At 37.2% G+C, this 118,506-nt stretch overlaps 1 protein-coding gene across 1 annotated transcript; it reads right to left on the bottom strand.

The window, feature by feature from the left end:
- Nucleotides 1-1,112: 1,112 nt before the first annotated feature.
- Nucleotides 1,113-116,411, bottom strand: LOC137286377 (spondin-1-like). The gene is made up of 14 exons (XM_067818193.1): nt 116,015-116,411; nt 46,430-46,530; nt 38,859-39,007; nt 31,100-31,173; nt 22,336-22,494; nt 21,454-21,605; nt 14,491-14,641; nt 13,513-13,619; nt 10,700-10,943; nt 9,390-9,821; nt 6,945-7,115; nt 5,507-6,025; nt 4,791-4,969; nt 1,113-4,009 (listed from the first exon to the last, which is right to left on the bottom strand). The coding sequence occupies exons 1-14, from the start codon at nt 116,253-116,255 to the stop codon at nt 3,962-3,964; spliced, it is 2,727 nt and encodes a 908-aa protein (XP_067674294.1). The 5' UTR covers nt 116,256-116,411; the 3' UTR covers nt 1,113-3,961.
- Between the last annotated feature and the right edge of the window lie 2,095 nt (nt 116,412-118,506).

Raw genomic sequence — 118,506 nt, 5'->3', positions numbered from 1 at the left:
AATGAGGAAAGTTTTGGAACATGGTTCTGACTCACTAACTGTTCTTTATGCATGTCATTGTACCAAAACCTAGTTCTGAGCCCAGGTGAGGGAAAATATGTTTGCTTTTTGCTGATTTGTTTCAAATTTTAACAAATTTGTGTTGAAATTGCTGAAAATGAAGGCAAGAAAAAATAAAATGTCAACAAATTTGGTAGTATTTTGTTTATTATTTTATTGTAAGTGGTACAGTTCAATATCACATTTACATAACAAAATATTAACCACATAATGTACAGAGGGCATCACCCTATCAAACTGGCATATACATTTATTGCTCGTTCATATTTCAATTTAGACAGAATTTTTGTACACTTTACCTTATAGAAAGGTAAGAGTTGTCATTTTCCTCTCCAAAAAAAGATATTTCAAATTCAAATTCGAGATCCATTAATCTTTGGCCTTTTTAAATCATAAACACACATTCAAAGAGAGTAGCTACCACATTTATTAAATACTATAAAAAAAAAAATAAATAATTGTTTATGCAATCTATATTTCAATACAATGGGTACAACAATTTAGGCCTTAGGTATTTTAAAAGCCTTAAATTATAAGCAATCATAATTTTTTTTTTGAATTTTAAGAGCAATTTTATTTTTCAAAATTAAAACAAATTACAGGATATTTTAATGGTGGAACAATATCATTTAGTTATATTATTTTACAACTTTTGTATAAAATGTCTATAAGAATAAATGAGTGGTAGCCAAATAGTATGTGGCTATCAGAGCGACAGTGACATTAAATGCACCAGTGGTAATACAAATATACCATAAACATCAATAAATATCTAGTAGTGAGGTATCTCTTACACAGCTTGGGCAGAAGCACAACACATATATACAATCTTGTAGCCAGCGACTGCAATATAAAGCAAAGCTTTTGTAATTCTAGTGTTTGTGCAGAATAATTCTACATTTATTCTAGATGGACATGTTTTGTAAATATTAAATGGACATTTACATGTAAATAATTCTTGATATCCAAGGATTTGTAAATAAATTGATTTTTTAAGTACTGCACCAGTAATTAATATCAGAATTTCTTGCAGTTTTAATATTTATATATTGTTTTATTTATGACGAAATTTTAAATTGCTGAAACCATTCCATTAATTTCTGAATATGCTTGAAATGCATCATGAGTTGTCTTGTTGCTTGCTCAGGTTTCAGTCAAGATATCAGTTTGTGCAATATCTGTTCTCTACAATCCAGAGCCAGTTGTCATTGTGTGTGGTCACAATGGCTGCATGTGATGGATTGTGCATGCCTGGATCAATAACACTTCTCCATGACCTGACACATTCAGTGTCATATATGAACAAATACTCATACTATCAATCACTTGTTTCATCACACTGTGTCTTCTTCATCTTGATGATGATTAATGATGAACATTTCCAGGAGATAATATCCTTTCATCAACTTACGATCCATATCACTCAAATGTAAAAAGAATGATTTCAGCAATCAAACTCAAGTACCATATTCAATCTATTAAGCCCCACACCTTAAGTGTTGCAAGATTTTTAATCTATTTCTTTTCAATCATCCTGTAAGTTAAAGAGGTTTTCACTGTGCAGTGACAATTTTCATATTTGTATATATATATTTTTTTCAGTATATAAAGTTCTATCTCATTTTAATTCAAATGAAATGGAATTGGTAACCGAACTTGAGACTTTCTGGTAGGGATGCTTAATATGTTGAATACAGTAACAAACAACTTAATTGGAATGATGCAGGCAGCTGGCTTAATATCTACCCTCTCTAAAACAATGTACATCAACGTTCAATAACAACTTTTCTATCTACAATATACAATGAAAGCACTTTACAACTTGACGAGGACCACCAGCCTCAAAGCACACCTTACCATCTGAGAAATAATGAAACAATCTTTTCTCTGAAGGAAAATACTCATAGGTGAAAATACCATAAACAAAAATCAGTATACTTCACATCAAAGTAAAGGAACATCTCATTATTTGAACCAGGGGTGTCAGGTGAGTCGATTCTCATCCCTAAGAGACTGCATAAACACAGAGTGGGTCTTCCCTAGTTACAGGTGCTGTTGTCCTGAAAACTAATCACTTTGCAAATACTAAATCTGAAATAAGAAGAACCTGAAATATGTTGTAACAGTATGTCTGACCTGATTTGATTGCATGACATTATTTTTAAAATGCATTTACAATTTCCACATCAATCACTGTGGCAGTATACAATATGTGTCATACACCGAGATAACATGAATTTATTGATAATTGTTTTAGAAATTACTCAATGAGACATAATGAAACAACTCTGAGTGCAACATTTTCAAATAAAAGGAGTAATCATTAAAAAAATGAACCTATTAAAATTACAAATATCAAAGTAGTGGGTTGAGATAATATGACTGTAACCCACTGCTCAACATTTGCTCCAGAGTAGTCATTATCCATGTATCGTTTTTGGTACATATTAAGTAAGTGTGTAAATTATTAGGATAACTACGGTATGAACAGCATGAACTGTGAATTTAACACTGCAGAGTATTTCCAGTTAACAGTTATTTTGTGAGCTTGCTGGATTAGAAATGAAGCATTGCTATAATGAGATCAGAAAAATATTTATTATTCAGTTTTACTTTGAAATTCAACTGACATTTCATGTTAAAACTCTGCAACATAAAGATTTAATCTTCAAGCAGGTGTACTTCAGAGAAATGGCTGATGTAAAATATGGTACAACATCTTTTAAAATAAATCATAATTTTTCAGGAAATATTTCTTATTCATATGAAAATTTTACAATTTAAAGTGTATCATGGATTTAGCAGAGCTTGCTGTCAGTATATCTGTTAGAATCTTAGGATAAGGATAGTGAACAAAATCAGAGTTAAAAATTCTGATCAAATTTGCATTATACAGACAGTAAAATCCCTGAAACAGAACTTGTGATTCAAAGTGACGAAAATCTTGTGACCCATAAAAACATCATATTATGGTATTTAAAAACATGGATAACAAGTTACCCTTGTAATAAGTATCAGCATTATAAATATGCTTATGAAGTTCGTGAACGTGCACAGAAGGAACCCAGCTATAGCTTCAGACATTATTGCTGGGATTCTGCATATTTGGAGTTACCTCCCTTAGACCAGCTAAGCAACAAATGGTGAAGTGCTGTGACAGGATACGTTGGCGGTGCATGGTGCACATGGAGTGATTGCTGTTACTGTCGTAGCTGAGAGTATTAACTCAGTCTTACAAATATCACTTACTCTTAAAGAAACTGCAGTGCAGATAGATCAGTGAATGAAAGAAATCAATTCATCCTTGAACTTGAAAAGTACACAATGCTAATTCATTGCTTTTTACTTGTATAATGTTTAGTCATCCAGTACTGATGTAATGTACTTAAGGCACATAACCTATTAAATTGAAACACAAGGTAGTGGACAAGCTGGTTGCTGATACAGGTGGCATTAAATACATGCAGAGCGCAGGGTTAGTGTCGCACACCTGCTCGATGCTAGGTGGAGGGTAGCATATACAGGCAGGGCTGGCGTCGGGATACAGAACTACATGCATGCATGAACACATTGTCACAGTTCTAACAAGGCACAAACAGACACAAGGTACATCTATGTACAGAAGGCAGGTCAGCCAACAGTCTTCCAACAGTGGACCATTTACTGAACTAACTGAAGTCTTGTTGAGTTTCGGCAACAGACGCTCTGAAATTCATCAGTTGCACACACCGAAGCACCGGTCCTCTATGTCACAAGACTGAGTTTCTGATATGATAGCTTGCTCTTGCTTGGCAAGATAGTGGCCTCTTCCCTATGAGAGGTCAAGGCACGATGTATTGAAGTCTTGCTGCCGATTGGTTACTAGAGGTCACATGGTTGCAGGAGCGCAAACATTGATTGGTTAGTAGCGCCGATGGAAGAGCATAAACCTACGCATATCCTTCTCCAACTGAAAAAGTACATAAATTAACCCATATTATTCCCATCCTGGACATTGCGTCAATGATATTACCCATGGTGCCATGTCTTTGGTTGCAACGCGAGACACTGTGCCACAGACAGTTTAACCCTTCCAAATGTGACTGTCTACAAACTACACAAAATTGTGCTGTTAGAGTAGAAACTGCCTTTGAAAGGGTTAAAACTACAGTATTTGGACAATGAACAGAAAAGCGACCAAAACACAGAAGCTATCTAAAAGCAAGAATTTCAACATCCAAGAAAACACAGAAAACACTAAAAAATGTAATAATGAGATCATATTATATATTTGTGTTATTATTATTTCCATCAAGATATCCGCCATTACTAGTTTCACCATAGATATAGCACCATGTAATATTAGTCACACAACTAATTTTGATAATATTCATGCAAGAGACAATGATCTAAGCAAACAGAATTAGCATTGCTGACCAGCATGTCATAGGAACATCTGAAATGAGGATAGCAACAGAAATAGGGCTAAATGTTTGGATTTAGAGAGATTCTTAGAAAAAGTAAAACTTAAGTTACATGCTCCTGCAATGTATTTAATTCATGCCATGCAGAAAAATAGAAACAGACTTGGATGGATGCAAACTTTTGGGGAGAGATTGAATTGCTTTCATCTGTCACTGCCTTGATGACCATTATTATGGAGTGGAATCGTCACCCTACCTACAGTGTTGTGTCATAAAGCAGGTTTATATTCTCCTAGACTCATCTATAATATACTGTTAGACTCATACATCTTCATTGGGGCACATCGGCAAACTGCAGAACCTCTTCTCCCTCCGAGCTGCACAGGGAATACCGCCATGTTTGGCCTTCTGCAGGACTTTTCGGCGCCGAACCTGGACAGATTTCTTGCCGCATGTGGCAGAACACTCCTGCCAATCTGCCCACTGACTCAGCTCACAGTCAATAGCTGAAGAATAGATGATTCAATAATCTTTAATTATCCAGAGTATCATGTATCATTTCTGTTTGATAAAATATCCAGAAACCTCTACCCAAAATAGTTTTCACGTTTGTTCCAGCTTGGTGGTTGGCTACAAATAGAAGCCAATTAAATTGCAGTGTTTCTTGACTGAAACAAGCAACATTATCACCAGTTCCAGTGTATCATATCAAATTTCTGCTATATAAAATACCCTAGAACTTAATGCAAAACAAATCAAATTGCAGTGATCGAAACAAGTGACAACATCACTGAATTTGATATAAATTTGCCTCCTCAGATACAGGAAAGTATACTTTCACTGACATCAACTTTCTGATTTTTATTAAATATAACAAGAGTTCAATACAGATGAGAATTTGAATACAGATCTATACCAAACTTGCACCCAATATCCGAAGTGCCATCTTGATGTTTGCTGCTTAAGTTTGTGAAAAACAAATGAAGATGATCTTTACTTCTGCACCCCTACTTCCTTTCCAAGTATGCCTCAGGACTACTTACGGCATCTGTCCACTTTACACTTCTTCTTCTTTACGAGTTTCCGTGGGCACTTCCGGCCACCATTCTGAGGCTGCACCTTGATCATCCTCGATTTGGTCATCATGCCCTTCCCACACGTGACTGAACATTCTGACCAATCAGACCACGGGGTGACCATGCAGTTAACCCCTGACCTCGAATGCTCCTTCCTGTGTCGCCTCTTCCTCCTCTCCATCTTCTTCTTCTGCTTCATCATTCGCCTCTCCTTCCTCCTGCGTTTGATCTCGTCTGAAAGCGCCCTCTCCATCTTCAAGTTGGCCGACTGCTGCATCATCTTCTTCTTCATCATCAATGTCTTCAGGTCCATGTGCGAGAATATCAGTGACTGTCCTTCTTCATCTTCTTCAGCTTCCATTTGCTGTTTCTTCATCATGGCCTGTTTCTTCATCATCTCCTGCTTCTGCATCATCTGTTTCTGCATCATCTGCTTCTTCATCATCATCTGTTTCTCGATCATCATCCTCTTGCGGTTTACCTCCACTGCAGTTCACAAAAACATGCGCTGATAATAAAGGTATCAATATTGTATCTATCTAGAGGTTCACCTCCTCTGCAGTTCACTAAAACATGCATTACCATTGATGATATCTCTTTTGTTATAATTTTCAAAGATTGGGGAAAATGGCCACCACTCGAGCAAGTTGGTCCATACGCCATCAATGAAGGTTGCTCAAGAACATTTTTATGTCAACCTCCCAACCTATTCATACCAAATTTCATCTGACAACAGTAAACATCACCCTGAACAAGATACTGTGTTCAGTGTATGCCCTTGATTATGAATTTGACCTTCAGGGTCAGCTGCAAGCATTTAAAGAATATTTACCCAAACAGAAAAACTACAGCATAAGCTTCTCACCGGAAGATGGTCATAGTGAACTGCTTTTGTTTTCTTGAGCTAATGATAAGTTGTCAAATATTATATATTTATAAATATTATCCATGTGTTGAAAAAATTATAACAACACAAAGTCAGTCACCTAACCCCCTCAGCCACGACTTCCACTGGGGATTAGATGCCTGATTCTGAGGGTGTGTGTTTGAATCCCGGACAGGACTCAACCCATCAAAAGTACAAGAATCTGTACTTTACGAAGAAAGTGTAATCCCAAGCATAACATGTGTTACACTAATGGAAATGAATGATGGAGTAACGATGCAGTTATTAAGAGCAGTACTTCAATCATGGCACTGTCATTACCATTAACCTCAACTTGACCTGTGAACATTTGAATGACAAAACTTCCCTCTATCCTAAATCATTAGCAATTTTCATGACATAAAACTATTACATATAGATCATTAACAAGGAGGCCTGAAACTGACAGAATCCAGTTACTGAACTGAAATTTATCATCACTATTCCAAAGTTGACATTTTGTTGATGAACAGAACTTACTCATATGTTCAGCACACAGCTCCACACACTCCTCCTGTGTGTCAAACTTATTCTCATTTCCACGGCAACCTCCATAGGTAAATGCTTGACATTTCTGCATTGAAGCGTTGTAGAACCACCTGATGAACATACCCCGACATGGACCTGTGTCGGCATCCTCGTTGCAGATGGCTGGAAGAAGGGCAGAAGTCAGTGGGATTATTGTAGCATTTTTGTCACAATCTGGCAACCTGTCACAGATGCAGGGTCTGTGTTAAAGCCACGGGTTCATTTCCTTCTCACATTGATGACATTAAGTACTGGACCAGGGCTAGTGAAAGGTTCCTTGTTAAATAGATGACACTAAATATTAGTCAGGGGTACCTTGTTATACAGATAACATTAAATATTAGACCAGGACTAGTCAGGGGTACCTTGTTATACAGATAACATTAAGTATTGAACCAGGGCTAGCCAAGGATTCCTTGTTATACAAATGACATCACATATTGGACCAGGACTACTCATGGGTTCCGTGTTATATAGATGACATTAGGTATAATGGACCAGGGGTAGTCAAGGATTCCTTGTGTTACAGATGACATAAGTATTGGACCAGGGGTAGTCAAGGATTCCTTGTGTTACAGATGACTTAAAGGTCACATGCAACCAAAAAATCAAACATAATTAAAACACATATATCACTTATTCATGACATATAATATACACTGCTCCTTTTAAAAACACAGATAAACACAATTACAAGCGTACAATCGCGATTCAAAAGTGCAATATTTTGTACTTGGGCTTACTTCCCCCGAAACGAAGCCCTCGGGAGACCGAACCCAGCCATAGCGGGTGGATATGCACTCAAGTGAAACGACGGCTTCCGATTGGCTGTTTCATTTGCTGATATGCTAGGTTTCATTGTGTGTACAGAAAGATGATCTGTTTGATGGGCATTTTAGAAGTATAGCCAGTCACCAGAAAGTAAAATTCTTTATGGATAACAACTTCTTTTAGTGTATTTGATCCGTCGTTTCAGTATGGATTCATATACAATTGTCAAACAAAATCATATACACTAAAAGAAGTTGTTATCCATGAAGAATGTATATAGAGATGTTGGGTTTGGAAAATACATATTCTCTGAATTTGCGCTCCATCCAATAAAAAAATCATGTCAGTAGAGATAGTAAACTACTGCGCGGCTGGAATCTGTCATTCGTCCAAGTACAAGGCAGGACTTGAAACTGACAAGAGTTTGCACCAGTTTCCGTCAGATCCAGTCATCCGAAAAAAATGGATGTAGTTTGTTTGCAACCCACAGACATAAAAACATGTCATGTGTATCATACGTGCCTAATTACATAATGTGGCAGACACGGGACTCGGGTGCTCGAGTCATAAATCAGCTTATTTTCTTTATGTCGTATAGTCTGATAGGTGTTAAGTTCAAATCGCACGTGGTCAATGACTGAAACTGTGTATTGCATGTTGTCTTTAGCAGACAGGCAGGCAGACATATAGGTGTGAATAAACCAGACACTGAGCTTTCTCTGTGACAGAGACTGCTCACCACAATCAACATGTTTTTTTTTACGTAACGAGCAGATTATTTACTTGTTTGTGTACACAACCAAGATTAGACTACTGCTCACGACCTCAGTATGCATACTGTTTCAAGCTCCACGAATCTATTCACTGCGCATGCGTTATGGACGCAGCGCAGCACAGCTGTTGAAACCAGTTTTCCCCCCAGCGCTGGGGGGAATTTAGTGAAACGTTTGAACTCCGATTTCGCGGGCTTTTTTTTCATCGCGTTTTTTTCAACTTTATAGATTGAATTGGCATTTTTTATTATTCGTTTCGGTAATTGCATACCAAAAGGTACCAGAATCTGCAAAGTTGTGTTTTACGTTGCATGTGACCTTTAAGTATTGGACCAGGGCTAGTCAAGGATTCCTTGTGTTACAGATGACTTAAGTATTGGACCAGGGCTAGTCAAGGATTCCTTGTGATACAGATGATATAAGTATTGGACCACCGTTCATGTCAGTTTGCAGTCACAGTAACAGACTAATGCTTAGTCTCTGCATATAAGTTTTGATAGAAACAATTAATGCTATTTTAGTTGCAAAAGGAGTCCCACTGAGATGGAAGCTTCACCTGAGCCTGAGGAAATCTAGACTTGCTTCAGTGACGGTTTCAGCACTGCTGGATGGGCAGGAGGGAAAATAATGCAGTTCAGGGACTGTGGGACAGACTAACCCTGCAATAGTTTGTCTCACAGACCCTGAAACATTCTATTTTCATTTTCTTTCTGCCACTTCTGTCATTTAACCAACACTTAGTCCATCTGCTAGTTATGAAAAATCCTGACTGAACTATGGATGTATTGTATTCCTAGACTAGCATTTCAAACACAGCAATCCTACTATGACCCTTCAAGAGTCCCCTACTCACCAGTGTAGTTCTTCATCTTGGCTGCCATGTCACAGTCTGGGATGGTGCCTCTACAGAGATCCTTCTCCTGGAGATGTACGCCACAGTCGTCTGTCCTGTGGGATTTCCTTAAGAACATCCTCCACCTCTCCTTCATCCCAAGGCCACAAGTGCGGCTGCAGGGCGACCAATCAGACCATGGTGTCACAGCACACATGTTGTTGAGATCAACCCCCTTCGAATGCCGGAACTTGAAGTTGTGCAACTTGCGACGTTTGGCATTGCAGCCCGTGTTTCCAACACACGTCTCCTTCTCCATCATCTCCACATTGCACATGGACTGAGTGATGCCAGGGTTCTTGAACATCCGCCGGCGTTGTCGCATGCCGTTTCCACATGGGTTGGAGCAGTCTCCCCATTCATTCCACTGACTAGTGGCACATTTCTCCATTTCTGAAAAACATATTTTAGAATGGAAACATTTGAAAAGCCAAATAATCCTGTCAACCCTCCTGAATAATTGCGTTTCAAGCTGAAAGTCTTAACACACATTGTTTCAATGGTACATTTTTAACCCTTTCGAACTTACTCTCATCCACTTTTCTCAACTGTAGGCCTCAGTGCCTGACTCTACCTCTCTATGCCAAACTCTCATCCTCTATATAACCAACTCGGACTATGACACTATACCTATCCTTGACCCTCTGTTCCCAACTGTCACACTCTTTGCAAAACTGTGATGCTGTACCTATCTGTGACCCTCTGTTCCCAACTGTCACATTCTGTTCTACATTTTGTATCTATACATAACTGTTATGCTCTGTTCTACACTGACTATACATAACTGTTACACTCTGTTCTCAATAGTGACTCTATACACAACTGTTACACTCTGCTCTACACTTTGTCTCTATACACAACTGTTACACTCTGTTCTATGCTTTGTCTCTATACATAACTGTTATGCTCTGTTCTACACTGACTATACATAACTGTTACACTCTGTTCTCAATAGTGACTCTATACACAACTGTTACACTCTGCTCTACGCTTTGTCTCTATACACAACCGTTACACTCTGTTCTATGCTTTGTCTCTATACATAACTGTTATGCTCTGTTCAACACAGTGACTCTACACACAACTGTTACACTCTGTTCTCAATAGTGACTCTATACACAACTGTTACACTCTGCTCTACACTTTGTCTCTATACACAACTGTTACACTCTGCTCTACACTTTTGTCTCTATACATAACTGTTACACCCTGTTCTACACAGTGACTCTACACACAACTGTTACACTCTGTTCTACACAGTGACAACTTACGCTGCTTCTTCTGCATCATCATCTTCTTCTTCATCTCGCTGACCAGTTCATCCGTGCTGGGGGACTCCTCTGCAGAGTTGGTCTCACCATGATCACTGGTGCATGCCTCATAGGTTTTCTTCAGAATCAGCCTTCCCATCGGTTTGATTGGGTTTGGCCCAAAGAATGGTGAAGCACGATTCCTAATGATGGAGTTGGTGATTGAATGGATTTGCTCCTTTGGTTCAGTTTCTTGATTGGGAGACTGAAATGGTCAAGTTTAACTTTGTTTAAAAAATGTCCACATGCTGAAAACAGGGTTCCCCTATGACACATGGAAGAATTAGGTCTCCAGTATGCCACTGCATGATGTAGGTGGCAACAAAATGTGGACTGTGGGGGTTTGGATCAGTATGCCCACTAACTGATTGCTCCACCCAATTATTTACAGGCCATGATAATACAGTTGTAAACTGACTAAAACTGGGTAAAATCATAAAGATTTGTTAAAACTATTTCCAAATCATGAAATACCACAACCATCTGATATCTGTCTTAACTATACAAAACATTCTAAAGCATATGATTGTCTACAGAGACTCTATAATGTCGAAACATTCAAGTGGACCTGAGCAGAGGACACAAGACTTAAAGGGACTCTCTGTTAAAAGGTCAATACACCTTGTTCATGCAATCAACAAGATCTATGACTGAGTCTGTTCTAAATATGTCCTACTAGTCTTCATTTACACTTGCTAAATTAAAACTGCTCAAATTTGTCACAGTTTCAATAAAAATACAGCTGTTTTTTCTAAAAAACTAAACCTTACTTTTTCACTTGTTTAAAAAATGAATGCTATACCAAACAGCAATAATTAATTTTAGAAACTATATATCATATCCCAACGTCATTATGCTGACTTCAAGACTAATTTGTTTCTAAAAATATAACAATTTATAATGGAACTTTCAAACACATTTCACGTCTCAAATAAATTCTATTTGACTTACTGACAAAAAGTTAATTTCTCCGGAAATGGGTGGTTATGTGGGTGGTTGCAATCAATTAACCATTATGTCACTCTGCACATATTTGTAGTATGTTTTGTCTAATTCCGTGTGAGTCTGACTCCAGATCGACCCCCCTGCATCATAAAGCTGTTTTTGGCTCCACTCTCATCAGATCGTACACAGATAACAGAACAGGAGCTTGTCAGGCACCATTCACAAGTCACAGGTAGAATTGGCAGTCTAGACATCCAAGCAATATATTTCTTTACTTAAAACAAGGAGAACAGCTGAATTGCTTCAGGAGTCATTAAAGAACAGGCGTTCTAAAACATATGTGTGTGTGATGCCGATTTTGAACAATGAGGTCAGGGACACTCAAGGAATCAAGGTGTTTGAAAATTCAATTTGAAATTTGAAATTTGAAATTTGCAAAATGATTCTCTGATAATATTCTGAATACGTCGATGATACAAAGTAGATACTTGTCATGGTAGACATTTGCTTTAACTGGGAACATTTGACATTTTTTATGTCAAGTATTTTATTCTGTCCTCCTTGTTCATAATTCACTGCATGAAGACACTTCACATATTTCTATAATAGACTACATAAGGATTTATATTATTGCCATGTACACCATACTGATCAAGTCAGCCCAAATCTCGGCCTTGCTATGCTAAGCCCATGGATGTATGGTAATTCTATTCTTTGAAGAGTCAAGTGTAGATATGCAACGGTATGCCAGTCTGTTATTTCTATATTTTACAAATAGTCATTTAAACTATTAATTATTATCTTAGTCACTTGTGCAAGTCTATTCAAAGTCTATTGACTCAAGATCTGTGCTCAAGCTCCCACTAACCAAAGATTAGTCTGTTTCAGTCCTTAAACTGGATTTTTTCACTAAAGAACAAAATGAAGCAAGCCTAGATTTCCTCAGGTGGCTGAATCTCCCACTGGAGCTCCTTTTCAGTTTAAAAGGAATTGTTTGTTTCTATCAAAATTATATCTATTCAGAGACTAAGCATTGTCTAACAAAAATCTGTGGTCAATGTGTTAGGGATCATGAGTGAAAGACTGACTGATCAATAAAATAAAGCTAACATCAGCCAACTGAGGGCATATTGTTACATGAGGTATGAAACAGATCTTCCATTTCAAATATACATCCAGCTGAAATGAGAAACTGACGTTTTTTACAGAATTGGTCTTACAAACCATAACTGTTCTTCTGCATAATCCTTGTTGACCTCTTCAAGGTTGTATGATTAAAAATACAATCTGACTTCAGATGAAAGGTTATTCTGACCTGGTAAGCGATGCTGTGATCGGTCATATGAAAGGTTATTCTGTTGCTATTCAGAATTCTGTTGCTATTCTGTTATTCTGACATTTAGAGATCTTTAAATGAGACCTAAACTGGTCTCATAGTTGAACAAAATCTATGCAATGAGGAATCAATACAAATGTTGAGTCATAATGAAAACTCATGTGTTTTTATCCCACCTTTTATGATATCAGTATATTGGTACACTAGTTAACAACAGATTTTAATGTGCTGACCAAAATTTTGACAAAGATTTTTGAGTTAGAATTGGTCAGTAACCCATGCTTATCGTAAGAGGTAACTAACAAGATAGATGGTCAGACATGCTGACTTGGTTGACATGTCATCATATCCCGGTTGCTTAGATCAAGCTTATGATGTTGATCACTGGATTGTCTGATCCAGACTCAATTATTTACAGACAGCTGCATAAAGCTGGAATATTGCTGAGTGCAACATGTAACAACAACCAACCAAATCACTCAAATTCCCATACCTCGTATGATACTCCACTATCAGTTCCAGCATCCCAAGGGTACAAGTCAATCTCCTGGCTGTCGGCCCAAGTACAGTTCTTCTGGCACATGTCAAAGGCACTAATTCCTGTAAAATAAGAACAGTATAACAAACTGGCAACCACACTATGGAACTGGGCAGTGTTTATGGAATGGTAAGACCTCACTGGAGTTAAAGATGGAACATATTTGATTAAACGATTACCTCACCATGCCTTTGATATGATTTGCCACTCCGTCTAAACACAAGTCTAGCCTGGTCCCAGTCGTGGTAAGGGGTGAGGGTGTGATTATGATATCAGTCTCTTACAAGAGTATTATGATATAAATCTCTCTACTCCTATCCAGTACACACAGCAAGATAGCATGTAGTGTTAACATTGTCTGCCTCTCCTCTGATGACTGGGTCCTTCCATCATTATTTGTTCTACCTTAACAATTCTGTATAGCCACCAGGAAAGTAGTGTTCTGACTTCTACAGCTGCTTGAGATCATTACTGCTGAATAATTTTCAATAGCAAACTTTCTCACTCTATCACTGGTTAATGAAAAATATTATAGCATGTATAACATGTTGGACAGGAAAAGCTTCAGATGTATGACATGTTGGAAGGAAATATTTCAAATGAATGACATGTTGGAAGGAAATATTTCAAATGTATGACATGTTGGATGGAAAAGCTTCAGATGTATGACATGTTGGATGGAAATATTTCAAATGTATGACATGTTGGAAGGAAATATTTCAAATGTATGACATGTTGGATGGAAAGACTCCATATGTATGACATGTTGGAAGGAAATACTTCAGATGTATGACATGTTGGAAGGAAATACTTCAGATGTATGACATGTTGGAAGGAAATACTTCAGATGTATGCCATACATGAAAAGGAAACATGAACATTGGAAATCTTTCTCCATAGGAATGGAAAAAGATGGACTCATATAGGTCTTACCTAAGCACCAATCCGGGCTGGGCCCAATCATGGTGAGAAGAGAAAGAAGATGCTTCTTAGTGTTGACTGTGAAGACTGCATCCACGGAATCAAGGATCCGGTCTGGACCCCACAGGGAATCCGTCTTCACCACAGTGCGGATCTTCTTGCTCTGTTGGACAAGATTCACCATTGTCAAAACTACATACAATACTCCCACACTTGGGTCTGGTACAGACGAAATATCACAAGATCTTGAACTATCATGCATTCACCTTCATTACAACCACAGACATTTCTCCAACATCTAGAGATTGGTGTCTTTATGAAATACTATCTTGAACAATCATTCACCAACATCACAATCACATACAGTACTCCAACATCTGGAACTGGTGTCTCAGACTGCAGTGTACACAGGTGAACAATTGGTAATTTATTGATAAGTCTGATGTAACCCTCATACTAAAACAGCCCAGGATGTATTACACACCATTAGCAGCTGGAGAGTCTAAATGTTGAAATATACCACACAGGTATTCATACAATTCAAATAATCTTAAAATCCTTGTCATTTATAATCAGTATTTTAAAATCTTACATATTTCATCAAAAGTCCAACATTACTTGTGATATATTCCTCAAAAAAGTCAGACATTCATGTACTTATCTGTATTTAGAAACAAGTGACAGAAATATTGCATTTAGAGTTAATTTGGTATCTGTGATGATAACATGTACTTGATGCCTTATCTCCTTTAACAGATAAATCATATGACAACCACATATCTTGAAACAAAATCTTCAACCTAAAACAGAAATATTGCGCTTACGAAACATCTAATCCAAACAAATAAACTACAACTGCCTAAAACAGGAATGTTGCACTCATGAAAAATCTAATCAAACAAATAAACTACTACTGCATAAAACAGGAACATTACACTTACGAAAAATGTAATCCAAGCAAATATACTACGACTGCACAAGCAGTGTTATACAAAAATCTTACATTACAACACACACAGAGGGCAGAAAACAGAATTGTATACAATATACAGAAAACATTCTCCTTAAAATTAGGCTTCCTGGGAGGTGACATTTGGGTCAAAAGGTTGCTGAATATAAAATAAACTTTGGCCAAAGTGCTGTTGGTAGACAAGGTACAGAATCCAATTTCACTGCCATCCTCTTTATCGTGAAATATATGTCTCATTCATGGTGTAAATATGTAATATTAGTGGTTAACATGACGGTTTGGGACTGGTGTTAGAGATAGCTATCTCTTTCGAGATTATGACACTGAGTCAGAGATAAGCTGTCTAGTGTTACAGGTTTGAAAGCTTCATTCAACCAGCTATGCTTTCTTAAGATTGTCTCTGTTTTCCAAGTTTCACATTTCTTTTTAAAGGTATTTTGACAAAAGTAATTATTTATTTATAATTACACCTAATTAAGCTGAAGCCTATCAATCTACTATCAATTATCTTGATTTAAAGAGTAAAGTTTCAAGTTCAGCTGTTCAGATAATGACTGACACAGGTCAAAAGGTGATGTCTACATCTAAATTGGAAGTGCTCTACCATCAAAGATGAATTTACGAGTAGTTTTGATGTTAATCAACAGCCTACATTTTTTTATGCATAGCAAATTTGAAAGGTGACAGTCATTCAAGGAAATCACCACAGCTGCCTCCTCTAAAATTTCTGGGGTTCAAAATCTCTTTTCAAAGCCACTTGACACAGGGCAAGCGACTTGAAGAAAGTAACTGGTCCTGACTGATTCTACACTTGCCCTGATATTTATGACATAATCATGATGTTGTAATTATGAAAGAATAAGTCAACAAGGTATTTGAAGTTATTGTTCACCGGACTATTTATTGTGAAGTGATAAATAGCAAAGAAAGATAACTCTACTTTAGGGGCATTCTTAAATTTAATAGCAACATTTTGAGCAGATATGAAATGAAATTCAAGTTTATTTGCTGTTTGAAACTGCAAGCAGGAATAATCTAGTAGCCGAAGGACAAGTAAGATACCATTATTTGATTGCTGAAATGAAAACTGACTCAGGGTCAGGCATCAGGCGATGGGATATTTGAACCCCTGAATTTGCAAAATTGTTATGAGTGAGTGAGCTGGGTGTAGCATGAAAAAGCGTTAAAACCTATATCACAGTGTGTTATTTTCATGTGGGAGGGGGCAGTGGGGTAACTTAACAGTTAAAGCATTCGCTCATCATGCTGAGACCCAGGTTTGATTCTCCACATGGGTACAATGTGTGAAGCCCATTTTGGGTACCCCCTGCTGTGATATTGCTAGAACATTGCTAAAAGTGGCATAAAACCATACTCACTCACTGATGTGGGACATGAGGGCAAATTGTTGCAGATCTTAGATGCTTACCACTTGGCACTAATATAGTGCTAAAACTCCTAGAAACAGTATCAGGACAAATTTGGATTTGAGCCAATGATCATCAGTTTCTGACATGTCCAAAGGATGTAACTGATTACAGTAAATTGCAAAGTCTAAGGCTGCATAGCTAACCATTCCCCTGGAATAATTGACTGCATAGTATACATCTGGCCAACTGTAGATAATAATTTCAATGGCCAACAGGGTATTCAAAGGCTTCAATTTCATTCAGAACTGACAGCATTGGATGGATGTTTCAACTGATAAGAGTGTCTAAGTGCCAAATCCTCTGTAACACCCAAAAGTAGCAACGCAATATCATTTATTTTCTCTGTCTGAATAGTCACACTTGAGAGATGCATATGACATCAGTCAAGATACAATGAATGAGATCACATTCATCTATTGTACAAAATAGCCACTGGCCCAGTAGCTCATGGCTAGTAAAAATCCAGTTGGGTCATTAAATTTCAACAGTCACTGTCTTGACTAGCTAGTGAATTTACATGGGGTCATTTTCTAAACATATCGCTCTCTCACACTTCAGAAGTTACTAGACACTTGTAAATTATGCAAGGTTATGTCCTGGTTAAAATGTTCATCATGTTAGTAGCTTAATGATGAAACCTTTGGCTTCATTCAAGTTTTGGGCTAGTTAATTATTTTGTGGGCTAGTGACTGTATAACAAAACTTTGAAACTATTTAACACACTGCATACATCCATGAATTTATATGGTATGCAGAATTTTTTGCAAAAAAGACAACTTGATGAATATTCATCATATTTATGATTTACTTACTTCAGTATCCTTTTGTGAAAAGAAAAGGCAGGTTTATCATATCCAGAATTTTATGGGAAAAAATAAATACGTCTCAAGAAAGTTATTCATAGACAATATCAAATAAAAAGATTCCTTAGCTTTGTATCCCATTTTTCAACCAGCAAGCCTACGTCACCTACTATTGTTATTCATTTTTCACGCTAAATGTTTATTTTCAAAGTTTTCCATTAGAAAAGAAGACCATGTTGTGGTATCTCTGATGAAAATACAAGCGTCAACAATAAGAAAATACACTAGATAGATGTTGTTAAACATTCCAAATATCAAAGAAAGGCATAGCTGAACTGGATATATGTTGAAAACAGTTTCTCTATGGGTCAAGACGTCAACAGCGGTCAATATTTGGACAGAACAAAAATATAAATTCATATTTCTTCAAAGTAAACAGCACCATTGTATATCTTTACATATCTAAATATCATTATATGCACATGTTTGAATAAGAAAAAGATGAAAGTCTTTTTTTCCCTTGAATGTTTCTTGTGAATGATCCAAATGTTTTAAGATCAAAATAGGGACACTGAACCATGCACAGAAAATATTTGCGCAAGGATTCCATGTTCTTTGCAACATAAATACTGCAACACTGAACAGTCAGAAACCTAAACTGTACAGTATATACTTGCTGTCTATCATCACAACATGGGAGTAGCCACTATTGTTGATCATTCCATACCTTTAAGTACCTGTCTCAATGCCCTGACCCTAATTACTACCCACAGCACCTAGTGACATTTCCCTTGAGAATGCCAGGGCCCAAATATAACATTTAGAGTTATCTCCCCTTACTCCCATGACCTTTGTGACCCTTCCACACCCTCATTTGACAAATCTCACCTCATACACAGTCCTTGTCCATATTAATCAAACAGTGTGCATACTTGTAAGATTTGGGCAAAAAGTCACAACTGACATTCACGGAGCATGCCGCCATCACTGACAATCAGTCGACTTGAGAGGGATGCATATTTGTAATTCTGTTCAACACTGGCATGGGAATACTTGTAATTGCAAGAGGGCACCTCTAGTGTTGCTTTGTAGTCAATATTGACACAATGTAGCCACTCGTCCCTCCTTGCTAATTACCTCGGGAACCCCCTGCCACGTGTAAACATCATACTGCTTTCTTCTTAGCTAAATATCAAAACTATTCGCCTATCAACACGTTCACAACTGTTTTACCTTTGCAACAGTTATCATTACTTTACTGAGGCTGACCTGATACTGACTTGACCTGCAACATGTTTTACTTATGAAAAGTTGCCAGGTATTACAAAATACTGTCGTGATAACCGGGCTAGCGTATCACATAATAGAATTTATATAATTTAATCTATGTACCTCAGCAGCTTAAAAATAAATTTAAAGTTCTTCCATTAATTTTTCATAACCCTGCTGTCATATCTCGTAACCACTGAAGATTCTGTGTAATTTAATCTCTGCACTTCAGAAGCTTAAACTTGGATCATACAGCTCTTCCATTAATTTATCATAACCTTGATGTCATATCTTGTAACCGTTGTGGACTCTGTGTGATTTAATCTCTGTAAATGAGCAGCTTAAAAAATGAATTAAAAAGTTCCTCTATAAATTTTCCAGACTTCAGATACTGTTTCCATTTAAGAGCCAATGTTACTGTTTTTATGATTGATAACTCACTGCAAGATTTATAAGGATTTGCTAGAATAAGAATAATAAAATTATATCACAATTTCTAATCTTATATAATTATTTATATCTTTTCTATGGCTAACTGTCTCATATTATATAAATATTTGTATCTGTTCTATGACTAATTTTCTCATAATATGAGTACTTGCTATCTCTGTTTCAGAATATATTTGACATCAGATCATTTAATCTTCATCTCAATAGTGAGTGAGTTTAGTTCTACACCGCAATATTCCATCTATATGGCGGCACATGTAAATAACCAAGTCTGGACCAGACAATCCAGTGCTCAACAGCATGAACATCAATCTGCGCAACTGGGAACTGATGACATATGTCAACCAAGTCAGCAAGTCTGACCATCCAATCCCATCAGTCACATCTTATGACAAGCATGAATCACTGAAGGACAATTTTAACCCGCACTGTCACAGGACCTTTACCTCCATAGATTAATTTCCTTCCATGCTTGATTAATTTCAACCATTTCTTTGAAATATCACAATTTAAACTGCTATCTTTTTGTCTAAGCTATTACTATTCATGATGAAACAAATATTCTCCATTAACATTTTCCTAATGTCTGAATCCTAATACATTGCTTTTAGTGCTAACAGTTCATACTGAATTATTATTTCCTGATACAAGAAACCCGGAAAAGAGTATAGGAATACTTTTGTGCATTGCTTTGTTCATTTCTGTGAGTATATATACATATACTATTCAAAATAACTAAACAAGTAAAGTTAATATGCCTTCAGATTTTTTAATTAACTTTTGTTAATCTGTCATAAGATTAATTATAATATGAAATCGGATGTCCTTTACGTCTTCATGTAGTATTTTCAACCCAGTTTATTTTCAGCATAAATACTTGATCCTTAAAATAAAATGTGGCTTATGTAAATGATGTTTGTTTGTCGTTTAACGCCACACATGGCAAAACTCCATCAATACAACATCAGTCTCTAATACTGTACATTGTATTGTTGTAAAACACACAGCCTATAGTAAGACCCCATCACCTGCAGGGCTGTTGTTCAGTCTGTGTAAACCTGACATTAACTTTCTCCTAGTCATGTCAGTATACTAGCGATGCATGAGGACATAGATGCACGAGTTACTCCACACAATCAAGTCCTCAGTTGCCAGACTTGGCCATTCTTGTAGCTAACTACCCATGAAATCACTAGATATAGACAAGAGCATTATAACATGGCTGGTTAGATTGAACCCAGTTGAAATAACATTTGATATATTCTCTAGGAACACAATGTGCTCCATTTTGTTCCATTTTAGGTATGTATGACTCTGTGACAGTAGATTTCTCTTTTTGTTTTCAGAGATTATGACCTTAAAGACAAACTATCTATCATTTTTTCACCATTTTATGTTGCATTGTTGTCAGAACTTAAATGATTATCTTGTCTTGAGATATGATCTTCTAAACATACACAATATGTATCATTTTCATTCAACTTTACATTTTCATGTTGCAAACAGAACTTTATCTTAATGTCTAGATTATACTCTGAAGGAAAACTATGTATCATTCTTGTACAATGTTTAATTTACATAACTGAAAGCACTTCCATTTCTCTTGGGAAATTATGCTCTAAATCGATACACCATGCATCATTTTTGTACAATCTGAAGTATAGCGATGCAAACAACAATTACAATTCTATACTTGTCTTGGAGAAATATACCCTTGGAAGACAGAATATGTGTCATTTTCGTACTGTTATAAGTTTGCACTGTGGACAGCACTTCTATTTTTCTTAATTTTTTTAGCATTGTACTTTAAATGTGCATATGTTCTGTACCATTTCAAGTATGTGGATGCAAGCAGCACATGAATTTCTCTTCATGTCTTAAGGGATGATGCTTTGGAGGGACCCAGTAACATTACTTGTATAAAGCTTTAAGTATGTGTCGCGGAAAATACTTACATTTCTCTCCTCCCCTGTGTCAGGAGATATACTATAACAGGAAATTATACACATCATTACTGAACATTTCAATGTTTGGTGATGAAAACGAAACCTACATTTCTCTTCATGTCTTCTGTGAGGGAGCGGGACGAGCCATATTCGCAGACTTCTCGCACAGCTTCGGAGGCATAACTGCCGTAGTCCCAGATCCGATAGTCATTACTGTGAGAGGCGCCCACGATGTTGGACCAATGCAGAAGAAATGCACCTAGAAAAGTTATCGTCCATTAGAAAAATAAACCTGACAAACTCCTTCCTGCACAACACAAATGAATTTAAAGAAAAGGTGTTCACTAAGTGAAAGCTATATTCAAAGTTATCTTATTCTGTTAAAAAATACAGTCTAACCATCTCGGTTTATGAAGTGGTTATCTCTAAGATTGTGGATCAGTTTTAAGTGGAAGAAAAACAATCTATGATGAACACTGATAACATTCAAAGGGTCTTAATATCAGATTTAATGACCAGCAGAGCCTGACACATACAAAGAGATTCAACTCTGAAGCACTTCCCTTGACAACTGTCACAATACAGTGGATGGGAAAACAGTTTTAATGACAACTATGTGAAAACAGGCCCATGGTATTTCCACATCACTTTAATCAAAGAATTATGAAAAAAATCACATAACAAACACACAAGTAAATATTCTTTCCTTCCACTTTTCTAATGTCATAAAATGTTATAATTTCAAATATAACAGGTGAGGAAAACATTTTGACTTCAAAAGAAATGTTATTTGAATACTACTAATTATCCATGTTGTGTATATTTACACAAGGATTCCTAGACGCCATTCCCACAAACCACCTTTTCAGTGCTATTTTCCATCTACACATTTAAAGGGCTTAAAACAATTCAATTTTTTTTTAAAAGCCTTTGAATGTCATTGTCTAAATATTTGCTGACTTTTAATGATTGACTCAAACAAAACTTACTGTCTCCAGTGGGGAAGTTTTTGGGATGGGTATGACGTGACCACAGCCCCTTGAATGTGACGACATACTTGGCGTGACCGCAGGCACAGCATTCCTGCTTCTGCTGCAGGTGAGACGGAGCATTCTCCGGAACATTGACCCCAGAATCCTGCTGGGTCACTGAAAATATATCGAGTATTCTCACTGAATAGGTTGCAATTTTAAAGATGAAAGCAGTTTTTTGAAAGTAGTTCTAAGTCAGAGAACACATATATACATTTACACATTCTAGGCTCTGCTCCAGATAGCAAACTCAGCAATAAAATGATCATAAGTCATTGTTACAGAATAGTAGTTAAGATCACAATAGCACTAAGTTTGCTTTGAAAGCAGTTTTTGGAAAGTAGTTTTAAGTCAATGGCCACATATATATATACATTCATGTAGATACTATAGCCATCTTAGCAATACAATGATCACAAGTCAGTGTTACAGTATGGTTGTTTCAATCACCTTAGCACTAAGTTTGCTTTGAAAGCAGTTTTTGAAAGTAGTTCCAACTCAGAAAACACTTATATACATTCATAGAGACATTCAGACTGAGCCCCATTCAACAAATCGATCTTAGCATTGCAAAGATCACAAGTTAAGCATTACAATATGGGAGTTAAGATCACCTTACCATTAAGTGTGCTTTGTACAATGGGCCCTGAATGTATAAAAACATACCAGTAAACAGTGAATGTATGATTTCCAGTGTTTGGTCACATTTTGTTTGACACAATCAGTAATACTGAAGCTAACATAACTATGACAAACACAAACCAGTGGTAGAGAGCAGGACAACCACATCATTGGGTCATACTGACACTCATTCAGTCACATGTCATTGCATTCAAGATCAATGCTCATGATATTCACCATTGGATTGTCTGACATGATTATTTTCAGACTGCCACCATATAGCTGCACTACTGAGGTATAAAACTAAACTCCCTCACTCACTCACTCACTTACTCACTCACTCAGACATTGCGTTCACCTAATACTCAATGGTTCGTTCTTCCATTAGGTATGAGGTCTTATTCTGTTCATTAACATGCAATAGAGTCATTAACAGTAGTTCATGTTTAATAACCAAATCTTAGGGTGGGACTGAAAGTATTTTGAAAATATATTTTCCTTCTGAAAAAGTGCTTAAGCTTGATGGAGGTTTAAATCTAATTTTGAAAATTGGATTTATTTAATGGATATGCGGGCTGTGCATGGATGTGCTGAAAACATAACAGTTCATCTTCACCTTTCAAAGAATATAAATGAATGTCTTCGAATGAAAAAGTGTTTTTCCAAAATGGCTTCCAGCACTTACAACCTCATTATGTTGTATATGCTATCAAGACAGCAGTAAGTTTGTGACTGACAGGAATTAATGATGCAAAACTTATCCCCAAATCTTCAGTTTCACTGTTTTTAAACAACTGCCACCAACCAAACTCAGGCCACACACCGTTAAAGAAAAACACACCTTAACTGACTGAAACACATCACTGCCAGCTTGTTAAAGTCGAACAAACAAATAATGATTTGTCCAAGGCTGATTTAATTGACAAGTGTACACGTCACAAAAGGCATAAAACTTGCTCCCAGTTCGCTCACAGACTGGTTTTGGCTCAGAGACATATTTCTTATATCAACATTGTCGCCAGATAGAAACAACATGTCATCATATATCTGCATGCTATCTTACTAGTTTCCCTGGCTGCCTCTGTAACACAGTGCAAATGCCAAGATAATCACTCAACTCAACAATCATCCAATCAGTAATTGCTAATACCCTTTTCCTACATCTGTTTCCATTGCTTTATGCGAATGCACCGAAATATATGAATGCAGACTGTATCAGATATCCTGTACAGAACATGATAGTTTCCTTCCAACACATTCAGATAATCAGAGTGGATGATACTTTCCTAAATGCTATCTCTAGCATCTGTAGTCACTAAACCTGAAAAGGAGCAGGGTTATTTAGATGGCTGATTCTAATCCCCTCATTGTTAAGTTCAAGATAGACTTTCACTGAGGCCCTGTTTAGGAGGTCAAAGGTAACTATGAAGAACTTCTTTGATGTAGTGTATACACTCCGCCTTATCAGACCCTCATCCTGTGGAAAGCATATTAAGTGCACTACACAACAAGTGCATCTGGGTAATCAAAATATTACCTCCTCACAAAAACCTTTATTTTCAAACAAGTCTTAGATTTTAATGTCTGATAAGGTATCTAGTGGTTCATTTCAGGTAGGACAATATACAGCTTTAAAGATAATCCTGGGATACTTAGCAAAAAGTGTTGTCATGAAAGAGGTTTTACTGAAACCAACCTTTATCGAGCAATCATTCCTTAGAAGTTTGATTTATCATATGTTAATATCTTGAGGTCCAGCCCATACCGGGGGCCATGCGGTAGCCTAGTGGTTAAAGTATGTATTCACTTGTCATGCCATTTGAATGCCAGCATGGCACATTGTGGAACCTATTTCTGGTGTCCAATGCCATGATATTGATGGAATATTGCTGAACGCAGCGTAAAACCCAACTCACTCACTCACTCTTTCCCTCTCACCGCCAACCCCCTGTAAACTCCCCAACCTGTACAAATATCTTTCTGGGTAACGTAGTACCTGGGTGTATAAGCCCAAGACCTGGGTTCAATTCCCCACATGGATACATTATGTGAAGCCCATTTCTGGTGATCCCAGATAGCGGTACAATATTGCAAAAATCAGTTTGATTGGCCCAGAAAGTTAGAACACATCATTTCTCGTAATCTCTGACCCTGATTAATATTTCATTGCATTTGTCCAGTAGGCCATCATATTTGCCTGTGTTGTCCAGACAGTAAACGTTTGCATTGGACCCCAATGATATGTGGCAAAATGGCTCAGATACCAATATTTTCACATTTCGTTGAAAAAGGTAAAAGACTTATCTAACATGCTTTGTACCACAGGATCTGATAGAAGAGTTCCAAGGGTTGTTGTTTTCAAAGAGAACTCTGAAAAATGACTTTGGGAACCAACATGGGTGGTATGTGTGCTTCAATACAATGTTCTGCTGGTCTACACCAGCAAACAGCTCATTAAAAGCCTATCGTTTACCAGTTCCTGAGACATTCACTGGATAACCTTTAAAGCATTAATCCACCATTCAGGGGTGAAACATGGAGGTTCTAGTTTCCTTTCATTGACTCCACAAGATGCTGTTTCCAACCTGAGACAACACGCAGCAGTCAGCACTGATATGGGCAGATAATGTTGGTGCAGGTTTTGTTGCTTTCACTCAGATATGATAGATCTCTCTTTTTTTCATGGCAGAATACCTTTCCTTCCTCAGTAATAATTCTGTTAATCAACACCCAATATATACCCCAAATCTCTTCTAATTTAATCAAATCTCTCTCTTTCTCTCTTTCTCTCTCTCTCTCTCTCTCTCTCTCTCTCTCAGATTGGGACTACTACAGGCCTACACACACATGTAGGTAACTCTCTACACATACAACTTGTCAGGTCATACACTACATTTCAACAGCAAAGCAAGCAAAACACAATTGTCTGAGATTTGTGCAGAGAAAGCATATTCTCAATGGTGTCAAAGTCATATCTTGGCTAAGGAAGGGCGTTAAAAACCTGGCTGCAATGAGGAAATTCACAACCTAAATTCCTTCTGCCAACCTGTAGATCATTTCAACTACAGCTGTTTAAATTGTTTGTGGGCAGCATCTACTCCAACAGAACTTATTTATTTATGCTGCTATATTGATTTCAGGAAATTACACAGATATGTCTCTCTCTGCCAGATAGTTTAAACAACATACCAAAACAGTAAGGAGCAACTTTCACCAGCTTAAATGTTTACGCAATTTCCGAGACAGTGAAAACCATTCAGACTGAAGCCTACACCTACATGCATATCCAATGACTCATGCAAAGAATCCCCCAAAATAGTCCATCTTAAGAAAGCAATTCTTAACTTATGTCATGAAATTTTTACCAGAATGATTTTAAACTTTAGGGATGACGAAGAGATCAGTAGGTGGATATTTTCCCACAGTATGCAGTTATGCATGAAGCTACCATTACGTGCAAACCTGCAGAGAACAAGACCTGTAGGTTGTGACTGTACCCATTACAGTTAATTTGACAAATATTTGAATAAATTTTTCAGACCCCACGTAACTCAGCTTCTACTTTAAATTTCCCTATCATACTGATATTCTCAGGATCTATCTATTTATATCAGCTCCTCAGGTAAGAGGTATTCATCTGCCCTCACATTTTTCAAAATCCTGATCCTCTAAGGGAGACAATCATTTTTTTGTTTTATCGTAAACATCATCACGAGATTTTCTGAAAAGGATCTGGGGTTTATCACATGAGAACTGAAATCATCGAACAGCATGGTTTAGCATAGCAATAGACTTCATCGTCTTGCATCTCTCGAGGAACAGCAGTCTGCATTATCAACTCAGCAGGATGAATCCTCCCTATGAAACCATCGGGTGATATAAGTATTTATCGCATACCCGTGTGGTTCAACTATATACCGCCCTACGATCTGTCACAGATAAAGCACACTTACCTGCTCAGCAAGATATGAATAAGCAGATTTTTCTGTGGCAATTATACAGTTTTCAGTTTCCATACCCCACAAAGCAAAGATGACATGTTTATTTCAAGAGCATAGGAAGATGGCATCTGGACACACCAGGCTTTGACAAGAGGAAACAAATTATACGCTTACGTCTTTACACAGCTTGGGGCTGATTGAAACACATCGGCCAAAAAAAAATATGTTTGGAGAGTATTACAGAGATCCATTCCCACAACTTACTAATATGACATGATGTTGGTTTGCCTGAGTCTCAGTGAGATATTATACAGAGATTGGCTTGTCAGATCATATTTATTATGAATCTATTGACAGTGGAAGAGATGGGCAAACTTCCACTGAAAATTGCAAGGTGGGAACATGCTTTACTAAAATAATTAGAATGTGATATCATCTTATAAATGTCTACAGTTTCAATGCAAATACGATTACCCTATGGGTAGTATTGACTATCTCATTAAACAGATATGCTCAAAGAGACACATTTTTTACATACAACAGAAATGTACAGATCTCAGATTGACGGGAAAATAGAAAGCCAATTATTTCTTTGCACACTGAATCCAGCTTCTGATGTTTGGAGTTTTCTTCTGATTCTGTCTAAGAATGTTTAATTCAACATTTCTGGCATTTCCTTTTGGTGGGTCTGTTGGAGGGCCAGCGGACAGGTGACAGAGTGAGTGAGTGAGTGAGTGAGTGAGCGAGTGAGCATATAAATCACTTCCATCATTAAAATATGCTATACCCATAACTTAAAAATTATTCCATTTTCAAATCATCATCAAATCATTGTACATAGTGTCGAGAAGTACTCACTGAATACTAGTATATTAACAAGATAATGTTTTTATTCTAGTTCTCTAAAACATTATTTGATGGTGTACTCACCACCCCTGTAAAATCCTATATCACACTAACAACTATTTTTATATTCATTCAAGCCTATTGCTTGAAGGGGCCAAAATTGTATTCAGGATTCATTTTCTGAGTTTAATTCACCAGAACAGGTCATAGATTTGTTACATCTCAAGATATGTCCTTTATGATAAACTTTATGATATGACGTCAAAGCTTGGCAGTGCCACATCAAAGCTAAGAGTACCCTTTCTACAAGAATGTGATACACACAAAGAGACGATCATCTTCACAACAACCATTACATCACAGACGAGATTAATTTTTTCTGCATTCTTGTGTTGGCAAGTTTTAACTGACTACAAGTCATTTTTACATGCTCCATAAATTACCTGGGTTTCTTAAGACGAGGCAAGAAATTAGCCCATAATTTTATAGTATCAGCTTGATCTAACTCACATGTCAAGTTCGTGTCACTGAAGGACCAAGGTATATATATGATCGAAAGAGGTGCCATGAACATACATGATGAGTACAAAAACATATATCACACCAAACCAGTATCACATCACTGCATGCATTTGCAGTTTAACAAGATGAAGGGATATGGTAATTTGGGTTTTTTTGGTCACAATGCTTATCATTGAATCAGGGATTATGGTGGCCTAGTGATACTGGAAGGCTATTTGGTAATAAGTGTTATTTTGTCCCTGGACAGACCAGTTCTATTTCTTGTTTCATGGATTTTTGTCCTCAAAAAAAAAAACCCAACAAAACCTAAAGACAGGAGGGAAAAAAAATATAACATCACCAGTCAATCAAAGTAATACTCTTTCAAATGCTAAAAGTATTCTACTTTCGGCAATTCATGAAGTGTATAAGGGACAAAAAACAATCTAAAAAATTATTTCTTATAAGTTTACATTTTAGGCCAATAAAAACATAATGATTTTATTTTTTGAGAGTTTTCAATTTTTCTCTTGCTCTTGAAAAAATATGACTGGTGAATCTGCAAAACAAGAAACAAGATTGAAAAAAAGCAACATATGAGGCCTCACAGGACCTGATCTTGGTTACCTATTTCATTCAGTGTGTACTCATCAGACTGAGATACTGAGGGCGTGGGTGCCTTTTCATAGAAACAATCTCAGTGTCAGTGTTATTTGTGATGTCACAGGGATGTTCTCACGCTGTGACGTCATGACGGCACAGCTGTCAGTGGTGGATTCCCCGTGGGAGTATGACAGTGCAGATTCGCTGTGTATTCAGACTGATTGATTAAATCTAATTAATCTTCCTTGGGTTTGAGGGTGTAATTCCATTTTGGAGTTGTGAGAACAAAGTAGTTTTGCTACTGAGTTGTTAGAAGAGATTATCTAATACAGGGTGAGACAAGATTGGTCTGGCCGAAATTTGAATATGTAATGTATCCCAAACTTTAAAGTCTTTTGACATTGTATTTTGACATTTTATTTTGACATTGTATTTTGACATTGTATTTTGACATTGTATTTTGACATTGTATTTTGACACTGTATTTTGACATTGTATTTTGACACTGTAAACAATCCATTAGCATATAATTAAGCATTAACTCCTGATCTTCTTCTTTGGTGGTCTTTTGATAAAAGAAATGGTAACAACTGCAAAACCAAAACATTAGTCATTAGTTATTTCAGGTATATAAATTTGGAAATTTATCACTCCAGTTTAGGAGTAGAGGCATCGCTCAGTGGTTAAAGCAACCACTTATCACCTTAAAGACCCAGGTTCAAATCCCTACATGGGTACAATGTGTGAATCCCATATCTGGAGTCTACTGCTGTGATATTGCTGAAATATTGCAAAAAGAAACATGAAAACAAAATCACTCACTTATTTTGTAATTATAAATCCAAAGTGGACTTGGCGCTGATTTTTGTCCTCTAAGCAAGCCTAAGAACCTTCTTGTTAAGTGATCATCAAATTGCAAAGACAGATTTGTTTTGCATAAGTTTATGAAACAATACCATCATGTACTATCTTGGAGATTCTACAACAAATGTAAACACATGTCCACTGTTTGATAGTTCACTAACAGCTGTCACATACAAAATTGAGATAATTTACATGATTCTTACATAGATTAGATATTTGTTACATTTCCCTCTCCATCTGTGTCTTCAAGAGGTTTCAAACCTGCCATTTGTTAGCATCCTCTGATCACTATAGTAATAAATACAGGTCTGAACTGTATCAGCTGTATCTATTAATCATTGACAACACTGTGACACATTTCCGGACCCAGTTTTACTTAGATGACTCTTTATAAACAAACAAGGATATCCTCTCCGGATAAAAAGCTCTCTACCTTTTTCAAAATATGTATTGTGCTATCACCTGTCTGATATTATCTGACTTCTCTATCATCTTTTTCAGCATTCCATTTGCATGCTGTAATTTATCACCATCAACATCATCATCAACATCGTCATCTACTTCATCTTGATTCAGCAATGCTGTCACCTCGTCACTGATGTTTCAGAAAAAATGAATCAATGGTTTATGTTTCAACTGTTCCAGAAACTGTGCATGAGTGCTTTATTTCAAATACTGCATCAATGCATTCATCTGCTCCAGTGCCTCGACATCTAAGGGTACACTGATTATCTGCTATTATGTACGTCTGTGTAAATACTAAATGCTTGCTAGTTTACATACATGAGTATCATGAACTTAACACCATTGTTCATTGATGTCAATATTTCAATTGTCATGTTTGCAATAAGGTTCAACATTGAAACTTAACTCAATCTTGACAACAGAATGGTGGTGACATTACTATTACTTTGAATCAGAAGCCTCTATGAAAATGAATAGATCAACTGAAGAGAGCACCCTACTGGTTCTAGATCTACTGAAGAGAACATCTTATTGTTTCTAAATCAACTGAAGAGAACATCTTATTGATTCTTTATCATAACTGTACTTGCCTACAAGAACACTAAATGAGACTATATACTCACTTTCCTCACAGTCCTACATCAACACTACAACACTGCAAGAACACTAAATGAGACCATACACACTTTCCCCCACAGTCCTACATCAACACTACAACACTACAAGAACATTTATTGAGACTTTATATTCACTTTCATCACAGTCCTACATCAACACTACAACACTACAAGAACACTAAACAAGACTATGTACTCACTTTCCTCTCAGTCCTACCTTAACATCACACACTACAAGAACACTAAACAAGACTATGTACTCACTTTCCTCACAGATAACCTTGACAAGAGGGCCACTATCCTTGTACCAGATCCGAGATGACTCGATGACTGTAGTCCTGTAAACAAACAACACAATGGTTATCTGTGGCATCCATACAGAAAGTCATTCCACATAGCTGGCACAAATATTTTTGATTTGATTCTTCCGTGTTTTGCTCTGTCATATAGACACTTCAGCCCCCTATGCATGTATATGTGGATTAACTTATTTCATAGACATTTCAGTAATGTATAACGTGATTATTAAAACACTACCAGCTTCATATGGTTTTATGTTCTCTTTTTCCTAAACTAGTGAGTAAATGTGGTTTTACGACACTTTTAGCAACATTCCAGCAATATCATCGAGGGGTACACCAGACATATGCTTCAGACATTGTACAAATGTGGGGAATAGAAGCTAGGTCTTCAGCTTTAACGACCAGGCAACCTTTACTGTTCATACCTAACCAAAAAATCATATGAATTACATCATATGCACAACAACCTTGAACGTCAAAGTAAAGTAAAGTAAAGTAAAGTAAAGTAAAGTAAAGTAAAGTAAAGTAAAGTAAAGTAAAGTAAAGTAAAGTAAAGTAAAGTAAAGTAAATCTCACTTCCTCTTTTTGAAAAAATTGGATGATAACCAATTTTGCTATCATGGCCGAATAGTTCTTCAGTTGGTAAAGTGTAAATCAGGAAAGATTAAATTGTCAACAGTGATGTGAGAGACATGTCTGAACACAAAACAACAACACAATAAACACAACTGAGGCGCACTTGGTGACAGCTGGGGCCTAAATCTCCCAATCTTTGCATTCAATGGTCTCAAGTGCAACAATCACACCATGATGGCACTTCATGTAAAGCCCCTCATGTCAGTCTCAATTTTAAATATTTCATCATTATTTTGAAAAAATGTTCAACGACAGGTCAGCTTGGGCACATATTTACAGGCAATGGCAGTCTTTACCTCATGGTCATGTTTGTTTGTTTGTTATTAAAAAAATATGTCTCAAACAAACAACAATTCAAAAGCAATCATCTGACGTGCATTCTACACATTTTTCAAAACATTCCACAACTAGGACAAGTTTAAAATGCCATAGCATCAATTATTTTTAAAATTTAAAATATGTGTAATCATGTTGACTTCAAAACAAAAGTTCACCAAAGAGAGACACGATATGAACATTTTCAGTGAATTTTCAACAAAAATAGCTTGTTCTGACTAAAGAATTTCCACGTCTTGTCATGAATAATATGACTGCAATTTTATCACAAGTGACAAGCATAACAACAGATTGAAATTCACTTCTTTAACCATGGAAAACAAGCTCAAGAATGTCCTCTACCCTTGTTTGTTAATGTTCGTCACAAGGGTGGTCCATCAGACTAGCATCCCAGCAAGCAGCAATATTGCTTTTTGTTATCACAATGTATCACTGTTAGGTCAGGGATGACTGAATCAATGTGACACCATTTTTGTTGTTAATCTTCCAGGAAATCACCACTAAGAATCTCTTCACTACTTCAAGTAATATCAACTGACAGATTCTTAAAAAGGAGAAATTAAACACGCTGACATAATACAAAGACCGAGGATGCGAGTATCACACATATGTGAGAAAAGCTTAAATAGTGTGTACATTACAATATGATAAGCCAGTGGAACGGTACATAATACCTGTGTAATGTTTATCTTTGTTCAGTCAACACATCCAACAAACCATATCTACCACGATTAGCCAGATACGCTCTCAACAACCACGATGCTCAAGTGTCTGAAATAACACCATTTTGTTCCTTCAGTACGTCCATCTTGTTTAAAGAGGGCTATAATTTGTGAAGTTACTCCACACACATGAAGAAATAAATAAACAGTAGAACAAAGTCTATATAATCAGGAAAAATGGCATCCAATTTATTGAGGTTTTTTTGTCTAACAGTTAACTAAATGTTATAATTTGAGGTAAAACTTTTGGCAACAAAGATCATGTTTCTTGGATTTTTGTTATCTTCTACACTTAAAAGACATTACATTGATTGGCATCAAAAGAAAAATGATGATGAAAATTTTGCAACCTCGGCAGTCTGAACATGCACATTGTACTTGTTTTTTGTCTAACTTGAGCTCATCATGACTGTGTTGCCTGAAAAACACACTACAGTATCATAACATACGTATCCAATCATAACAAACTTTTCAGCAAGAACTTTTTGTTCCTAAATAAGAGTGAGAGTAAAAACTGCATGTTTCTGTCCTTTAGGAAATGTTTTAGATAAACTTCAACAGTTTTAACTTTTTATCAAAGAGTTAAATGAAGTTATTTTTAAAGAGAAAACCTTTAAAAACATTCACAAATTATATCAATTCTTCCCAATAACGTCAGTGATAGGTAGATTCTCATCAGTAAGTACTTGCTTCATGGGGGAAGCACGAGCCTACATTAGTATGTGATAACAGTATGTGATAACACAATGAGATAATAAGAAACCAGGATTAAATATGGAGGGATGCCAGGAGTTATAAGGAAGTCTGCAAGTAATATCATTCTACATCATCATACCTCAGCAGGCTCTGGGATAAATATGTCCAATTCTTTGTGCCAAACACACCCATCTGGTTCTTTTCAGAATGTGGAAGAGGTACTTAAGTTCTGTGGAACCACTGAAGACAGGATTAATGAACGGATTTCAAATTCTATATTCTTTAGACTGGATTGGATGGTTAGGCTAGCTGACTTGGTGGCACATGTTTTTGTTTCTCAAAGCGTAGATTGATGCTCATGATGCTAACTGGATTGTCTGGTTCAGACTTGCTAATTTACAGACCACTGACATACAGCTGGAATACTGTTGAGTGTGGCATTAAACAACAAACAAACTTTCAACAAAGAAGATGTTATTCATAAGATTTGCCTTATAACACAAACTTCAAAATTAAGAATTGTTTGATAAATGTACATTAGTGCTCTACATCGTATTGAAAGAATAAAGAATTGAAGTCGATTTTGTCCAAATTGTTCTTTTAGTCACAAAATACACAAACACAATGCTCACTGTCCTGAGAAAATCAGCTTCTAAAATTCTGTATTTAGATTCCATATAAACAGTACCAGTGCTTGTCATCACCATATATGACTGGGTGATTACAATGTGTCACCAGGTCTCCAAGGTCTCGCTATGAGACTCAGAATGGTGCTCATGTTATCAACCACTGGTTTGCCAGTTCAGATTTGATTAATTAGAAGTCAGTATATGACAACTGGAATATTCCTGACACAATATTGACACTATGAATCACTAATCCTTGTTTCTCGTACTACTGTTCCCTTAATGGCTATCAATAAATGGATCCTTGTTCAACTTGATGAACATTAGACCAACAGCAACACACATCATAGCTTTAAGACTAGACTTGCACAAGTCTCTAAGGTAAAAATTAATAGCTTAAATAACATATTCTAAACAATAATAAATAACAGACTTGGGTCCTATTGTCCACTATTCTAGACTTGCCTCTTTGAAGGATAGACTTACTATACATCCAAGGGCTGAGAATTCAGTACAGCCTCAGAGCGAGACTACCTTCAGAGTTGAGTTGACAATTCCCCATGTTTTAGGAAACTACACTCAGCATCCCTTGCAACCAAACTCAACACTCCAACTCCCCCATTTGAACTGCCTGTTGAATACCTAATACTAGAAAAGAAAGTAGACATTCTGGTGTGATATTTTATGAGTTGACTTGTCGTCCAAGAAATAGAAAAGCTGTATAATCCTCACAGCTATAGGAATTAGGCATCACAACCTAAACATCCAAACCTCAGGGTTTAGGAAACAATTAGAGTGACACCTAGTTTCTGAAATCAACATGTTTTACAGAAAAAAATGGTTCCTAAATTATAATAATAAAACATAATGAAAAGGGGCACAGAGACATTTTCATTTCCTGAAACTGTGGTAATCTAGACTTGCCAGACATACATGACTTTCTTGTATATACTGTAAACAGCCAAATTTTCGTGACACTTTAATTTTTGCGAAATTCGAGTCAGACTTCATGACATCAGAATAAAAACACACGATAATATAGATTTATCATGTACTCTATTCAGGTAAGTCAACAACACAAAAACAATACCGGTATCATTGCTCAATCACGTGTCAGTGCCGGGCTAATCTGGATTAACATGACTCAATCACAATCTATTTTCATTGCTCTAACACCAAATTAAAAAGGATTAATTCTGAAATCAATTACGCTTGTTTTTAGATCACTTCGCAAATATGTAACAAGATCATAAGGAGGCGTGAAAAATTTAAAGGCGTGGAAATAAGATAGTCTTCAGTGATCATTTTCAGACTGATGCACACCTTTGTTGGAATATGACAGAGATATCTGAGACATTTATTAACTGATGACAATATGTGTGTCATTAACTCCCTTAACTGTTGACTGAGAAAATGTTCTTTGAGGGAACACATCAACAATTGTGAATAGTTTTCATATTGGTGGTTCCTGTGCAAACCATTAGATTATCAACACATTCGAATCCTGAACAAAAGTTGCACTTAAATTGACCTGTTGACAAAGAAAAATTTGTGGACACAAAATGGATGCATTCTGCAGCTCAGGAATTTGTTTCTGTTTTGAATACACTGTATCAAACAGCTGTTGTGACATATAACATGACTACAACATCGCTGCAACATCACTGCAAGAATGCTGCTCTGTGTGAAGGTGGTGACAGAGTAAGGGATAATCTGTATGCAACATAGTGCTGTGTCTTGAAGATTGGCATAAAAAATACAAAAATAATTAATCCCAGGAAATAGCTTTTGTCACTTTTCTTTAACTGACTGGTGCAGTGGTGATGTTGTAAAGTTCCATTACAAGAAACATGTGACAATATTATTCATGTCAGGACACAGTGTAATAGCTGTATAAAGTTTAAATGTTCCCAAAGTCTGTTAATTCCTCAGTGTTAATAATACATATTATGTATGCATTGTCGGTAATTTTGTTAGATCTATTTGCTGGGATGGTTAATATACAATCTGCATGTTCAACATTCACTGCATGATAGTTGTTCTCTTTCACAAAGATCAGAACATTTCTTTAATAAAACACTGCATCCCCCATCCCCCTTTCCACCATCCAAATTGCATTTATCGAATTGAAGTTCATCCTGAGTGTGGCATTAAACAACTAACAAACAACCTCACTGTAAGTTCTTGTAGCAAACACGTCCAAGGCAGATACAACATCACTTATAGATTTAATCAAGATAATTGAAATAAAAAGCAAAAAACAAAACTAATTTTGTAGAACTATATGACCACTCCCTTCAATACTTATGGCTCTAGCTATTAGTCAGAACATATTAATATCATCTCTCATATTTAGAGTCAGAATTGAGATGAGGACACTGAGAGGGAGAAAGTGCAACAACATATGCTGGTTACATCATAAATGTCAGTGCTATTAGTATTTAAAATTGTATTACTGTACATGGCGAAGAATGAACCCCAAATTCAGAAATAAATTTTAAATCATTATAAATGACACAGCGACACTGACATCACCAGGTGTTCATGAGTTCAGTTAAAATGTCCACCCTCTTATCAATAACATCCTGAACTTATACCAGATTCTAAATTGTTTCCTTTTCTAAAGTTCTCCACCCAGCTCACTCCCATTTAAATTCTCCTCACAAACAGCTACCACAAAATGAAGCATATATATTCAAAAATAACCCTTTTATCACTTTATCAGATTAATAATGACTTAAAACTAAACCTAGCAATAAACCAAATGTCACTTTTAGAAAATTGTAGTATTTTTAAATCACATTATCTTATTATAAGACTTCACACCTAACATAGCAATAAACAGAAGCGTTACTTTTCGGTCAGCGACTTGACTGAAAAAGCAATTTGGTTGAAATGTTAATATGCAGTGATTATCTTATATGATGATGAGTTTGCAGCATGTGCGATGTGATGGCTTCATGTGATGAAGCAGACACGTGGTTGGCCATCCCCCTGCAGGAATCTAATAATGGTTCCAGGCAGCAGTTGGTTCCTTCACCAATCAACTTCTTTCCCAGAAGACACTGTCAGACATCTCAGATGTGCCATCTCATTAGCTATTTTTATACTTTGCTGAATGGCATAAAATAGAAAGGGAAGTGTTCTGGTACCTGTGAAATGCTTCACAGTTGAAATATCTGGTGGATAATGGCTTGAGTCTATTGGAGTACAGAGTACAGAAAGATTAAACTGGATTATAAACTTCTTCCTGATTTTTGTGAGATTTTAATAATGATCGTTTTGTTAATCTGTACTTGTTCATGGTTGAGAGGGCATTGCGTGAGGGACATTATAAATAATTTCCTCATGTTAAAGCATTATGGCTATATAATGTGATTATTCCAAAGGGTTACAGGACAGTGCAAAGCAATTTAAACTGTCAAAGGCAGAAGATGACATCTGTAATATTATTACTTAAATTTTCTGATAGACATTTATCAAATACTGACGGCAGTCAGGGTTAGGTAAGGGGGCATGGTGGGCGAGCTGGCTATGGCACCAGGCTAGTGATCCAGTGAGGCTGAGGTGTCGAGATCGAGCCCATCTGTGACCGGGTGTCAAAACCTTTGAGTCAACTTTGTGTGCAGACTCTTTCAGTGTTGTCACAACCCCTAGTGTACAGTACACAACCCTGTGCACTTAAAAGAACCCACGAATCCGTTGGTATATGACCAGATGGTGGCCACATGAACACGTGCATACACCTAGTTGCGGGTACAGCAACGTGCAGTAAACTTGGACAAAAGCTGAGACTATGTGTCCTAGTCCACCCAGCTGTCAATTGTGTACCTCGTTAGGATGAGAGAGCCACAATAAGCTCTGTGCGCCTTGTGGCAGCAAGAGTTGTATACTCCCCAGGGAGTTGAGATTGAAATATGATGTGCTATTGAGATTGACATCCAGTGATCAAGGGAAATATACCTGCGCCATGAGCATGCACTAGGATATGTGCGCTATATAAATATCCTATCTAAATAAGATGTTAGATTCCAAGTGGAACATATGAATTAAAGACATATGGGAAGATAACTGAGGAGAGGGATGGAGATGAAGGATTGAAAATGAGGGATATGATGGCTTCAGTCAGTAATTTATAGGTAGAGGTAGAGAGTGTGAGTGTGTGTGAGTGAGTTTAGTTTTACGCCCCCTCAGGAATATTCCTGCTATGGTACTTTTCTGTAAATAATCAAGTCAGCACAGACCTGACAATACAGTGATCAACAGCATGAGCATGATTTGTGCAACTGGGAACCGATGACATGCGTCAACAAAGTCAGAGAGCCTGACCACCAGATCCAGTTAGTTGTCTCTTACAGTTACTGAAGATCAGTTCTTCACAGGTATAGAGGGAGAAAAGGGGACAAGAAAAGAGGGAGGTTTGAAAGGATAGTTAAGAAGGGAAGCAGATTCTTCTTCTCCTTCAAACTTTTAAGAAAATATCAGCTGACAGAAAATTGCTGTGAGTGAGAAGTGGAAAGCTGGCAACATAAAAAGTGAGTGCACGAAATTAACAATAGAGGAATCATATCTGTTGAAAACATCAAATTTAAGGATCACGGCGAATCAGAGATTTGAACCCTCAGTTATGGGTTTAGTCGTGGGACCAAGCAGTAAGTGCTAAATCCATAAAGATCAGGGTTAATCAAGACCCGACTGCCTTTACCTGAACTCAACACATCCAGCACTCTTGGTAGGCGCCTTCCACTGCATTCTGATACTGCTCTTTTCTGCCAGGAAGTAATGAGACATGACATGGTGGTCACAGATGTCCTCTTTCATCAAATCCCTCACGTACCCTAGGTAAGATGTCACCTGAAATTGGGAAAAATAATTTCATTTCAATTTTCATCACATTAAATTTGCCAGTTTCACAACGGTTAATTACTTTGCCTGAAAGGTATTGTTGGTTAAAATGTCTAGACTTCAGGCAACAGCATAAATATTAATAAAGATGAAAAGAAGAATATTTTCAATCAAACTAAACACTTTCAGTTTATTTAGTAGTTTATACACATCAGACAAACAAGCACTTCAATGGACAATGCCTTATTGTTATCAAATTGTCAAGCAGCATTTAGAAACCTGAAATAAATCCACAACCCACAGTGTTTAGAAACACACAGTGCCATAAATGCCATGTTACCAGGGTTCGTGACGAAGTTTTTATGTACTTGTCCCTTCCCTCACGTTTCTTGTGTGACTAAGACACAGGTGATGATATCCCTTAGGGGTGCTTGTAACCATATTTGTTACACACTGCTACCATTTGTCACCATCTCTGTCTCAGTTTGTGAAACAGGTACGTCTGTAAATGTATCATTTACACAAGGGATAAGTGGATCATTTTGATTACTGACAGAAAATACTGAAACAATTGAGATTACTGAAACAAGATCTACTGGAACATGGATATGTTGCAAGAAGTATCTAAAGAAATAAGAAACAATTACATTGTAAATAATTTCTTTACAATTATCACAAACAGTGAGGACCAAATAATGCTTGGTAGTATTAGAGATATATAGACACACAAATTTTCTAATTGTCATTTTTCATCCTGCTTAAAACATAAAATTTCCTTCTTTAATGCAGGGGTGGACATATTATATTTTCTTTATTATTGTTAAACCTTTCTTATTTTTCAAAGGCACCTAGCATCTCTGGTCAAAACCTTTCTGCAGGTGTTAAACCTGAGGCAAATATATTTATTTCATAAATTATATTATCACATAATTCCTGACCCCATCCCCAGATTTCGCATGGTCCCTTGCCTTAGACCATATGACTGTGAAAACAAGAGACACATAGTTGTGCTGTGTCTGGAATGTACTGATACCTATTGTAAATCATATCCCCAACACTGCAGAAATATGACATGCAGGTGTTGTGGCCTGGCACATGACAGCCTGATAATTCACAATAAACTATGGTGTAATCACTATTCCTCGTCCATGAAGTTGTTGAGTTTTCTCCCAAGAGGAAAACTGACATTCATCTCCCTCTTGTATGTTAAACTCAGACAGACAAATATAATCCCCTTTGCTTGCTTTGCCCCTCCTTGAAATGTCTGCACTGCTCTTTCACCTTCTCTCTGTACTGTGTGAGACTCTTACACAGTGTGTATGAAAACCTACAGGCTAAGTTGACAGCCTTGTCACAGACCTATATTTCATTTCACTCAACTTGCTGTGTAGAATCCCTCATATCATCCTACTTGCTCAGCTATGTAACTCATATCACATCATGTAATGGAGATCTATGAATATTTGAAAAACATTTTGGTGTTCTAATATCTTAATGTTATCATCTATTATTAGCAGTATCCTGAAAACATTACAGCTAAATCAAGATATATCCTGCAGTGTTTGTGTTGCAGAACATGATCACTTCCATTCCCTCAGGCAATCTAGGCTGCTGCAGTTTCCCCTCAGAAAACCAGTTGAAGTTTTATTTAGATAAGAAATCTTAACACACGTAGACATGGTTACTTATTTAAATAAAAAAGGTTTTGATATTGGCCAAATGCATTTCAGTTGATAAGCATAGATATTACATACAGAAACTTCACATTAACTGCCAATTAAAGCAGATATAGGCTATGAGATTTCACTCTCATCCAAATACATCACAATTAATAGAATTTATTGTAACTGATAAAGAACAGTTGTAGAACCATGTCTACATTCTTCATCAAAAACAAGCTCCAACAGTGCTATTTCTATTTCGATGGGTGGCAAGTATCTGTATATCAAATAAATATGTTTCTCCTATGTTATGAGATACAGAACCATATAAATTATGCTTTTTGCATGTAAAAATGAAAGTAAATGTGCATTTGTCATTCCTATCACCTTTCAAATGAACTGATAGGAAAAGGGAACTGCTCTGTATAGTATAGCATTTCCTGAAGAAAGACCTGGCTTGCCAGTGCTTTAGGTTAAGGAGAAATGCAAACAAACATTAATCATTGTGTCAGGATTTCATGGTGACCAACTGAACAAAATAGAATAATCCTAAACAGTCTGTATTAAAAAAAACCAGGATATTATGTTTAATATTACAACAGAAACAGTCTGCATGACCATCCAGAATGGGATATTGTCAACATGGACTGCCAGATTTTCAAATTCACCTGCCTGACAGTTGGGTTGAAATTTAGACATGTATAAGCAGATATTGGTCATGTTTCAGGACAATGATTCATTGATTATTGTAAACCAAAAGTTACTGTGTTCTGTAATCTGATTGGTTGAAAAACATGATTAAATGGTATTAGATTCCCGGAAACTGAAAGACTATTCACCGCGTATTGACACGTAAACAATTGTTTTGTTGTGTCATCAACAGTGGTGACGTCATTCAAATCATATTGTGACGTAAAGTTAGAATGACGTCACAAATGAGCAACTCCAGATGCTACCATGAGAACCAGCTGAAACGGCCAGCTGATGACACTTCACTGCTGTGTCCGTATTCGATGTAAACGAGTGCAGACACTAAAACCCCTTTGGTTTACTTTTGTGTTTACAATGTCGATAAACATCACGTGTTGGCCAATTTCCAGGCGTTCTTGAGTATTTGAAGCACGGGAATATTTCATTTGAAACCTCCGGCTGACGCCGTCGGTTCCAAATGCATTCCCATGCTTCAAATACTCAAGAACACCCGGAAATTGGCCAACACATAATGTTTATCTCCTAATTCATTCATAAAAATAAATGATGAATTCCAAATGGATGATAAACTAAATATCTTGTCAAACCTAAATTATTTGCCGTCAGGTAAGTTTTGATCAGTGTTGGCAAGTTTGACATATAACCAACCCTGTGGGCATTTTCATACTTTATGTATTATTTTCATCAAAGCATTATTTAAAAAAACAGATTTAGATTGAAAAAGAATGATTAGCAAAACAAATTACTTATAAACATTTTCAACATTTACACAACTTGCATCTAAAACCAAGAAAAGATTTGCTTTCTGAAATATCCTTAATACATGCCCTTGTATTTCACATAATCTACTGCCATGTTGAGAACAATATTAATGTCCAATAAATCATACTTTTTCCTCAACAACAAAAACTTATAACTGATGTATCCATGTGCTACAAACATAGTTCAACAACATAATCACATTTAAGAAGAAAAAATGTCCGCACACCACATTTTTTCAGCAATCATTTAGAAACCTTTTCAACAAAATGTAGAAAACAAACAGTAAATGATAAGAGTTTGAGCAAACAGGGTACTAAATGGAATGCAAGTAATGTTTGAACTAGAGTTCCAATGGATTTTTTAGAAGTATTTGTCGATCATTGCTGACACGACCATAGTCTCATACATCAACACGCCTGTACGCCCAGCCCCGACACAAGCCATGTAAACCTTTCATGTGATCACATTCAAATTATTGTCAAATGTAAAAGTCTGAAAGAGAGAGGCATTTGAACTTGGGTAGATTTAACAAGACTGACTTTCATAAAACATGCCTCGGAGCAAGTAGTCTGCTTGATAGTCGTTGTTTTATTCTCCATGTTTGATCCAGCTCTTATCAAGATGAAAACGAAGTTTGAAGATTTGAATTTCAAAATCCAGATTATGGCGAGAAGTGTTAGAGGTTTTGTATTCATCATGTTATATGCCTCTTACAGAAGAATGAGTTAGACGACATGGGAAACAAGGTAGTCGTATATGGGGTTGTCAGATTCTATTAATGATCATCCCATTGAGTTAGTGTGTGAGTGAGTGAGTTTAGTTTTATGCCACATTCAGCAATATTCCAGCTACATGGCAGCAGTCCATAAATAATCGTGTCTGGATCAGATGATCCAGTAATCAACAGCATATGCACTGATCTGCACAGTTGTCACAATATGGTGGAAATATTGAAGATGTGACTACAAATCTTAACTCACTCATTCACCCAGTTATAGAAATCACATGTATTACATCTCCCTCTGTATTTTTTTTATCAGTATTTTTCACTGGAGTAGTGCTACATGATATCAACAACAGCAGCAGCAGCAGCAACAGCAGCAGCAACAGCAACAACAACAGACACATGTGCTAAACATTATTCCCACAGAATTTCCCTCTGTGTCATGTTTGATAACTTGTTACAGGATTTGGTGTCAGTAATTTTTCCAGGAGGTAGCAACCCCAGATGACAACAACAGCCATCATCTTAATCATGGTCCACTATTTCATAGATCACATTGTTATTCAATAGATCATGGATCACTATTCCATACACACTGGATCACTATTTCATATATCATGGTCCACTAGTTCATAAATCACATTGTTTTTCCATAGATTCATAATCATTATTCTTTAATATCACTCATGAACACAGATTACCGTTAACATTCCAAAGGCTTGTTATTCATTCCAGTAATCTTGGGACGTGCTGAAAATCATGGTTTTCTCACAAATCTAAAAGAATGGTATCTTCTCTGCATCATACTTTTTTGTAACTATAGACATTCCATTACATTCCTGTATATAAGAAGTTTCTTCTCACCCATTTATCACAAAAAAGGTCAATTTACTTTTTCATTTTTAGGTAGGTGGAACATGCTCCAATCTTATCATTATGTCCTTATTAAATGTCTATTGATATTTTAATGAGGTCTTCATGAAATGGCTCATTTCCTCCTTCCTCACCTGTCAACACCTTAACGGATGCTGAGTCCAACACCCATCTTTTCATAAACAATTCTCTTTGAAGATAATACCCATCATCTCAACCACATTTCATAAATTCACTTTCTTGATAATGTATTCATTTATTTATAACAGCTCAAGCAAGTTCTATCTTCCGTTTAATAGACATGGTGCTGTCGATCATTCAAGATTAAGACATCACACTTCCACATTTAGACTTCAAAGTCAAAAGGGAAAATAATTTGAACTGTGAATGGTGGAAAAAACACTTTGGGGTGCCAATTGCCAGTCTATCTTAATTATAATCTTCATGCATTTTGCATAACTTTTTATGGGGAGGAAGTAGAGAAATGTTTCGTAGCTCCGTGTACTATAGGTGAGTTGAGCCAGTGAAGTTTATTCAATCTGGACACCTTCCAATCTTGAAGTGAGTACATGTTGTTTCATAAGCACTCTATGTATATGATCCAGTGATAAAGTTTTCAACTACCTGACAGATGCCACATATTTCATCAACTAGCATTGGCTGTAAGACTGCATGGGTTCATTTGTTTCAGGGTCTGTAGCCAATGGCTCTGGGTGCTTGCAAAATTCATTCACAGAGCCATCAAACCAACCAGAGAATCAATCATGATGGCATGTATATATGTATATCTTAGTCAGACAGAAACAAGGTTCATTATGATGAGGATGACGGATTGAAACCAGATGCAACATATCATATCATTCACTCCAACAGATTACAAGCAGCATATATTGATATGTGGTGGTGAAATGATTGACCGCAAATGTTAATAGGATTTTGTTGTCCAATAAATGACAAAACTGTTGCAGAAATTTTTGACTAAATCATACAAAGATCAATAAGAAAAACGCACAATTTCATCATTCTTCAGAATTCTTGAAATTCTCCCACATCAAAAACAAAATACCATCATAAACACAACCAGTGTCGACCTGTGAAGGTCCCGGGGTAGAACAGACCTTCAGCAACACATGCTGGCCATAAAAGGCCACTATGCTTGTCGTAAGAGGCGACTAACAGGATTGGATGGTCAGTCTCGCTGACTTGGTTGACACATGTCATCAGTTCTGAATTGCGCAGACCGATGCTCATGTTGTTGATCACTGAATTGTCTGGTCCAGACTCGATCATTTACAGACCACCACCATATAGCTGGAATATTGCTGAGTGCGGTGTAAAACTAAACTTATTCACTCACAACCAGTTTCATCTCTGTATGTGGCTGTCCAAAAAGACTTGCCAGAAACTGTAGACTAATGTTTAGTTTCTGAATATATATAATTTTGTTCATAACAAATAAATCATTTAAACTGAAAAGGAGTCCTGAATCTAGACTTGATCATTTAGGGTTTTAGCAATGCAGGGAGGGCTCGGCTGTTGAGAAAAAAACATGGTTCAGGATCTGAGAGACAGACCTGGGAATCTGTGACATGTTTCCACTGACTACGAAGAGGATAATAACAATTTACATCCCACTAGGGAGAAGCATTCACCTGGATGTTTACAAAGAGATACAGTACCGACCACAAGTGGTCAAGAATGAATCTGTCTCCAAAGCCAGTGCTTCTTATAACAGATTTTTCAATTCAGTTCCTTTAAAGTATAGCTGAAAAGGTCACCCTCGGTTGTGAAAACATTGAGAGAGAAAATATTCTGAGTTACATTCTGAGCAAATACTCCCAGGTTAAAGTGCCAGGCTGCCCACATTACAATACTGTCACCCTCGTATGTGTGAATTGTGTGTCTTCTCTGTCCTGAAAGCCATGAGAAGCATCTACATCTTCATCCTGACGCACTCAAGAGGCCACTGAATACACAAGGAGCACAAGAGCTTGACCCAATATTAAGGCTAAACATATGACATATGTTGAATGATACTGACACAGATGTAGGGATTAGCGTGGCTTCCTTGATCCTGGTGGCTGGTGAGGTATTAATAGTACTTGTTCATCAAGCCTAACCCCTGAGTTTGATTCCCAGCATGGTTATATACACGTGAAGCTCATTTCTTGCATCCACTTTCATGAGTGAGTGAGTGAGTGAGTGAGTGAGTGAGTGAGTGAGTGAGTGAGTGAGTGAGTGAGTGAGTGAGTGAGTGAGTGAGTGAGTGAGTGAGTTTAGGTTTATGTCACCTTTAGCAATATACAGCAATATCACACCTGGGAACACCAGAAATGGGCTTCACACATTATACCCAGGTTTGGAATTAAACTCTGGTTTTCACCATGATGAGCAAATGCTTCTACCACTGTTCAACTGGGGCGGTGACACTTTTGATACAAAACAGGAAGTATGAAATTTGGCATGCTATAGAAACACATAAACCTAAATATATCAGTTAGCTGGGTATGGTCCTAACAAACCAAACCTCTATACTGAATACACTTAAGAATTAGAATGTAATCAGCTGATCCTGGCATCTAAGGGGCATAACTCTACACATCATGGGTTACCATGATGGAGAAGTGGCACTCAAGATGTTTAAGTGAATACATATATGCTACAATACTAAAATAACACTTGTAAATGGCATTTACTCACATCAAAGTGACCAACTGTCACATTCTCCTCTTTGGCTCCCTGTGGCACTGCTACCAACATGTAACCTAGCAACGTCTGGTTCGCCCTGCCTTCCAGAATTACTGCAAATAAAAACATTGGTTAAGGTTTTAGGGTATGATTGAAAAATTTTAAAATGGACATCTGTTCAAGATGCATACAAACATATAAAAGTAATCTGACACATTTTGACATCTGTCAAAGATTGTTTGCATTAATCTGGACAAGTGTCCCACTTTAGAAATATGTCCAGAGCTTATGATCTTGTAATTGATGCGAACTACTTTGGTTGAAACAGTCAGGGGCATTAAGGTATCAAAGTAATAACCAAGCCACGTCTAGGAACCTGGATTAGCAAAGGGAGAATACTCTCCAATGTGATAAGCTGCACCTAACAAAACAAGTTTACATTGCCTTCTTAGCTATATTAAGTGGGTAAATAAGTGAATTAGTTTAATTCTACGCCGCACTGAGTAATATTCCAGCTATTTGGGGGCAGTGTGTACATAATCAAGTCTGGACCAGACAATCCAGTGATCAACAGCATTGATCTACCCAAATGAGACAATGTCATGCATGTCAACCAAGTCAGCAAGCCTGAACACTCAATTAGTTGCCTCTTCTGACAAGCATGGATTACTGCTGATCAATTCTAACCAGGATCTTCACAGGTTTCCAAGCAGTAACCCTGGCACTTATTATTTCTAGACATAACACATGCATAAACAAATCGCTCCATTCTAAAAATTCGTCACAATTAAAAAATCTGGATCTAACCTACCATGCAAAGAAAGTCAGCGCTAACTACAGGCCTGACAATAAGTTGCTTTAAATTCTGGTTCCTGATAAAGTCAAACGACTCTAAAAAAAAACTTTGCATTTTTGGGAGGAAATATGGTACATTTACTGTTAATTGTCTACTTCTCCAGCAGTATCACTAAATCAGTTAACTGTTTCTCATCTAGATCACCCTACAGATTACATCTTTTCTAGAAGATTAAAGCTATTTAGCAACAACAACAAGGGCAATTTTCAACATTACTCCCAGCCAAGACCAAATTATGCTTTAGGGAACAGCAGTATAAATACCGTACAACTATTATATGAGATGTTCCTCTGAGATTCACTCTGCCTCATGGGCAGTTACTTTCTTTCTCAAGATCCAACATCCTAGCATAAAATGTGATATCACATACATATAATCTAAAAACAACAAAGTTATTTTGATGGTATATTTAAAATTCCTACTTCAAAGCACATAACTAAATTCCCCAAACCAATAAAACTTTACGTGTAACCTTGCAATGATAATATTCATGATACTTAATTATGTTTACCTCCAAAACTGTGCATATTTTCATCATTTCTACATGATGCTTTAAAATTAAAAACCACAACCATACCTCCTGGTGAGTCTGACAAAATTCCAGTTATAACTGATCACAGAGAACCTAAATACCTATGTAAACAGTGTGGACATTTGTTAATAGCAACTATGTAGATAAAGTTACATGCCGATATTTATACCCTAACATCAGTACAAGATCTGACCAATATATTTAATTTTTAGCAAAAATTAATCTGAACTCTATACAAATCAGAAAATTGTAACTTATTAATCAAAGGAATGAAAAGTTGTAAACAATTATCTTCCCTGATTTTGAATTTGTTCAAACATTTATTTGAAGTCTTTTCCCTTCAATCAAATATGAAAGAAAGGTAAAATTTGTAATTTGTTTGATATTTTTTGTTCGCTCTAGTTGAAATAATATGTGGGCCTAGAAAGAAAAGCACTAAAAGTGCTGATAGCTACATCACACATCTGCAGCCATCAAACAAACATTAAATATTCCAGACATATTTATTTTATATTAACAAATTCAAAGACATAAACTTGATGACATGTCTACTGACGAGACAAAAGGAAATCATGGCATATGTATTATTTTCTCAATGACAGCGATTTCTACTCTCACCAAACCTTAATGACCATTAAAAGTCTATTCAGGACTAACTTTGCATTCTTTGGAGATTACAAGAGACGAGTGGATTACAGTTTATAGCCCATTTGAAAAGTGTCTAGATAATGATACACAGAGCACTGAATAACCACCACTTGATACTTCATGACAGTTGAGCTGCAGCTCTGATTTGACAAAATATTCAGTCAGCCATTGACTTGCTTCCCGTTAAATAACAAAAGAAAGACAGATGTGATTCTCATGGGAAGAGCCATGAAGAACAATGTTCCAAATGTGCGTCTGTTAAACACATTTGCTATCATTAGTAGAATAAATACTATTGCCTCCATTTTAACCCTTCTTTCTCACAAGGGTGGAAGGTTTGAATTAAATTTAAAACTTCAAACACATCCTAAACAATGACCCCTTATTCAAACCAGCTGGAGTGCTGATTAAAATGAATGGTCAGTTGTTAGGGTTTGGTTGGAAAATATTATTATTTAGGATCAGAGGAAGATTAAACATCTCAACTGCAAAACATGGGTTAATGAAGAAGGCCCAAGTAAGTGCATTCCCAGACTCAATGCAGTTCGTGCATGATGGTTACATGACAATGTTGTACTTAAACTGTACAAGAAATTGAAGAAATACATCACTTTAGGCACCGTTCATTTAATTTTCCTACTACATGCATTTCCAAAAAATCTAATTACTTTTCAATGCACAGTTTGAACATGATGGCTGAGTATGATAGTAGGTTTACAGGAATAGTCAGATGCTGAATTGTCTTGTTTACATCATACTACTGGTAAAAACATTCCTTCAAACTTAATGCACTGTAACATATCACTTTCACTAAACAGAATTACGTTGAAAACCTATGTTGTTCCAGAAAACACCCTCTTCATTCTCATTAGAGCATTTGTCAGAGTTTCTCTTCAAGGATTAACATACATACTTTAGCTCAGGAACCTGCCATTTTGTCTTCTTATCGGGGACTACATACTTAATCGAAAATGGTCTAGTGAAAAAGAGACCCGTGAAGGTCCCGGGGTAGAATAGGCCTTCAGCAACACATGCTGGCCATAAAAGGCGACTATGCTTGTCGTAAGAGGCGACTAACGGGATCGGGTGGTCAGGCTCGCTGACTTGGTTGACGCATGTCATCGGTTCCCAACTGCGCAGATCGATGCTCATGTTGTTGATCACTGGATTGTCTGGTCCAGACTCGATTATTTACAGACCGCCGTCATATAGCTGTAATATTGCTGAGTGCGGCGTAAAACTAAACTCACTCACTCACTCACTCACTCACTCAGTGAAAAAGATATGTGTTTTTATTAAGTCATGGTATTTAAAGTAATTTAGCAGGGTTCTAAGGCTAATCATGACCCACAAATTTGGTTCCCATGTACATCTGCCAGCATCAAACTTCCACCATAGTATGTCTTTGGCCATCACCTTTCAAAATCATGACAACAATATCTGTTCATTTTCAGTGACCTGTGCAGGTTAGCCATCCCACAAAAGACATAGGATGTGTGGGTTCTTTTAACAGTTGGACTATAGGCCGAGATTTACCCTCTCTCATCATGTTGCAAAAAGAGAAAACAACGAAAAGAAACTTATCTATGGCTTTGCAACAAGAGTATGTTGGACTGGGAACTGTTTAGTTGATTGGTGAACATCTTGTCCAAGGTATTGTTTGGTTGATAAGTGAACATCTTGCACTTGGTATTGTTTAGTTGATCGGTGAACATCTTGTCCAAGGTATTGTTTAGTTGATTGGTAAACGTCTTGAATTGGATATTGTTTTGTTGATTGGTGAACATCTTGTACAAGGTATTGTTTAGTTGCTTGGTGAAAATCTGGTACTAAGTATTATTTAGTTATCTGGTACTCGGTATTGTTTAGTTGATTGGTGAACATCTTGTCCAAGGTATTGTTTAGTTGATTGGGGAACATCTTGCATTAGATATTGTTTAGTTGATTGGGGAACACCTTGCATTAGATATTGTTTAGTTGATTGGTGAACATCTTGTACAAGGTATTGTTTAGGTGATTACTGAACACACATAGATTCACAAAGCCGTAGGATAATTCCCCACATAGATACACTGTAAACCAATTCAAGCTGTTGAAAGCCATGTAATACCATACTCACTCACTTGACATTTGAACCATGAGTTGTGGTTTACTTCTTATACAGTTTATCAATTACAACATTGCATGTCAGCTTAACATGTGGGGAGAATCTCAAAGTGACGCAGGTCACCACCTCTTTGCTAGAAAGAACAATCATTGGCTTCCTATCTGAATCTTCCATTGTGTCATCTAGAGGGCTATATTTGTATCTTGACTGATTGATGAAGCTAATGGTCACGTAATAAACTTTATCTCTGCAGTGTAGAGTGCAGCAAGCTCTCAGTAGCAGTGTCTGCACCTAATTTCATCCTTTAGTATCTGATACAGATACGTGGTTTGAGATGCACGTACACATGAACCAGCCCCCACAATGATACTGCTTTCACTGGGTGTATCAACGGACCTCAATTATTTATCAGTTATCATCGAGGTCAACCATCGTTCTTACCTCTAGCTTGTGACATCATTAACACAAGCCATAATACTCGAGATAACAACCCTTTGATCATCGCGAGTGTCATCATGTCTGTCTGTCTGTTCATCTCTCACCTGGCACTACCTGAGCTTATTGGCTGCTTGTCATATCTCAGTGATGGCCTATGATCGTCAGTGTGACATGTGATGTTACGGTTACATTTGACACAATGTACTGTCTGTACAGAATGACATGTGAGTGTAAGGAGAGACTTATGCCCCATAAATCCTAAACGACAGTAGTTAGCTGAGATTTAGGGGTGAGGGAAACGAATTAGTTTGACATGATGGAAATGAAAAATACCACTGGAAGAGGAAACTGGTTTTTCCCAAAGGGTAAATCATCATGCACAATGCTCCTGGGTATTTTTTCCCATTCCAATAATTTCTTTTGCTGACAAGGTGAAACAGTTAAGCTAACTTATTGAGTAAGGCGACGATTAGAAACCAAACCTGATACCTCAGGTCAGTTACTAGGTTCTTCTGAAACAAACAAGCCCAAACAAAAAAAGGTAGCAGTTAAAGGATGTAAACTTGATGTATTATCTGCAAAAATATATTCTGGTTCCAGTGAAGATTCTAGAATAGCTCAAAATACCAATTACAATAAGGCTTTCAATTATTAAAAACATAAACCAATAACATGGTTTCATGCAGAAACCACAGCATAAAGGAAAATTGTGTGCACAAAAGAATTTCATTCTCTGTTCTTTCAGTCAGAAATTTCTGTACAGGTGTTATCGCTTACATGAAGTAACTGCAACCTGTCAGCCATGATAACACCATTCATTTCTTGTAAGTTTGAAATTTTTAGTCAAAGGAAATTTCTTAATCAAACAGTGTTGTTAAATCAACTTTATACTTTCATAGCCAATTTTAAACTTTCAAATCTAACTCCACCCAAACATCTCAAAATTTCAAATTCCATTCTTTCTTCCCCCCAAATAATTCTGTAATCAAAATGTATTTCACACAGTAGAGGGTGTGTAATTTTATTTTTCACATAACAGGGAATGAACTGCTTACTATTCATGGCAGCTGTGACTTGTAGCTTTCAAGTATTCAGGGTATGTCTGGAACCTACCCTGCGTTCAGTCTTTCTAGGCAGTTGAAGCAGGTTTGTTCACTTTTGAAAGGTTTCTAACATCAACTTCTCCTAAAGCAAGTCAAGCAAATGACAAGCATATAAAACCCTACCTGACATACATCAATCATTGTAAGTGGCTTGCATGAAGTATGCATTGATTGCGTTGTCAATACAATATATGCATGCTTACTGCAGTGTGAAGTGTTCTCCTAAACATTTGGAACGCTCGTGGAACGTTTCATCCCAGCTAATCCATGGCTTTGCTTCAGTATTAATCATGTAATCACCCTTGATAGGTATATTATAATTCAATTTGGTCTCGTGATTATATACTGTACTATACCATTAAAAAGGTAGGAAATATTAGATTGTTGCGAACATACCATTAGTCAGTGCATATGAAGAAAAGTAATATATATCCATACAGATGAAACACTTCCAAAGGAATGGAATAAATTGTCATATTTTCACTTAATTTCTCTTCATCATCGCTTCCTCCTTGGCTTCATCATTTGAATTTTATCAGTCTTGTAAATCTAATATCCCCTACTTTTTCAAGGGTATATTTTCAAAAAAACATTCTGACAACTTCTGTTTTATTCTGTTTTATTTCTGAATATAAGTTTATGGTAAAGTAAGAAATATATTCAGGGCTGTACTTAACTTTTCTTAATAAGGGGGGTACTATCAACATTAATATAATCAAATGTTACATAAGTTGATGCATAGAAAGTAACCTGTACAAAATTCAAGGGGGTGCAATCCTCCTGCCCCCCTACTCCTTGTGGGTAAGCATCTTTTGGTTTAACTATCCATGGCTATGGTAGAGTGTAATATTTCATTCATGGTTAAAGTATAACTTCAATACTATTCTGGTTCAGGTAAAACCAAACAACTTCCAATGGTTAAGGCAAAATGAAACATTTCCTTCAAGCATTATACATATCAAAAACAGGAGTAAACAACGCTTTTCATGATTAATAGAAAAAAAGTATTTTTTTTCTAAATTTACCATAGGTTTGATGACAAACATTTGTTTGTGGCAACATTAATTACTACAGTCAGTCATTATGTAAAAGGGGCTTCGGGGTAGCCTGGTGGTGGAAGTGTTCCTTCATCATGCTGAAGACCCAGGTTTGATCATCCATACAATGTGTGAAGAACGTTTCTATTGTCCCCTTGCCATGATATTGCTGGAATATTGCTTAAAAATAAACCCACTTTTACATAAAGGATTATTAACCTTTTTTAATTGATCAACATGTGAACTAATAAATGATGCGTTTAATTTTTAACATTATTCTCTAAAATTGTGTGTATCAAACAACAAGTTTCCAAATAAAGAGAGAATGATCTAAATTTGTCATAAGTGTTGTAATATATCACTGCATAGTGTCATTATTCTTCATGAATCACTAAAATATCTCACTCTGATTATATGGACATTAAGTGCTTCACTTGATACAGTTAAGAGCTAAATTGTGATTTTAATCAGTATAGTATAGAAACCTGAAACATGCACTGTGACAGAAAAAGTATGATATCTGTATTCATACACCAGCTTTTCCCCTGAAATATGCCGACATGTAAACAGACATATATCCATAAGCAAGATAAGCACTCTCCTTCCATGTTAAATAAATGTTTATCTTGTGAAAGAAAGTCTGTATCAACATCCCATGCATGGACAGCAGATCAAATGCACACCTGCATCCCCAGCACAGCAATGTGCACTCATTAGTGGCACACGGCACAACACCCGCCTAACATCTGCACAAACCTACAAAAACACCTTTGCTACTTCAACAGGTCTGTTAGCACTCACAGTTTTAATTCCATTGACCGTTTTACCATTTCTTATTTATCAGGCTAATAAGTGACACAGGTCTTCTTGATAACACCCTGAGAATCATGTTCTGCAAATCCGTGATGAAATTCCCAAGATGTTCGATTCAACATGCACGTAAGAATATAGCATTGTAAGGAGGGTATTGCATTTCAATGAATTGTTTACCTTTAAAAAGGTGCTGATATGTTTCATGATTGGATTTGGATCAAACATTTACAGGTATGGGGATTGAGAATATATCTGTTGCATCATATTTGTCAGGCCAGGAAAAGACATAATTGTTCAAAACAAAGACCACCTTATTAACCACTTGGCACGTCTGCACTGGTTTGTAAAAATCATATTAAAACATCTCAGGTGAAGTTCAGCGACACTTCATATTTTTCCCTAAATATATTTCAGTGACAGCAACATTTATAAAGAACAGCGATCTCTCTTTAATCAAGACAGACACATGCTGGCTCAGACAGGACGACTAATACAGACAACATAATATGGAAATCCTGCATACTTTTATATTCATTAGTTTCTTCACAATAAAAAGACACAGTATGACATACCTATGAATAAATATTTTAGGTTACTTTATTTCATCCTCTTCTCTGATCTTTGACTAGCAAGTGCCCCATACAAGCCTCAAGGATAGTCTTGCAGTTTTATATCCTTATTTACCCATAATTCCACTTGCCCCTAGTGGGTTTGCAAAACATAATGCTCCCAAATATACCCAGCCTCTTGTATGTCAAACGTAAGTCAAACCAGGTGTATTCTTCCACTGGTATGTAGGTATTGTCGTTATGCAAGACATTTAAGCTAGACAGTTTTCTTACTCATAAATTTAAGGATAGGTGGAGTAAAACATTCTTGAGTTAACTGATTTCATTTAATCCTTATTTTCTAAACATTGCCAAGGGCGGTATGAATATATAAATAACAGATGATAATACGATAATGAATGGTTTGAGATACAGATGTCATAGTGGGACTACGATGAAAAGAATTTGAAAATATTTTGTTGTAAGGACGTGACAGCGATTAATAGAACAGCTGATGAAAAACTCCACAGGAGGTGTCTGTTGAAATCAAGACACATTTTCAAACTTGTCTAAAACTGTCTGTAACTTTAGCTGCCAAATTTCTAAAGTTCCTGTTTAACAAAATTGTCCAGTCCGCTCAGCTTATAAATGTTCATAAATCTATCAAGATTTAGCACAGTCGATGCCAAGAGCCTAGTTCTCTCTTGTACACTCAAAGGTTGGAAAAACTATTTTACGATTGATGATGGTGTAATGCAGGAAATCTTCATGATATGGTGTATGCTTTTCAACATGTTTTCAGAATGAAAAACATACTGCCAACACTCAACATGCAATCAGATGTATTTTATGAAATCTCAGGAAGACATTGTATTAGGACATCATGTTTGGGCATCTCATCAAAAGGAATACATTGTTTGAGGACATCATGTTTGTGACTCAGGAAGAGCATAGACATTGTGTTTGGACATCATGTTTGTGAATCTCAGGAAAAAGAAGACATTGTGTTAGGACATCATGTTTGGGAATCTCAGGTAAAGGAAGACAATGTTTTTGGACATCATGTTAGTGAATCTCATGGAAGGGCAAATATTATGTGAGGACATCATGTTTGGGAATCTCACGAAAAGAAAGAGGACGATGAATGAGTCTCCACAAAAACTCTGAACTTCATCTTGAAATGTAACAAAACTCAATCCTAAACATTCTCTATTTTGGAAGCTGCGAGTCCTTCAGGTGTTTAGCAATAAACTCGCTCATTAAATCACACTGATTACCTTAAGTAGTTAAACGTTGAGAGATTGAGCAATAAATCCCACTTGGAGCATACACAGATACAATTCCTGCCAAGTCAGCAAATTTAATCTGCCATTTCCCCACTGATAAGGATCAGTGTGCTTCTGTGTGTGTACTATCTCTGCCCTTAAAGTGGTAACTGTATTTCATATTAAAGAAACGGTTCATGTATCACCTTCTTTGAACCTAGGGAACATATCAAAGATAATAAAACCTTCCAATGAACATATAGCCATTTTAATGAGTTTGTTTATTACCCCAATTATGTGTTTACAATATGATGAGATTTCTCTTCAGTAAACCAGATATAAGTCAAGGATGCCATTGAGCTGTGGTATGAAATGCCAGGGAGTTGACTGCTTACAAGAGAATATGGTTGAATTTGCCATGCTTTACTTTGCATGTGAAGCTCTTGTTCTACAGAATATTTCAGTCAGTATGACAATCAGTCACAAGAATCACCAAACAAGTCTACAATATGACTACAATACTAGGATTCAACAACCTTAATAAATACAAAAATATCACAACATACAAACAAAGATGTTTCTCATAAAGATCAGTCCATCATTTTTTTTTACAGTGTTTCTTTTAAATTTTGGGGTTTTTTTTATATTTTTTCATTTATTTAAATATTTTGGCAGGCTCATAAAAATTAAATACCAATGGTAAAACCTTGTACTTTAGCCATTTAAGACACTCCTTGACATATTTGGACAAGATATGACTCCGGGTCATTCTGTTATATTTATTACTATCTCCATTGTTGACAGTTCTAGCTATTTTTGTCTTATCTACCTCAGTCTTGTACTTTTCTCTTACTTGTGATCTCTTTTTTTATGGTAAAATCAGCCTAGAGAAACAATCTTATGATTTATAAAAAATTGTGATTATATCAGCACTGAATGTTATGAAAAGATGAAAAATTTATGAAATGGTGAAAAAGATGACTAATTATCCTGAAGTATTGCATATAAACAGGTTTGTCCCAAAACATGAGTAATCAGGAATTATTGGTAATCCTTTTGATCACAAGGCGAAAAATTTAAATAATCTTTTTTTTTCTAAAATATATTACATAAAGATTTTACATGAAAAACATAATTATATAGACTGTAAAAGCAGTTGGTCAGTTATTTCAATAGTGTTTATGTGTCATTGATAATTCTAATCCAGATGCTGTTTTCCTTAACACACAATACATGATGTTGCAGATGCTGTTTTCCTTAACACACAATACATGATGTTGTTAGGGAACACTAATATTGTCTCTACAACCTTGCACTCTTCCCAGAGGTGACAACAGGTCTCACAATGTTGTCAATCATTTGCGACGGAATCGTGGCTAGTTTCCCCTTTGCACCTTTCACCATTCCTTTCTTTTGACACTGCTTGTCTTAAAACTACTATTAACGTCATACCCATAAGCAAACATCTCAAGGTTCACTAGAGGATGGCATACGTACAGTGGGCAGGAAAATAATATGTCACATCATGCAAATGACCTTCATTAGCATTCAAACCTTGTACACAGAGGGGTAAACACTTAAGCACACATTTAATGTTTTAACAAATGTTGTACAAGTACATACTGTCCAACAATGGCTTAAAGGCAGACTGAATATTAATACATCCATTATGTGGAGATTATTCTCGGAGCAAAAACAATGTACTGCTGCATCTTCATGTTATGCGTTATAATAATGTGATAAGTGTACGATAATGGTAAGTGACTGGATTGTATTATTTATTATAAATAGCTCCATTGGAGATTCCCTCAGATATATTATGGGTGGAATTGATGTGCCATCATTTTGACGGATAAAACTTCTTTGAGTTGAGTTTATTAAATGACAGAACACTATTATCATAAATTCACAGAATTGGATGGCATTTGTAGCATGCTGTAAAATTTGTAAGTACCTGACGACAGGTTACAATATCCCAAAAATATTAATATATCTTAATCTGTACATTTTCTATAAGAAAATGTTCAAACTAAGATTTTGGTGTATAGTTTGGAGAATATTTCAATCAATGATTGCAGAAAGTGCATCTGCAGGAGTGATAGAATTTCTCAAGACCAAGTGTGATTTATATACAATTTCATTATACAATGCTGTCAGCTGTCATCTAAATCATTCAACATAAAATAGGTCCAAAAAATAATTGTGGAAACATTACATTGGTGTCTGGATAAAATGTTAAAAATTGCAATGGGGACATATGAAGGTCATTGTCTTGTCCAGATGCCAAATTTTCAAATGACTAATGGAAGTAAATTTCCATGAAGAATTGAATAAATATGCAAATTAGAGGCAGTGATAGTTCAGCAGTATAGTTCAAGCCCTTGTCTCCCACCTAGAAGCCCATAACTGTCAACAGAATCTCAAAAACTGGATCATTAAACACCTGATAAAATATACACCAACCACAACCAGAATCAAATGAATTAAATAGGTTTCCAGATTGCCATCTCTCTTTCCATAGCATGGAAAATGTCATGTCTGTTTCATATAAAGTTGAAAAGTTCATCCACTTCTTGCATTTTTGAAGCTCCACGTTTCATTAGGATTTAGATCAGTAAAACCTTAATGTCCATTTTCTTGCCATTTTGCATCCATTTCCCAGATACCCTGATGCAGTAACTGATTCTACAGATGACCTTGAGATAAAAGGTCAACCTGGAACTAACTAATTTACAGGTATATACAGCAGGTTTTGTGAAGCATGTGACATATGCTGGTGAATCTCCATATCAAGAATTTTTCTCCTGAAAAATACAAGTATGTCAATGCCACAAATGCTATTATCCTACCATACATATAATATGAACTTGTGTCCTTTGTCATCAACAGTTGTATGACTCTGTAAAACATATAAATACAGAAAATATTGTACCAAGGCCAGATTTATTCTCAAATCTGGGTCGGCGAGTCAATGGACTGAATGAAAATTAATAATCATATTAAATATAATCAACTTTCTTAAATTCATGAAAAAAAGTCTAAATGACGAAAAAGCCAAAATATTTGTTGCAAAAAAAACATAATTCAAACCAAAAACAGTATTATGAAACATCATTTTTGTCCTTTAAAAATAATGGTAGTCAAATCCGTAAGCAATTTTGAGGAAAATTCAGTTTTGCACTGTTAAACAAATTTACTTGGTTTAATACCTGCTTCACATCTAATAAGTTTCATACCTCCTACAAATGTAATTAGTTTAATATCCATCTAATTTACTTAATACCTGCTACAAATCTAATTAGTTAAAATCTGCACCTGAACTGGATATCTGAGAAAACACAACACAATCTCTGGCAAATACTTTAGCCCTTTTATCCCCTGCCAGTGAACTTTTTCAGTTTAAAATTCCTTTTTTATTTATTTTAAGAAATGTTCTAATCAGAAACAGCACAGTTCAACTTCCTCTGCCACACCCTGAGTTTTAAGTACATTACAACAATATGATTTAACACAGGACATGGTTGGTCAGAATCAGATGCCATGTGATGACATAGGATATTTTCATCCCAGATACCATCACATGGTGGAGTCAGCTGGTGCAGACATTTACAGTTTCAGCATCTCCGTCCTCCTCATCAGATGCAGTCTTGCCATCGTTGATGTGCCAATCTGCACTTTCCTATGATACACATTGTGCATCCATCAAGTCGGTCGCCTTCCTCATCACATGGCGACTGATTAGCCACAGACGTTATCATACAATCGTCTGACATTACTTTGGAAGGTCTTGGTGCCAACGAAATAAATTCAATTTACGTTTGTAATTTCTTTGTCACACTATGAAGAAAATGGATGTTTTATCCAGCTAATATTTCATGCCATTCCACCATCTTCATCAAGGTTGAGGATCAGCAGACATACATGAAGTTGTGACAAAGAATTTTGTGTATGGTGCAGTAATAATTCATAAAGGATTCGTTTGTTTGTTATTTTACACCACATGTAGGCGGTCTGAAAGTAGTCAAGTATAACAAGACAATCAAGTGATCAACAGCATGAGCTTCAATCTACGCCACTAGGATACAATAACGGTAGTCAAACAAGTCAGCCCTGAGAATTGAGAAAACCCCAATGTTACTTGATTTCAGCTGAAATACTAGCCCCTCTTGATTGAGAAGGGTCTAGTACAGGTTGTTACAGCTGCAAATTCTTAATTTCTCACTCTATCTCTCTCCGTCATAGACACATTCATTCACTGTTTCTTTAACTTCTTGCAAGTGTATAAATACAAGTATAAAAAAATGAAATCTCATGAAAGTGTGTATACAAGTTTATGTTTTCTATTTAATACATGACAAAAAGTCAGAGTTGCATTTCTTTTGCTGTTCAGTATATTTCTTAAACTGTATATTTACTGTTAGCAAACCCTCTCCACCCTCATCCAAAAAGCTAGACATTCCAGAAAGTGTCCAAATGACAAAAAAATTTCAAGTGATGATGAATTATATTAAATAGACTGAACAGGAGACTTTTAGTGAACACTCAAAAATACTAATAGCTATAGCTTATGGCTACAGTTAGTGATGCACACATGTTGTCTTATATTTCAGCATCCTGAAAACATAAACTGCAATGTTAATCAATTTCTATACCTTTTAAACTGCATTAATGTTTCATATTATTACTACTGTTTCAAATAACAAGAAACAATACAGTCTGTACTGACAAGCATGATATTTCAAATAACATTTAAATTCACCGCCCTGTCCCCACTTATACACATTGTATATAGATAACGTGTTATTAATTGCAACTACACGTACATGTGAAGGTGATACAAGCAAACACAACCACCCACACACAAATCACCTGTACCCACTTCCCAGATAACTAAACATTCACTTTTCAGATAAATCAACCCTACATTTCTCATATACCATCCAGCCACTACAGTGACTATGTAACTTGGCGAAAACCTAATCGGGCTTTAAGGATGTCATTTGTCAATTCAAAGGAACAGCATGACTGTGTTTGAAGACAGATTTGTTCTCAAAACAGATTCCTTAAAACTTGGATGTGGCATATGTGCTAAGGTCAATTAGCCAAAGACTTGTTGTGAGGACCTCCTGTCCAGCCATCGCAGAGGCTCTTACATCATGTTGATAAAGACATTTGTAATTCTGGGTTAGTTTTTGATCCAGTTATAGTGTTTGTATACAGTGACTTACATTTGACAAAGCTTAGTACGGTTTGTCGTGCTGCATTGATTATCAGTCTGATATAAAAACCCTATCATTCACTTCTTCCTTCCCCAATCTCTCTCTCTCCACAAATAGCTGCAACATTGCTGAAGCAGCATTAAGCAATATTCACTCCCTCTCTCCCTCTCTCTCTTTCTCTCTCCCTCATGTCCCTCTGTCTCTCATGCGCTCTCTCTCTCTAACCCCACATTCAAAGCACTCTTGCACTTTCCTTTTCCTATTTTCTTGAACTTCACATGAATGAGAAAAAAAACATTAATTTAAAAAATGTCACAATGCTGTAGGGCCAAATCCTAATAAGATTACGTTGATGTCAATAATTTGATTAGATATAAAACTGAAGACACCATAAACCGTTTCCATATTACTTTTTCATCCAAACTTATCTATCACAATCCTTCAAAATATGACACTGCTAAAACAGGTATTTTCTTCTTTAAAGTCTTTTTTCTTCTTCTGGTATCACCCAACATTCCAATGTAGGGCAAATTGAAAATTTTGCCAAAACTTGATTTGATTTTCAGTAACATATATGTGCCATTTTTTAACAGCATCACCAAACAAGGTGCTACAAAATGATGATTTGATACAACATTTATAATCTTTGTGCTTTTTCATAAAAATTTGGAAGAAAAAGCATGTAAAACAAAAACTGAAAAAAGTCCAACCCGATGAAAAATTGTCTATCCATAATACATTCAAGCAGTACTAACAATGATGTGGAGATTTTACTGATACTCAGGTGATGCTGAAACTTGAGTATTTGGCACATGCTCCCATTAACGTCAATTAAATTCCGATATATAGAGCAACTGTTTAAACACAGTAATACCATAATCCCCAAATACCACCCTGTCTTGCATTTAGGAAAATCTCCTGTCATTCAAGTCAGGCTTACCAAGGCCATGACAATTTGTTTCCCATTTAAGGGTAATAAATTATACTTGAATTAACCTACATCCCATTTACAATTCACAGGTTTGCATCGTGTTTGAACCTCGTCTGAACGTCACAGTGGCAGACTGACTTCCATCACATCATTGACATTGTGTGTGATGTAAAAAAAACCTGAAAATGTCTACTCCAGTTGAGAAAATAAATTTGATCTGAATTTTCACGACAAAAGAGAAGGTAATGTGGTTTTAATCTATTCCTTCTTTCAAGAAGCCAACCAGTTTCACTTGAGAAAGATTGAATCATTAAAATTATAATCTCACCCTTTTGATCATGAAATGTCATACTGAATTTTATGTCTTCTTGCTTTGAGATGAATTCAATTACATTTCCTGATGGATTCGAGGAAAGAAATCCTGAAAAATACATATGAATCCCCTTGTTTGAAAATATTTGAAATATTTTATTTCAGGTTTCAAGGGGCATCATTTTAAATCTCATCACACAGGCAGGTCAAAGTGTATGATAAGCTCCACCCGACATCGCAGCATATTAAACTTGGAACATAAAGCAGGTGTTTAAAGCAATACACAAAACTTTTTATTCCCAAATCCACATTTTCCTTGAAAGGAATCAAGCGTAAACATAACTAACAATCAGGTTTTGCTTGATCATCATAATCGACACATACCTTCTGAGAACAGATTACACGTACATGTTAAAAAAGTATAAAAAAATACTGTTAGAAAAAACCCCACAAAATTTGAAGTATTTTCATAGTGATGAAATTCTTCAAGTAAACATTCCTAACTGAAAGGGTAGCACAATTACCTGCACAGCTCTCAGGTAAAAAAAAGTGTTATTTTGTCATTAAAAAATTAGAAATGTAAACTCTGATACGTGGCTGGGACTACAATATTATCCTATGCAAATATGATCATTTGGTCCTTATCTCAAGCTCGGAAGAGATGAATGTGCACATCCTATTGAAACCAGCACTGCTGCAACACGCTTCAACACATATATTTGTAGCCCTTGGGGCAAATCTTGCACGTGGCAAAAACCCAAGTGACATATCGTGGCCTGTGATAGTGATGGGTAGATATTTCATCAAAGCTTTGTTCTTGTGAGTTAGACAAGGATCATCAATTGTCCGCAAGGGTTATAGGTGGTAGTTTTGTAACATCATTGACAAGTTTGACATATTTGTCGTGCGTTACATACCACAACTTGTCTAACTTCAGATGTATCAACCAGGTTAAAAAGGATTTTGCATTAAAGAGATTTACCTTGTTAAAACATGATAAATTAGTACAAGTTGTCCAAAAAACTGAGATTTGTTAGATGTGGTTTCAAAGTGACGCCATGCAGGCTGTTTTGTGGTTGTTGATACAGTACATTACATCATACTCCGTAGGCTAGACAAACATTTAGACTCTCAGAAATGAAAATGACTTCAGATTTGAATGTTTAACCTCTATTACTGGAATACAAGAGAAGGACTCCAGAGAATCCTTGCTCTTTAAGAAACTCAAGAAATCAAGAACCACCAAAGCATTGTAGACTTTTTGGGAGTTTCAGAAACTCTATGAGAGACTATGCACATGTTTCCAGATGAGAATAGTTCCCGGGCAACTTATGTTAAAAATTAAAGGCCACTAAAGTGATCAGATTTGGTAAAATTTGGTGACTGTTGAGTGTTTGTCTTCTCTCGCTTGCAGCAGGCACACAAACAACTTGATACCTGGGAATGGTTCCAGTAAAGGGTCATCATGCTAAGGCTACCTCCTTTACTCAAAATACTGCTTAGTCTCTGAATCTATATATAGTTTTGAGGGAAACTTGCTTCATTTAGGGCTTTAATACTGCAGGGGGCTAGGTAGTAGGGAAAATAATGTGGTTCAGAGACTGATACGGGCCTCCAGAAAAGTCTGTCTCTTCGTCCCTGACTCAGATTGTTTTCCTACTGTCAGTCCCTACTCCACTGGAAACATCCTACATGAAGCAAGTGAGTGACACTGGTTTTGAGTGAATGAGTTTAGTTTTATGCCGCACTCAGCACTATTCCAGCTATATGGTGGCGGTCTGTAAATAGTTGAGTCTGGACTAGAAAATTCAGTGATCAACAACATGAGCATCGATCTGCGCAATTGGGAACTGATGACGTGTCAACCAAGTCAGCGAGCCTGACCACCCGATCCTGTTAGTCGCCTCTTACGACAAGACTAGTCACCTTTTATGGCAAGCATGGGTTGCTGAAGCAAGTAAGAGAATATGGTTTTATGCCACTTGAATATATCCAGCGATATCACATGGGGGGACACCAGAAATGGGCTTCACACATTGTACCCATGAGCAAACATTATAACGACCCAGATAAAGCAAGTCTAGAATGTATTTATGTTAAAATTCTGAATCTTCAAGTTGACTGGGGTTAATTCTCAATATAAATGTTAGTTGGTTCTATCAAAATTAGTTTTTTTCAGAAGCTAAATGTTAGATTACTAGAAGCCAGCCATCTGTTGACATAATCCAAGATTCAAAATTCAAGATGTGTCCTGAATGCACCTCATCTCCATGTTGCAATTCTCTCCCGTTACTCAAGCTGACATATCACGACTGGCAGTAAAGACGAACTGACAGGTATGTCAGAATCTTCACCTCAAAGCCTCAAGTCTCATTCACAGAATATCTAGAAGATAAGCCGGTGCTGTAAGAATACAAGCGTACATCTCCATCACCAGAGCTGGAGGGATCGTCTCAAAGCTTCTTCCTGCCCTAGTACAGGTGATGAGATGGACCAAGCTTAGTGATGGGACACTGAACAATCACAGCATGATCAGATTATACAGTGTAACTTGAGAACAATGCCGTATCCACTCAAACAGACAGGTACACCTGGATAGAAATAATACTTTATTGTGTGTCCTTACAGTGATTGAGAAGGACATAAGCACTTTGGTGTTCAGCAAAGTAATTTTTCTAATTTTTTTTTCAATCTCCATTGAAGTGACATATCAGCATTATACTGGCCTCTGAATAAGATGTTAAGGATAACATTTGGACTTTAGGTTTATGACTTATTTTTTTTTATTTAAAATGTAAGCCAGTGAGTTCAGATTTTTGTCACATCAGCATATTTCAGTCATATAGCAATGGATAGATATATATATATATAGTTATATTTGACCACTTTCTAAGAGGCATGTGTATTCACATTATCACAAAGACGTAACATCAGGAATTAAGAAATATATCCACAGATATAATGACCACATGTACAAAAACACCTGTTATCATCCATCCTTTGGACAGCATATTTTGTCATTGACTCCAGGAGGTCATCTACAAAACCTTGTGAATCACTTGAAAGCACCAGGTGTTGTTTTTGGAATTCAATAAATCTATTATGAACATTGACAAGGAGAGAATGACACCTGGTGTTTTATGAAACTAAAATCAGAATAAAATTTGCAGCATGTAACAGTGGGCAATATACTTTCTAAATGGCATTGTCTATGCTTAGGACCACAGTGACGTAATATCAAGAATTAAGTATCATCTCAACAGAAATATTTAATCATGCTGTTCCTTCCCTTCAAAACACCTGTTCTTGTTTTCTTCTGCAGTTCTTCAGTAACACTTCACCCAGATCTCAAGGAAAGGTACACAAGGTGTTTTGATCAGACAAATACTGTGTTCATTGTTGGTTGCGAGACAATGACCCAAGTGAGGGAGCAACAGGTGGGTGTGCCTGGTCGACATCACAGCCATGCAGTGTTGACTTAAAACACCAGAGTATGCCTTTGAGACGTTTACCGCCGCATTGTCAGTGAACTACGACAGTGATGTCACTAGCTGCAGCCACGTTGTCAGGACAAGGATGCTCCTGACAAGGCACCCTCAACTATATCATGAAACGTGACCCTCACAGGCAGGCAGACAATGGTGAACAAGTGGGAAATATACAGGTTATCACATGGGGGCTAGGGAACTACAGGGTTATCACATTAAAGCCAGGTATTGAAGTTGTCATGACCTTGTTGTCGGGTAGTGTTCACAAGGTTGGTGTGATGTCATTGGGTGCTTTCATGCTTTTCATCAGTGGTTTCCACTGGGTTGCATCTCTGCCAATGCTACAGCAAAACAACTTTCCAAGTTTCAAATATTTTTAATCTTAATGTTAATGCTGAACACTTTAATTTTATAACTGAATTAAAAAGATGCTGACACTAAATTTTCACTGAGATGCATCCATGTCCTGTGTGTTTCAACTGGGTTGTAACACAAAACTTACTATGGTTTTGTTTGGATGCATTTGTGCCTTAATTATGTTTTCAATTTAACAACTTTTCATGTAGAAATCAGATCTGGTCACACATTCATTTATACAGGCATGTTTTCCTGTAGTAACAGCTGAAAATGTTCCACAGTTTAGTACTGACTTAGGGCTTCTTGGAAGACTACAGAGATGGTTGAACAAAATCAACATCAGTCTGCATTTGCACATTGGTTCACATGAAACTGACATAGTATGACACTAAGCTGTACACCAACATTCACAGTCCTATTGTGCAACTATCACCATGTGCAACATTGTAACTGACTGTAACACTACAAGCCAGTCTGGCATGTCTTAGGTGTCATGTGTCCAGCAGCCTCTGAGACCTTGAGGACATCATCCTCACTGTCAGCTGACATTGCCCACTAGCTTGTGCTTCAGATACACAGTTAACTCCTGGAGTTAACAGTCTTCACAAGGATGACATAAATCTTTACCTAACCCATTCTGACATCTTTACACTTAAAACAGATAACATAGTGATGCACACAGTCACTGTGGGTTCCTTCCATTTCCATGGTGATGTACTGTAAGCAATCAGGACACAGTCATTAAACAGATTCCTTACACTTCTGACAAGATTCTTGCATAAGGATGTAAATACATGTAAATGTGGTTGTGAAGGCCAGTGTTATTGCTTCTGATATGCTTTAGTTAAAGAGGGCAAAGAACAGCAAAATACTTGTTATTCTATGAAGAGTTATGTCCCTTGGTTGTAACAGGATCTGCCAATGATAAATTTCAACCCTAAATATACTATGATGATGATCTTGGGAAGAAAGATAGGATCAGATTAGAAGGTAAACTAAAATAATCAGATTACAAATATGCATGTTATGACACAGTTTTAATGACAATTACTGATTTGAACATATTCTAGCATACACCTTTCCTCACAACACATTAACTTCAATCATCACTGAGTACACAAATTGTCTCTAAAATGTCTTCTTTTTGAGACCATAAAGTGCATATACAAATCAATAAATACAATTATCAAACTACTTGAACTTACATAAGACTCTTGAACTGTTTTATTAGATCTTTGATATACAATTAGTGGTCTTGGTTTCTGCACTGAGTGGTGAATAGGTTAGCACTGATCTCTGTTGATACTGTGACTTGAGGAGTCTGATAACAATCAGTACGAGACCCTATACCCTTGATGTAGGGTCTGTGTCACTACTTCCTACATATGGTCCTCTCGTGGTACTATTTCCCAACACACTGCTGATGTAGGCTGCTAACTGCTGAGGCAGAGTTTGGGCAGTGATGGATCTCTCGGTGTGTCAATATCAACATGCATGATTACCATTGCTGTCTAAACATGATGCAGAAGTAGTACCGCCATCTGAAACAAGGGGATACTGTTTTCCTGACAGTACATCTTCAGTGTGATCCAGCTTGTAAGAGGACATGATGAAATGTGTATAGTTGTTGAAGCCCTGTATTTATATGCATGAGGACAGGTAAAAGGTGACGGTGATGCAAGTTGGCTGGTTGGTAAATGCCACACACTGTATGGCGGTAGTCTTAGAGTCTGAACCAGACAATCCAGTGTTCAGCATCATGAGAATCAAATTTGGATGACATGTGTCAACCAAGTCAGTGAGTCTAACTACCAGATCCTTTAAGTGGAACTGTCCGTAGTCTTTAGACTCCAGTATAAATGTGTCAGACAGTGAAAAACTCCAGCAAAGATGAATATGACGGTGGAAGATTGCAATACAGATTGGTGAAAAAGACCTCAGTATAGCTATGGCAGACAGTGGAAGATTCCAGCATTGATGGGTGAAAAACTCTAGAATAGATAGGACAGAGGGACAAAGGACAGAGAACAGAGAGTAATGTCATCCACCATAGATGGAGCAGACAGTGGAGGATTCCAGCAAAGATGAGTGAAATTGCTCCTGCATAGAGTGGTGACAAGGGTCCAGTTTGAAGGGTGGCAAGGTTCCAGTACAGAAGGTGAAAAGAGTCCAGTATAGAAAGCTAAAAGAGTCCAGTATAGTGGGGTGAAATGAGTCCAGTACAGAGAAGGTAAAAGAGTCCAGTACAGCAAGTGAAAAGAGTCCAGTATAGAGGGATGAAAAGAGTCCAGAATAGATGGGTACAAGAGTCCTGGGCCCCGTTTCACAAAGCTCTCGTAAGCCTAAGATCTCGTAACTTTTCTCGTAGCATCCGCAGCTCCTATGTTACAGTATAGGAGGTACAATGGCTACGAGAAAACTTACGAGATCTTAGGCTACGAGAGTTTTGTGAAACGGGGCCCAGTATTATAGAGGGCTGAAAGAGTCAAGTATAAAGGGGGGGAAAACTCCAGTATAAGGGGTTAAACAACTCAAATAAAGAGGGGAAAAGACTCCTGTATAAGGGGTTGAACAACTCCAGTATAAAGGGGGAAAAGACTCCTGTATAAGGGGTTGAACAACTCCAGTATAAAGGGGGAAAAGACTCCTGTATAAGGGGTTGAACAACTCCAGTATAAAGGGGGAAAAGACTCCTGTACAAGGGGTTGAACAACTCCAGTATAAAGGGGGAAAAGACTCCTGTATAAGGGTTGAACAACTCCAATATAGGGAGGTGAAATACTCCAGTATAAGGGTTGAACAACTCCAATATAGGGAGGTGAAATACTCCAGTATAAGGGTTGAACAACTCCAGTATAAGGGGTTGAACAACTCCAGTATAAGGGGTTGAACAACACCAGTATAGGGAGGTGAAAGACTCCAGTATAAGGGGTTGAACAACTCCAGTATAGGGAGCTGAAAGGACCCCAGCATAGATCCACAGACAGTGAGCTAAATGTCACAACCCAGGTATAGGAATATTTATCAGAGCCGCTAGCCAACTGTTTACCTTGAGTGGCAGTTCTCCCTACACAAACTATGTCAGCTTCATGTAACAACCAGCTCAGCCTGTTAAAGGGGCTGAGCGGGTAAGGCAGACACTCTCCAGCCTAATTACAACCGGTGGAGCAGCAAGTTATGCAATGTAACAAGACCATCAACCAGTTTAATTGGGAGACGATATGTAAACACAATTAGCTTTCATTCCCACTTCCTCCAGTATTTGTGCAATAAAATAAAGACTGTAATTGTCTACTTATCACAGCTATGTTAAACCTTGTTCGTTTGAGAGTCTTGAAGATAGGTTTCTGCCCACGTAGTCTAACTGTTTGATTTGTGGGCTATTAAAACGTTGACACACTAAGGAGGTGATTTATTTTCCTCCATACAGAATAATAATAATTCAACAAACAAAAAACAAAACCAACACTATTTAAGTATAACTTAAGGAGATGTGACAAATGGAATATTATTTCTCTGGGATTATCTTTAAATGTCACGAAAAACATGAAATTTAATTTGCAAAACCTTTGAAGAATAATCTTGCATTTTGGGCAATAAAACTATTTTGAGCAGCTTTGAACTAATTGTGCAATAAAAATGAAAGCTTTACAGGCAATGGTTTTGTCATTGCTAATTCTGTTTGTAAGCTGAAACATTATTTCATCATTTTAATACCAGTACAGGTTACGGCTTTGGCTATTACGATAATACTTCAAGGATGCTATTAACTCCATATCTCCCTGTATGTTTTGTGGATAGCATGTTCATAGGAAATGTCAAACATTTGCCATCAATTACCATCCGTAACTGTGTATTTCATGTAGCATAAACGTCACAGGGCAACTGTGTTGTACCTGATTTTATTATCGGATAAAGAAACATAAACTTTTATTTCTTCCCAACAGTCTTACAATTATTGATAATGCAAAGGTTAGCGTGGACTTGGTTCAATCGTAGAGTGATGGAATGTCTGTGTAATGGTAAAGTGTCATGGTGGAGGTTAGAATTGCCTTTGCATTGGCAAGGTAGGCTGGACCGGGTGAATGTCATAGCTGGTCAAGCCTCACACAGTATGGGACCCCTGAAGGTCCGAGAGTAGAATAGGCCTTCAGCAACCCATGCTTGCCATAAAAAGGCAACTGTGCTTGTTGTAAGAGGCGACTAACAGGATCGGTTGGTCAGACTCGCTGACTTGGTTGACACATGTCATCGGTTCCAAATTGCGCAGATCGATGCTCATGTTGTTGATCACTGGATTGTCTGGTCCAGACTCAATTATCTATAGACTGTCGCCATATAGCTGGAATATTGCTGAGTGCGGCGTAAAACTAAACTAAACTCACTCACTCACTCACGCAATCACACAGTACGGCTGCTTGGAACTGCATGTCTTGTTTTTAGCACCTTCTCCTTTCTGTCTCACCCTCCCAGCCCCTTCCCCCAGCAACAATTAAAACACCTCCTCACCTCATCTTGCCAACCTTTTCCTCATCCCATAAATTTTCACCTTCCAAAGCAAACCTCTGCTGTCCAATAAAACACATCCTCTTCTCCCTGCCTTGCCCCTCTATCACACATTTCTCTCAGAGGCTCTAGGTTTTCTATTTCCTACATTACATAAATAAGAAGTATATCCAAACGAAGTATCCACCAACATAGAACTAAACTCACTCATGAAATGTCTCATAGTGAGATGAATTTATGCAACTTGCAGAACTTCATCACCAAAGATCACACAAAAAATGGGCATCACACAAGTTGGGACTCAAACTCAGGGGCTAGGCTTGATGAACAAGCAATTATATTCCAACACTACATCACCACTCACCAGGATCAAGGAAGACATGTTAACCCCTAGATTAAGTAATTTTAAAATTCAGAATTTGTCACTTGTTAAGCCTTAATATAAAACTCTCCAGGGACTGCAGGAGCGACTTCCCCTCCCAGGGCAAATGAACCTTCTCACCATGCTTCCCCTATCCTGCAGGGTCTCCTCATCCAAACGCCCTCATTCAGTCCCCAAGATATCAGGTTCACATGCATACAGCCCAGCATAGAACTACTGGATTAACAAGCTCTATACTTTGCTAACAGACAGATTCCATCTGTTCCCCCTAAAACAAGCCGCTAATACTGTTTAAACAGTACAGGTGATCATGTCGTTACATAAAGCCCTCTACAATCCATACCTTGATGCTGGAACAACACCCAGATTGCTGTCATGTTTGTCTTCGTCCAACCCTGGAACTCTTAGCATTGCATCATGAAGAGAGTTTCATCTTAACTCGTAAACAGTCTCCTTTTTGTGGCCATAAACCTGCGTTTCATTACAAAATTACCTAAGTGATTGTCTAGCTCAAAATACATCTCCACACAGTAAACAAGGCAACAAGAAGGTGTGGTTATCTGACAAACCTGATTGCATCAGTAACACCCCTGTGATACACACTTGTATGGATAAATGAAATAATGGTATCCAATGAAATTAAGCCATACTGACAAAGCATGACATTATCCATACATTCAAGGGAAACTTTCAAGAAACGTATCCACACAAAAAAGCTAAACTGATGGTATGATGATACTGTATCTACAGTTAACCAAGAGCATACCTTAAGGAAGTCCTTCTCCCCATTAATAAGCTGGGAATGTCAGATAGATTCAGTCATGTGGAAAAGCAGGCTGAGTTCTTAACAGTTTTTTTTTAGGACAATGTCAATATTACTATGTTAAAAGTGTATTTGATGGTGAGTGAGTATTGTTTTATGCCTCTTTCGGAAATATTAGGGCCAGAAGAAAACAACAATCAGCTCAGTAAATTGGAGTTATGTATTGACAATGAAGTCTTTCACTTGAGATAATAAATATAAAGTGTGTGTGTCTGTGTGTCTGTCTGTGTGTGTGTGTCTGTTTGTATGTTTCTGTGTGTATGTCTGTCTCTCTCAGTGTGTCTCTGTGTGTCTGTGTCTCTGTCCCTTTTTGCGTTAGTCATAACAATAATATATACACACTGTCCTGTCCACTGTATATGGGTTTCCTGCAAATCTCAGCCCATCCTTGATATTCAAGGGTAATATATCTCCATGCTGGTATATCCAGCATCTCTCAGCCTCAGCTTAAGTCTTATTTGAATATACAATATAACCATCTATTCAATGGATGAGAAGTGAAACGTACAATTTTCAGATACAGTAGCTCAATCTGAGGTGAATGCTTACCCTTTGAAACAGAGACATTGTCTAAATTTCACACTCAGTTGACTAATTAAACAGTCTAGACCCAGACACATAATTCACATTCGTAAATAGGACCTCACCTTTGTGTAGTGAACTGACAAAATGAGTGAGTGAGGTTGAATGTTTTTACCAGTATTACAAAAGAAAAATGAAACACCAAGAGCAGCCATTATGACATTTTAAGGTAAAGCTTCAAACAAGACACCTAACAAGAAGCCTGATGTCACAAGAACATGAGTGAGTGAGTTAATATTGAAAGTCACATTGGCAATATTTCAGCCATATCGTGACTACAAGAGCATGACCTGGTTTTGACTGAATATAAGAAACTGTGAAGAGAGGTGAAATAGGGGTAATGTCATACTTGAGAATATTGCACTCATATGACAACGTGCATGTGTGTGTATTAGTGGCTGCTTGTACTAGCCGAGACTTCAGCTGGTTTTACAGTTCGGGCCCAGTACTATGCCACAATTACGCATGAATACTCAATTCAGACATATTATATTGACTCCAAGCTGGCCAGTCCTTGTTGCACCCATTTATGCTAAGCACCTGACAAGGACCAACAGTCACCATATTTTCATGTCTGTTGGTTTGACATGACCGGGGATCGAACCTGCAACCTTCCGCTCTGTGGGTGCACCATGTGACCACTCCTCTGAAACAATATTTCTCACGAAGATGTCTCTAGTATCATGTATCTACACAGTACACATGAATCTACGTAGGCCAACAGATAAGCTGGTCAGTGATATCAAGGGGACACAGGTATGTCCAATAATCAACCTCTTATGTATGCATTAGTCTCATCAGACTATAGCCCAAGGATTAAGACACTGAGACAGTGTTGAGCAAACACAACAGTGTCACTACCCCATATCATTACCATCATAAACACTGTCCAGTGACACTGCTTACAGATCTATACAAATTGAGTTGAGTAGTCAGCAAAATGTTTAGCTAATGTGGAGTCATGAAGCAGCATTTGGAGGCTTTCATTAAACACTGCAGCTTCAAATGACCAAAGATGGGATTCACAGCCTCGCTCAAAGTCTGCACTGAATGATAAGTGGACGTAAACTTACTCAATCCTCATGGGATAACTTGTTCCCACTATAAATAAAATCCAGAAATTATTTTTAAAACTAATAATTTAGTGAGTGAGTGAGTTTAATATAGTTGAGTACAAATAATAATAATAAGTGATCTTTTATAGCGCACAGTCTCCAAGTGTTTGCTCGTGGACGTTATTTTTACTCCACTTTTAGCAGTATTCTGGCAAAATCATGATGGTTGACACCAGAAATGTGCTTACTTTGTACCCATGTGGGGAATCAAACCTTAGTTTCTGGAGCAGCATGCACTGCTTACACCACTAGGCTAAATCCTACAAGACATGTTAGTGCCAGAGGGATGGAGCCATTCATTAAAACTGACCTAAGATCACTGTTGCACTAAGATCACAATCTGGAACTGGTTCCTGGTCTTGTTACAAGATCTGGAACTTCATGACATTTATTAAGCAAGTAATCTGAATCTGATGAACATAATGGCTGTCAGCCCTGATCCCGCTACTGTTCCACCATGGGAACAAAACCACCACGGCATTCACAAGTACACAGCCTGAACCTTAAACTTCTTCCAACAGAACTTGTTAGGACAAAGTGGAGGGACACATCCAAGCTGTAGGCTAACATGGAATCAGACGTGAGATAAAACTGCAATAATCTCCACCATGCAAGCCATGTGCGGTCTCTCCTTGGTTGCAGTCCACCATTAAAAGTGATTGGAATGAGAACAAATCTTTTCAACTTGTTACTCCAACATGCTGACTTTGCTGGATTCACGGAGGTGATTAAAGTGAAGAGGTGTTGACTTGATTCACCACATCCTGATAATCTTAGCCCATGTTGCAATTATACAAAATGGCAAAGTGACTTTACATCTGCTGGCTCAGCATTTTATCCCCGTGATTGTCTTACTCAGCAAACATTCAAGCAAGAGTGGTCTGTATTTAAATCCTCTGTATAATCAAATTAGGGTTTCACAAGTATTTCGAATGTTTTTGACTTACTGTACATGGATCCAGTATCCTGTCTTGTATTGACTTAAGTGTGTGTTGATGTCGTGGTCTTCACTTCCGAACTGAAGTAAACACACTTACGCTTAAGACATAAAAACAACTACCTCACAGGTGACGACTTGAGAATTCTATCAGGCCAGAACTATACATTTTCATGTTTTATGGACATGCCTTCAGCTATCAAAAATAAATTGTTATGTTTGACTGAAATATCGTTTGTTGAATTTTATGGGTTTCATATTGCTCCATGTATTGATTCCATGTATGTTCCATCAAAGTCCCATCTGGTTCCAACTGGTTCAAGCAGGCTTTCACTCGGATCCTTTTGGTTTTGATATGGTTCCATTTATCAGTCCATTTGATGGCATCAGTGTTTTGTCAATATGATCAAGGCTTTCACAATGACCAAAATTTCCAGAATTTCCCCCAAAGAAACAACAAAATAGAAAAAAAGAAATTTTTCCTCTTTGAAGGTAAATGCAGAACAGCATAATTTCAAAAACCTAAAATTAATGTTCCTACTCAAAGTCAAAGATAAGCTGCCTCAGCAATGACTTTCCTCTCACATTTCCTTTTACTTCAAACAAAGTAGATGGTGATTATCTTCTCATTTCACTGCCTGTAAACTTAGTTCCAATCACCAACAACCAAGCAGTGCTGTTGCTGGGTTGTAACACTCTCACACCATAACGACATAACACTTCAGACAATTCACACAAATATGTTCAGCACAGAGGGAGTCACTGGCAGCAGGAATGAAGTTTCCACAAAGGGAGGCAGGAATGAAGCAATTACCGCCATTTTATCACTTCAAAGGATGCCTATAGTACCAAACATCACCTTGTAGAACACTAATATAGTTGGTCACATCATCACTTATTGACACTTATAGCAGAATATGACATCACCTTCTAGAAAACTAATAGTATTCATCACACCATCACTTCATTGAACACTTACAGTATTGTTCATCATTACATAGAACACTAATGGTCTTCAACATCACCTTGTAGAACATATCATCATATCATATCATCATCACATAGAAGACTATTAGGATTCAATATCACCTTGTGGAACATTTCTAGCACTGGTCAGATCGTCACTACATAGAACAGTAATGGTATTGAACATCACCTTGTAGAAAGTTTCGTGCATTGGCCTGATCATCACTTCATAGAACACTAATGGCATTGAACATCACCTAATAGTGTTCATCATACCATAACTTCATAGAACACTTATAGTATCAATCACCACTGTATGGAACAATAATAGTGTTGGCATATCATCACCTAATAGAACTCAGTACCATTGATCATCACATTATAGAACACTCTAAATGGTCATAACAATACCTTAATAACATTTATAGTTTGGGTGACAAAAGACTTACAATCTCTATTTTTTTTATGTTGCGTATTGATCAGACATATTCCTTGAAATATTTTATTACATAACTACAATAAAGGAATACTTCTGTCATACTAATCATAATATTTTTTATGAACTATAATTTTCTTTCAATTTCCAAAGTAAACATGCACCACTTATAAGTCTGTGAAATGTAACTCTGTATAATATGTGGCCTACATGCTTGTTTACTTTTCCACAACACATTAGACATTCACAAAGTCCGTCTCTTGTCAGGTTCATGATCTAACAAAAGATTTTTAAAAAAAATTTGACATGTTTTTCCCTCACTTGATAAGAATTCAGTGAAGATTTTAAAAACAAACTCTTGAGACTGTTATGACCAAACCATGTTATCTGTCTTGCATACTTATAGACAAGCCCTTACCATGCATACAACAGGTCATTACACAGTAGGGGTGGATGGGTAGGTATCCTAGTGGTTAAAGTGTTTGCTCGTCATGCCAAAGATCTGGGTTCCATTCCCAACATAGACTCAAGTATGGGTTGCTGAAGACATGGATCTTCAACAGTATAATTTCCAGTAACCATACATTCATGCAAAACTATGGGATCTTAAATGATTTATGTTCATGCTGCAAGCTGCAAAAAAGGATTGGCACTTTTCAGGACATAACATGATAAATTCACCCCTACAAAAACAGCATTTACACCTAACACCATAAACCTTGGTGATGCTACTTTCATCTGTCCATCTGTCTATCTACAATGTGGTGCCGTCTGTTCAACGATTTAAACTTTAATACATTTTCTCACACACTCATGTGATATTAAATCAATTACATGTCAACCATATCATGTTGACGGCTTTGATGTGAAGTTGTATGCTTGAAATTTTTACAGCTGATGTAAATTGACGTGTCACTTCTTTGACATTTACAAAAATCAATGACAACATCCCATCATGCAGTTTTCTTGCATTGGTTTCCTATCGGAGCTAGTTCTTTATTTTCTTCAACTGAAAATAGAAGACAACACACTGTTTACTGTAATGATCAGCATAAAGAACAGCCAAGTCTTTATTTCAAAGTAAGCTGGTAGTTGGCAACAGCTTTTATGCCAACTTAACCATCCCTCACCACAGTACTTGTCTTTAGGTCCTGTCAACATGGATGAACCCCTGTTATATGAAATGCTGTGTGTTGTGTATGTACAACTTTTTGTTGTATATGTGTAATGGTTTGTTGTATATGCACAACTGTATATTGTATATGCACAACTATTTGTTGCATATGTATGATTGTTTATTGCATTTGTATAACTGTTTATTGCATATGTACAACTGTTTGTTGCATATGTATAACTGTTTATTGCATATGTATAACTGTTTATTGCACATGTATAACTGTTTATTGCACATGTATAACTGTTTGTTGCATATGTATAACTGTTTATTGCATAAGTATAACTGTTTGTTGCACATGTATAACTGTTTATTGCATATGTATAACTGTTTGTTGCATATGTATAACTGTTGCATAAGTACAACTGTTTGTTGCATATGTATAACATTTGTTGTATATGCACAACCACTTGTTGTATATGTGCAACTGTCTGTTTTTTCTGTACAACTGTTAGGGCTGCTACAACAAAGTGTATAATTGGAAAACATACCCACAATGCTGTTTGTTAACCATTTATATGACAATATCAGACAGAACATGTATCATTATCTGATATGATCTTAACTTTGGGGATTTTGTACCCACATAAATCTGAAGTCACAAACACAAAACATCTCCAATCTATCATGCTGTTATCTTGTTTTCAGACAGATTTCAACTACCTAACATTTGATTTGTTGACTGATTTTTATCTCTTTACTGAACACACTAAACAATCGTATTCCTTCATTTTGGAGGAAGTCCACATTGTCTGCTGGTCTGGTTTATACAGTTAAACCAAAATGGAATACCTCAGGTATTAATGCAAGAAAACTAGAATACAATATTTAAATGAACTTTTAGTCTTTAAAATAAATATTCGCATATAATAAAAAAAATTAGCCAAATTACAAAAGACATAAAGCCTCAGTTTAACATGTCACAATTTTTCAAATTTTGTCAAATTCTCCTTGCTGCAATTTTCTTGCAGCTTTGGACTCTTCTCATTATTCTAAATTATAACATATTTCTAAATATGTGTACCAACAAATAGTTATATGACTGTAAAAATATCATGTACTCCAATATTTCATAATTAATTTTTTTATATAAGAATCCATTAGTTCAAGAGTTACCATTTCAAGACAATTGTTCCATATATTAGCAAATAATTATATTTTATTTGACATGTATTTCAACATAGTTCAAACAGTTGATGATTAAAGACTTTTTGGAATATAATTCCATTGTTCAAGACTGACTGTTTCAATTTCAATTGTTCACTATGAAGGATTTTTTTTAAATTGGAAAATAATTAGCATTTCTAGAAAGTAAAAAATAACAGACTTAAATGTATACATTAGTCTTATTTTCCACACATGACTTCAAATGGGACACACATGTATGTTAAACATTACCATCCTAGTAAACATGTGTCAAACAAGCCATGTTGTACCTCTAGGTTAATTTCCTTAAGTGAAAACAAATTTAGATCATAATGACTAAATATTGTTTTGATGTACCCAGGCGCTGTACAAACAAGTTAATGATATGCACGTTGTTGTGTTGGTGTACAGAGACTTAGCGCCATGTTCCAGGTGTACTGTATTCAGAGGCCTAATTCTAGAAATAACACTGTAGTTACATTTGCGTTGCAGAGCCCATGTGTGTACATGCCGCTCATATGGAACTAAGTGCCTCCTTCGTTGAAAAAAACAAATGTAAAAATACAATTGTAAATTACATGCATCTGTGAAATGGCAAAAATAACTTTTGATCAAATTTTATTCTTCTGTTTGTTTCCTGTTGAATAAACACTTGAAACGAATTGTAATGTTTGCTAATTAGGAAATGAACATGGGTGTTGAGTTTATTTTGGAAATATTTGTTAAAAGCAGTTATTGAGTCCTGCCAAACATAACATGACATGATGGTATTTACCATAAACATCTGCGTGTACGCTGCAGAAAAAAATGAATGCCTTATGTACTGAATATTTGCCATTTCATTTTCTATGAAGCAGATGTCAAGTTAACATCTGAATTAAAGCAGCTCTTCAAATTAATGAGGATATGTTTTGTGTCAAATATTACAATCACTCTTCATCAAAATACAAAAAAATATATTTTTGTTCATGATTTATTCAAATTCATGTGTTGTGAGGGGATGAAGATTTATTTTCTGTCAGTTTTAGCAATTTTCAAGAAATATGGTGGAGGACACCAAAAATAGGTCTCACACATTGTACCCATGTGGGGAATCAAACCTAGGTTTTTGGTGTGACAAGTGAACACTTTAACCAATGGATGTACCCAACTGCTACTGTTGTCTTGTAGTTGGGTATGAAGAATGAATCTATATATGTCATGAGAAAACACTTTTAAACACTTGTATGGTGATTTATTGCCACAGACTAAAAAGTTACAGTTAGTGCCTCAATGTTGTTGGCATCAAAATCACAAAAATATTTGGCCCGAGTTTTGGCACTTTTTTTTGCCAATCAGCAACACCCATGTTGGTCACACACAGCACAAAATGTTTCAGTGACATTAGCCATTATGCTCAAGGTACTGTAATACCATCCAATTTTGCTTCAGGATGAGATTCAAACCACATACTTCTGACCCCCGAACGGATTCACTGTCCACATGACCCACCCGAAAACTGACAAAGTAAAAATGTCATCTGGGGAATGAATCCGTGCCCTGCTGCATGATCTACCACTTGTTGGCCCATGCAGAAAAATATCTGTACACACATTTGACAGAAGCTAGAAATGAAACAAGAAGAAATGATCGTGATGTTTTGATATGGATATCATAGTTGTGTTTTGGAACAGACATTTGCAGTTTTGACTGGACTGATTTAGCCCAGTGATGTTTTCATAAGTTTGTAATTTTTGGTTGAAATCCAATTTTCAAGAGTATACTTTCCCTTGCCCACAGTATATCGGGATATGTTAACCACCTGTGGTAACACTCACTTTAGAAAGTACGATATGAGACCATGTCTATCCTGTAGAAACAATCACATCTTCATCAACCAGATGTTCCACTGTATGAAAGAAGCACGTACTACTGGCATCAGCATGTACCTGGAGTCAGCTCTCGTGACATCCTGGATACAGACATGCTGAGGTCTTATTGACACAAGTCTGCCAGCAATGTCATTGTTTGGCACATTCTCACCCTTCTAAATATGATTTTATGGCATTACCAGCCATCATGGCCTGTGATGAGATAAACATCCAAGATAACACATGCATCTGGCAGTGGCGTCAGCAACATGCATCCGCCACTGTCTATATGTATATGCTTGTGACATGGCAACATGCACACGCCAGCGTCTACACATACATGTCCGTAGTGATTTGGTAAAGGGGAACACTATATATAACTCTGATCTCTGGACTGGAGAGGTTAACATACACATTGCTGTGATACATACAAACAATTTCTACCTGGCAATCGATACCAAGATGAACATTGATAGTAAGGCCTAACATTTTAGGTTTATTACCCTCTGTGTACATTACGCTGGTGTTGGTCAGAAAAAATTCCATCAGCAAGACTGTTTCTAGATTTTAGCAGAATGAAAAGGTCACAAATGTTTTGTTGTTGTTGATGATGATGATGATGATGATGATGATGACGATTTTTTTCTTCTCCTTTTCTTCTTCTAATATGGCGTTTACAAATGTGTTCAGTTTGCATTTTGAGGTGACTTGATCAAAACAGAAAGATCATTATGTTTCAAGATGTTTGGGTCACAGGAAGGATATCTCCAAATTAAATAATACCGGTAATGCAGGTGGAAAGCTCACAGTGATCCAGGTTTCCAACCAAACACTTTTCTGTAACCCCCACCAGCCTAGTAACGCAGTGACATGGCTTCCACCAGGAAACACTGGGTAACTTTCTCAACCTTAAACATGGAGAAGGGATAGCCTGCAATAATACCTGTCTGTAAACACACTGGCAAACACTAACGGTTTACAGTGACGTTATAAAAATTCACATTGGGCCTGGAAGGTATAGATATTCCATATATTTACATAATTTGTGGAATTACACCCTGAGGGCATTCTTAGTTTACAGACAGCGAGTGTGTTAAAACACAGTTTAGAACATGGAAACACACACGACAAAGGCCAGGATTACGAAACCCTTGTAGTCAGAACCCTGTCAGTCTGGAAACCCTTAGAAAACAACATTTGGAACCTAAAGGAAATAACACCTATAGTAAAGTTTATCAGGAAAAGTTTCTGGGGGTTGTGTTTTTATCATGATGAGTTCAATGACAAAAGGAATCTGGGTCAACAGGTACTTCATGTGTTTGTTCTAAAGAAATTAGTCTTGAAAACTTAAACCTTCCAATTTACAATTTTTGATTATTAATGCCTCCAAGAACCAGGTAACTATGGTGACATTTTCTGATACATTACTTTCAACTAAGAGTGAGTGAGTGAGTGAGTCAGTCAGTTGGTAATTATTTGCATACCATGATTCATTGTAATTAGTTTCACAGTGCTGAATACATGATCAGTTGCGATGAGTCAATACGCTCTAAGAATAAGTCTTATCTCATCAGTTTTCTATTCATGAGGAATGTCAAAGACTGTACACTTTTCAGATTGGAAAAGGGGGCAGTGGGCTAGCCTTGTGGTTAAAGCGTTCACTCGTCACGCTGAAGACCCAGGTTCGATTCCCCACATGGGTACAATGTGTGAAGCCCATTTTCTGGTGTCTCCTCTGTGATGTTGCTGGAATATTGCTAAAAGTGGCATAAAACTAAAACTCACTCAGATTAGAAAAACTCTTCATACTTAACTGTCACTGATAATGATTCTGTCAATCATGTGAAGCAACAAAAAGATAAAACACTGTCAGCTAGTCATGAAATCCAATTTTCATTGCAGCATATTCCTAATATTAATCTAAGTGCACTTGTAAATAGTATAGATCAACTTGACAGATTCAATTTAGTTTCAGAAATCTAACCAATGGAGCACTATATCCAAATTGGTCAAATCATCTAGAATAAATATTTTCTGTTAAGTCTGTTTAAAATCATACTTATACAAATGTCTTTCAGCGTAACAAATTACAAGAAAATCAACAGATTGCACCAATAATTTACCATTTACATTTCTGCATGCCAACATGAATCAAACCACCCAATTTATGCAAACTATGCTAAAATTAAATCCTGTTAGTTTCTGAAACATTAGTTAATAAACCTTCTTTAAATCATTTTTTATTCAAAATGCACTTAAACCACTTAGCCAAATAAGGATAGTATTTTTTAAAAAAATACAAACTGTATTTTATCCATGAAGAATCAGGCTCAAGAAAAATGTCGAAATGCAATTACTAAAATATTTCACAAAATTGGAAAATGCTCCCATGTATGTTTTACAACCCAGATATTGATTTATCAAACCATCTGATACAGATGTTTCAATCTAGAATTGGATGTTTTGCAGTACAATCTGATATGAAAAATGGAAACAAACAGTGTACGTAAATAATTTCCTAGCTGGTCGTTTCATGTACAAATGCCTTGGTGGAATAAAGGCAGATACTCCCTACTAGATAGAGCAGATAATAGATAGGGACCAGTGGGGACTGCATGACAGGGGTCACTCAGCCATGAAGCATCAATCAGTTTTCTGGTAGGCAGGACATCCAGTCAGGCGTGAGCAGGTGGCAGTCTGAAGGTCAGACTTGTAACCATCTTATTTCATGTAGATAAATTTGGTTCAACAGTTTTGAAAATGCAAAACTGTTTTTTGATGATTAAAGTGACATTCACTAAATAAAATAATGCACATTTGAGTCTAAATGTCTTTAAAAGGTTTGATTAAATAAAATTAATTTTCAGATGACAGTAATAACAATTAAGAGAGAGACATACTGTGTTGGGAAATTAGATGAATGTCAGACAAAATTGATGGTCTCTAAATTTCATATGGAACCGAACACATAGCTTGAATATTTGACACAAAATCATTTATATACAATGCATAAGAAGACTAGTTGTAACATTCTGTCTTCTAGCCTATACATGAACATTTTCACAAAAGACTTTACAAGTGTACCAATGACTTAAAATTCATGATTTATTATTTTCCATACAAGATTTGAAAAACAGAAAACATGCAAAAACAATCTACTGGCACATGCTCAATATGGATGCATCCTCGCTAAACCGCACATTCATGCAGAAAGCATACACCAATGATATAGAGTCCATAATGTGGTCCATGGGCAGCAATATACTGACAGACACAGCTTGTTTCATAGTAAACTATGTTGAATTCTCATTATACTGGCCTATATATTTTGTGTCCTCCACAACACAAAGCCGAGTCTAAAGCAACATCACATATGCTTCAAGCTTGAAAGACTTCTGTGAATCACCTGGACGATATACTGTCCGAACCAATAAAAATACATATTGTCATCACCTGATGGTCAGAATGTATATGTCCAAGTAAATAATAAAAACCTGACCCTTTTCCACCTCCCAATAAGTGAGACAAAATGTAAGATTATTCATGACAAATGTATCCCCGCAGGGAGATCCCATAGGAAGTTGTGGTATTTCTGTCTTCTCCTCTATTAACCTGTTTACTGACTACAACCGACCACCATGAATCTATGATATTACAGTCTTTTCCTGTAACAGTACAGTGAAAGTTATACCGAACTATTGTCCTTAGCACATACAATACATCAGAAAACCATTAACATGAAATATGGATTAGCAGATTTGGACTACTGTTTCATTTAGGATTGTAACACTTAACAAATGACTTCCATGCTAAAGCAAATTCCACAGCCATTCCATAATGTACTGCCAATGACAGGATAGTCAGATGTCAAGAATATGGGACATAGTTGTGTGGACAGTATCATATCCAGGATGCATTCTGTTAGAACAAAGAGAATGCCTAACCATGAATAGGGTAATGTGATTTTGACAAGGTAGGAGGAATGTAGCGACATAAAAGATATGTCTAGTGATAATACCCATGGGGATTTTGTCACCAGGGTGCTGTTGTACAAAGTGATCTTAGGCTAAAGTGGCCATAACTCCTATACCTTAATATAGACTTAAGGTAGTCTTAGCGCTAAGGCAGGGTATAACAGCACCCTGGTCGTTACCATGGTGGGTGAAAGATAGGGTGGGGAGGATGGGGTCGTCAAGTGGTTTAAGCAGTCGATGTAATGCCAATGGTCAGGGTTCGACTCCCTACATGGGTGCAATGTGTTATGCCCTTTTCTGGTTTCATCATCATCATCATCATCATCATCATCATCATCATCATCATCATCATCATTTCATTCTCAATTGCTAGAATTTCTCTCACATATATATTACTTACTATGATAAACTGATAGCCCTTTCAATCATATTATATCAATATCCAAATATCATACAAGTTAATGCACTGCTCATAACCCTCAGTCATGCCATTACAGAAGCTATCAACCGTCCTCTTACTTCAGTTGAAAATGTCAATGACGCTCAAGCAGACGGATGACCAACCTTGGACCCTCTTCAGCTTCAGTAATGGTCCAGGCGCCTCCATATCGTTCCGAACCCCTACGAAGCATGGCCACTCAATACATCACAACCACAAACCTGACTTCTCCCTCCCAACCTCTCCCTGCCTGACACGCCCATTCTTCTCCACCCCATACAAACTGATTGATGGGGATGGGTCCATACATAGTTGGCAGTCATCGATCTGACTAAGTCCTAAACTCATTCCTCTGGAAGTAACTAATTACGTTTACCCTTATATCCACAAACAGCAGGTTTCAGCACTCAGTCACACCATCATCAAATTCCAGTGCTTAAAATACTTACATAAAATTATCATGAATCATTGCAGAAGCTAACCTGCTATTTGATCATTTAAGAATATATCCCTTCAAATCCAATAAAAATGTGCCAAGACTAAAAATACACACAAAATCTTCTTACAGATCTTTCAATGCAGGAATCCTGTTAATGTCACTGAAATTGTAATAGCGATTTTTCAAAATACAGAATGGCATGTAACTCATGATATGCACAGACATTTCGGCTGTTGCGTGAAAAAAAAACTGAGCAAGATAAAAAGTGTTTGACAATAACAGACTGTGTAAGTTAAGTCAGTTGGTAAATACATGATGACAAGGTGACAGCGATACCTGCAACTGTAGCATCACTTCTCTAATGCTGGTGTGATTAACGATCTCATTGTAAAAAATACTGTCTTATTTATTAGGCCATACCATGCTGCACATTATCACCAGGTAAATTATGAGACTTGCAGCAACAATGGTGAGCTTATTTTACTGTCTGCAGCTAATTGTCTAGCTCAATGTTGCAGTGAGCACTGCTTGTTTCACATGCTTTTTAACACTTGTGCATATAACACTATTCTTTAGAGTAAATAACTTGGACTTTGAAAAGGATCAAAACTGTAAACATCATTTGTGTTTAACTGTTAAATTTCTTAGTGCTTATCATGGCATAGATAACAGTTTACTTCATTAATAAAAATGTTTTTGTCATTTGTTATCAGTGAATTTCAAACCTATTGGATTGACTACTTCTTTGTTGCAATGGATGTGAAGTTTCAGTGTAGATGTCAACACCATACAAAGCAAGTCAGTTCTAAATGCCACTGAAACAAGAATTTCAAAACCTTTTAGGCCAGACATGTCAATTTTGTTTTTGTTTTACAGATGAGCAAACCATGCCTAATCTAAAATGATTATTCTGTCATCAGTCATATTCTGTCTTTTCTATCCAGCCATTTCTACAATGACGTAGCCTCAAAGGAATCAAGTCTAGATATTCCTCAGGGTTGGAATCACCAAGTTACTAAAGTGCCTTTACTGTTATTTTTTTAATTTCTATCAAAATCATATGTTTTCAGAGACAAGGCATTAGTTTATGGAAATATTTACACCTTTATTTAAGACATATATCAATACGTATATTTTAGGAAAATAGTACCAAAACAACTGTGATAACTTTTTGCACTTTTTCTAACTTACCTCCTGTATTGTGGAAAACTGACCTAGATATAAATATTAAATAAGAAACTTCCTGCATTGACCTCAACATTTTGGTGATGGTGAAACATGAGAAAAGATAACCTCTATTTACTGTGTTCTCCATTAAAGTTTGCAATCACATTTATGCCACAAACTTTATTACAAAAAGGAAACAAATTTTCAAAACTTTTTTTTTCATATTGCAAAATATTTTTTCATCTCTTCATCTGTTTCAAAATAAAAATAAAAATATGTTCATTAAACACACTTCAAAGAGACTGCTGCAATATGCAAACCTTACATTTCTTTAAATACACTAGTCATATTTAGTCTTCCTTTGCCCACACAAACCAACATGTCTGCCGCCGGAACGGCAGTCAATGACTGTGGTGACAAAATTCTTAGATATATGACCACTGCAGGAAGTTGTATTTTTTTCTGAGTCTCAATCTCCTTTGCAAGAATGTTTAAACAATCTAATTATTTAAACACATGGGCGTGTGGCAATATTCAAAACCTTTTTGGGCATAACGCCCAAAGACATTTGAGATTGTCAATGTTAGTTTGATATTTGTTAAGTTTAATGCTTATCTTAAGAGCAATTCAGATTGTAATCAATCTAATAACCTACGAATATGTAAGTGCATTGAAACAGGTTAAATATATTCATCTTTAACTCCTTAAACTATATTGTTTATGTAATGATCATGTTGAGAATTAAGCTGACATCTGTCACTCCTAATGGTAAGAGGTTACTTAATGGATGAGAGTGAGTGAGGTGAGATGAGTGAATGAGTGAGTGAGTGAGTGAAAGAGCACTTTTCCAGCATCCATGTGGGGAAACAAAACCAGGTCTCCATTGTCATGAACGAACACCTTATCCACTTGGCTACCTCCTATCACCTGTTATCAGATTCTGAGAATTGGTCAATGGTCTGTCATTGTATCCTGATGGTGTGGGCCATTAATCATAATATCAAAACTGTATTTATCTGTTCATGACTTGATTACTTACATTTACATACACTATCACATTGCTGGACTGTTGTTGCAAAAAACACAAATCAAAGAATTCATATATCATCTTTTTTCAATTCTAAGAGGTATAAGAAAAGTCTACTTTGTGCGAGTTTCACCCAGTCGGCCATATATATGTAACAGTGGTCGCTAGCATGAGCAGCAGTGAATGTAACCAGTGTTCATGCTACCTAACTCCAAAACAACCCTGGAACCACTTCAGCCAGTTGGTGTGACAAGGATGGTAACCTCATTGCCTGTTGAAAGTATTCTAGCCACATAGTCCTTGGTAAAGATTGCCAGACGGTCGTGTGCTGCATCTGGCTATACCAGGATAAGTCATGCCAGGATAAGCTGAATGTTAATCTTAGCCTTTCACCATCATTCTCGGTGTTCATCATCATCATCATCATCATCATCATCATCATCATCATCATCCGTATCATCTCCCATGTGCCACTCAAAAGTGCTGGAGATGGGCAAGTAAAGACATTGTTCAAGTTCAATAATCATCACTAAACAAATGCATTTTCAGCTGTGACCTGAAAGTTGTAGATTCTCTTACAATCTGAGATGCATGGGTAGGCTGTTCATCATTACTGGACAAGCTTTTGTGAAAGAATTTCTTTGTTCCTGGGAACCAGACTGTTGGGATTTGGGAGGATGATAATTTTGAAGAAGATTTGAGAGGTAGCTGGGGGCAAGTACATTGATACACTCGAACACAAACAGCAGATTTTTGTGAATGCACAAAACATGAGATGTCGTCATGTCTAGATTATCAAATCAATCAATTAGGAAATGTTTTGAAAATGATAAATTCACAAAGTAATCTCAGAAAACTGACCAGATACAGGAATATTATACAGGAGGTATCACATTCAACAAAAAAATGCCAAAGAGCATGAGGAACATTGTATGTAACATGTTAGCGCAACACCTGTCAATTTGTGTGCTTGGGTCAAATGTCAAGCTCATTTTCTGTAAATTACTTGTCATGAAATGAAGTGTGAGGCCACAATGTCGCTGTGAACAGTGAACATGAGCGATTAAAAGCGTTTGATGTTTCCATCAGATAATGTCAACTTAAGCCAACGTGGGCATATGTGTCAGGACATCAAGGTTGATGCGACTGCAGACGTTTCACTGACACAGTTGCAGAGGAACCTGCCACTATTATTTTGAGATGCGTATCGCTGGCTTTTATCTCCGACATTAAAAAGGATAGACCAAGAAGAATATGAAATCCTTGTTCCTGTGATGTGTCGACACATTTGCTTAGACGGTATGACACTAGGTGTCACATTTTCAAGAAGATCAAACAATTCTGTAAAATATTCTGGAAACAGTGTGAGTCATAAAGCCGAGCAGCTTTGAATTATTCCAGTTTCTTATTAGATAGTCATACATTACTGGGGTGAGAAATTTTTAAAATACTTTTAAGTATGTTACAAAATGAATATTATAAGACATGCATGCCATTTTGCATTACTTTTTGATAATATGAATGAGGGTACAAGTGATGATTTTACACCTTGACAATTTTTGGGTCAAGCAAGTGTTCTAATGTAAGAACATCCATCTCTGCTATCTCATTTATCTTTCATTCTTTGGTGAGGGAACAATTAAAATACACTGGTTGCCTTAGGGCAAAGTCAAATGGCCTAATTTAACCAGTTCCCTTTGAAATTTTAAAGAAAGCAAACTATATTCTTTGATCTGTTGCTCAACACAAAGAGATAAAATTTGCATATAAAATGCACAATTTGCCCAGTGAGGTGGATATAAATCGTATGTATTTATATATCTGCTTTGACAAATTGACAAACTTCTTGTGTAAGTACCACCCATGTATTTGCAGACGTCAGCTACAATGACGTGCAGGTTTGTGTTGTATTGTCAAACAGGGATGACGCACAGATCCGCTGTGTAACAACACAACTGTTTGATTGTTTACTTATGTAGCAATCACAAAAAAGAGTCTTTGAGAGAGACAGACAGACAGACAGACAGACAGGCAGGGGGGATGGAGAGAGTAAGAGACGGGGGCTGATGATTGGCTGAGGTAATTCAGAGAAGATCAGCACATGCATCATTACCATTATATACCAGGGTTAAATCAGGGATAGGGGCTAACATCTAGTTTCTGAAATCAACATGTTTTACAGAAAAAGACAATTTCTATATAAAAAAACAGAATGAAAAAGCATCCAGTGACGTTCTTCATTTCAAAAACTGGTAGTTTTTACTTCCCTTACATTCAAGAGTTGCATGGGCTCATTGGATACAGAGTGACAGTGGGTTCTATACAGCTTGGACATTCTTACATCAGCACCACAAGAACTGACCACTTACAGCTATTCTTAGTGGCCAAGGTTAATCAGTACCAGCAGGATTAATGAAGTTGCTTTGAGATTATTGACTCACCATGTGTGACTTGGGATGCAATTTGAAGGTGAAAAACATGAAACCATACATTCACAATGGAACCAAAGGAATAGAAGCAACGTCCATTGTCATCCCAATCTCATAGACATGTTATAGCGCTGTTATTAATGGGTGTGACATCTGCCCTCTTTGTTGCTGGCTGTGTCAATAACACATGCATAAAAGATGACGTTTTTTGAGATGCATCTGCACTTCCTCTTCAAGGTCAGCAGTGATCAATGCACTCTTCATTCTGTTCTTTTTATTGCTGTGGGGTTTATTGTTAATCATAGGATCCCCAGTACCTCACAATTTCCACTTTTGGAGATTTTTGGATAGAACAGGTTCCACATATACTGAATGTCTAGATGGATATTTAAGCATGGCTCTACTATGGCACTTGGAAAGTGGTAAAATGTAATTCATGCTATATTTTGGATTACACTTTAGATTACACTTTCTCAGTAAAGTCCAGATTCTTTAATTGGGTTGAGTCCCATCAGTGATATTTTAGGGTAAAATAACAGACCCAGCAAGTCATGCCTGTTGTAACAGCTGATCATGATGAGAACTGGGGTGTCACAATTTATATGAGTGCCATCATTTCCTTGGATCCTGGGTTTAGCTGAAGCAACCAACAGATTTCTTTGTCAGCTTGTTTACATACCGTATACATGGTTGTTGTTGCCACATTCAGCAATATTATAACTATATGGCGGAAGTTTGTATTTGTCACAGAAGTCAGGGAGTGTCACCAGATGCTACTGGTTTAAGGAAGCTGTAAGTTTCTCAACCATGTGTTACATGGGGTTGGATGGTTTTTGCTGTTTAACTCCACGCTCAGCTATATTACAGCTATATGGCAGCAGTTTGTATTTGTCACCCAAGTCAGGGAGTCTGACCACCCAATCCTATTAGTTTAAGGAAGCTGTAAGTTTCCTGACCATATGTTAAATGGGGTTGGTTGGTTTGCTGTTTAACTCCACATTCAGCTATACTACAGCTATATGATGGCAGCCAGTAAATAATCGAGTCTTGACCAGACACTCCAGTGTTCGACAGCATGAGCATCGATTTACACAACTGTGATATGATGACATGTGTCAACCAAGTCAGCAAGCATAACCTCCATATCCCTCTAGTTGCCTCTTACCACAAGCATGGGTTACTGAAGATCAATTCTAATCTGGATCTTCATAGATAAACATCATCACTGAATGACCATAGTTTATTGGTTACATTTTGAACCACTACCAAATACAGGCATGTATCTTCATTTTCCATGCAGTTGGTACTCCTTGAACAAATATTATACATGTCTTGGAATCAAGTTCATTATGATCTGGGAAGACCATTTTAAAACCTAGCCTATCCTTGCTTAAATGAATATATATCAACTATACAATTTACATAGAGGTGGAGATCGCTATTAATTCCGCTGTACAAGTGTCGTGTTTCGTTATTAAAAAGACATCTATCTATAAGTTGCTCTGAATAAGAAACAGAAAACTTGCTACAAACTTCTTTGTTTCCATCTAGAAGGGAAACAGATTCCATTTAAAATCAATTCAAACAAATTTCAAAATCACCATTCAATAGTTACAATTAATTTTGGGAGGATGCTATGAAAAAGTTGGTGTGGCTCACGATTTGTTATTATGTTATTTAATCCAATTCTACCTACAGCCTGAGAAGGCAAATCTTTAAATAACTTTAAGTTCAATTTGTCTTCTATGTACAAAATACAGTAAGGCTGTTGACTTCAAATTCCATGCATTCATCAATCTTTTCATCGTCACATTTTCACCAGACATATTACACCAGACATATTACTACGTGTATGTTTACTCAACGCATTGGTTGCCAATGGGCAATGGAAAATTGCCTAATCCTACAAGCACCCTTTGAAATTTGACAAAAGCATTTGAACCATATTCTTTGATCTGTCGTTTGATGCACAGCCATAAAATTGGCAATGAACACACAATTTGTGCAGAGTGGTTTATGATATTATATGAGTTTGTAAATTTGCTTTGACTAATTTATTGTTGTAGTCTCCTATATAGTTTGGGACGTCATTAGTCACAAGGACGTTTAGGTTCTTGTTGGCTTACAAAACTGTTGGGGTGTGTGATTGTATAGTAATACATGTAACTGAATGTAATGCTAAGTTAGTGGAGTGTGTAGGGTGGGTGGTTGAATTGGTGATCTGGCCCCCGTTTCACAAAGCTCTCGTAAACCCAAGATCTCGTAACTTCTCTCGTAGCATCCGTAGCTCCTGTGTTACAGTATAGGAGGCACAATGGCTACGAGAAAACTTACGAGATCTTAGGCTTACAAGAGCTTTGTGAAACGGGGCCCCTGGGTAGTAACTGAGTGAGGCTTTGAATGAATGAATGTGCGAGTGGTTGAGTGAATGGTTGCACGAGTGGTTTAGTGAGGATGATGAATGAATGAGTTGAGTGAGGTGTTGAGTGAATGGTTAAATGAGGTGTTGAATGAATGGGCAAGTGAGGTGTTAAGTGAATAGTTGAATGAGGTGTTGAATGAATGAGTATGGTGTTGTGTGAGTCGTTGAAGGAGGTGAAGAACTGAGCAACTGAGGTGTTGTGTGAGAGGTTGAGTAAAGTGGTGAATGATAAGTGAGATGTTGAATGAATGAGTAAGTGGTTGAAAGAGGTTTGAACAAAGGAGTGAAGTGTTGAGTGAATGGTTGAATGAGTGGCTGAATAGGTTACAGTATGTGTAAGTTGTTGAGTTATTGAGTGGTTGAGTGAGTCAGCAAGCATCTCTACACTTTACAAATTTCAAAATTATGATAGCTGGAGAAAGAAAGTCAATTAACAATATGTGATTGCAGTGATTGCAATACTCCTCAAAGCAATGTGCTTCAATGACCTTTACATGCCATACAGGGGACATTTTAGCCATAAATATTTTATCTACCTTATGAGACATTGCACTAAGAGACTTATATTTTTAAAAATATTAAAACATAGTTACACAAACATATTTTTATATTCAGTTTTAATCTGAGTTTAATACTCAGTGGCAAAAGTACAGCATGAAAAGCCTTCTTTCCATAGTCTCTTAAATTACACCTGAGTAGCTCCTAGAAGATTCAATTCAATATAATTTTCACATTCATATTATCAAAAATGACGATGCAAGTTTACTTTATGTAAACAAACAAATAACACCTGTTTGAAAGGAGGATTTAAAGCCATTCATAGTTGCTTTCAGAGTCCATTTAAATGTTATTTGATGTGATTAAGTTACTCAGGTGGAACCTAAAATACCTTCGAGCTAGCAAAGCATTTTTAAGGCACTTATGAATAAATTTCCTGAACATATTCTTTTGACCACTTTTGGGATTTAAAATGCTTTTTAACTTTTTTCATGAAAGTAATATCGATGTGAATGTAATTGGTGTTAATGCTTTACATTATTTGACAATAACACCTGATTTCATTACAGGAAAAGATATTTTCAAAAAAGCTACCACCTGTAATTGTTCATTAATGGATTCCTGTGTTGAAATATAGCTGCAAATAACTACATCATGCAAGAACAGCTGATCCTGTGCATGTAATTTAAATATGTGTTCAGTATGAGCATCGGTATGTGAGAGATTATATACTGACATTGTTATCCAAAATATCTTTGGAAATAAGATTAATTACATTTCAAAATCCTAAAAGTGCATCATCACCATCAACATCATCATCATCATCATCATCATCATCATCATCATCATCGTATAACCAATTTGTCGTCATCGTCGTCATCATCATCACCACCAGCACTACACCATAATCATGTATTCTGAAGGTTGACATGAGGCTCCTGCATCAACACAATACTTCACACGTACACATCACACACAAGACACGCAACAATGAAATAGCTAGGACACGAACTTCAGCAAACAAATCCAAAGTTGAATTGTTTGGTAAGATCACTGGGACATTCCGGAAAGATGCCGTCACAACAACTAGGAAGAAGGTCACCAGTTTCATGTCAGCTGGAACACAGCACTAGGCTTGCCAATGCTAATAAGGAAATTTGACTGTCATAAATTATAACAGTGCGAAGATTTTGGAAGTGTTGGAGATACATGTACTCAGTTTTGATAGTACTATGTTGTGATGACTCTCCAATGCTAAACTGACTTCTGTGGAGATTGCCATAGATTACAATGCTGCTTACATGTGAGGAAATTTTGGAGATACAGTTGAACCCTGTTAATCTGGATGTTTTGGTTTCAACGACAGGATCACATGACTTAATCATGTGGCAGGCCATTTTTTAACTTGCATTGTGACAGATAGTAGGGGTTGATTTAAAAGTGTTATATACAGTACAATTAGTGTAGTTTACCTTAATCCTACTTAACATGTGTTTTCGTTACTGATGAGATGTTCTCACACCCGCCAAATCCTAATGAACAACCCGAGTGACACTCATCCCTAGTGTTTTGATGGCTAATTAATCAATTCACATAAAATGCCTTGCGATAGATTAAGATGAAATCACATAGTCGTGCGGTAACGGTGTTGATGTGACACATACACATGCACGTTGCACAGATCCCTCTGTCCACATAACTGGATCATTTTTCAATGGAAATCTATGGGAATGGTTTGAAAATTCGCCATCCAGGTCTGGAAGCGCGGGGTCCAGTTAAGCGAGTACAACTAATGAACGTAAGTTTCGTTTAACATAAAAATCATCCAGAAGGCGGGGTTTCCGGATATGTGGGGTCCGAGTAAACAGGGTTCGACTGAACATATTTCTGGTAGCTCTAAGTAATATGATGCCTCTCCAATGTTAAACTGACATCTGAGGAATTGCTTTAAGTCTAAATGTTGCCAGGAACTCACGGATAATCCATTCCTGTCAACCATGTTAGTAAGCTTAACTACCTGATTCTGTTATTGGCCTCCTATGACAAGCATGGGTTGCTGAAGACCAATTCTAACCCTGATCTTCATGGGTGACTATTGTTAAGACTAAGATTGTGTGTTGAGATTAAGATATTTGGCTACAGAAAACATTACTAGCACTTTTTGCTATAAACGGGTCTTAGCAGCAAAACCACAATAGAACCTTAGCAACAATCAGTAGTTAAAGTTTTGCTAAGGACTACTTCCCACAATTGTCATCAACTGTTACCAAAAGGATCGATTTAAAAAACTTATTCAAAATACAGAATTTATAAGATGTAAATGCAATCTGCCAAGAATCACTGTTCAACTATAAAACCCCAAAAAGTATTGAAAGAATGTTTGTATAAACATTTCATTTCGGTTTTTTCTTTCCAAATCAGAGATAATAAATAGATAAAATAACATTTTTATGTACCAAATCTTCATTTTCATATTCAGCAGCTGTGCAAATAGGTCACAGACTGAATCTTGTTTCATGTTCTATACAATGCACATAAAGAAATAGAGAAAATAAACCTGTTTCTGATACGTACCTAACACGCAACAGACACCATCATTATTTCCAAATTCCCAAATATAAATACAAGCTATTTGAGGAATTTGTAGACGGTGACATCCATGATCTTAAACCTCATTACCGTGAATCTCCTCCCATACGACAATTTCCATTGAGATGCGATCAAGTCGATGCTAATGACACACCCTCTAGTGTCCGCATCCGTGAAATGGTACGAGGGTCACATGTTTACATGTGTGTGTACATGTGTTTGTCGAATCTGGATGTGTTGATAGAGTGTACGAGGATCTTTAAACTCACAAACCTCGGGGGCAACAATAGACACATGACAAATGATTTCAGTGAGGCTAAAGCAGGATTATCGTTGGTAACAATAAAGGAATGTATCAATGGATTAGCTGAAGAAAACACCTGTGTATTTTACTTACTTAGGATAAGTTAATAGTACGAGAATGTAATGTGAAATATTAGTAAAAGACACATTAGAACTAGAATTCACATGCCGTTTGATTCTGGGTTCGAGAACAATCCAACAGCTGTGTTTCTTCTCCATTTTGAGTCGTTGGTTTGGAAAAGAAAAATATTTGGTTTGGTTGGTTTAATAATTGGTTTTGAAAAGAAAATATTTGGCTTGGTTGATTTTGAAAGCAAATAGTAGGTTTGGTTGCTTTAATAGTTGGCTTAAGAAGGAAAAAGTTGCAAAAAACCCATTTGAACCTTTGATACTGAAACGTGATTACAGTTACCTGCCCTTTAATTTTCCACACACAAATGTCCTAAACAGATTTGATGAGTGAAGAGAAGAGCAGTTGTTTCACTTTCATGTCAGTCAATGTGCATCCTGAGCTGTACTGTATATGAACATATAAATGTCTTATAGACACTGGCACTCCTTGGTGAATACAGCTCATGATTGGTTATCAAAATGCCATGGAAGCAGAATCCCCAAGTATTTCATTTTCATAAATATTTCATTTCTACATTGGACTCTTGGTGTAACAGTGACAACCAACTAAAAACAGATACTTTTCACATTCCAAAGAACTTCAAAATCACTTCACAGTGCTGTATTTCAGAACTGTTTCACATTTTTAATTAGTTTCATGTTTATTTATGACTTTGTTACTTAAAGAGATATTTTAAAATATGTGCTCAATATTCCAGGGGCATCTGCCTATCTCTACATAAGCTTTGCTGGGCGATATAAATAGCTCATCTTATCTGAAGGGATCACTGACCTTGCTGAACAGAAATATTGAAATATGTGATAATTATAATAATCCCAGCTCATCCACTACCTTAAAAACTTCATTTCAAGATTGGGAAACATAAATTTATGGTTTCTAAGAAAGATTTATTATTCTGAATACTCAAAGAGTTATTTTAACTAGCATATCTGCCACATTATAGTAATAGCAAGGTCTAATACAGTAAACTATGCTGAACAGCAAAAGAAATGCAACTCTGGTTTTTGTGAAGTCTTTAAAGAAAAGACACTTATAATGAATTACATATATAGCAAACTGGGTTTTCATATTCTAGTCAATTACTTTTTATGTTAGTTTATAGAGTTGTGACAATACGCCCATGCCACGATACGATACATATCGTGATACTGGTAGTCTGATATATACGATATGATACGTATCACGATATTTTGTCCTTGTATACAGAAAAATAAAAGTACTGGAAATAATGCGCTGTTATGTTATCATTTCAGAGAAGGTATTCTTCATCATGAAAGACATTTTATCAAAAATGTTTAGCATGTGTCAGTAAAGTAGTGTTTCCCAAAAAATGGAACAGCAGGGATCAACATTGGCACAACTGGCTTTTTTGCACAGATAACAAAATAAATTTGTGAAAATTATCTCAGTCATGTCCATGGCAATATTTTCCTCGAAAATCTAAATAGAAGGGGAGACGGTGTTTTGGTAGACTTCTAAGTATGTAAGTATCGTGTTGAATCATACATGACAATCGTATCACTGTATCGTATCGTGCAGCTCTTGAATCACGATAACTTGCGTATTGATTAATCGTCACAACTCTATTAGTTTATGCATGTTAAAAACTACATTTGTAGCAAAATGAAATTAGTTCATCACAGCCATGGTTTACAGTATGTTACTCTGGTTATACTTGTGGTTCACTTGTTTGCTGGTCTTGCCAGAGGCTTTGGTTTGGTTCCCCACAAGACTGTTCTTCAATCCCATGATGTTGCATTGCTGGAATTTTGCTAAAAGTAGCATAAGAACCAAACTGACTCACATATTCTTGAACTGTTTCAACAGTGCCGAAAACTCCTTTGAAGAGGGTGAGGCAAGTATCAGACAGTTGTTGTCAAATAGCACCATTCCCTCTGCAGACATCCTATTTGCCTATCAACTATATTTCTGCATTACCGACAACTTACACATACTTCAACACACATATAGCATATCTGCCATGGTGTCATCCTTACCTTGAGATCAGAGAGGAGCGAGGAAACGTTTCAAACATTTACGTCTGGCCCATAAGAATTGTGTCTGCGTATTGGCTGAATCTGGTGACAATATTTCCGTGGATGGAGAAAGATTCCTGCGTTTTTTCGTGAGTTTGGAGTGTTGTTGTGTTGTGTAGCTGTGTGGAGTTCAAATGACCTGTCGATGTTTAGTCAGACGGACAAGCGACAAACAGAATGTTTTGAGATGTTTGTGGAATGCGACTCATTGCGGGATATTCTTCTATTTGTGTTTTGTGCAAGACACACTTGTGTCAATATGGCTGCTATCTTAACCCCATTTCTTCCTTTTTTCATTGCAACCTTACAGCAAGACTTAGCCCCAGTAGGAGCTTGGATAAGTTCATGTTAATCCAACCTACGAGGAACACAAGCTGTTGATTGTGTCTGTCAACCAGATTGCAATTGTAAACTACTTTGTAGCTTGCAAATGTCAATATCCCTAACTCCTTCATAGCAAATATGAAAAGGATTGGATATTTGTGCCCAAACTCCTAACAGGTACTTGGACATTTAACCACACAGTTCACGAACTTGTCGACTTCATAAGTCTAATTGTGACCAAAATTCTTCAAACGTAAAATAATCTCAAAGGGAACATTCATGTTTGTAGAAAATATCAATCTTTGTAATTCTATTCATTAACCATCATAAGCAGTTGCAATACACTTGAGTTCAGATATGACAATGATACTGTTTCCCTAATGACTCATTGTAAAGAAAAGCTGAAACTTGAGAGGGTTGGTGTGGAGCGCAGCACCTTGAAGCAATGCATTGAAGCATGGGTCAATATGGATTATAAGAAGGCTCCAGCTGTACATGGTGTGATGTCACGAAACTGCTTATGTTAATATTAGCTCAATATGTGAACAGGCACCTGCAAGGCAACCAAAAATTGGTCCCAGTGTTGAGAAAATCACTGAACATGTATCAGCCAGTAATGACCGTTTGGAAACCTTTGTTACATAATCATCCTCACATAACACTTAAAAATGTTATATTTGTCTGTTAACTGCACTTGTTGAATTGTCTGTAAAAAATTGTACACTTTTTATGATGTATTCATTTAAATTGTTGAATGTAAGAAACTGATGATCAATGCTTCAAGCAAGAGTGACTTTTGAATTGTTCCCTAATTATTAATGAATATTAACCTAATTATAACTTGAATAACTGATGCACAAAAATAACTTTAGCCAAACAGTGGTTAAGAGCACAAGGAATATGTTTGGGTTTTATGATGGAGAATTGACAAAGTCCCTTTCTGGTACCCATCAATAACCACTAGTAAGTTACCGTGGCTATGATGCAGTACTGTGGACCTGGGAACAACCATTCAGTATTCGGTCAGCTAGGATTTCAATAGATATCCATGTCCTCTAAAAGGTAAAGCCAAGCAACTGATCTTTCCACAATCAATTATTTTCCAGAAAATCCATGACACAATGACTACATAGTATTTTCTGGAAAACCTTACTTCTGTTCAAACTTCTCAGCCTGAAAAATAAAAAATATTGGACAATTCTGGTTGGTTAATAGTCTTTAAAACCTCTGTATGACCACCATGGTTAAGCCTTCAAGAGAGTGACAGACAATTAAGGAATATGGACATCTTCTCTTACTTCTGACTGTCTAGAAACAAGTGAAATGAATGAGCTACCTTAGTTTGTTAAATAACAAAAATATTTTCTTTCCAACAAAGATCCCTATCTATGTAAAACTTAAGCCCTGACACAGATCAAATTTCATCCTATCTCAGTGCTAACAACAAGAATGTCTATCTACTAATGTATTCACAAATGACCATGAATAATTTGTTCAGAAGTCCACTTGAAAGCCCTCGAAGGACAAAATCTATGCAAATACCACACTTTATTCCCAACATGGTCTCTCAAGCCCTTTATCAAAGTCCTCATCCAATGCTGTCACACTCCAAACAACAAGCGAAATCTAAATAAAATAAACAAAATCCTCTCTCTTTACTTGTCAACACTGATGGAATAACATTGGCAATTATAACCACCCAAGCATACGTCTTCTCATTTCACATCTCCATTGAGCCTGTGAGAGTCAGCCTCACTATATATTAAATCACAGCTGCAAATGTTGACAAATGTAAGATTAATATTTCTCGTGATACCAATACAGTTCCATTTCCTTACACTGGGACTAACTGATCGTAAGAGGACAGCCGGACCATGGACGTGTTTATCCCATAGTGGAGTCCCTTCAAGTGCTAGGCACCAGAAAATCTTGCATCAAAAGGAAAGCTTGTAGGTTGATCCACCCAACTTCTATACAATAACTCTTTCTATTCAGACCCGACTACGCCATTACAGAAATCAAGGATATTCACCAGGCTTTCAATAACATTATTTAGACTTATGGAAGCTGTCAGAGAGTTGGCTTGGAAGAGTCTGCATATCTAACACAGGTCTCATGGAGACCTCTCTCCCCTGTTGCCCGAGAGCTTCTGGCAATTACCACAAAAATCTTTGCTATGCTGTCTTCAGGCATGACTAGGCAATAAATAGGAGTCTATTCAAAACGTTTATTAAAAATATATGATTGATAATAAAGCAATGATCCACTGTATACTAGCGTAAATAATAACATAGGGGGTTCTTAACGTAGGTTAGTTGTGCAAGTTGCAGTGAACTGTGTAAAACATTGTCGATGTATAAAAGATGCACTGGTACAGTCTAATCGGGTCATGGATTACCTGCCCTTGATTCACTGTGACATCTTCGCCTGCTGAGAACATCCACCAAGACATGCTTACATCACTTATCAACAAGATCCGACTCAATCATACACATAAACAATTTTTTCACGGTATTAAAACAGAACAATAACAGCATTGAAGTGAATTATGGGTAGACAGGTCAAAGATCCATCTGTACCTGTATAGCTGAGAACCAAGCCATTCTCGTCACATATTTCCTAATGGATTATGAAAATCCTTTTCAACGCAAATATTTATCCCCAGAAGTATGCAGTAATTAACTGGTTTCATGCTTGAAATGTATTTGAAATTAGATATCTATAAGCCTTTTAAACCACACTTAATACACATAGCCAAATTGAAGATGCTTAATTCAGTGAAAGCAAGATGAGCTTTTAGAGATTCTGCATACTCAGATTTTTATTTACCTTTCTAATGCACCTGGCCAGACGGCATTGAATCAAATTCTATGAATTTTCCATGATGGTTTTGGGCCTAAAGTAGTGTAATACAATTCTAGCGCTGCAGATGTCCAACAGATAAGCGACATATAAAAAGAATTAATCTAAAACATTTTTCAGTGTAAAGACGTAACAGTGTTCATGTACTGTCATAAAATATGATAATAAATATTAGTCCTAACACTGAAATAAATGAATAAAGAATTATAAGAATGAGTACTATTGTCCTTACTACTATAAACATATCATTTCAGAGAGAATTTAAGAAACCTTGAAAATGAACACAGACTTGTTTCAGAATCATGCATGCAAGTGTGACAACATAATTAACTTTAAAAAAATTCCCTTTTATCAAATGAAGACTCATGAAGAATTAAAGAATTCTAAATAAGGCATACCACAAAATCTGTCATGTGGAAAATAGCACCTGCAACTTACACATACCTACATCTACATGGTGGTTAATTTCATTGCTAAGGAAGAGCAATGGGGAGTGTAATTGACTACTGAGGCGTTACTGAGACATAATCTTGGTTATAAAGATAATGGAAGGCGAAGAAGCTTATCCTAACTCCAGCAGACACTCCTCATGGAGGTCTCAAACCATCAGGTCAGACCGGGGTCATGTTGAAATAAAGTTGTGGACATGCACTAGCTCTGACTGGCTTAAGACATGCTGTGCAAGCTTATCAGTCCGGTCTGACACTGTCCAGTGCAACTGGCCAACAACCTGCCAAGTCTGGGATGGTCATTGCCAGGTGACACATGTTGAAGGCCAAATATCCATATAGGTGAACTTGGAGCAATGTGGGAATGAATGTCTAAATGCTTGGCTTAATGACATAGTCAGCCATATTCCAGCTAACCTAAATGATAAGTGCTTGGATCAGGCAATTGGTACTGGATGACTGAGTGAGTTGGGTGGGATGATGCTTAATTAATATATTGTAGCATCTGAATTATATAATGGAGTTTGAACTATGTGGGTAGGAAGTCTGAAGTGGTGCATGTTTCAGACTTATACCTCTTTGATGGAATCCTGGAGCACAAGAATGATGTGGCCATACCAAGGGAAACAATCAGGACTTGAACTCTAAATCGTAGGTTTCTTATTGCACACATTTACTGAGTGAATAACAAAGAAGATAAATATGATGGTCTGCTGAACAAATGCCATCAAAAATTAATCAGGGCCAGTAAATATGGCAATCATGGTATTCTCATTGCCAGGACCAAATTATAAAATGACAGGTGCAAAATGAGAAATAACAGGATAAAATGTTTACTGAAACAGATTTTAACTGTTTCAATTATCAACATTCAGTAAATGTGACTCTTCTCTTTTGCCAAGTGAAACAATTAATTTTAAGCAAACCCTGCAGAGTCAGTCAGTCAGTCAGTCAGTGCCCAGAAATGGTGCCCATGTGGGGAACTGAACCGGGATCTTCGGCATGTTAAACGAACACTCTAACAATAAGGCTACCCAACCTCCAACCCTGCAGCAAAATCACAACCAATGTAACAGTTTACAAATGTCATAAGCATCACTAAACACGTTTTTAATTCAACCAAGCAAAGAAAACAATGACTATCCCAGCTGGAGAGGTATCAACAAGCTATACCCCCCACACATCAACATCTTCATCACAATGTCAAACTGCCCATAATAATGTCATAGACCCCTTGACCAACCTGACCACCAAGCCCAGCATCCTGCAGAACCAGTCACATCAACAAGACCAATATTTATGTGCTGCTTTCGTTCAAGTCACACCTGCACTATTTAATTACTAGTTAATCTGGTGCGATGTCCATCACGAGGGAAATACAGACAGTTTATGGTCAGAGTTGGCGGGGAGATTCAGACTGACCAGTACAAGCATCTACTTCTTGACCCAGCTGTGAACCACGCGAAAATACTTACTTCCTAAATGTATTATTACTTAGGACTTTGCTGAAGTTAACTTATCTTCAGATTACCGAAATGACAAAGTTTGCTATAATTTGTCTCTATATAGATTAGCTCCCTGACAACTGGAACAACATCTTGTCAGACAAATGGAAGACTAGCATCTCTATATCTATCTATAGAGCAGACCCAGTCATTTCCCTGTTCTGTAATGTTGGTTGTAAATACTCTTACGAAAGATCATCCTTGACCATGAATGTTTTAACTATTTGTTTTTATGCTGCACTATAAAGGTAGATATAAACTGACTCTAAACTGTTTCTAGACAAACCATCGATTGATGTCATGACAGATCTCTAGAGGAAGTGATGACATGCAGTTAAATCACATGACCGAACTCTGACCTCGCCTCTGACAAGTCGCTTCAGTGGCCCTAAGAATAAACTAGAAACAAAAACCAACTGAAGTCAAGAATGATGGAGTAAATCTAATTTACCCATGTCATGAAACTAATTCTCTTTTCAAACATGTTTGTTTTTCTCTTCTGGATAAATATTCATGAATGGAATAACAATATCTCTTTGACTAAATCTCATTGTCTTACCACCAGAATTATTTGGGATTAACTGGCATACTATGAGTAAAATATAGACGAAAGCAATTTTACAAAGGTCAGTATGTCTAATTACAAATGACAGTATAATGTTGAAATAGAGAGTTGAAGCCTACTGGGTCATTATGAGCTACAACACCATATGTGACCACAAACTCAACTATATTCTTGCAATCAGCCTACAACATAGAGCAAGCAGCATCTGGAACAATGTTGTACAAACAGTCTTGCATTATTTCCACTTCCTAAGTGACACATACTATCCTTAAGAGTACTGTTTTACAGTCAGTTTCACTGTCCCTGAACCACATTATTTTCCTCCTGCCAAGCCTTCTCTGCAATGCTAAAGCCTTGAATTAAGCAAGTCTAGATTTCTTCAGGTTCTGAATCTCTGGTCTCCCTGCGACTTCTTTTCAATTTACATGGGTTTAATATTTACAATCAAAATTATATATTCAGACACTAAGCATTAGTCTACAATCAGTGGTGTGGTATTTCACACAGACAATGAATACACTGCCTATGAAGTATCCAATTTAGTTCTCAATACTGCGGCAAGTTTCAATTTCTTTAGTTTTGGAACTGAAGAGACTGTATAAGCACATATTCACTGTATACAGTTAAACATGCAAGAATACACATGCATGTCCACATGCACCACAAACACAAAATTATTTGAACATATAGAAAATATCCATATAAAAATCATCTTCTTTACGAAACAGTGAGAGTCAATATCCTGTTGATGTTGTTCAATCATTTCAGGGGCATTAGTGCCTCGATGCAAATCCTAAATATGATCCCTGTTTGACTTTGATAATACACATTCCAAAAGGTGAAGGGGTCAGGTTTCTTTATTAGGTAATAATACAGATTTTCTTTCGTAACTGGGAGAATAACCCACCCACGTCTATACATTCTGTTCTAAACTGTTTTCTGCCATACTGGGGATTTTGAGTTCGGAAGGAACTACATACCAACTTGTGCACTTTTAGCCACTCCTGTCATGATTCACTGCACATCCTGGTGCATTTAGCCTGCATGGACAACATGTGCATTGTGATGCCGTCCTTACATCTACACGCACTTTCTTGCTATTTCCTTCCAACTAATTACAATTACATACTTTACACCCATAATTCGAAGCAACGTTCTGTGAATGGCATTGTGTCTCTGCACCAGTTCAGGCAGTTGCCATGGGCATCTAGAGCGCCATCTGGTGCATTCACATTACAGGCGATTTATGGGTGAAGTGAGGGTACAGTGTTCATCAAATGACTGGTTCAGACAGTTTCCTACGATTGCTCTACACAAAGTCAGAAGTTACAATGCTGGCCGTCTTATGCCGACCATTGTCAGTGACCCGTCAATTCCATGGTTTTCTAAAAGACTTAATGATCCATGAAACTTAATGCTTGGCTTGTTTCCGGAAAATACAATGATGATACCTTTGCTTATCTATATCACTGTTTAACCTAATTTCTCTGTATATCAGCTCCTAGCTGAACGGATTTCGTCTGTGAACCAGCACGACATATACCGTTTAGACATTCAGTAATTTTTTAACATGACAATATAGACATGCAAGGTGCAAGAGACTACATTTCGATCTAAGGGCGGAAAGGTAGCCTAGCGGTTAAAGTATTCCCTCCTACCAGGAAGATTTAGGTTCGATACCCGGCGATTTAGAAAGCCATGTTTGTGTCCCTTATCATGAAATTGCTAAATCCACAACTAAAGAAGTCTATGCTTGAAATCAAAATATAAAAGAGAATGTAAAATATAATTAATCAATAACCAATACTGTAGGCATTGGATGACGAAAGGCGTCCCGAGCGTGATCTTCTAGGCAATTGACTTCAAAACTCATGTTTTTTTCACGCATTTTTCATTTGTAGTAACACATTTAACGTTCCCAACACCAAGCACGTGTAATCAAGATTATGAACCAGAAAAAGCCAGGATAAAATTTCATGTTCAAAAAGGAAATGAGCTTCATGTGTAGTAATGTAACCATCTGACATCCGGCTCCGTGTAAGTGCACCTGAACTAATCCTTGCCAAAATATTTCCGCACAATGCCATAGTATTGTCAGCATTCCAGCACACGTCATCAGCAACAACACCCGGGTTCTGCACTATAAGTCACGACGTTGGCCATCACCTTCAGCGTCCGTTACGACAAGGTCAACTTAGACTTTAGGAAGCGGAAGACCATGCCTAAATTCTTAACAGTTGGCAGTTAATTATTAACCTTAATACGGAACGTCTCCGTGTCACACCTGGCGTGAATTATGACGTCTAGACCTAGTCACGATTGAAACATGCATTCTGCTTCAAAATATTAATTTTGTTTGTTGTTTGGTCGTTGTTTAACGCCACATTCTGCAGCATAACAGCGGTTTGTATTTGTCAACCAAGTCAGCCAGTCTGACCACCCAATCCTATTTGTCGCGTGTTTTAGGAAACTGCAAGTGTCTCGACCGTGAATTATACGGGGTTGGTTAGTTTGCTGGTTAACGCCACACTCCGCTACATAAAGACATCATGTAAATAATCGAACCTGGACCAGATAATCCAGTGTTCGATAGCATGAGCATCGATCTACCCAAATGGGATATGGTAACATGTGTCAGCCAAGTCAGCCAGCCTGACCGCCTATCCTCTTAAGGCCAGCATGGGTTGCTGACGACCAATTCAAATTATGTTCACATTTATGGATTGCAAACTCTGCAATTTAGGTCGAATACGTTTCATAGTTCGTACACAAGTCAATACAAAATTCAAATGGATGCAGGGTGCCGTTTGATTTCATGTTCCCAGCAATCTTAAACTAAAATGTTAACTTTGCTAAATGCCAAATATAGTCATATAACGACTTTAAAACGCTCTTTATAACAGTTTGACTTTGTGATCTTGAGTTCAAATTGAAAATATTGACTTAGTATCACCGACAGGGGACCATTGACAGCGGTCAGCTTGGCTCTGTCTTTAACATGGGGAACCGTCAACGTCGCACACCAGTAAAACTTGTCAAGTCTTGTGACTATTTGCTATGGTCAAACACATTAACACGGTTAGACAAGAGAAACGACCAATCACAAAAAACGTGTTTGCATACAGGCGTCAGGACGGGAAGCTGGGCTCAATTTTCTAGCACCAACAGTCCCCCTCCCCTTAAGCCCCCCTCCGCTTTATTTCTTTCATCAATTCAGTCTTTCTCACAATTTTGACAGATTCTTTCTACCTCAATCCCCTTTGAAACGGATTTGACTTCAAAACATCTCAAATTAATCCCCATCCTTCACATTTCAACAATAGTTATAGCGTCTGAATTTCCATTTTAAAAACTTTCACTGACTTACAAACAATTTAAACACCTCGCACTTCAACCTGTTGACAATGCAGTGCAAATATGTGCAGAAATGCAGTTTCTGGGGTTGCTGTTAGTGTTTTTCACTGAGTTATTCGTCCAGGGGTGTGCCCTCGACAGCGTCTATACACAGGTATAAAAACACGATGAGACGTTACATGTACACACACGCTGCTAAAGGAGGATTATGGCTCCAAGATGTTCTGTCGAGTTTAGGTCCAGACACATAAGTTCCAATATTGAACTGAGACGTGGTAAAGTTTAGGTCTAGACGTTGAAGTTCCAAGATTGGACTAAGACGTGGTAAAGTTTATAGTCTAGACGTTGAAGTTCCAAGATTGAACTGAGACGTGGTAAAGTTTATAGGTCTAGGCGTTGAAGTTCCAAGATTGAACTGAGACGTGGTAAAGTTTATAGGTCTAGACGTTGAAGTTCCAAGATTGAACTGAGACGTGGTAAAGGTTATAGGTTTAGACGTTGAAGTTCCAAGATTGAACTAAGACGTGGTAAAGTTTAGGTCTAGAGGTTGAAGTTCCAAGGTTCCAAGTTCACATTGAACTGTGAAATAATGTACGAAGCATTTTTGTGACATAGTAGACAGACCAATTTCCAAATGCCAATTGCCCTTGCTTCTTGTCTCCCTTTAACGCCGAATCTCTTACAGTTACCCTTTTATCTCTTAGTTGAGAGCCTCTGGTATCTGTGTATCTCTTAGCCGACTCTATTACAGGTCCCATTTAACACGACGCGTAAAGATCCGGGTTATAATTGGTCTACAGCAATCCATGCTTGTCGTAAGAGGCGACTTACAGGATCGGGCGGTCAGGCTCGCTGACTTGGTTGACATAATATGTATGGCATCGAATCCCAACTGCGTAAACCGATGCTCATGATGTTGATCACTCGATTGTTTGGTCCAGTCTCGATTATTTACAGATCGCCGCCATATTGCGATGATATTGCGTTGATCAACGACCAAATAATCCCCCTACACTACAACGGACGAGGCTGTTAGCGCCTCATTAAACACATCAGTCAACTGTTCCTTTTTCAATCTTACCCAACTCTCAGCCCCCTTTAACACTCCGGTCGACTCTGTTGAAGTAAGTGACGAGGGACCTGTACCCCATTGCGGGCAAACACCTGAACTGACCTACATTCCAACGTTAAAAAACATCACCAGGGAGCATGTGCTTATCTGATCTCACAGATACTGATGGATTACAGGTTTGTGTATGAAGTAATACTATGTACTTAGAACTAGTATAATAAGACTATTGTTGGATACGAAACAACTGAGAGGGAAATAGAACTATGTACCGGTAAACTGTAGCATGACTAAACAGTTGTCGAGGACTTACGTACCGTTAAAAGTAAGGATACAAAGCAATTGTGTATGATGCAAAACCTATGCAAGTAAAACTTAAGGATACAAACAGTCGTGTGTGAAATAAATAAAGCAATGGGCCGCAAAACGTTTATTATATTAATGTGAAACTACCGGTATATTTATCATTCTTCTTCTTCTTCTTCTTCTTCTTCTTCTTCTATCATCCCTACTGCGTGGGTCGATGCTTATGCTGTTGATCACTGGATTGTCTGGTCCAGACGCGATTATTTCCGACCCCCGCTATATAGCTGGAATATTGCTGAGTGTGGCGTTAAACAATAGACCAACTAGTTTATTCCCCTTATGAGAACCCTATTTACAATATACATGTAACTTCAGTATAACGTATATATGCTTCAGTATACATGGACGTGTGTATAAAAATAGACATGAGTATACACGAACTTGTGGCCAGACACAGACATGAGTACGCCTATTATTGTGGACTGTGCATATGACGCACACGTCATTCTGTTAATAACAGCGGCCCCTTTGTTACCACTGTTGCTACCTCGCCTGCTACTACCGCTACTCCTGTGGCTGGTATATTACACTCTGCCAATTACGATATTATTAAAATTAAACCTCAGTAAATATCCACTTGGATCTACAAATGGTAAATAAATGAAACTGTCATCGAGCAATTTCCACACAAATACGATAGATTATCAGCGGACTGTAAACCTACCAGCGTCAGACCCCGACATCTGTATGAAGGTCGCGCCAATGACCGGCTCCGTCCAGGCTGAAGGCGACTATCTCAGCCTTGATAAACACTGTATAAATCATACACAACTAAACATTCAATAAATGATTCTATATCCACTTGATACCATCACCCTAAGTGTGAAAGAGACTTAATCTACGCTGATAATACAATTCCGATCCTGATATCTTGTGAGTCGTGATTACACATATTAATCCTTCACGGCTTACTGTTATCGATCACCACGGGAACATTTCTTTACAATAATATTTTCACATAACCTTCAACTTTTTCATTTTGAATTTTGAATTTCAGTCTTATTTAAGATCGTACTAAACTTTTCAAAAGCACTGTCTGCGAAAGACATGCCAACATTCTATTTTATTGTCTTTATCCACCAACCAATAAGTTAACTAGAACGACCCACATCAGATAATAAAATATGTCCCAAATCCCAGTGACGCAGGACAATTCGAAACTACGTGCATATTTACCAAGATAAATACATCACTATAAATATCCCATCTGGCCCGTTTTATAGTCCAGCAGTCCCTTTAACTCGCGCCAGCGCCCGACCAACTCTCAGCACTCGCTGACGGACTTAGTCGGAGGAGCTACCGGTTTTCAACATTACTTGGTGATCAAGGGCTAATGTGAACTGTAAGGAGCTTGCTTGATCTGCCGACATAAACCTAATATAATGCTTGTCAACAAAACGAAGAGTCAAAATTATTTACAGGACCTTTAACGACTTGACTACTGTATTTAATGAATAAATATTAAAATATTACATTTTTCCGTTATGGTGATGCCATCAAAAGCACACGGATGTTACAATGGACACGATTTATACACGCATTTATAACTTAAATAAACAAAAATTGTTCAAGTTTTTAAAATCATTAGCTTACTTATTCGACTTAAAAAGCTCGTAAAAACATAATGACAATTCAATAACAGGATTTGCCAATAGGTTCATGATGCTTTCATCTTTAAAAAATCAAAAACATGACATTCAGTAACAGATTTTTGCCGCTGAATATTAGTTAACGATGTTATGTAACATCATGTATCACCTTCAGACGAACGTCTAGCACGTCTTACATGATATATGTAATACTTAGTAATAATTTCTGGGCATTGTTGTAATCAGACTAGGAGTTCAGTGGCTGAGCATCAATGAAACCACTTGGCACATGGATGCAGTGGCGGGTGAGTGACGACATGACAGAGAGGATATCCTCATCTGCCCCTGTTGTCGGGAGCCTGGATTTGTGTAATCACCCAAGACGTATCATCATGCCACGGCAATTACATAATGGGATTCAAATTACACCCCCTGGCTATCGAATTCAAGGGGTACATCCTTTCGCCAAGGCAGTATAGGTTGTTGCTGGTGTTGGGTTAGGTGCTTTCGAGGTTGCCTTCGCCGGTTGGTATGTCGGCAGACCTCAGTATAGGCGTTCGTATATTCTATGTATACTCTGACTGGAACAAATAGTTGGTTGATTTGTTGTTTAAAGCCGCACACTGCAATATGGCAGCTATATGGCGGAGGTCTGTAAATAATCTGGACCAGACAATCCAGTTATCAACAGCATGAGCATCGGTCTACGTAATTGAAATATACAAGTGATATGGTTGAGGTGATATATATTAACTGAGTGAGTGAGTTTAGTTTTGCGCCGCTTTTAACGATATTCCAGTCATTCATGACAGGAACACCAGAAATGGGCTTCACATATTGCACCCATGATGGAATCGAACTCACGTCTCGCGAAGGTTTTAACCTTTAGGCTACCTTACAGTCCAGACTGTTGAGTGAAGTACCGTTATTTTCGACTGCCATAATACGCTCACACAATGTTAAAATACATACAGTCAAGGTGTTAATATCACTATGGACCTGTGTTGTTAAATCAGAATTCAGCTATGGTAACGGCCTTTGAAATGGAACTGACAAATCAGAATATAATTTCAAACGACAACTATTACACACTGATCAATAAATTGTCTCCAAATTGAGTCCTGACATACACTGGGTGAGTTGTATAACCGTATACAGCACTTGCCCTTCCAGAAAAAAAGTGAAAGAAAATACATAGAAGTCGACAACGTTTGAATCTTGGTATGCGTGTAGCCATCATAAAGATCAATTGCATAAGCAGTAACAATTACACCACATTCAGTCCAGCCAGATCTCATTGACAGCATTTCACGACACGACGGAGTATCACCACTGTGATTTATCGCCCTTTAATAGCCACATGTCTAGTAGTCGAGCGGACTATTCAACTATGCAGAGAAAGAGGGTGATACCATTTGACAGTTATTTAAATTCAGTATCAATTAAACTCGCTAACGCCATTTGAAATGAATACGTTGCCTGTGAAGAAACTGCATATGTCAATAGGGGAAATACGGTAAGTTTAATAAACCTGCCGATTCTTCGATTCACTTCAAAAGGTATCAATAGCGTTTACAGCACATGTGAATGCTGAACATTATAAAGACTTATGAAGATCAAGCTACACATTCTCCACGTTCTTCACTTAACGGCCATGGATATTCCTTATCTAAAACATTCGGTTGTAATTTGTTTTGATTAAAGACTTACCAACACTGAGACTTGGGATGTTTGAAAAAAAAGCAAAATGTCCACAAGGGTATATTAAAGACTCCTAGTTCAAATAAAAGATGGTGTTGCTCTTCACAAAAACGACAGCCACTTCTCAGCATACAGGCATACATTCACCTCCATAGATGTGTTACAGAATGTTGTCTATTTCAGCTTACTTGGGTGAAACTACCTTCAAAATATCCTACTATGTAGTAAACATTATGTAACTGGGTGCTTCACTATATCAATCTGTTGACTTGTGTAGAGTAAACAGTATCTAACAAGGTGCCTTAAATCATCACACCACAATATGTATAATCGAAAACGTTTCTGTACTTGGCGGTGGCGTAGCCTAGTGGTTAAAGCGTTCGCTCATCACGCTTAATATCCGGTTCGATTCCTCCCATGGGTACATGTTGGGTGACACCCGCCGTGATATTGCGGAAATATTGCTTAAAGCTTCGTAACGTTAAACTCATTCACGTTTTCTCACTAGATGCCTTGAATATGCCATTAGTCTCAGATTAAACAGCATCGCACAAGATATATCTAACATATTACCTATGTCTGTGCTACGGAGGTATGACAGACGTAGTGCTACGAATGTCGTAAGTCTATGCTACGGAGGTATGACAGACGTAGTGCTACGAATGTCGTAAGTCTATGCTACGGAGGTATGACAGACGTAGTGCTACGAATGTCGTAAGTCTATGCTACGGAGGTATGACAGACGTAGCGCTACGAATGTCTTAAGTCTATGCTACGGAGGTATGACAGACGTAGTGCTACGAATGTCGTAAGTCTATGCTACGGAGGTATGACAGACGTAGCGCTACCAATGTCGTAAGTCTATGCTACGGAGGTATGGCAGACGTAGCGCTACGAATGTCGTAAGTCTATACTACGGAGGTATGGCAGACGTAGCGCCTAGCTTTGTGAAAGGTGACCCTGTATTGTACTTGTTTCTTTAACACACCACTTTGCACGTGTAGAGTAAACAATATGTTAGTGTGTGCCTTTAATATCGTCATACTTGCGCAGAGTAAACACCTGAGGAGACACCTTATTTAATTTCCTGCATCATGTCAGCAGAATTGGACTGAAAGATGTTGTGGTGAATAGATCTGGGATATTTGTCATGACAGAATGGAGATACTATACACCGCCTAATAGATGATACACCAGCCCCTTCAATCTATCCCCATGCCTGTGTTATTGTGGGCTAACGCGGTAATCATTTTAGTGTCTATTCATCTATTATCATCTAGTCATTGAGCAAATAGCCTTGTTATTGTCATAAAGGAGAAGAACGAAGACAAGTCGGTGATGTTCATACACATCAATGTTGCCAAGCTCGTGGAACAAGATACATCTCCCCACATACATCCAGAGATCGTTACAGGGTTGTGCTCGGTCTTTGAATGTATCTTTGCTTGCTAAACGCTGCAGGCAGTGAAATAGCCAAACGAGTAAAATGTTCGAGAGATACCAATTGCAATTCTTGCTATTTCTATCTGTTTGTTAAAGATTTCATTAAAAATACAGGATCTTTTGCTCTGATATTACATCAGGAATACGGATCGTATTCGATACCTCTACAGAACGGAGGAATATGCATCAGTTTTGATACCTATGCGGACCACAGGAATATGCAGCAAATTTGATACCTCCCTAACCAAGGAATACAGAACAGATTTGATACCCATAGATATCAATCCACAGTAGAAAATCTTAATAGGCTCGACCACGTGACAATTGCCCCTTGCATTATTAGTGAAGACAGCTCATAAACCGCACTCAATGATGCAGTCCAATTAGACCGTCTGGACGTATCATCACCGTGATTACATAATGTATGTGCCTTATCCTCCCTTTCACGATCCTCAATAAGTGATAAGGATGGAGAGGGCCGGTGAACCCCTCCAGAGTCCATCTGTCAGCTCCCATGAGACCGTCTAAACGCCGCCATATGAGAGCCCAGTGAGCAGAGACTGGGATTACACAGGTATTGATTAACATTTGAGGGTTACTCAAGCAGAATAGTGATTATACTATGATGTCACTGATATTCCTAGGATAGATACATCTAAGATAGATGCTTCTGAATCAGCTGTTTACACAAGGTTTAAAAAAACAGTATACTGATTCGGAAAGTGTGCACAATCTGACCCACCGGTACCAAACGTATAGTCTGTCTCACACTATATATTCCCCTCCTGCCTAACCCTCCAGTGCTAAATCCCTTACTCGATCAAGTCAAGATTTCATGAAAACGAATCTCCCATCTGGCTGGCACTCCTTTCAATTTAAACGGGATTATTTGGTCACTAAATATATATATTCAGAGACTGAGCGTTAGTCTTGGAAAAGTACATCGGACTGCGCACACAGTTTCGTCAATTTCCTTTAGTTCTTTTCCGCCACACGAAATTGTGTGATGTATGTGAAAACTGGTATCGCACAATGGCCGTCGAAGAAAAAAGTCGAAATGTTTGTGAACATATTGAATTTGAGATCTGACGCGTGACTGCAACATATGTGCATTTACTTTAACCATCGGGCCGAAAACAAGCCTATGCTCTTTTTAAAGATATTAATGATATACATGTAAACAGTCCGACCTGTATGGGGACATGTGGCAGTGAAGTGTTGGAGCGCCGCATCACACAACATACTGATCACAACACACAGGATGTCACACCTAGTGGCCACGGCGCTGATGTCGTTTATATCATCCACGGGTTGTGTTGTAAGACACGGTTCCATCGTAGTACGCATTTGTTGCATCAACGGCATGCTAGAGCACGATATCATACACCTATATGCTGAAGGTCAGAAATAAAGCAACCTTGTGTATTGCTGTTGTTATATACACATCCCTATTGTAAATGTGTGGTTTTGACTGAATCGTATAAAATATACGCACGTCTTCTCAAAACGTTGCGTTATTTCTTTCCATCAGTATACATAACGAAAAATCCGTTGTTTCCTCAAGAACACAATATTATCCTTTTTTATTAACCTTTCAAAAAGGAAATAATTTCATCTCAAATTAAAAGTAAGTTGAGCTGTGTTATACAAGACGACACGATAAGAACCGAGAATATAGACTACACGACACTTACTCGCAGAGTGAACTTCAAACATGTTGATCAACTGACTTTACAACAGTCTTTCACAAGCTATATGAAAAGTCGTTTTATGAAGATTATTTCTCTGTCTCCCTATAACTTCAACCGTTGACTGTATGACTTTATAATTTGACCTAAACCGCTTCGGGATATACAGATAAATTAATACGGTTCCATTATATATACAGCTTAGCAATGAAATGTAATAGTCACCAAGTATTAAGTCAGCTCGTAGAGATCATTAACATCAATACAATTACAATGAGATTCGACTCAGTTTCCTCGTTCATGGTGTTTCCACGTGTCAGTAGGATGTACTATACGAGGTGTGGAACAATGACTTCTGAATTCTCGATATTTACAAAATTTACACATCCGTTTTAGCGGTAACGATTTATTTTTAAGAAGAACAGGCACGTCATGACATACAACTAATTGTACTATTAAAATTGACAACACGAAAACAACAAACATCGTCAATTTTTAATACACCTTCCAATCTATACTTTATACCTTCATAAACAATACTAACAAGTCTGTACTGTACGAGATGTAGTAAAAGTTGTTGTCACCGCGAAAGCAACAGGCAAATATCGTCACCTTCCCACTATACTATATATCTTTTCAAACACTACTATCACGACTATATAGCTACATAGAGCCTATACCACCCGTTGGGCCTATACCGGGCAGCTGTAAAGTATATTTAAACAATAACCTTGCCATTTTCAGGGAACATTCGATGGCACTTGCTCAGTCATGAACAAAACGTTTCTTTCAAGCCACGTTGCACATATCGCCTACATGAAGACCTTCCTGTACAGCGGGGTTATTTTGTGCAAGTAATGCAGAGAGAATGTGCGCTGCAGGAAATGCTACTGAGAGTCGGTACTGACTATACATGCCTGTGGTTGCCTGTGTAGTACAGGCTGACAATATACAGTATTAGTCACGTGTCACGTCAAAGCGAACACAATTCATGCACAATCCAATACAGACACTTCGGTGCATTAACGCAACAATGACTCGGCTGTATGTAATTTAATTTTCACTTTTGTGATACTATTAAAGTAATATTTATATTAAAATCGAACGTTTGCATCCCTAGGAAGATTTGTTTTCATTTTACACAGGCGACCTAACTGGCATTATATTTCAATGAATATGTACTATGATCATATTCATACCAAATAGTTGTATTTAACACATATACTTGTACTGTTCTATAGCAGATTTATCGATCGTCCTGGCAGAACGGCACGTTAATATCATTAAATAAACCAACACTGTGTATGATGTGCGGTTGAATTTATAGTGTGTGGACGAGAGCGTGTCCCACTTCAGATAAAGCTGCAAAAAATGGCTAGCGAACACGTTTTTTAGTTTACGCTTATCTATTCACTGGCAAACTGAAGGCTACTTTGCTGTTAAGAAAATATTCAAATTCCTCGCCACGGTATTAAGTGGATTTATCATGGCCTTGGTGTTATGCATGATACTGAAATTGTGTGAAAATTGTCGTCTGCTGTATACCTGTGATTGTGGTGGCGAGAGAAGCAAACAGTCTCCAAGACTATGGTCTATAACCAGGTTCTTCAGAATTGCCAAAAAAAACCGTACAACTTTTTATGGGTCGAACTTACCTGTGTATTGTTCACCTGGTCGATATTTCGTAATGTCCGAATCGGTGTCACTTTCGATAGTTATCTTAAATCCATTATTCCCGGGTGATATCAGCTCGGTAGTGTGAATGGGCAATCGGGCACATATCCTCTTTGCATAGTCATATGACTGGGACACACGTGCCGACGCGATCAGCAGTAGAATACAGGTAAATATACATGGTAATCCCTTCGCTCGCGACATCGTGTTCAAGTTCACCATCAGTCGACAGTCATCTAGCCGACCACAAAATCCCGAACCTTGTCTCCGTACAGTTATCCACAAACACCACGAAAAGTTGTGTACACCCTATCGGTAGTTTTCATGCATAGACCGTAGTGTAAAGCCAGTCAGTAGATATTCCACGGCGATACGAGTGTCCTCGTCGGGAGTTCTCTCATTGGCTTACGATCACTGCTAACTCCGCCCCTTTCTTTCTGACGTCACAGATTATGAGCATGTCTGTCAGTTTATCACGACAAATACACATGTACTATGCCTCTAGCCGATAGCGGCCAACAATTGATTGTAGAGCAATGGAACATATGATCGCTAGGGTAGCGAAATCAACGGAGATATCCAACCGAACGCTAAGAGACTTTATGTGTAAGCCAGCACACCGTCCACGATTCGATAGACCCAGTTTGGCGGGCAGGCACACGTCCCACTACAGCCTGTTGATAGGGCAGCACAACCCGAACAACTACAAATGCGTTGGTTTAAGTCCATCACTTAATATTGGTTGTAAACTTGTTCGTAAACATTTTGCAATTTTCTTTCGACACGCAAATACTGATATCCATTGTTCAATATGTTTGAAAAAGCACATTCGGTTCGTAAGGAACATTCACCCCATAATCATTGTGTATTTTCGTTATTTCGCTTCATCTGACATCAATGTTCACGAATTTAAAATAAGTAAAGACACGCTCGAAAATGTCACATGGCGAACGGCTTCAAAGGCTATGTGATGGAAAATGCCCCATATGCTTAACCCCCTAATCATAATAATGATTCTTATAACATAGACACGCTTCAACTCCGTTCCATCTGAGCGAACTCTTATAAGCCAACATCCCTGTCTTTATATGTAAAAAATACACAGTCATGTAATGATGTGTTATTACAGAGCTACCTTAACAACAAACAAACAGGTTGTAAATATTGTTGACGTTTGACTGAAAAAAACCAACAAACGTCCTTTCATTAGAAAGGAGTGTTTCATGTCTGACTGATGCTATTTAACTTATCTTTGTTGTATCATACAAACTTTTCCTAGGCATCTTAGAGTTATTGTGTTCTAGCTGTTTGTTTGTTTGTTTGTGAAGACTGTACTTGCAAACCTTTGTTTGTTTTCCCAATTTTGTCGGCATTCGTACATGTCATTCCTGTCTGGGAGTAAACCCCATTTTCCTTCTTTTGATTGGAAGATTGAGTCAGCGGGTAATATCACAGCGTGTCGGCTTTTTGTTGGAGGACAACGAACAGTAACGTATGCTTCAGTGTTTATCTCTTTGGTAAAAACCGCGAACAACACGAATCTGACATTCGCCACAGTGCGAGGTGGTAGGGTAGGCTAGTGGTGAAAACGTTCGCTCGTCAAGACCCGGGTTCGATTCCCCACATTGGTGCAATGTGTGTAGACCAATTCTGGTGTTCCCCGCCGTGATATACTGGAATATTGCTAGAACCAACGTCCTCACTTGAACCAATGTTCAGCGGATCCTTGTACCATAAGGGGCGCAACTCCGTAAGTATGAAGACAACATGGTCGTTCATGCCGTCTTGTATCGGTTAGTGAGCGAGTATGGGTTTGCGCGCCAATATGTACATCTTCCCATATGGATAACTGAACCCGGAACCTCGTCTGGGCGGGTAGACACATACTCAGCAGGCAACATCCCGTTTCACTTTAAAAATACGTTGGATATAATATTATGGTCATTGCATTTGGTACTTTGTCATACAAAGCTTGGAGCAAACATATTCAAGAAAGCCGAAGTGAAGCTAGAACATGTGGCAAGTCTAGATTCAGGACTCATTTTCATTGTATAATATTCAGTTTAACTATGTACGTTTTGTCTGTAAAACATATGTTCATTTCAGAGATTAGTCTAGCTAGGTCACCGGATGCTTTTTTCGATCATTCGGTGTATGTCAGGGCCCACTTGCCCCCCACCCTCACACCCACCCCAAACACCCAAGTCACTGTTTTTACCAGTCTCTTCACTTTCACTATCTATGCTCATTTTGAGTCTCCCCTGTCCAGTTCAAACCAGTAGCATGTAAAGCCCATCAATATTTGAAATCGGTTCCCTTTAAAAACAGTTTTAGTAAATCCAGTGTCCGTCACATACATATTTACTCACCGAGTTAGCCCTCTGTGGACACAGGCCTTTAGCCTCCAGTGGTCTTGAATACATGTTGGCTCGACTAATCCCGGGGTCAAACAGACCTGTTTAACATCACTAAA

The sequence above is a fragment of the Haliotis asinina genome, chromosome 6, assembly GCF_037392515.1.
Source record: "Haliotis asinina isolate JCU_RB_2024 chromosome 6, JCU_Hal_asi_v2, whole genome shotgun sequence".
Classification (NCBI taxonomy): Eukaryota; Metazoa; Mollusca; class Gastropoda; order Lepetellida; family Haliotidae; genus Haliotis; species Haliotis asinina.
This window is presented reverse-complemented; position numbering and strand designations above follow the sequence as displayed.

Bases quoted from the DNA above. Each gene is read 5' to 3' on its own strand.
- LOC137286377 (XM_067818193.1), bottom strand. From the start codon at position 116,255: ATGGTGAACTTGAACACGATGTCGCGAGCGAAGGGATTACCATGTATA. The intron at 39,008-46,429 runs GTGAGTAAATGC...TCCCAATTTCAG, and splicing joins TGACAGTTGGTCACTTTGAT to GTGACATCTTACCTAGGGTA. The intron at 13,620-14,490 runs GTAAGACCTATA...CTTATTTTACAG, and splicing joins CAGCCCGGATTGGTGCTTAG to GAATTAGTGCCTTTGACATG.